Source organism: Somniosus microcephalus, chromosome 30, assembly GCF_052327205.1.
Source record: "Somniosus microcephalus isolate GS21.2 chromosome 30, FLI_Smic_1.0, whole genome shotgun sequence".
NCBI lineage: Eukaryota > Metazoa > Chordata > Chondrichthyes > Squaliformes > Somniosidae > Somniosus > Somniosus microcephalus.
The window spans coordinates 41,542,375-41,686,553 of NC_141016.1; the positions used below are offsets into that span (position 1 = coordinate 41,542,375).

The window sequence follows — 144,179 nt, forward strand, 5'->3', positions numbered from 1 at the left end:
ACAGTGCTAACCACTATGCCACCGTGCCGCCCTTGTGGGTTGTGGGACAGTTGCCTCAGGCCATTGAGTCCCTGGCTCATAGTGTGGCCGATTTCGGGGACTCACAGGCCAGGGGTGTCGACCAACTCGCGGCAGCACAGGACGCAAGTCGAGAGCTCCTGAGTGGTGCCGTGCAGACACTGGCTGGTCTGATGCGGGCACAGACCAGGGCAGTTCGGGCACTCACTTCTGCCACACTCGCTGTGTCACGGAGGCATCGCCAGGGCACCCGCCGCCCTGCTACAGCACAGCGGTCTGGCCTTCACCAGATTGCTGCGCTTGCTGCAGTGCCAGCCCGGCCGAGTGCCAGTGTCTCTGGCGACCAGCGAGCGCCTGGCATCAGCCAGCTTGCCCCCATTGCTGCAGCCGCCACTGCCACTCCCCCAGCCAAGCTGCGACGAGCTGCTGCAGAGACTGATGCTGCCCAGCCACAGCTGCAGCAGTCAGCAGCCGGCCCCTCCAGGGCCGGACCTCGTCTAGGCCGACCCCCAAGGGCATCTGCCGTCACGCATTGTGCCCCTCAGGAGCCTTCCCCCAGCCTTGCAACACCCACAGGGCCCAGGTTGAGGCGGAGCAACAGGTCGGGCAGGGGCCGGAGAAGCCTGCACAAGGACTCGCCCTCTCGGCACACCAAGTAGAGTGTGTTGCCAACTGTTTTTTTATATGGGGGTGTTTGTGTTCTGTATGGGGGGGGCTTATTTTGGTAAGGCCGAAGATGAAGGCAACTGTTTTTTTATATGGGGGTGTTTGTGTTCTGTATGGGGGGGTTTGTCTTGGTTAGGCCGAGGATGAAGGCCAATTGGATGGACAAGTTTTGTTATTCCTCCCCAGGTTCTGGGAGTGAGATATGTTTTTGACTGTTTTTTGGGGGGTCTTGTCTGTTTTTCTGTTTCATGTGGGAAGGGCCCTGAGTTTGTTAAATAAAGCTTTTTATTTATTCAGCTTGTCCAGGTGTCATGTTTCAAGTGGTTGTTGCGTTAACCGGCTGAGGGCTTGCGGAGCGGCTGCATTCAGGTGCGTTCATTGCCACAAGCCATTCCCTGACAGGGGGCCTAGAAGTGTCGTTCAATAAGCCGCCGGCGGACGGCCCTTGGACCTTGTGGTTCCCTCCTGGGCTGGTACTCCTCCTCCTCCTCCTCATGGTCCTCCTGCTCGTCCTCCTGAGGTGGTGGTCCAACGTGAGGTGGCAGTGCCTGAGTCCTGCGGATAGCCAGGTTGTGCAGCATGCAGCAAACGACGACGAACTGGGAGACTCTATCCGGCGAATACTGTAGAGATCCGCCGGAACGATCCACCAGCGGAACCGTTGCTTGAGGACGCCAATCGTTTGCTCTATGATGTTCCTTGTGGCTTGATGGCTTTCGTTGTATGCCTCCTCAGCAGGGGTCCTGGGCGCGCGGAGCGGGGTCATGAGCCATGTACACAAAGGGTAGCCCTTGTCCCCAATAAGCCATCCCCTTGGTGGAGGCTGTGCCTCGAACATGTCAGCCACAGTAGTCTGGCGCAGGATAAATGCATCGTGGCTGCTTCCTGGAAAGCGGGCATTGACAGCTAGGATGCGCTGCCTGTGGTCACACACCAGCTGTACATTGAGGGAATGGTAGCCCTTCCGGTTGCGGTAATCCTCGGCATTGTCGATAGGTGCCCGCATAGCCACATGCGTGCAGTCAATGGCGCCCTGCACCATGGGGAAGTCGGCGATCCTGGCAAAACTGACTGCACGCTGCTCCTGCCTCTAGGGTCATGGGGAAGGAGATGAATTGGTGTCTCCTTGCGAAAAGGGCATCGGTGACCTGCTGGATGCAGCGATGCACGGCGAACTGGGAGATGTTCGCTATGTCCCCAGCAGCGGCTTGGAAGGAGCCACTTGCATAAAAGTTCAGAGCCACCGTGACCTTCACTTCCACCGACAGAGACGTCCTGCACATCAGCTGTGGACGCAGATCTCTGTGAAGCAGCTGGCAGATCTCTGCAACCACCTCCCTTCTGAAGCGCAGCCTCTTAACACAATGCGCGGCAGTCATGGTGAGATAGGACACCTGCTGCCGGTATTCCCTGAGTGGGTAAGGCCTACGTTGCCGACGCCTGATGGCCCCTCTGCGTCTAGGCATGGCTGGCCCTCTCACACAGCGTCTGCGAGCCCTTCGCACATAATGCTGGAACTGAGGGTTGGAACCCCATGCAGCCCCCATAATAAACTTGCAAACAGTGAAATCACAATGAGTCAAATTTCCAAGCTCTGGCCAGAAGCCAAAAATACCACTCCTATGTTGTCCCAAATCAGTAAGGTCTGTTCCTAGGTCTCTGTCCAGAAATCCAAAGCACTAAAGTCATTGCAGCAAAATGGCTGGCCTTTATAGTTCAGTCTAAGTGCCCTTTAATTATCGCTCCCCGAGGCCCGCAGGGCCTCTGCTGCGTTCCACTTCACAGTTCTTAACAGCGCCACGCCCACATTGGGCGGGCGCCACTGAATTTCCGGTTTGGGGCGCACAAACAGCATTGCACGACGAAATGACGTCACAAGCTGCGCGCGCAGCTGAGCGGGCGCAAACACTTTGCGCCGGCGCTAAATGTCAACTGAAGTTGGGCGTAGGCGCAGATCGGCCTGCGCCCGGGCGCTAAGTGCCTAGCGCTCGAAATCTACCCCTCTTATGGCGCTAACGGCTGGCGAACGCAACTGAATTTCTAGGCCAGTATTTCTAGCACAGAAACACTGCAATACCCGGGCCCGTGTATTACACAGTATTTCTAGCACAGTAACAACCGCAGTATTGATATTGTTGCTATCACGGAGACATGGTTGAGGGAGGGGCAAGACTGGCAGCTAAATATTCCGGGGTACAGAATCTTCAGGCGAGACAGAGGGGGAGGTAAAAGAGGAGGGGGGTGTCGCAATATTAATTAAGGAGTCAATTACTGCAGTAAGGAGGGTGATATATTAGCAGGTTCCTCTAATGAGGCCATATGGGTGGAGCTTAAAAACAAAAAGGGGGCAAGCACTTTGCTGGGAGTGTACTATAGGCCTCCAAACAGTCAGGGGGAGATAGAGGAACAGATATGTAGGCAAATCTCAGAGAAATGTGCAAATAATAGGGTAATAATAATGGGGGATTTCAACTTCCCCAATATTAACTGGGATAGTCAAAGTGTGAAAGGCTCAGAGGGTGTAGAATTCTTAAAGTGCATCCAGGAGAGCTTTTTGAGCCAGCATGTAGAAAGTCCTACAAGAGAGGGGGCAGTACTAGACCTAATTCTAGGGAATGTGGCCGGCCAAGTGGAAAAAGTGCTAGTAGGTGAGCACTTTGCTGACAGTGACCATAATATGGTGAGATTTAAGGTGGTCATGGAAAAGGACAGGGATGGGCCGGAAATAAAGGTTCTAAATTGGGGGAAGGCCGATTTTAATAGGATAAGGCAGGATCTGGCCAAAATGGACTGGGATCAGCTACTTGTAGGAAAATCCGCATCGGAGCAATGGGAGGTTTTCAGAAGGGAGATTGAGATCATACAATGGCAACATGTTCCCGTAAAGGTCAAGGGTGGTTCCAAAAACCACAGGGAACCTTGGATGTCAGGGGATATACGAGAATGGATTAGGAAAAAAAGTAGGGCTTTTGGCAGATACAAAAGGCTAAAGGCGGAGGAAGCCCTAGAGGAGTACAAAAAGTGCAGGGGGATACTTAAAAAAGAAATTAGGAGATCAAGGAGGGGCCATGAAATAACACTGGCGAGCAAAATAAAGGAAAATCCTAAGATGTTTTATAAGTATATTAAGGGTAAGAGGATAACTAGGGAAAAAATAGGGCCCATTAGGGACAAAAGTGGCAATCTGTGTGTGGAGCCGGAAGATGTAGGAGGGGTTCTAAATGAATTTTTTGCATCTGTTTTCACTATGGAGGAGGACGATGTAGACATAGAAATAGAGCGGGGGGACTGTGATATGCTCGAACATATTAACATCGAGAGGGAGGAGGTATTGGCGGTTTTAGCAGGCCTAAAAATGGATAAATCCCCAGGCCCAGATGAAATGTATCCCAGGCTGCTGTGTGAGGCAAAGGAAGAGATTGCGGGGGCTCTAACACATATATTCAGGACCTCTCTGGCCACAGGGGATGTGCCAGAGGACTGGAGAACCGCTAATGTAGTACCATTATTCAAGAAGGGAAGTAGGGAAAAACCGGGGAACTACAGGCCAGTGAGCCTAACATCAGTGGTAGGAAAATTATTGGAAAAAATTCTGAGGGACAAAATTAGTCTCCACTTGGAGAGACAAGGATTAATCAGGGATAGTCAGCATGGCTTTGTCAAGAGAAGATCATGTCTGACTAATTTGATTGAATTTTTTGAGGGGGTGACCAGGTGTGTGGATGAGGGTAACGCAGTGGATGTGGTATACATGGATTTCAGTAAGGCCTTCGATAAAGTCCCGCACAGGAGACTGGTCAAGAAGGTAAGAGCCCATGGAATCCAGGGTGCCTTGGCACATTGGATATAAAACTGGCTTAGTGGCAGAAGGCAGAGGGTGATGGTCGAAGGTTGTTTTTGTGACTGGAAGCCTGTGGCCAGTGGGGTGCCACAGGGATCGGTGCTGGGTCCCTTGCTGTTTGTGGTCTACATTAATGACTTGGATATGAATGTAAAAGGTATGATCAGTAAGTTCGCGGATGATACAAAAATTGGTAGGGTGGTAAATAGCGAGGAGGGTAGCCTCAGTCTGCAGGACGATATAGATGGGTTGGTCAGATGGGCGGAACAGTGGCAAATGGAATTTAACCCGGAAAAGTGCGAGGTGATGCACTTTGGGGGGACTAACAAGGCAAGGGAATACACAATGAATGGTAAGACCCTAGGCAAGACGGAGGTGCAGAGGGATCTGGGTGTGCAAGTACACAGATCCCTGAAGGCGGCAGAACAGGTGGATAAGGTGGTAAAAAAGGCATATGGGATACTTGTCTTCATTAGCACGGTGGCATAGTGGTTAGCACTGTTGCCTCACAGCGCCAGGGACCCGGGTTCGAATCCGGCCTCGGGTGACGGTCTGTGTGGAGTTTGCACATTCTCCCTGTGTTTGCGTGGGTTTCCTCCGGGTGCTCCAGTTTCCTCCCACAGTCCAAAGATGTGCGGGTTAGGTTGATTGGCTATGATAAATTGACCCTTCGTGTTAGGGGGATTAAATACGTGGGGTTACGGGGATAGGGTGGGATATGTGTTGGTGTAGGGGTTACGGGGATCGGGTGGGATATGTGTCGGTGCAGGCTCGATGGGCCGAAATGGCCTCTATCTGCACTGTGGGGTTTCTGTGATTCTGTGATTAGCCGAGGCATAGAATATAAGAGCAAGGAGGTTATGATGAAGCTGTATAAAACACTGGTTAGGCCACAGCTGGAATACTGTGTGCAGTTCTGGTCGCCACACTACAGGAAGGATGTGATCGCTTTGGAGAGGGTGCAGAGGAGGTTCACCAGGATGTTACCAGGGCTGGAGCGCTTCAGCTTTGAAGAAAGACTGGGCAGATTGGGTTTGTTTTCCTTGGAGCAGAGGAGGCTGAGGGGGGACATGATTGAGGTGTACAAAATTATGAGGGGCATAGATAGGATGGATGCTGAGGAGCTTTTTCCCTTAGTAGAAGGGTCAATAACTAGGGGGCATAGATTCAAGGTAAAGGGCGGGAGGTTTAGAGGGGATTTGAGAAAGAACTTTTTCACCCAGAGGGTGGTTGGAGTCTGGAACTCACTGCCTGAAAGGGTTGTGGAGGCAGGAACCCTCACAACTTTGAAGAAGCATTTGGATGAGCACTTGAAATGCCATAACATACAAGGCTACGGACCAAATGCTGGAATATGGGATTAGATTAGACAGGGCTTGATGGCCGGCACGGACACGATGGGCCGAAGGGCCTCTATCCGTGCTGTATAACTCTATGACTCTATGACTCTATGACACCACTAGTCACATCCTGCCAATTTGAGCGCCTACCCATTATCCCTACTCTCTGGGGGTGATTTTGCCAGCCCTGGGGAGGCGGGACTGCCAGGAAAATGGCAGAATTTGGGGGCGGGTGCCCAACCCGCCTCTATGCCATCTTCCCAGGAGGCGGGTAGTCATCCCGTGCCGGGTCCCATCTCCTTGGAGGCGGGAAGGGATTAAAGTTATTAAAATAGGATTATCCCCTTTTTGGGTGGGATGGCTGTCAGTGTAGGGACCGGGTGGTAGGGTTTGGATGATCAGCCATGATCTCGTTGAATGGCGGAGCAGGCTCGAAGGGCCGAATGGCCTACTCCTGCTCCTAGCCCTAGTTTCTATGTTTGCCCTCACAAGTGCGGGTTTCCCGAAGGCTCCAAAACACGCCAGCTCAGCGAGGTGAGTACTGGGTCTGTGGGGGTCGGGGGGTGCAAAAGTGTGGTGTGAAGGTAAGTGATGGGTGCAAGAGTGTAGAGGTGAGTATCTGAGGTAAGTGCCAAGTGTTTTTAAAAGTGTACTTACCTTTGTTTCTTCCTCCTGGCTTCAGTCAGTTTGTATGCGGAGACGCTCGGACCTCCGTGTTGCAGATGAGAGATGGCCGTTGCATTCTCATATGCAACAACCATCTCATTTCTGTAAAGGAAAGAAGGTTGATGAGATCTTGTATGCAAGACCTCATCAAACTGCAGAGATTGACGTGCTCTGCAACCAGCTTTCCCTTGATTGGCCTGCTAAGCCCGCTCTGTCTCCTGCTGCTCTGCCAATTTTCTAACCAGGTCAATAATTTGCCCTCAATTCTGTGGGCTTCTACCTTAGATAACAACCTCTTATGTAGGACTTTATCAAATGCCTTCGCTGCCTGGCCTTCGAGAAACCCTGAATGGAGCATACTGATCAATGTTCCTTAAACAGGCGTTAGACGCCCCTCCACCTTTAGCATGTGCAGGGGGTCCAACACCTGTTTAAGGTGGCCGACTGGGTCATATGAATATTGCCAAGTCCAATATGACGACGGGCACAATTTCAGGCGCCTTTGGGGGACGGAACACAGACCCACAAAATTGCTAATTTTTTTACCCCGTTTTACGCCGGAAAACAGTTGAAGCAGGAGGTTCCATTTCCAGACTATTGTTTGTGAGCAGCCTGCAGCAGTCTCTTTCAGCGGTGCAGGTTACAATGCTCTACACCAAGTATCAATGGACAGAGCGAGCGCTTGCACACGCTACGCCTATTGATACCTGAAAATTGCATCAGGGTCCTATGTACATCATAACTGAAATAGGAGAGTGCTGTGGTCACCCATTTCCAGGACAGGTTGGAAATAATGGACCGGGAATGTGGCGGTAAATTCAGCACCATGATATTTGGAATGCTACTGCCCCTTTCCCGCCCGGGGGTGGCAATCAAAATCGCCCATATTCACTCTCTGCACCTCAGCCAGGAGCTTACCAAATGACAATAACAATACTACCTCCAGGACTAAACTCCCTCTGCTGGACACATACAATTACATAAACACTGCTGCATCATCTGTCCTATGCTGCAATATTTCACTGTTAATGATCTACCTTAATTTTTAAAACTTTACGCACAGCAGTCATGTCAATGGTGGTGGCATAAAAGCTCTGCCCACTTTGTTTTTCCCGTTTTCTGCCCTTCTCTCTGGAGGGTGTTGACTCGATGCTTGGGTACAGTTCTGGTCTTCACCTGGCATTCTAAACGGACACTTTCTGACAGGAGTCAAAGATTAGTGATCAGGAGCTGGAAACTTAAGCTGATTTCTTCTCTCCTTCAGCCCAGGGTAACTGACGCCATATGTAGTACACCAACTGCAAACCTGGCTGTAATTAGCTAACTCAACTCTGACCATGGACTGAACCTGGTACAGATCTGTTTAGTTTAGTACTACACCGGGCAGTGCATTTACTATGTGAGCCATTGTGGGGGAGGTTTACTGCTGATGATTTTGCAACTGTTTCACAGTTAAGAATCTTTGTGAAATTTTAGGGGAGATTGTATGTGGTGCATGAAAGGATCAGGCTTAATGGACCAAATAGCCTTTTCTAATAATTCTATTGCCATTTCTGTTGGTAGTTAAACTACTTACTGTTTGAATACAGGAATTAGTGCCTTGTCAATTAGATTGTTGTTGCCAATTATGTTAATTGGGCATTTTCTCACTGGAAAAGAGAAGTTTCAGAAGTGATATGATTGCTGTTTTTAGGATTCTAGAGGGACTAGATAATGTAGACCGTGACAAGCTATTTCACCTTGTCCAGAACAGTAGAACCAGAGAACATGACCTACATTTGAAATTCAAAGCTAATCTGCAGAAACATTGGACCTGAAATTGCGAATGCCTCCGATCCGCAAGAAAAGTACACACCTACCTGGTGCCTCTGTATCTTCGGACTCTTGCAGTCCTGGGCCTGCAGACGTACACCTGCGTAAAGGCCCACGTATCCCAGGAGCGCAGGATCATGTAGGCCGACCCAACCAATCAAAAAGGGGGGATTCCCATTATGCTTATGGGGATTCCATTTACATACGGAATGATTTAAAAAAATTATTTTAATACAGGTAGACTATCCTTTATCCGAACTTCCGAAAACCTCTGAAAACCGAAAGTTTTTTCGTTCAGCGTAAGTCGTGCGCACAACATGACCTGAGTGGCGCAAAACATGACAGGAGTGGTCCTCCGGGGCCCAGAACAAGAATTCCTGCAGATTGTCGTCACGCTGGCCTTCGCTCTCGATGTTAAGTGTGACTGAGGGAGCTCTGCCTTTCCCTGTGAGCAGGGCAGAGGGTCACAGAGTTCCCTCCTGGGTAGGAGATTGCAGGCCGAGCCGGGCAGTGTGAAGGAGGGTACCGGGAGAGTGAACCCAACAATACAGCGGCCCGTCCGATAGCTGCAGCTATCCGATATTCTTCCCCCCCCCCGACCCGACCTGATTTGCGGGCCAGCTTAGCGTAGGAGTCAGCCGAGTTTCCCAGTCTGAAATAATACCTTCTGAAATCCGAAAATTTCCGAAAACCGAAACACAGTTGGTCCCAAGGTTTTCGGATAAGGGATAGTCAACCTGTATTTATTTAAACTTTTACGCTGGTAAAAGAAGGCCCTGAACCTGCTCTTACCAGGCGTAAGAATTTTGTGGGCATTCGCTGGGCAGTAGTTGGGCAAATAGCTCAACTCTCTGCCAGCGAATGTCCATGTCCTGCACATGTGGATGAGCTGTCAAGCTGAGACTTGATAGATCGCAAGTTCCGGGTTTTCGCGCATGCCCCGCGCATGCTGAAACCCAGAACTTGCGGGGCACTTACAACCTTCTACACTGCATACGCGGTCATAAGCCCTGTAAAATTTGGGCAAGTATTTCCGTGAGCAAGTGGTTAATCTGTGGAACAGGGTCCCTAGGGCAACGGTGGAAGCAGTTAGTATTATTTCATTGAAATGCAAATTAGATAGATTTCTTTCAGAAAATAATATTTTGGGATACAGTATCTGAGTAATTTGTGACATGAGGTGGGAAGTGTAGTGTGCTTGGGAGGAACAAGTCACTTTGGACCTATGGTTCCCAAGGCTCTCCACCACTGGGGGTTTTCCTCACAACATGTCTGGATCTGTTGTAGACGTGTTGATAGAGATTGATTGCCATGATTGGTCAACAACTCCATTATTGTGTCACGTGACTACAGGATGGTACAAGGCGAACTAGATGGACCTCGGTCTTTTTTCCCCTGGCTTTTCCTATGCCATAGTCATTCCAAAAAGGTAATTAATTGTTGAATCTGATTGGTTGAAGAGCCTCACTGTTTTTTGACCTGCTCACAGACGCCACAGATGTCCTGTAGAGGATCAGATGGCAGATTAGAGCAAGTCTGCTCTAAGGCCTGCGGAAACTTTGTGGGCAGCTGTCAGCGAGGTGAATGGCAAATGCTGTTCCTCTACTGCTGACCGCAAAAGCTGGGCTAATGAATTTTCCAGCCCACTCACAACTAGGAGCCCACTATCCAACTCGCCCCACATATCAGTTACTGCTTGGTGTTTTATGTAAAGTGGATGATGGCAGTAATTTAAATCCAGTGATTTTCAGTGGGATAGACCTGTGTTCATGTTTTTTCTGTAGGGACAAGAACTTTTTTTTGGAAAGGAAAGCATCCAGCCTGGTGTTGGAGTTCTCCTTCAGCAATAGCAAGAACCATGTTTTCTGCCATTAAATGCATGATTTTTGCTGGGGTGTATTAATTAAGTATTTCACAGTGCCCAACAGGGAGTGCCTGAGTTAAGCCCAAGACCAATTTCTGGTGGTAAAACCCAGTTACACTGCCCATAGCTGAAAATAGACTGCACTGTCTTTGTAGAAAAGTTGCCAGGAAATCTATCTTCTGTGTTTGCTAAACACTAACCCAATGATGAAATTCACAATGTTAAACCTCCCTGCGCTTCCCTTACTGGCTGTTCTTCCTTGCTGATGACCAGGCATCAGCAGCATTTATCTCCTGGATTGGATCCTTTCTGTGAAGTCATTGAGGATCTTTCTGCAGTGACCATTCTCCATTCCTCCTGTCTCAGTAATGCCCACATCAACAGCTGCACACTGCCCCATATTATCACTAGAAGATTTCCTTTGTCCAGTACGTGTAGCATAAAAAGTGCTCTTTGATAAGCAGGTTTATGAATTTGTTACACATAGCACACAGGAATTTTCATCCCATTTTTCTAGAGTGTTGTACATTTTCCTATGATCTATATGTTGAAACAGGCCTACCAGTTCCCACATTCAGTGAGAGATTTGCATGAGATTGCAGTCACACATGCAATGTGTGGTAATTGCCTACATTCCTCTCACTAGAGAACAAGAGAAAATGCTTGTAAATCCCACTATTGGGTGCACTGTGAAGAGATAAAATAAAAGATGCGGGAAAGAGGGTAATAGAGAGAAGGAAATTCTAGTAATATCACTTGGCTGACCCCAGTGCCCATGTGACAGATGTAACTTGCTGCTGTTCACCATATTTACTTTTATTGCAAATAGACACCTTGGATATAGGAATCACTGAGAATTTCATACCTAGATTTGTCTGAATGCTTGAAGGATTGCAAATTTCCCCCTATCTTCTTTAATTTCATCTCCTGAGCCTTCACTGTGTTAGTGGATCACTTTAGTCATTGCGTACAGATTACTTTCTTGGTCTGAGATGTGAAAACACTGTTTCCTTGATTGCTGTTCCTTTAAAGTTATTACGTCATATATATTAAGCTAATAACTATTCCAGAAATACTAAGTCACTCATTATACTTATATTGGAAGAGATAAGTTGGCCTCCGCACCCACTGGTTTTCAGAGGTGGGGGGCGGGGAACTATCCATTGAACCTGCTGGGAATACACATGTGTGGATATTGGGTGAGGGCAGAATCTGGTTCAGCTTTGATGCTCTCCATAGTTTACCCCCATACACACTGGGGGTTAAAGCCAACTTCTGCACTGCACAAAACAACAGGTGATTGCAAATCAGCCACCCTTTATACACCCATTAAAGTAAATGGAATGGAAAATCGGGTGGGGTGTATAACGGATGACCTGTCTGCTATCACATGTTTTGCACCCCTGCCCAAAGATAGCTTTACCCCACTGTCCAGGCTCACACATGAAATATGGCCATCTTTGAGGTACCACCAGATTGCTGTGCCTGTGGAACGATTACCTCAGCAAATGCCTTAAGGACAGTAGTGAGAAAGCATATTGGCTCGGAAGATCAGGAAGTAGAATCGGAGGGTGGCGATAAGAAATAACAAGGGGCAGAAAACACTGGTGGGAGTAGTTTCTAGGCCCCCCAAACAGTAGCTTTACGGTTGGACAGAGTATTAATCAACAAATAATAGGAGCTTGAAACAAAGATAATACAATAATCATGGGGGACTTTAGTCTTCATATAGACTGGGCAAATCAATTTGGCAAAGGTAATCTGGAGGAAGAGTTCATTGAATGCATTCGAGATAGTTTCCTAGAACAATACAGTATGGAACCAACCAGGGAACAGGCTATTTCAGATCTTGTATTGCGTAATGAGACAGGTTATTTAGTAATCTCATAGTAAAGGATCCCCTGGGAAAGAGTGATCATAATATGATAGAATTTCACATTGAGTTTGAGAGTGAAACTAGAGTCTTAAACTTAAATAAAACTAACTACATAGGTATATGGGGCAAGTTGGCTAGGGTAGATTGGGAAATTAGATTAAAAGGTATGACGGTAGATAAGCAGCGGCAAATATTTAAAGAAATATTCCAAAATTCTCAACGAATATACATTCTATTGAGAAATAAAAACTCCATGAGAAAAGTGATCCATCCGTGGCTAACTAAAGAAGTTCAGGATAGTATTAGATTCAAAGAAGAGGCTTATAATGTTGTGAAGAACAGTTGTAAGCCTGAGGATTTAGAAACCAGCAAAGGTTGACCAAAAAATTGATAAAAAGGGAAAAAATAGAATGAGAGTAAACAAGCAAGAAATATAAAAACAGATTGTAAGAACTTTGACAAGTATGTAAAAAGGAAGAGAGTAGCAAAAGTAAGCATTGGTCCCTTAGAGGCTGAGACAGGAGAAATTATAATGGGGAATAAGGAAATGGCAGAGACTTTAAACAGATATTTTGTATCTGTCTTCACAGTAGAAGACACAAAAAGCATATTAAAAATAGTGGGGAACCAAGGGGCCAATAAGAATGAGGACCTTAAAGTAATTAATATCAGTAGAGAAAAAGTACTTGAGAAATTAATGAAAAGTCGATAAATCCCCTGGACCTGATGGCCTACATCCTAGGGTTCTAAAAGAGGTGGCTGCAGAGATAGTGGATGCATTGGTTGTGATCTTTCAAAATTCCCTAGATTCTAGAATGGTCCCAGCAGATTGGAAGGTAGAAAATGTAACCCCGCTATTCAAGAAAGGAGGGAGAGAGAAAATCGGGAACTACAGGCTAGTAATATATTAGCATGGATAGAGGATTGGTTAACGGACAGAAAACAAAGTAGGGATAAACTGGTCATTTTCCGGTTGACAGGCCTGTAACTAGTGGGGTACCACAAGGATCAGTGCTTGGGCCTCAGCCATTTCCAATCTATATTAATGACTTAGATGAAGGGACTGAGTGCAATGTATCCAAGTTTGCTGACGATACAAAGCTAAGTGGGAAATTAAGCTGTGAGGAGGACACTAAGAGCCTGTAAAGGGATATAGACAGGTTAAGTGAGTGGGCAATAAAGTGGCAGATGGAGTATAATGTGGGGATATGTGAGATTATTCACTTTGGTAGGAAGAATAGAAAAACAATGGCCTAGAAATTGGGTTGGTAGCGCCGGCGCTGAGCGCCTAAAGAGACCTAGAATTGGGGCAAAGCCCTATGTTGGGGCAGACGCTATGAAGATAGCGCCAACTCAGATATTGACTATACATTTAGCGCCTGCGCTAAGTGTTTGCGCGCGCCCGCGAGCGCAAGCAGCTCATGACGTCATTTCAGTGTGCAACGCCTTTTAGGAGCGCCTGAGCGCATATTGGGTGGCGCCCGGAGCCTTAGCGCCCAGCGCTATTAGTGACAGTTCGAGGGAGGGCTAACAGGCCCTTCTCGGAGTAGGGGGGCGCTATTTAAAGGGGACAGCTCTAGTGCAGAATCTTCTGCCACTTGGCCTGCTCATTGCGATCGTTGCTAGAGAGAGTTGGCGAGCTAATGTGGAGCGGAGTTCTGGGAATTTAGCTTTACAGTACTTGGGACCTTCAACCCTGTCCGAAGCACTTGCAGCACTACACCTAAAAGCCTTTGGACCAACTGGCATCGGAATGGGAGCTTGTTTGGAGGGCGACGGCCTCATCGCCCAACACTGTGAAGGGGCAGACAGACGGCAGGAGAGAGGGCCGGGATTGGCCAGAAGGAGGAGGGGCAATGGAGGTCGGCCAATCCGACGGGATGCTGCGAGGGTCTTTAGGCAGCAGGTGACAAGCCTTGACATGTCGGAGGAGCGTTTGGGAAGGCTCCGATTCTGGAGGGACATTGTTACTGATCTGTGCCACCTGCTTGGTCAGGATCTGCAGCCGCGTGAACGCTGCAGAACCTCTCTGTCCGTGATGGCTAAACTGACTGATGGCCTGCATTTTTATGCCAACGGATCCTTTCAGTCAGCCATTGGGGACAATGCGACTGTCGCTCAGGCTGCAGTCCACTGTTGCATCCGGCAAGTGACAGATGCCCTTTATAGGCGAAGGCGTCAATTCATTACCTTCCCTCGGACCCTGCACAAGCAGGCGGAGGAGGAGGAGTATGAGGAGGAGGAGGAGGAGGAGGAGGAAGAGCAGGCGGAGGAGGAGGAGGAGGAATGTGGAAGGGCTGCTGAAAGTGGAAGGTCCATACGTCAGAGGCTCATCTGGACTCCTGTCGACACCCCTGTGGCGGAATGATGAGAGTCTTAACTCATGCGCACTTTGGATGTTTGAGGGCCTCTGAATGCCAGCATCACTGAAAGTGGTCACATGCACCATGCCACATTGAAACTTCTGTTTATTGGCACAAAAGCCTTTCATTACAGCTGAACAACGTAATGTCAACAGAAACCATAACTTTCAAAATAACTGTGAACTGCTCGGCAAAGCCGCAAAACTCAACAAACCTTCTGCAAATATAACAACAGGTGAGGGTGTCCTTGAATTTGGACAAACAAACGTCTCAGCACCTCCCTCTACAATTGGCCCCTTGAGGGAGAATGACTTCTCTTTCGCGCCCGGCCCCTTGCCTCCCTGCTGCTCCTACGTAATTGGACCCCAGTGGCGGGCTCAAGGCTGGGGGACGCCTGCTGACTGTCTGGAAGCGCAGAAGCCCCTACGGGACGGCCTGGCCGACCTCTGGGCTTGGAGGGTGTGGACGCAGGATGCTTGATATGACCATGGCTGGAAGCAGTGTGGCCTGCAGGTGGTGGCAGCTGCAATGCAGGCGTCCCAGCGCTGGCATGTGCAATGGTCTCCTGCCAAGAGAGGACACCTGCACCATGGTTGGACGACACACTGGCTATCTGAGGGGAGCGGCTCGGCTCATCCGCCACAATCGCATGCTCCACTGATTCCTGGCCTTGTATGGGACTGGAAGGGCCCGGGGTGATCCTAACTGATGCAGAGAGGGTAGCTGCAGTGAGAGATCGCGTTGCCTCAATCTGGGTGTGGAGGAGCCCAGCAAGTGACTGCGTGGCAACAGTGAGGACCTGTGTGCCAGGTGCCAGTGCTTCGGAGAAGGCCTGGACAGTTCTTCCCATTGCTTCGGACAAGGCAGGTGCCGACCGCTCCACTGCCTCGGACAAGCCCTGCACAGACCTTTCCAGGGATTGTCCGAAGCCCTGAACAGTCCTTTCCATAGCCGACTCAAAGCCGTGGACAGTCCTCTCCATTGTTGGGCCGAAGCCCTGGATAGTCCTGTCCATTGTTGCCCCGAAGCCCTGGATAGACCTGTCCATTGTTTCCCCGAACACCTGGAGGGTCCTGTCCATTGTTGCCCCAAAGCCCTGCAGAGTCCTCTCCATTGTTGCCCCAAAATCCAACATACTCCTAGCCAATGAATCTATTGACTCAGGCATCTTCTCCACTGTAGCCATCAGCTCCATGTGTCTGACCCGGGCCTGTTTGCTCATCTCAGCCAGGCGACGGACCTCATCTGCATTCTGTGCAGCAGTCATGACGACCTGCCTTGCCCTGCGGGGAGACGGTGGCCGAACTTGCCTATCCCCCGTGCGTTGCTGCATGCCGCTTGGTCCGGCAACTGGTTCATCCTCAGAGCCCCCCGCCCTCCCCTCCAGGGGACTACTATCCCCAGTCTGTAGATGTGTCAACTCCCCGGATTCTGCAACGGCTGGTCCGGATTCCTCCTGGCCCTCGCCTCCGGTGGCACTGGCACTGGCAGCTTCAGCGCGTTGAGCCCGAGTTGGTGCTGCTTCATCTGAAAGTGGGAGGTGGAAGAGTGGCTTTAGCAAAAGTACAGCTTTGCTGAAAGGCATGCCAGATTGCGGCAAGGCTCTGACATGGCTGCACACTGAGGATGCATGCTGGCGGGGGGACCAAGTGGAAGGCAACAGGTGAAAAAGGTGAGAGTCTTACCCTCGCTGCCGGTAATGGGGTCGGCAGATGCAGTGGTCACAGGACCAGACAGACGTCCTCCAAGTATCTGGTGCACTCTCTCCTCCAGATCCGTGAGAGTGACCACTTGTGGAGGTCCGCCACCGGTTCGACGCTGCTCCTTTCGAATCATCGCCAGCTTGGACTGCAGGGGAAAGAAGGGGAAGTTCTGTAACATGATGCCTTGAGACCTCATCGCATGCCCCCCATGGTGCAAGAGCCCTTACATGAGGCCTTGAGACCTCAACGCATGCCCCCCATGGTGCAAGAGCCCTTACATGAGGCCTTGAGACCTCAACGCATGCCCCCCATGGTGCAAGAGCCCTTACATGAAGCCTTGAGACCTCAACGCATGCCCCCCATGGTGCAACAGCCCTTACATGAGGCCTTGAGACATCTGTCCATGTGTGTGGCCAGAAAGGGCCATGGGTGCATGCTGACAGATGGCCATTGGTGCATCATTGCAGCAGGGTGCCCGAAGTCAGCTGCAGATTGAGGGAAGCACAAGTTTGGTAAACCATCACTCACCCTAACGATCCGTGTGAGGTCGTTGAATTTCTTCCTGCACTGAACAGGGGTCCTGGTCGCCATGCTGCTGGAGTTGACCCTCACAGCAACCTCCCTCCAAGATCGTCGGTAAGCCTTCTGATTCGGCCTCTTGCCATTATCCGGATACAGGACCTCTCGACGGTGTTCAACTGCAGCCACCAAGTGGTCCAGAGCCTCAGTGCTGAAGCGCTCTGCTCTCTGTCTAACCTTCTCCATGCTGAACAAGTTTGTACCGCCAGACAAGGGCGAGTGCCAACTCTGAGGCCTACAGGGCGTTGGGTGTTGAAGCTCAGGCTGACTGACCCACCCTTTTAAGAGCCGGCCGGCGCCTGGAGGTCTCGTGCTTTCCTGTAATTGAGATCACCTGCGCTGCGCCCGTCCGCGTCGATATTGAGTAGTGCCTGAACTTTTGCGCCTTAAGAGCACCGTGCAACGGCTGATTTAGCGCCTCAATCCCCTTTGGGGGCGATGCAACCCAATATCGTGCCAGGCGGCGATAAGTTTCGTCTGGCTATAAACTTTGCGCATCGCCAGTTCTAACGCCTCAAGCGGGGCTATACCCAATTTCTAGGCCAATATTTTTTAAATGGTGAGAAACTATTAAACATTGGTGTTCAGAGAAGTTTAGGTGTCCTTGTACAGGAAACAAAGTTAGCATGCAAGTACAGAAAGCAATTAGGAAGGCAAATGGCATGTTGGCCTTTATTGCAAGGAGTTTGGAGTACAAGAGTAAGAAGGTCTTACTGCAGTTGTACAGAGCTTTGGTGAGACCACACCTGGAGTACTGGGCACAGTTTTAGTCTCCTTATCTGAGGAAGGACATACTTGCCTTAGAGGCGGTGCAATGAAGGTTCACTAGATTGATCCCTGGGATGGGAGGGCTGTCCTATGATGAGAGATTGTGTAGAATGGGCCGATACTCTCTGGAGTTTAGAAGAATGAGAGGTGATCTCATTGAAACATGTAAGATTCTGAGGGGGATGGACAGGGTAGATGCTGAGAGGTTGTTTCCCCTGGCTGGAGAGTCTAGAACTAGGGGTCACAGTCTCAGGATAAGTGGTAGGCCATTTAAGACTGAGATGAGGGGGAATTTCTTCATTCAGAGGGTTGTGAATCTTTGGAATTCTCTACCCCAGAGGGCTGTGGATGCTGAGTCGTTGAGTATATTCAAGGCTGAGATCGATAGATTTTTGGACTCGAGGGGAATCAAGGGATATGGGAATCGGGCAGGAAAATGGAGTTGAGGTGGATGATCAACCATAATCTTATTGATTGGCAGAGCAGGCTCCTAATTCTTATGCCTTCAGTAAAACTGAGGAGAAAATTGAGGGGGGAAGAATAAAACTGTTTAAGAATGCTAAAATTCTTGCTTTTATATAATTTGGACTATCCTATGTTCCAGCTGGCTCTTTGAGTAGTACAGGAAACTCTTTGGTATCTGGCACCGACGGGACCGGCGTGTTGCTGGTTGATCAAAAATTCCGGATGACGGAGAGGGTTATCTACCAAGGCTATTTTTTAACAAAGATAAATTTAAAAAATCAAGAAATGTGCAGTATACAGTAATTGGGTACTCACCTACAGAATGTTGTGTTAAATGGATGGTGGAAGATGCTTGATTAAGTACAGTAATGCCAGTTGAGGGTAATCCATAACTCTTTAATTACTTAACAGTAAAACAAAACTTATACAGTAAACGACTGTATACAGCACAGGAGAGTCAGACTCCTGTTATTGAGGTGTTCCGACTTCCGACAGCGCCAAGAAGCCGAGTAGTGGCAGTTTGGAGAACTACCCCCACTGACTAACTCGGCCACCGCAGGAGACTCGGACTCGGCAACATTGCCGGTTATTGAGGTGTTGTTTTCGGAGTGAAAATTTTGCCGGTTAATAGAGAATTCTGGATATTTAGGTGCCGTTTAAACGAGAGTTTCCTGTAGCTCTCTTGATTTAACATTGGTTTGCAAGACTGATTGAAACAAGAAATTACAATAGTAACCTTTTCAGAGCCTTGTCTCTGTAGAATTCTAAGTCCCTGCAAGAATTGCTACAAGGATAACAAGTAGAGTGGGAGTCACTTTTTTTTATTCGTTCATGGGATGCGGGTGTCTCTGACACCCAGCATTTATTGCCCATCCCTAATTGCCCTTGAGAAGGTGGTGGTGAGCCACTTTCTTGAACTGCTGCAGTCCGTGTGGTGAAGGTACTCCCACAGTGCTATTAGGGAGGGAGTTTCTGACCTGATTCTATTGGCTGCTGTCACCATCTGACATTCTCAATGAAGACGAGTTTAATGGACAAGAATGGTAAGGTTACAGCTGAGTGGTAGTCGCGTTTGGTTTGTCATTTGGGGGAGTGGAGAAAAGAGGGGATGGTCTAACCAATGTTTGCATTGTTTAGTGCCTTATAAAACCAAATTAGTCCAATAAGACATGAATTGAGACTTTAGCATCTCTGTTTCTTGGGCTATGCAGAGATTTTTCAAAGCTATCAGACTCAACTCTTCATAATGTATAGTTTACCAGTTATTACAACAATGAACTATATTTCTTTTTGTGCTCCAAGCCTAGGAATCAAACTCTTATTGAAATATACAGAGGCTAAGGCGTTGATCTGGCCCTGAAGTTAATGAGAATGGCAGAAACTTTGAAACCCGAATATTAAACTTGGAGAAATGATTGTTGTGTGCAGCTCGAGTCCCAGCAGTGGCCAGTACTTGACCATGAGTCTGAGAATTCAATTGTGCTTTACCCCCACCACCCCAGCCCGGTTTGTGTGATCAGTAAAGTTCACAGAATTAGGGCTTTTCTTGCTAAAGTTCATATGCTCTCAGACACTGGCAGCAGGAACACAACAAAATAAATTCTCAAACAATTTTTACAGTCAACAAATTTTATTTCCAAGATTTGAAATCATGCTACACTGAATTAAAATATTTTTCTTTGATAGTTTCATAGTTTACATACATACATAGCGAATGAAAATCCCAGGCCTGTGTGGCATAGGCAGGTCCTTCCAAAATGAATGAGCTGTTGTAAAACAAGACAGAGAGATACTGGTATTGGATATGGGCTGCTACAGGTCCTTCAAGACAGTGAGCTGTCAGTCTGTGGTAGCTGAGAGTTATATATTACACATTTCCTCATGTATTCAAAACTAGTATCCATAATATATAAAGATGTAATTCCAGCATGTGGTAGATGTGTTTCATGTAATCTGCAAATCAGGCCATTTAAATATCAAAGAATTAAACAGATTTATCTTAAATATGACACACATAGGCAAACTAAGTGTAATGCATTTATTGATTTTTATTTTGATCGTCCTGATATTTTGCTGCTTTTTGAAAAGTCAAATACAAGCAAAATGGGTAACTCGTACTGAGCAGGAAAATCAAAGGTTCAGCCCAGCCACAGGGTCAGGTTCAAATACAAGCTGAATCTTCAAGACAAAATTTAGAAATTCTTTCTTTGTTAGTATCAGTGTCTCTAAACTATTCATATTTTCACTGTAACGTCTTAAACAGTGTTGGAGTCACTGAGAAATTGACTCTACCCAGTAAAGGCTTTCTGTAAAGAGACATTTGATTGGTTGAAGTGCCTGTTTCCTCGTCACAGTCTCCTGTTGAGTGGCAGGGATGATAATGATGCCTCTGTGGTACACTGGATTTCTTGCTCAGTCTGTAATGAAGATTGCCAGTATTTCTCTATAGAAAGTGGGTAAGCTTTGTGTAATTTTCAGAAGTTCTTTTACTAGTCTGCTGAAGCCATGCATTGTAACATTCAGTTACTGTTAATTGTGGCTCCATGTTTAACTAGGGAAGGATCTCCCTTCACATTATTGTTTCTTCAACTCATCACACTCATAATTAAAGTCACGTAATGAGCCTATTAGAACCTTGTATACACATTGTCTGTGGCCCATACTGAGTGTAATATGCAAAATCCATGTATAATTTACGATACTAATAGTGCATTTGCATTCCTTATTGTTCAAAAGCAATTTCTATCTAGCCATGGCCTATGGCTTTTTGTTCTTGTGAATTATCTGTAAATCCAGAACGGGAAAGAGAAGGCAATTCCCTGCTGAACTGATTGTGGGATCCTGTCTGGCATGTTATGGAAACATCCGGTGGTGAAATTATTGCCCGTCCTTCATATTTCATTCATAAATAGAGTTTTCCACATTCCTTTGTACTCAAATCAATTAGACTGACAGAACATGAATCCCCAGGGCATCGCTCTGCATAGTTCCCTGGTTGCTGTGGAAACTAGAGGTGGTCGTAGGCAGCCGCAGCAGCGGGAGGTGCGCTGGTCCTTGGTGCGGAACTATAATAATAAGGGGAACCTGAAAGTTAACGGACAAGAAGAAAAGACGGTTGGAAGAACATAACAATGAAAAAAAACAAAGGTCTTAACATCACTCAGATCTTGTGGAAAAGCTGAAGCGCCTTTAAGCACCTTTTTGATGGTTAAACTCTAGAAACTGAAAATCTCAGCATTCCTCAACTGATTTGAAGAGATGGCACTCACTGGGCACTTTCTATCATCATTACTGTAGCAAGGAAAAACTATTGTATCTATAAAACTGCTTTTTTTCCCCACACACTACACTGGGGTACGTTTCCACAGGTCTCAAGAATTCTCCAGTACCTCACTTAGATGACCTAGACAGTGGGTGATGACAGGCTATTCTATGGGGGCCACCTTGGCGGAGCCCAATCCTGTTTGCGCCCAATATACGTGTACTTTCCAGTCGAACCCACTGGATAGTGATCATGAGTGGGAACCCAGGCTGATTTTCCCCTCCATACTCCGAGGGCAATATGGTCTTATACACTTACAGCACTTATACTACCATCCTGGCTGACACCGGCTATCTCAACATGTATAACTCCTTTTATTTGTTTCTCAGAATGATGCTAAAAGCACTTCTTATACACACTCCTCTCAATCTACTTCAAACAATCAGCTTGCAAGATTACCAGAAAAGAGCATCGTTTGAAAGCCATAAAGGGAATGTAGTACTGAAAAGTCAAAGCAAAATCAGAAAAACAAGTGACAAAGACGTGATAGTAAAAGAGACATAGTCAAACTACTAGTTAAAAAGAAATCAAAATTTAACAGGTAAATTCCAGTGATGCTTACTTATTAATCCAGAGTTGGTAAAGCGCCAAGCATCGTTATAAGACGTGTAGTGGGAGTGAGTGTAAGGGCTTCCTGAATATTCACTTCCTGGAATCAGAATAATAAATAAAATTCTTTTAATTATCACAAGCACTGACCAAAAAGTGGTTGAGTTTTGATTAATTAGTGACTAATAGAATAGCCCAGCCTGGGGGTGCTTTTTGTCTCTTTCTGATGTTCAAACTGGCCATCACACTTCATGGCTGAGAGAAGCATATTGTGTTACCAAAGCAACGCATCAACAATCCAGGTCAGCAGGAACAAGGGGAACATCTTCTGCCCAGTACATGCATGTTTCATCTTGTCTCATTGCAAAAATACTTAATCGCATCAAAACAAAAGTCAACAGGTCAGCAAAAGGCCTGTTCAATCATTAACTGCCTGTTGTGGAGTGGAAGCTCCGGTTAATGACAATTATTACTGGGAGTGGGAGGAAAGTGACTTTTGAATTAATGATCAATTTTAAACAGAATCTGTTTATAATTTTTTTTCAAGCCTGAAACTCTATTTAAATTATTCCTAGCCATTTGAAAAAGAAAATGTAATTCTCTTTTATTTTGCCAGTATTTTACCCTTGTCCCCTGAAAGTGCTAATTCTTATCGGGGTCGGCCACCCTGCATTACCTCACCTAAGGGGACATTATTCATGTTTGAGCCTAGTCAGTGAACTTCAGCAGGATATTCAGCCACGCAGGGAGCTTAGATCTGAGTGTGATCCTGATTTGCACCCAAAACCTACGTGATGTACTTACGAGAACAAGGCACTAGGAAATGATCAGGAGTAGGAACCCTGACTTTTTTCCCCCCTCAGGGCACTGAGGCCATTTATAGGGCCCAACAGCTCCCCAGCTGAGAGCTAACTCAGCACTAACTAAAGATTGAATGTGGGACCTCCTGGTCAGTTTGGCTCAGTTCCACACTAAGTTCTGCCTCATCCCTTGGGGAGATTTTGCCCATTGTTAAAGTTAAACATGTCTTTTGGACAATTAAGGGTTAAACCACAAGGCTCCAAAGGTAGATTAGCATCAGTGCTTAAAATAGAGGCAGTAAATGGTATCAAACCCATTTTATTCATCCCGATAAACAAAGTAGTCTTATTGCTACTTAGGAAATCTGAGCAGTCTTGGGACACCCCATGGAATCTACTTTCTTGACTATTTGAATTCGATCATTCAACATTACCAGCACACCACCTTAACTGTTTTTGAGTGAATTATATGCTGACCAAGGTAAAAGGTGTCAAAACTGGAATATGGACACGTTGTATTTCAGGCGCCCGGTGTGAGTATCGAGCACTCCTAGGTCAAAGAATGAACTTGCATTTATATAGCACTTATCACGACTTTCGGACATCCGAAAGCACTTTACAGCCAATTAAGTACTTTTGAAGTGTAGTCACTGTTGCAATGTAGGGAAACATGCCAGTTAATTTGCGCACAGCAAAGTCCCACAAACAGCAATGTGATAATGACCAGATAATCTGTTTTTAGTGATGTTGGTTGAGGGATAAACATTAGCCAGGACACGCGGGAGAACACTCTCGCTTTTCTTCAAAATAGTGCCATGGGATTGTTTATGTCCACCTGAGAGGGCAGACGGGGCAACGGTTTAACATCTCATCCTAAAGACAGCACATCCGACAGTGCAGCACTCTTTCAGTACTACACCGAAGTGTCAGCCTAGGTTATGTGCTCAAGTCTCTGCAGTATGACTTGAACCCAGAGGCGAGAGTGCTACCAATTGAGCCACGGCTGTCACCAGTAAGCCAGAGTTAGAGGCAGAGTAAAGCTCCCTCTACACTGCCCCAGTCAAATGCTTGCAGGTCAGGTATAACATTGGTTAGATGCAGGGTAAAGCTTCTACATTGTCGCACCAAACACTCCTAGGTCAGGTGCAGCATGTGTCAGATCCAGAGTAAAGCTTCCTTTATACTTTCCCATTAAATACTCCTGGGTCAAATACAGAACAAGTTAGTTGCAGAATAAAGATCCTTTTACATTGCCCCAACAATGTGCCTCAACCTCAAAGGAGCTTCCATATCACTGCTGGAGTTTCACAGCAAAGTGTCTTTGGCCCAAAAATCTTCAGCTGCTTTATCCATGGCCAAATCGCCATCATAAAGTCTGAAGTGGAGCTGTTTTCTGATGATTCCATGGTGTTCAGCTCCATTCACAACTCCTCCGATAATGAAGCAGCAAATGCCAACCTACATCAAGGCTTGGATAACGTTCAGGCTTAGGCTGACAAGTAGCAGGTAACATTCATGCCATGTAAGTACCAGCCAACAGCCATGTCCAACTAGAGAATGTCCAGCCACCTCATCCAACCTTCATGGCTAAGTCTCCCACCATCAACATCTTGGGGATCACACAGACCAGAGACTGAACTGGACCAGCCATTTCAACAACACCACCATCATGGGAGCACCATCACAAGAACTGGGACAGTTCAAGAAGAAGGCCTATCATTACCTACTCAGGGTAACTAGGAATGGGCAATAATTGCAGCCTTGCTAGCACCTCCCACAACCCGAGAACAAATAAAAAACTGAGAGGTTTTTCCCAGGAATGGCAGGTGGTGATAGTGGAGTTGGACTTGGATAAAGAATGGTTAGCAAAGAAATCAAGTAAAGTGTTGGAAAAGACCTTTTCAGTTGATAGAAACTTTGGAGGTGACAAGGCTTCATGCAATGGTGAGACCTGGGGGTGGTCATGGCTGTGGGTGGGAGAGTTGATGTGCAGGGTGAGGATAGAAGTCGCTGAGAAATCAGAAGAGGGAATGGAATTTAGGTGTAGATTGATGAGTCACCAAGGATAGGTAGTTGCTCAGTGAAAAGACTGAGAGGAAATTAGGGAGATTTCAGTGAGGAAATCACCAATGGGGTTCGAAGTAGACAATAAAGACCTTGAAAAAGGAGAGGTGGTTCAATGGGGAGAAAGAACCAGAGGAATAAGGGGACAGGTGAGGGTGAGACCTGAGATGAGAGCGACAGCAGTCTTGTTGGGGAATGTGGTGGGACATGTAGCCAGGCAGTGGGGAAAGAAGACACCAGCAGGTTTCAGAGCACCTTTAGGAGAAAAGGGGAGAAAATTAGAGGGAGGAAGCTAAAGAACATTTAGCTTTAAAACGTGCAGAAAGTTAAATATTAGAAAAGAACATGAAGGTTTGCCGATATAACAATAGCGACTGCGCTTCAAAAGAAATTCATTGGTTGTGAAGCGTTTGAGGACATAAGGTGCTGTATAGATGCAAGTTCTTTCTTTCTTTCTTGTCACTGCTGCAGAAAACTCTCTGTGCAATCATTTACCTGGGTGCAGGATACAGGCCTGGGTTACTGAGGCCAGGTGAACGTTCTGTTAACAACTGGACATAAGCCAAGGCAGAGTGCTACACTGTGCTTACCAGACACCATTCCAGCGATGGCCGATGACGTGTAACTGCCCTGGCTATTTGCAGGAATGTGAGGCGGGTATCCTGGCAGTGTCGAGCTCACCATCTCACGTCCTAGAAAACATAATTTAAAGTTCTGGTTTATTTGTTTAATCACTTCAACTCTGCAGAGTTATATGTTTAAATAAAGCACTCCTTTTTTTAAATTTTGTTTTTCCCCCCCCACCAATTTTCTCCCCTGAAGGCACTGATTCTTACTGGGTACCGTTCCATGGGTGCCAGCTGCCCTCCAGGACTAGTCTGTGACTATCCTTTTGGTGAGCTTAGATAGCGAATTATTCAACCATTGGGACATCTCATCTATTTTATCTAATGTCCGCGCACATGAACTTTCCAGCAGGAGGGTCACTGGATAGCGATCAGGAGCAGAAATATTAACCGAGTTTTACTTTCCAAGCCCAGGACAGTGAAGCCAATTGTAGTGCCTTACTGTTGCCCTGGCTGAGATCAGTTAACTAAGTATAGAACAGGAATCAAACCTGAGACCTTGAACAGGGAACTGTAAGACTGCTGGAGTCCATGGAACCATACACCAGCAAAGTAAGCATCTTCAGGGGAAGAGAAAACTGACAGAAAATGGTCGGATACTATACAAAACCCACGTAAACCAGATATAACACCCCTTCATTGTCATAAGAACAGTCTGATGCAACACCCATTTTTTCTGGCCATCTTGCAAATGGAGAATCCACATGAATCACCCTCTCTACAAGAAGCACTCTAAAACTCAGATACTTTGTAACTCTTACAGATCTCTCGCTGTGAGTGAGATTATTAGTAACTACAGGAAACTATTTTTTATCCGGCACCGACGGGACCAGCGTGGTGCCGGTTTATCAAAAAGTCCGGATTACAGAGAGGTATAGTAAAAGGTACGAGAGCTCCGTACACAGCAACAAATCCAGGCTTCCCTGTTGTTAGCAACAGGTGCAGGAACCCCAGCCACAGACCAAGCGTCCCTGTTGCTTAGCAACAAGTGCAGGAACCCTGGTTACACAGCCACAGATCCAGGAACGGCCACTAATATGAAGTAAAACTTACCTGAACCTACAGCTGAATTTTGCCGGTTAACAGAGATTTCCGGTTATTTAGGTGCTGGTAAATCGAGAGTTTCCTGTATAACACACGCTTTGGTTCTTGTCAGCCTCTAAACCAAAAGTTAGAGAGAAGCTCTGGAATATCTGACCAGAAGGTTGGTGAATTGATCTACAGTATGCAACACTGAAAGTTACATTGGAGGTGTCACATTCATTTCAAGTGTGTTAAAATATTTGGGGACATTTTTTCCCCTTTTCTCCCTTCCTCCCCTGAAAGTGATGACATGGGTACCCTCACCCAAGTGGCCATTCTTCTTTGCTTTGCCATTAGGGGCCATCAAAGCTAAACCCAATCCTGTCCTCGCCCAACATTCACACACTTTACAGCAGGGGTCACTGGATAGCGATAAAGAATGGGAACCCTACATGATCATACCCTCCCTAAGCCAAGGGTGCGGAGGTCAATTGTAGTTGCTGCTCTAGCTCAGAATAACTAACCCAGAATAAACTGAGGATTTTGAGATGTAAGTTTTTAGATGCAGTATCAGAATCGTTTAAGGATATGTCTGAATTATTATAAGATGAATTAAGTTATAGGTATTTCTAGATGATTTCTTGAATCCTGGTGGTGTCATTCTTGTGTGCTAGATTAACCTAGCCGCCGCAGTATATGGAGATAGATATCTGAGGTAGCAGGTCACGAGGCACAGTCTCGCCTGTGGCTCCCACAGAATACCAGGATGTTGGATTGCATCTCCAATTCCCCATTCAGTCAAATGCCAATATCCTCTTGGCTGTTGGGAGGTGCTGATCTACTGGCAACCAACCCAACAGCCATATTTAGTAGAAGCTCGAGGTGAGCTGTGATAGGAAGAAGAGCTGCTTAAACAAATTGTGTTACCATACTTCATAAACAGTCTAGCTTGCAAACTAGCCATATACAGGTGGTTAATGGGCTAAAGTGGGACAATGGGTTGCTCACAGACACAGATTTCTAAATGGGGTGCAGTTCAAGGAGCCTTGGGCCTGCCAGTGAGCCAGAGGCACAGATGATGTGTGCTACCATGGGGCTATTGCTTAATACTAACAGGTAATGAGTGATAGTCTGTCAGTGCAGAACTGACAACAAAAATAAAACAAATTAAAAATGATTCAAAGGAAAAAAAATCAATAAAAAAATAACTAGGGGTTATTTTCAATTTCACCAAGCGTAGATCATTTTGCAGACCATGACAAAATGGATAACAAAATAAACTGCAACTTTATTTGTTTTCCCTCATATAAAATTTGATTTCCAACTCTGATATAATATAATATTGTATATATTATAATATAATGGAACTTACTTACATTGTTTTGTAAATTTTTCACACAAGGTAAATGGTGTCATTGCTGGGGAATGAAACACTTTCCATTTCAGGCACTAGGTGTCAACATCAAGCTCTCCCAGATCAGGTACTGCATGGGTTAGGTGCAGAGTAAAACTCACTCTACACTGCCCCATCAATGTTTCTCTGTCCCAATCTCATACTACATCAGTGTGACAGTTTTCCATTTCTTGCACCAGCTATCCTATAGCCTCTCTGAGTGTGATTGCCAGGGACAGTTTTGAGCTGCAAGCCCATGCACTAAGAACTGGGTTCAGACTGTCCAAACTGATTTTAAATAGGGTCCTTACAACTAACAGAGAAATACTTTAATTCCACCTGTCTGGTTGGATTTGAACCCAGATCTTAGAGGTGAAAGGAATAATACACTTTTATAGTAATAACAGTTAAAGTTTTTAGTGCCACAAGAATTTTCCAGTCACATTCATCCAGAGATACCAGTGGAATTTGTTAAGAGAGAGTCCTCAGTCTTTTTTGAATGATGATTTCATGGTAACGGAGGTGAATAGTACCCATACTGCCTCTCAAAAAGGAAAGCACGCTATAATGACTATCCTATGTCAATAGGATAGCACAGGGACAAGGCATAGCCTTTAAACAAAGTACAGTATTTTAACTCCTTTTAAAAATGATGTTCCTCCATTTTCCTGGTGCAGAGTGCTGGCCAGTGGGTAACTTTCTCAGCATTGCTAATGCTGATTGTTGAGGTATGTCAGTAGTAACTCTTCCTTCACGCATTCCTCCCTCCCATGCCCTCCACCTGGCACCTCTCACAGTAGCACTAGTGAGATGAAGAATTCCACAGTGGGGAAGCAAGTATTGAAAGCATAATGCACAATCTTCCAACTTCACCTGTTAGTGGGCCAGCATCTATGATCCTTCGTTGCCAGCTTTTCATAATTATATAGCCATGGGGAATCTAAATGAAACCTTAATTTGGCATCAACAATCTCTTGTGTAGATATTTAACTCAATCCCAGTTCAATCTAACTTTAAAAGGAGTCAAAAGACAGTAAAATTAATACCCTGTACTTATTGCACAGTGTAGTGTATACTGCAATTTAATTATTAAGCGATCCATGTTCAATTCGCTACCAATCACAATGATGTCTCAGCTATTACGATAGCAAAATACTGCAGATGCTGGAAATCCGAAATAACAACAGAAAATGCTGGAAAAACTCAGCAGGCCAGGCAACATCCGTGGAGAGAAATTAGAGTCAACGCTTCGGGTGAACCCTTTATCAAGACTAAAGAGGCACAGGGAATGAAATAGATTAAGAGGCTGGGCTGGGAGAGAACAAAAGAGAAGAGACATTAAGAGGTATTCAAAACGAGACGAGATGGTGATAGGACTAGTGGAGACAAAAGACGGCTCTAGATTAGGTGTGAAATGCACTGGCAGAATGGGAGACAGCTGCATGTGGGAGAGAGAACCTCTACCGTGGTTGACATGGCCCTCGACCGTGTCCGTTCTATCTCCCGCACTTCTGCCCTCACCCCTGACCCTCCCTCCCGGAACCATGATAGGGTTCCCTTTGTCCTCACCTTTCACCCCACCAGCCTCCATATTCAACGGATCATCCTCCGCCATTTCCGCCACCTCCAAAGTGATCCCACCACCCAACGCATCTTCCCCTCCCCTCCCCTTTCAGCATTCCGTAGGGACCGCTGCCTCCGAGACACCCTAGTCCACTCCTCTATCACCCCCAGCACCCCTTCCCCTTCGCCTGGCACCTTCCCGTGCAAGCGCAGGAGATGTAACACCTGCCCCTATACCTCCCCCCTTCCCACTGTCCAGGGCCCCAAACACCCCTTCCAGGTGAAACAGCGATTTACTTGTACTTCTTGCAATCTAGTATACTGTATTTGCTGCTCACGATGTGGTCTCCTCTACAGTGGGGAGACCAAACGCGGATTGGGTGACCGCTTTGCGGAACACCTCCGTTCAGTCTGTAAGGGTGACCCTGAGCTTCTGGTCGCCTGTCATTTTAATTCACCGCTCCATTCCCACTCGGACCTCACCGTCCTTGGCCTCTTGCATTGTTCCACGGAAGCTCAACGTAAACTTGAGGATCAGCACCTCATCTTCCGATTAGGCACTTTATAGCCTTCCAGACTCAATATCGAGTTCAACAATTTCAGATCATAACCTCGGCCCCTATTACATTTTTACTTATATTTTTTATCCACCCCTTTGTTTTGGTTTTTCCCTCCCCCCCCCTTTCCTTTTTTTTCTCTCTCCCACATGGCAACTGCCTCCCATTCTGCCAGCGCATTTCACACCTAATCTGAGCCGTCTTTTGTCTCCACTAGTCCTATCACCATCTCGTCTGGTTTTGAATACCTCTTAATGTCTCTTCTCTTTTGTTCTCTCCCAGCCTGGCCTCCTAATCTATTTCATTCCCTGTGCCTCTTTAGTCTTGATAAAGGGTTCACCCGAAACGTTGACTCTAATTTCTCTCCACGGATGTTGCCTGGCCTGCTGAGTTTTTCCAGCATTTTCTGATGTCTCAGCTATTGTTGGGCACACTCTCATTTCCATATTTTTTCCATTCCAATTGTTTGGCCATTACATCACAGAGTTCTTTACAAAAAGTACTCACCTGTCACCACGGAGTATGCCTGTGATCCAGAGATATTCCTGCCAATTGGAGTGCCAGAAGAGGACAAGCTTGGCTTCCCTTCATCCATTCCATTGTTTAAGGATGAAAGTGGATACAGAGGGGTCTGTAACATGAATCATACAACAAGATTGCAGTTTACGATGCTTGCTACTGAGGGTGACCATCGGCTGATAGCTGCATTGTACCTGTGTTATAAACTCATTACTACCTTGATGTTTTTGAACTTGCCTGCTCTCATTGGCCCCCTTGCTAGAAGGGTCTGTGTTGATGGCAATGAGCCAACTACTCCATCCTGAGAGTATAAGAAACTGGCAAAGCTGTTGCCAGGCATCAGAAGAACTGCATCAGTCACAGAGAGGCAGAAGAAATCTTACGAACAAGAATCATAGGCCTAGAAATTTGGTGGGCTGCGCCACCAGTTAGCACCTAAAGAGGGCACTCAGTGGCTTTAGCGCCACTGGCCATGCCTCCCACGAAATTTAGCGGGGCGCTAATGGCGGCGTTAGCCTGTAGCGCTGTGCCGCCACCGATGATGTCATCGGTGTGCGCAGCGCCCCGCTACTGCCCCGAACGCAATATTGGGTCACGCCCCCCCCTGTAGCACCGGTCGCAAATCGCGACCGGTTCAGGGGGGCCTACCTGTGGCGGTAGTGGCGCAAATTAAGGGGGAGGTGCAGGGCGGCCATTTTTTTCGGTGCCCGCCTGCCAGCACCTCCTCGCGCTGGCCTCCTGATCCCCACCCCCCCAGGCAGTGCCGGCTGTGTCCCGAGAGCCCGGCACTTTTCCTCGGTGCCGGGCTCTTTTGCAGGCACTCGTGATCGGTGATCGTGCCGGTGCAGGCCCCTCCCCTTTAAGAAGGGGAGGAAGGCCTGCAGTACCGCAGCGCGCCGTGCCGCAGCGTGTGGCGCTGCGGCATGTTGCACTGCGATATTCAGTTTCAGCGCCCCAAGAGGGATGCGGGGCGCCTCGAGCAGCGCCTCGCGTCCCTCTTGGGGCGCTCAAACTGAATATCGGGCTGGCGCTCCTGGCTCCTTCCAGGGCGGGACTTCCGGCGCCCAGGCGAGCTTGGCGCCCCAAACGCGGCGCCACCGAATTTTTAGCCCATAGTATCTTACAGCACCGAAGGAGACGATTCGACCCTTAGTGCCTGTGCTAGTTCTTTGAAAGCGCTTTCCAATTTAGTCCCACACCGCAGCTTTTTCTCCATAGCCTATTCACATACATGTCTAATTGCCTTTTGAAAAATTCCTGTGAAATCTGATTCTACCACGCTTTCAGGTAGTGTGTTCCAGATCTTAACAACCCTCTATGTGAAAAAATTTCCCCTCTAGTTCTTTTGCCAATTATTTTAAATATATGACCTATGGTTACCAACCCACTTGCCAGAGGAAAGAGTTTCTCCCTGCTTGCTCTATCAAAACCCCATATAATTTTGAATACCTCTATTAGGACTCCCCTTAACCTTCTCTGCTGCAAGGAGAGCAATCTCAGCTTCTCCAATCTCTCCACATAACTGAAGTCCCTCATCCTGGTAAACCTCCTCTGCACCCTCTCCAAGGCCTTGACATCCTTCTGAATTTGTGGTGCCCAGAATTGTACAAAATACTCCAGCTGAAGCCTAACTAGTGATTTGTAATGGTTTAGCTTGTTGACTTCCTTGTTTTTGTAGTCAGTGCCCCCATTTACAAAGCCAAGTATTCCACGCTCTTTCTTAACCGCCTTATCAACATGCCCTGCCACCTTCAAGGATTCATGAATATGCACCCCCAGATTCCTGTGACCTTCTACCCCCCTCAAAATAGTACCATTTAGATTATTTTGCCTCTCCATGTTATTCCTCCCAAAGTGCATCACTTCACACTTATCTGAATTAAATTGTATTTGCCATGTGTCTGCCCAGTTCACCATTCTGTTTACGTTCTCCTGAAGTCTGCTACTATCCTGTTCACTATTTACTACATTGCCAAGTTTCGTATCATCCGCAGACTTCAAAACTGTACTCCCTATATCCAAATCCAGGTCATTTATATATAACAAGAAAAGCAATGGTCCTAATACTGACCCTGGGGGACCCCAATGCATACTTTTCTCCAGTCAGAAAAACATCCATTCACCACTACTCTCTGACTCCTTAGCCTATTATGTACTCAAGTTACCACCATCCCTTTTATACCATGTACTTCCATTTACCGAATAAGTCTGTTACGTGGTACTTTATCAAAGGCCTTTTGAAAGTACATATATACAACATCTACTGCACTACCTTTATCAAACTCCTCTGTTACTTCATCAAAGAACTCAAATCAGGTTAGTCAGACACAATTTGACTAATAAATCCATGCTGGCTGTCCCTTAGTAAGCAATGCTTCGCCAAATGAGAATTAATTCTGTCCTTAACAATGGTTTTTAGTAGTTTTCCCACTAGTGATGTTAGACTGATTAGCCTGTAGCTACCAGGTTTATCCCTCTCCCCTTTTTTGAACAGGGGTATAACATTTGCAATCCTTCAGTCCTCTGGCACCACTCCCATATCCAAGGAGAATCGAATGATTGTGGTTGGAGCTTCTGCTATCCCCACCCTAATTTCCCTCAGCAACCTAGGATGCATCCCTTCTGAACCGGGTGACTTCTTAACTTTGAATGATACCAATCTATTTAGCACCTCATTTCTATCTATTTTTATCCTATCCAATATCTCGACTTCCCCCTCTAATGCAACATTAACTTCATCCTCTTCTTTTGTGAAGACAGATACAAAGTACATATTCAGTATCTCAGTCATGCCCTCAGCCTCCACAAGAAGATTTCCTTTTTTGTCCCTAATCTGCCCCACCATTTCTCTAACTATCCTTTTACTATTTATACGTTTAGTAAAGAGTTTTGGGTTCCCTTTTATGTTCCCTGCTAATCTTTTCTCATATTCGCTCTTTGCCCTTCTTATATCCTTTTTCAATTTCACTCTGCACTCTATATTCTGCGTGGTTTTCGACTGTATTCTGTACCTGACATTTGTCATAAGCTTTCTTTTTGTTTTATTTCAACCTCTATTTCCTTTGTCATCCAGGGAGCTCAAGCTTTGGATGCCCCATCTTTCCTCCTTATGGGAATATGCTTGGTTTGTACCCGAACAATCTGTCTTGAAGACCTGCCATTTCTCATTCACTGTTTTCCTGGCCAATCTTTGTTTCCAGTCCACCTGTGCTAGATCCCTTCTCAAATCACTGAAATTGGCTCTCTTCCAGTTGGATATTTTCACCGTTGATTTTTCTTTATCCCTTTCCATAACTACTTTAAACCTAATTATATTATGATCACTATTACCCAGATGTTCTCCCACTGCAACACACTCCACTTGCCCGACTTCATTCAATAAAACTAGATCCAAAACTGCTTCCTTCCTCTCTGGGCTAGAAACTTACTGATTAAGGAAGTTCTCCTGTACACATTTTAGGAATTCTTCAGACAGAGGCCAGTGTCGAGAGGAGCAGAAAGCGGCGGTACAGTGAGTACTTAAACTCACTTTCACGGGCTTTCTTTCAGAGGCCACTATCGGGAAGGAGCAGAGAGCGGCGGTACAGTGAGTACTTGAAACCACTTTCGCGGGCTTTCTTTCAGAGGCCAGTGTCAGGAGGAGCAGAGAGCGGCGGTACAGTGAGTACTTAAACTCACTTTCACGGGCTTTTTTACACAGGCCAGTGTCGGGAGGAGCAGAGAGCGGCGGTACAGTGAGTACTTAAACTTACTTTGGCGGGCTTTCTTTCAGAGGCTTACCAATCTCACAGACCAGCGGCGGCGTTCCGGAGCCACGTCACGATTCAAAAAGTGACGCGGGCAAGAGGAAGCAGCTGATTGGGTGAGTACGGCCAGGTGAGTATATATACTACTCTATAGTTTGATAGTTAAGATTAATAGCTTATAAAATTTAGAAGGTCTTAATTTTTGTGGTTATAGTTTCTGAGGTCTCTGTTGTGTATCGGGGAGTGCTAGTAACCAAGGGCCCTTGAGTATATCATTTAACTGTAGTGTAATTAGTGGTATTGATTTGATTTAATTTAATTTAAATTAATTAAAGGGTAATTCATAGCAGGACAGCCCGGCCCCGTGGCATGCTCCTCCTGCGCTATGTGGGAAATCAGGGACACTTCCTGTGTCCCTGACGACCATGTGTGTGGGAAGTGTATCCAGCTGCAGCTACTGACAGACCGCATTGCGGCACTGGAGCTGCGAATGGATACGTACTAGAGCATTCGCAATGCTGAGGACATCGTGGATAGCACATTTAGGGAGTTGGTCACACCGCAGGTTAAGGCTGCACAGGTAGGAAGGGAATGGGTGACCACCAGGCAGAGTAGTAGGCGCAGGCAGGTAGTGCAGGGATCCCCTGTGGCCATCCCCCTCTCAAACAGATATACCACTTTGGATATTGTTGAGGGAGATGGCTTATCGGGGGAAGGCAGCAGCAGCCAACTTCCTGGCACCATGGGTGGTTCTGCTGCACAGGACGAGAGGAAAAAGAGTGGGAGAGCTACAGTGATAGGGGGTTCTATTGTAAGGGGAATAGATAGGCGTATCTGCGGCCACAAACGGGACTCCAGGATGGTATGTTGCCTCCCTGCTGCAAGGGTCAAGGATGTCTCGGGGCGGCTGCAGGACATTCTGGAGGGGGAGGGTGAACAATCAGTTGTCGTGGTGCATATAGGTACCAACGATATAGGTAAAAACCAGGATGAGGTCCTAAAAGCTGAATATAGGGAGTTAGGAGGTAAATTAAAAAATAGGACCTTAAAGGTAGTAATCTCAGGATTGCTACCAGTGCCACGTGCTAGTCAGAGTAGAAATAGAAGGATATTTCAGATGAATACGTGGCTAGAGGAATGGTGCAAGGGGGAGGGATTCAAATTCCTGGGACATTGGAACCGGTTCTGGGGGAGGTGGGACCAGTACAAACTGAACGGTTTGCACCTGGGCCGGACCGGGACCGATGTCCTAGGGGGAGTGTTTGCTAGTGCTGTTGGGGAGGGTTTAAACTAAAATGGCAGGGGGTTGGGAACCTGTGCAGCGAAGCAGAGGAAAGGGAAGCAAGGATAGAAACAAAAGACAGGAAGGAGAAAAGCAAAAGTGCAAGGCAGCGAAATCAAGGGTGTAAATCAAACAGGGCTACAGTAAATAATAATTCTAAAAGGACTGAGAGTGTTAAAAAATCAATCCTGAAGGCTTTGTGTCTTAATGCAAGGAGCATTCGTAATAAGGTGGATGAATTAGCTGCGCAAATAGATGTAAACAGATATGATGTAATTGGAATTATGGAGACATGGCTCCAGGGTGACCAAGGCTGGGAATTCAACATCCAGGAGTATTCAATATTCAGGAAGGTCAGGCAAAAAGGAAAAGGAGGTGGGGTAGCATTGCTGGTTAAAGAGGAGATTAACACAATAGTAAGAAAGGATATTAGCTCTGATGATGTGGAATCTGTAAGGGTAGAGCTGAGAAATACCAAGGGGCAGAAAACATTAGTGGGAGTTGTATACAGACCCCCAAACAGTAATGCTGAGGTTGGGGATGGCATCAAATGGGAAATTAGAGACGCATGCAATAAGGGCACAGCAGTTATCATGGGTGACTTTAATCTACATATAGATTGGGCTAACCAAATTAGTAACAATACTGTGGAGGAGGAATTCCTAGAGTGTATACGGGATGGTTTCCAGGACCAATATGTCGAGGAACCAACTAGAGATCAGGCCATCTTAGACTGGGTATTATGTAATGAGAAAGGATTAATTAGCAAGGTTGTTGTGCAAGGCCCCTTGGGGAAGAGCGATCATAATATGAGAAAATTCTTCATTAAGCTGGAGAGTGAAGTATTTGACTCAGAGACTAGGGTCCCAAATTTAAATAAAGATTGGTGAAGTCAAGCGTAGGTCCCTTGCAGTCAGATTCAGGGGAATTTATGAAATAACAACAGAAAATGCTGGAAATACTCAGCAGGCCAGGCAGCATCCGTGGAGAGAGAAACAGGGTTAACGTTTCAGGTCTGGGACCCTTCATCAGAACTGGAAAAAGCTGGAAATGTAACAGATTTTAAGCAGGAGCAGAGACAGGGAGGGAGGGGTTAAGAAAAGATATACTTGCTCTCGAGGCGGTTCAGAGAAGGTTCACTCGGTTGATTCCAGAGATGAGGGGTTTGACGTATGAGGAAAGGTTGAATAGGTTGGGACTCTACTCATTGGAGTTCAGAAGAATGAGAGGCGATCTTATCGAAACATATAAGATTGTGAGGGGGCTTGATCGGGTGGATGCGGTGAGGATGTTTCCACTGATGGGTGAGATTAGAACTAGGGGGCATAATCTTAGAATAAGGGGCTGCCCTTTCAAAACTGAGATGAGGAGAAACTTCTTCACTCAGAGGGTAGTAAATCTATGGAATTTGCTACCCCAGAGAGCTGTGGAAGCTGCAACATTAAATAAATTTAAAATGGAGATAGACATTGTCCTAGCAGATAAGGGAATTAGGGGTTACGGGGAGAGGGCAGGGAAGTGGACGTGAGTCTAGATTCGGATCAGCCATGATCCTATTGAATGGCGGAGCAGGCCCGAGGGGCCGTATGGCCTACTCCTGCTCCTATTTCTTATGTTCTTATGTTTAGGAGGGGAGGAAGGAATTGAAAGAACATGCTGTGAAAATGTTGCAAATGGGAATGGGAAAATCATACTGCATGAAAAATGGGGGCAGGGATTATTAACTGAAATTGTTGAACTCCATGTTGAGTCCGGCAGGCTGCAAAGTGCCCAATCGAAAGATGAGGTGCTGTTCCTCGAGCTTACGTTGAGCTTCATTAGAACAATGTATTAGGCCGAGGACAGAGAGATCAGAGTGGGAGTGAAGTGGAGAATTAAAGTGACAGGCGACCAGAAGCTCAGGGCTACCCTTACGGACTGAACGGAGGTGTTCCGCAAAGCCCCCATTTTTCATGCAGTATGATTTTGCCATTCCCATTTGCAACATTTTCACAGCATGTTCTTTCAATTCCTTCCTCCCCTCCTAAACCCCTCCCCCCCCTGTCTCTGCACCTGCTTAATATCTGTTACATCTCCAGCTTTTTCCAGTTCTGATGAAGGGTCCCAGACCTGAAACGTTAACCCTGTTTCTCTCTCCACGGATGCTGCCTGGCCGCCTGAGTATTTCCAGCATTTTCTGTTATTTCAGATTTCCAGCATCCGCAGTATTTTGCTATTATATCAGGGGAATTTATAATGGGGAACAAAGAAATGGAAGACCAATTAAATACATACTTTGGTTCTGTCTTCACAAAGGAGGACACAAATAAACTTCCAGAGATGTCGAGGAACATAGGGTCTAATGAGAGGGAGGAATTGAATGAAATCAGTATTTGTAGGAAAATGGTGTTAGGGAAATTGACGGCATTGAAGGTCGATAAATCCCCAGGGCCTGATAATCTACATCCTAGGGTACTTAAGGAAGTGGCCATAGAAATAGTAGATGCATTGCTGGTCATCTTCCAAAATTCTATAGACTCTGGAATAGTTCCCATGGATTGGAGGGTAGCTAATGTAACCCCACTATTTAAAAAAGGTGGTAGAGAGAAAACGGGAAATTATAGACCAGTAAGCCTGACATCGGTAGTGGGGAAAATGCTAGAGTCCATTATAAAAGATGTAATAGCAGAGCACTTGGAAAACAGTGACAGGATCGGACAAAGTCAACATGGATTTACAAACGGTAAAACATGGATTTACAAAAGGTAAATCATGCTTGACTAATCTACTGGAATTTTTTGAGGAGGTAACTGATAGAATAGATAAGGGAGAACCAGTGAATGTGGTGTATTTTGACTTTCAGAAGGCTTTCGATAAGGTCCCGCATAAGAGATTGGCCTGCAAAGTTAAAGCACATGGGATTGACTTGGATAGAGAACTGGTTGGCAGACAGGAAGCAAAGAATTGGAATAAACGGGTCTTTTTCCGAGTGGCAGGCAGTGACTAGTGGGGTACCGCAGGGATTGGTGCTAGGACCTCAGCTATTCACAATATATATTAATGATCTAGATGAGGGAACTAGATGTAATATCTCCAAGTTTGCAGACGACACAAAGCTGGGTGGGTGTGTGTGCTGTGAGGAGGATGCCGAGAAACTCCAGTATGATTTGGACAGGTTGGGTGATTGGGCAGATGCATGGCAGATGCAGTATAATGTGGTTATCCACTTTGGTGGCAAAAACAGGAAGACAGATTATTATCTGAATGGCAATAGGTTGGGAAAAGGGGAAGTGCAACGAGACCTGGGTGTCCTTGTGCACCAGTCGCTGAAGGTAAGCATGCAGGTGCAGCAGGCGGTTAAGGCAAATGGTATGTTGGCCTTCGTAGCGAGAGGGTTCAAGTACAGGAGCAAGGATGTCTTGCTGCAGTTGTACAGTGCCTTGGTGAGACCACACCTTGAGTATTGTGTGCAGTTTTGGTCGCCTTACCTGAGGAAGGACGTTCTTGCCATGGAGGGAGTGCAGTGAAGATTCACAAGGCTGATACCTGGGATGGCAGGAATGACGTATGAAGAGCGATTGGGTCGATTAGGCTTATATTTGCTAGAGTTTAGAAGAATGAGAGGGGATCTCATTGAAACTTATAAAATTCTAACACGACTAGACAGACTAGATGCAGGAAGGATGTTCCCGATGGCGGGGGAGTCCAGAACCAGGGGTCACAGTCTAAGGATAAGGGGTAAGCCATTTAGGACTGAGATGAGGAGGAATTTCTTCACCCAGAGAGTGGTGAACCTGTGGAATTCTCTACCACAGAAGGCAGTTGAGGCCAACTTATTAAATATATTCAAGAAGGAGTTAGATATATTTCTTAAGGCTAAAGGGATCAAGGGATATGGGGAGAAAGCAGGGACAGGGTACTGAGTTTGGATGATCAGCCATGATCTCATTCAATGGTGGAACAGGCTCGAGGGGCCGAATGGCCTACTCCTGCTCCTATCTTCTATGTTTCTATGTTTCACCCTCCTTGGCCTTTACTCTGTTTTCCCCAGTCTATATTAGGGTAATTGAAGTCTCCTACTATGACTGCTCTATTATTTTTACATTTCTTTGAAATTTGCCAACAGTTTGCTCCTCTATCTCCTTCTCACTATTTGGGGGTCTATAGAAAACACCAAGCAATGTTACAGCTCATTTTCTGTTGCTTAACTCTAACCAAATAGATTCAGTCTTTGAACCCTCTAGTATATCGTCCCTCTGTAGAACTGTAATATTATCCCTGATCAATACTGCCAACCCCCCTCCTGTCTTTTTTCCTTCCCTAGTCCTCCTGTACATTGTAGCCAGGAATGTTTAGTTCCCATTCCTGTCCATGTTTAAGCCAGGTCTCCATTATAGCCACTTTATCATAACCCCATATGGCAACTTGCACCTGTAGCTCATCAACCTTATTTGTAACACTCCTTGCATTTTCACACATGCATTCCAACACCATGCTGGTCAGCTTTGCTTTGTTCCTCCATCTAATTCCTGCTCTTTCTACACTATTCTGTTGTTCTGTTGCTGTTTGTCCACCCTAGTTTTCTATGCACCTTGTCTCTCCTCTCTGTTGTGTCCTGACGCCGATTCCCCAGCCAAATTAGTTTAAACCCTCCCCCACAGCACTAGTTAATCTTCCCACGAGGACAATGGTCCCAGCCCTGTTCAGGTGCGACCCATCTGACTTATTATACAGGTCCCTCTTGTCCCAGAACTGGAGTCAATGCCCAGCTATTCACAATCTATATCAATGATTTGGATGAGGGAACTAAATGTAACGTTTCCAAATTTGCTGATGATACAAAGCTAGGTGGCAGTGTCAGTTGCAAAGAGGATGTGAAGAGGCTTCAAGGGGACCTCGACAGGCTCAGTGAATGGGCGAGAACATGGCAGATGGAATATAATGTGGATAAATGTGAAGTTATTCCCTTTGGTAGAAAAAACAGAAAGGCAGAGTATTTCCTAAATAGTGAAAGATTGGGGAATGCAGGTGTTCAAAGGGACCTGGGTGTCCTTGTACATGAGGCACTGAAAGTGAATGTGCAGGTGCTGCAAGCCATTAGGAAGGCAAATGGTATGCTGGCCTTCATTACAAGAGGATTTGAGTACAGGATGTGTGGCTGCAGAAGTGGTGCAGGAGGGTGGGCTTCAGATTGCTGGGCTATGTTGGAACCAATGATATAGGTAGGAAAAGGGTTGAGGTCCAACAGGCAGAGTTTCAGGAACTGGGAAAAAGATTTAAGAACAGGACCTCAAAAGGTGGTAATCTCTGGATTACTCCCAGTGCTGGTGAGTACAGAAACAGGAAGACAGCACTGGGAGTAATCCAGAGATTACCACCTTTTGAGGTCCTGTTCTTAAATCTTTTTCCCAGTTCCTGAAACTCTGCCTGTTGGACCTCAACCCTTTTCCTACCTATATCATTGGTTCCAACATAGACCAGGACTTCTGGCTGTTCCCCTTCCTCTCGCAGAATAAAGGATGCAATAACTGGGCACTTAGAAACTAATAGTAAGATTGGGCAGAGTCAACATGGATTTATGAAAGGGAAATCCTGTTTGACAAACCTATTGGAGCTCTTTGAGGAGCACGGTGGCATAGTGGTTAGCACTGTTGCCTCACAGCGCCAGAGACCCGGGTTCGAATCCGGCCTCGGGCGACTGTCTGTGTGGAGTTTGCACATTCTCCCCGTGTTTGCGTGGGTTTTCTCCGGGTGCTCCGGTTTCCTCCCACAGTCCAAAGATGTGCGGGTTAGGTTGATTGGCGATGATAAATTGACCCTTAGTGTTAGGGGGATTAAATACGTGGGGTTACAGGGATAGGGTGGGATATGTGTTGGTGTAGGGGTTACGGGGATCGGGTGGGATATGTGTCGGTGCAGGCTCGATGGGCCGAAATGGCCTTTATCTGCACTGTGGGGTTTCTGTGATTTCTGTGAACTAGTGGAGTAGACAAAGGGGAACCGGTAGATGTGGTGTATCTGGATTTTCAGAAGGCTTTCGATAAGGTCCCACACAAGAGGTTGGTGATCAAAATTAGGGCACATGGAATTGGGGGTAATATACTAGCATGGATTGAGAATTGGTTAACAGACAGAAAACGAAGAGTAGGGATAAACGGGTCTTTTTCAGGATGGCAGGCTGTGACTAGTGGGGTACCGCAAGGATCGGTGCTTGGGCCCCAGCTATTCACAATCTATATCATTGATTTGGATGAGGGAACTAAATGTAACATTTCCAAATTTGCTGATGATACAAAGCTAGATGGCAGTGTCAGTTGCAAAGAGGATGTGAAGAGGCTTCAAGGGGACCTCGACAGGCTCAGTGAGTGGGCGAGAACATGGCAGATGGAATATAATGTGGATAAATGTGAAGTTATTCCCTTTGGTAGAAAAAACAGAAAGGCAGAGTATTTCCTAAATAGTGAAAGATTGGGGAATGCAGATGTTCAAAGGGACCTGGGTGTCCTTGTACATGAGGCACTGAAAGTGAATGTGCAGGTGCTGCAAGCCATTAGGAAGGCAAATGGTATGCTGGCCTTCATTACAAGAGGATTTGAGTACAGGAGTAAAGAAGTCTTACTCCAATTATATAGGGCCTTGGTGAGACCACACCTGGAGTACTTTGTACAATTTTGGTTTCCTTACCTAAGGAAGGATATACTTGCCATAGAGAGAGTGCAACGAAGGTTCACGAGATTGATTCCTGGGATGGCAGGACTGCCGTATGAGAAGAGATTGAGTAAACTAGGCCTGTATTCTCTTGAATTCAGAAGAATGAGAGGGGATCTCATTGAAGCATACAAAATTATTACAGGGCTTGATAGGGTGGATGCTGGGAGAATGTTTCCCTTGGCTGGGGAATCTAGAACCAGGGGCCACAGCCTCAGGACAAAGGGTAGGCCATTCAGGACTGAGATGAGAAGAAATTTCTTCACACAGAGGGTGGTGAATCTTTGGAATTCTCTACCCCAGAGGGCTGTGGAGGCTCAGTCATTGGGTATATGCAAAACAGAAGTCGATAGATTTCTGACTGGTAAGGGCATCAAGGGATCTGGCGATAGGGCCGGTGAATGGAGTTGAAGCAGAAGATCAGCCATGATCTCATTGAATGGTGGAGCAGGCTCGAGGGGCCAAATGGCCTATTCCTGTTCCTATTTCTTATGTTCTTATGTAGAATGTCCTGCACCCGCTCAGTGATATCCTGGAAGGGAAACAGCCAAAAGACCACTAGATCCAACAACCCCATCCTTTTTTCCAAAGATCAACTCCAACACCATCCCTTCTCGCACGTCCTTCAATCCCATTCCAATATGATGGCCATCAGCAGTGCCGTTGTCTAAAGGATAAGCAAAGAGATTGACAGCCTGCTTCTTCACTGCTTCAAATAATAGGAAGCTGGTTCACCTAAGGTGGTCTCCATCTTAGTTCACTGTAATTCCTGGCTCCATTTAAAGCAGACAGTTTCTCCTTGTAGTGGGACTAGTGATCACAATACAAATGATGGACAGAGTCACAGACAGCCATATGAGTCCAGCACATGGAGAAAAAAAAGGTCTCTCTTTGATGGGTTTTTAAGGAAATTATTTAAGAAATATTATCATCATAAACCCCTCCCATATTATCTCCCTTACCGGGAACACAGCTTGTGTGGCTGAGGGACAGATTGAGGAAGTATCTGCTCCCAGGTCTCTGGGAGATGACAGTTACTCACCCTCTTCACATTGGGCTCCATTGACACCTTCCCCCACCAGCTGCCAAGACCCTATTTATATTAGGTTAGCAAAGTTCCTTCTTTAACACACCGTGTCAGGCAAGATGCCATGCAGCAATAACTCACTTTTACTGTTATTTGCTCATTATAATTCACTTAAAAAAATCTGTGTATTGTCTGTAGACTTAAGTCAATTCAAGGCAACATGTGGTGTCAGGTGTACACAGAGGTCTCAGGGCCTTTGTTGGAATAGTTTTGCTGAATAATTCAAAACAGTTCCCCATGAGGGAAAAGAATGGACAACCATTATACAACTAAAGCAGAGTTTACCAATTTGTTCTGATAAATGCTGTTTCCAAAGCATGTAAGTGTCAAGTGACTGGAATGGTGGCCAGCCAATTCAGCTGAGTTCACACAGGACATACATCCTGGTGTAATAAACTTCAACACAATGGCATCTTCTGAATTTCAATAAGTAACCATTACTTCGGAGACTGTGCCAGGGCTGCTGGCTGCTCTTCACTCACCTGCTCTCCCTTGTTGTGGTTGGCAGTTGCAAAGACCTCTGCATAATGCTGCCGTTCAAAGGCGCAGTCCAGGGCCTCGAGCTGCTGGGCAAAGGCCTCAGTGCGGAGCTGCTTCCGGGGACCCCCACTACTGCTCTGGGAGTCAGCACTGATCACACAATTGTCCTGCTCACCTGCAAAAGAAAAAAATTCCGTGTTTGTCAACACTATTTGCATTTACCGTTGCTGCTTATTTAGCAACAAAACAACTAAAAAAGCCCAGTGAACTTTGAACCTCCTCTCAACTTGACTCACTTGTCAATCCTAAAATCCAAATATGCTATTCTATGTGCACTTTGTCATCTCTGAAGTCTGTGCTGATATCAAAATTTCTCAGTCTCCTACAGTGTTGTTACTGGGCTTATTTACTGTATCCCTTTCAATACACTATATAAAAGAAAACTCACACTAAAACATAGAAACATAGAAGATAGGAGCAGGAGTAGGCCATTCGGCCCCTCGAGCATGCTCCGCCATTCAATGAGATCATGGCTGATCATCCAAATTCAGTACCCTGTTCCTGCCTTCTCTCCATATCCCTTGATCCCTTTAGCCTTAAGAAATATATCCAACTCCTTCTTGAATATATTTAATGAATTGGCCTCTACTGCCTTCTTTGGCAGAGAATTCCACAGGTTCACCACTCTCTGGGTGAAGAAATTCCTCCTCATCTCTGTCCTAAATGGCTTACCCCTTATCCTTAGACTGTGACCCCTGGTTCTGGACTCCCCGACCATCGGGAACATCCTTCCAGCATCTAGTCTGTCTAGTGCTGTTCGAATGTTATAAGTTTCGATGAGTTCCCCTCTCATTCTTCTAACCTCCAGCGAGTACAAGCCCAATCGACCCAATCTCTCCTCATACGTCATTCCTGCCATCCCAGGTATCAGCCTGGTGAATCTTCACTGCACTCCTTCCATGGCAAGCACATCCTTCCTCAGATAAAGCGACCAAAACTGCACACAATACTCAAGATGTGGCCTCACCAAGGCCCTGTACAACTGCAGCAAGACATCCTTGTTCCTGTACTCAAACCCTCTTGCTACGAAGACCAACATACCATTTGCCTTCTTAACCGCCTGCTGCACCTGCATACTTACTTTCAGCGACTGGTGCACAAGGACGTCCAGGTCTCGTTGCACTTCCCCTTCTCCCAATCTATTGCCATTTAGATAATAATCTGCCTTCCTGTTTTTGACACCAAAGTGGATAACCTCGCATTTATCCATGTTATATTGCATCTGCCATGCTTCTGCCCAATCACCCAACCTGTCCAAATCATCCTGGAGTTTCTCGGCATCCTCCTCACAGCACACATGCCCACCCAGCTTTGTGTCATCTGCAAACTTGGAGATATTACATCTAGTTCCCTCGTCCAGATCATTAATATATACTGTGAATAGCTGGGGTCCAAGGACCGATCCCTGCGGTACCCCACTCGTCACTGCCTGCCACTCGGAAAAAGAGCCGTTTATTCCAACTCTTTGCTTCCTGTCTGCCAACCAGTTCTCTATCCAAGTCAATACCTTGCCCCCAATCCCATGTGCCTTAATTTTACACGCTAATCTCTTATGCGGGACCTTATCAAAAGCTTTTTGAAAATCCAAATACACCACATCCACTGGTTCTCCCTTATCTGTTTTACCAGTTACATCCTCAAAAAATTCCAGTAGATTAGTCAAGCACGATTTACCTTTTGTAAAGCCATGTTGACTTTGTCCGATCCGGTCACTTTTTTCCAAGTGCTCTGCTATTACATCCTTTATAATGGACTCTCGCATTTTCCCCACTACCGATGTCAGGCTTACCGGTCTGTAATTCCCCGTTTTCTCTCTACCACCCTTTTTGAACAGTGGGGTAACATTAGCTACCCGCCAATCCATGGGTACTGTTCCAGAGTCTATCGAATTTTGGAAGATGACCAGCAATGCATCTACTATTTCTAGGGCCACTTCCTTAAGTACCCTAGGATGTAGATTATCAGGCCCTGGGGATTTATCGGCCCTCAATCCCATCAATTTCCCTAACACCATTTCCCTACAAATACTGATTTCTATCAGTTCCTCCCTTTCATTAGACCCTATGTTCCCGGACATCTTTGGGAGGTTATTTGTGTCCTCCTTTGTGAAGACAGAACCAACGTATGTATTTAATTGGTCTGCCATTTCTTTGTTCCCCATTATAAATTCGCCTGATTCTGACTGCAAGGGACCTACGCTTGACTTCACCAATCTTTTTCTCTTCACATATCTATAAAAGCTTTTACAGTCAGTTTTTATGTTACCTGCAAGCTTACTCTCATACTCTGTTTTCCCCCTCTTAATTAATCCCTTTTTCCTCCTTTGTTGGATCCTAAACTGCTCCCAATCCTCAGGTTTACTGCTTTTTCTGGCCAATTGATACGTCCTCTCCTTGGATCTTATGCTATCCCTAATTTCCCTTGTTAGCCACGGTTGAGTCACCTTTTTTGTTTTATTTTTATGCCAAACTGGGATGAACAAATTCTGTAGTTCATCCATGCAATTTTTGAATGTTTGCCATTGCCCATCCACTGTCAACCCTTTGAGTGACATTCCCCAATCAATCCTACCCAACTTGCACCTCATACCATCGTAGTCTCCTTTATTTAAATTCAGGACCCTAGTCTCTGAATCAACTATTTCACTCTCCATCTTATTGAAGAATTCTATCATATTATGATCGCTCCGACCCAAGGGGCCTCGCACAACAAGATTGCTAATTAATCCTTTCTCATTACATAATACCCAGTCTAAGATGGCCTGATCTCTAGTTGGCTCCTCGACATATTGTTCCAGGAAACCATTCCATATACACTCCAGGAATTCCTCCTCCACAGTATTGTTACTAATTTGGTTAGCCCAATCTATATGTAGATTAAAGTCACCCATGATAACTGCTGTGCCCTTGTTGCACGCTTCTCTAATTTCCCGTTTAATGCCATCCTCGACCTCCGTATTACTGTTTGGAGGTCTATATACCACTCCCACTAACGTTTTCTGCCCCATGGTATTTCTCAGTTCTACCCATACAGATTCCACATCATCAGAGCTAATATCCTTCCTTTCAATTGTGTTAATCCCCTCTTTAACCAGCAATGCTACCCCACCTCCTTTTCCTTTCTGCCTATCTTTCCTGAATATTGAATACCCCTGGATGTTGAGTTCCCAGCCTTGGCCACCCTGGAGCCATGTTTCCGTAATCCCAATCATATCATATTCGTTTACCTCTATTTGCGCAGCTAATTCATCCACCTTATTACGAATGCGCCTCGCATTAAGACACAAAGCCGTCAGGCTTGTTTTTTTAACGCTCTTAGATCTTTTAGAACTATTATTTACTGTGGCCATGTTTGATTTAAACCCTTGATTTCTCTGCCTGTCATTTTTGTTTTTCTCCTTCCTGTCTTTTGCTTTTATCCTTGTTTCCCTTTCCTCTGTTTCCCCGCTCAGGTTCCCAACCCCCTGCCATTTTAGTTTAAACCCTCCCCCAGAGTATTAGCAAAACCACTACACTTTAATGTTGTGCCAATATACTTATGCAATGCTCTTAATTTATTGCCTCACACTGCTCCCAATAACAGACCTGGAACCATCAGTTTCTCCCCAGTGCTATACAGCTCAAAATGCTGTCTCCAGAAACAGCCCACGTTTGGAAGGGCACAATCTATAACTACCTCACTGGTGTTTTTAGAATTCAAGCGTGAAAATTTCACACACCTGACGTTACAGTGTCCAAAAATTCCATTGCCCTGCTCTAACTCATTCTTTTCAGATACTTAAAGCTATGTTCCCAAAATTCCATGGGCTGTGATCCTGGTTGTTGTTCTGTGATTGCGTCTGCCAGTTCCCTACAAACCTGCCCCGGCAGAGTTTGCTTCAGTAGGAAGGCACTTCATTTGCTAGCAGGCAGAAGTGCCACTTGGAGTAATTATTTGGCATCCACCTGCCCTATATGCCTAGAAGCTGGGTCGGCCATCCGTCAATGGTTGGAGGTGGGTACGGATTGCCCAGACCCCTGCCCAAATTTCCAATTGGCCCCTGAGCAAGGGGGCCAAGCAAGGAAGTCATTTAAAGTTTTTTAAATGTCCTCTTCAGGAATCCAAACCCCTTGCAGCAACTGGGTCCCACCAATTGGCCCCATGTGTGCCCTTGCCACTGAAACGCAGTTCTCGAATGTGGCTCAGTAGCAAGGACTGCTGGCTGAGCAAATCCCTGGCCCTGCCCTTGCATCAGTTGCCTTGTAAAAGGAAGTCAGAAGTTTCGCCATTCACAAGGCAACGTAGAGACTGGCAGAAATGGCAGAGACTCCTTGGGGAGGTCCGCTGGTCTGTCACTGAAATTACCACAGGAGACTGGTAGACCCATGGTATTTCAGGGCCTATGTGTGGAACTCCTTATCTCTTCAGTCATCCCTTATTCTACAAATTTTTAAAATCCTGAGCTTGTTGTCACTTAATTATTCCTTCTTGATTTACTTCTGACAATAGGGAAATTTTTATATTTAGATAGATTTTTGTCTTTGCCACCTAGGTGGTAATCTGGCAGAATGGAGCACCCACCCATCGTAGAATTTGCCTGATTTTTATTCCATGAAATTAAAATCGGGTGGTTTCTATAACATGAACAAGAAGAACAACAACTAGCATTTATACAGAACCTTTAACATGGAACAACCTACCAAGGCACAGAAGTGTAATCAGACAGAAATCGATGCTGAGCCAAAGTAGGAGCTATTAGGAAAGATGACTAAGGAGTTCCACACATAGGCCCTGAAATACCATGGGTCTACCAGTCTCCTGTGGTAATTTCAGTGACAGACCAGCGGACCTCCTCAAAAAAGTGGGTTTTAAGGAGGATCTTAATGGAAGAGAACGAGGCGGTGAAGCGGACAGGTTTAGGGAGGGAATTACAGGGCCTAGACGGCTGAAGGCACAGTCATCAATGAAGTGAGTGGGGAATGCACAAGAGGCCAGAGATGGAGGAGTGCAGAATTCTTGGAGGGTTGTAGGTCTGGACAAGCTATGGAGGGACGAGGCCATGAAGGGGTTTAAACAAGAGGATGAGAATTTTAAATTTGAGGTGTTAGAGGACTGAGAGCCAATGTAGGTCAGCAAGTACAGGGGTGCTGGGGAGCGGGACTTGGTGCGGGATAGGATACGGGCAGCAGAGTTTTGGATTAGCTGAAATTTATGGAGGGTAAAGGATGGGATGCTGACCAAGAGAACATTAGAATAGTTGGAGTTGATTTTGACTTTGTGCGATAGTATAGAACGGGTGAAGTCAAGGGAAATAAAACTCGGGAGAGATGTAAAATGGGCTGCTGACTTATTATCACCCATTTTACACCATTGCACAAAGTCAAGATCTACCTCATTGAATTTGGAGGTGACAGGCATGGATGAGAGTTTCATCACCAGCTGGACGGAGACAGGCAATTACGGAGATGGAAGTAGGTGGTCTTGGTGATGGAGAGGATATGGGTTCCGAAGCTGAGCTTGGGGTCAAATAGGTCGCTGAGGTTGCGAACTGTCTGGTTGAACCTGAGACACCGGCCGGGGAGGAGGATGAACTTAGTGGCGAGGGTACGGAGATTGTGGTCGGGACCAAAGACGATGGCTTCAGTCTTCCCAATGTTTAACTGGAAGAAATATGGTACTGATGTCAGACAACACAGATGCAGTGGGTGAGTCAGGATAGAGGTGTTCAAAATCATGAGGGGTCTAGACAGAGTAGATAGAGAGAAACTGTTCACATTGGTGGAAGGGTCGAGAACCAGAGGACACAGATTTAAGATGATTGACAGAAGAACCAAAGGCGACATGAAGAAAATATTTTTTACGCAGAAAGTGGTTAGGATCTGGAATGCACTGCCTGAAAGGGTGGTGGAGGCAGATTCAATCGTGACTTTCAAAAGGGAATTGGATAAGTACCTGAAGGAAAAGATTTGCGGAGCTATGGAGAAAGGGCAGGAGAGTGCAACTAGCTGAGGTGCTCTTGCAGAGAGCCGGCACGGGCTTGACGGGCCGAATGGCCTCCTTCTGTGCTGTAACCATTCTATGATTCTAGGAGAGATAAAGCTGGGTGCCGTCAGCGTACATGTAGAACTTGAGCCCGTGTGGTGGGCACTCCACTCCGCCAGATTACTGCCCTGGTAGTGAAACTAAAACTCTATCTGTTTTCAAATGGCTAAAGTTAAAATAGAAACTTACCATTTTATACTTTTTTTGATACATATAAATGACCAGGATATTGGAATACAGAGTAGAATTTCTAAATTTGCCGATGACACCAAACTTTGGGGTGTGGCAAACAGTGGTGATGATATCAATCGACTGCAACAGGACATAGAAAGGCTAGCAGAATGGGCAGACAAGTGGCAGATGTAATTTAATACAGAGAAGTGTGAGGTGATACATTTTGGCAGAAGGAACAGGGAGAGGCAATATACACTTAATGGTACAGTTTTAAAGAGTGTGCAGGGACAGAGGGACCTGGCAGTTAATGTGCATAGGTCCCTGAAGGTGGCAGGACACATTGAGAGAGTAGTTAACAAAGCATATGGGATCTTGGGCTTCATAACTAGAGGTATTGAGTACAAAAGTAGAGAAGTTATGCTGAACCTTTATAAAGCGCTGGTTAGGCCACAACTGGAGTATTGCATCCAGTTCTGGTCACCACACTTTAGGAAGGATGTGAAGGCCCTTGAGAGGGTGCAGAGGAGATTTACCAGAATGGTTCCGGGGATGGGGGATCTTAACTACAAGGACAGGTTGGAGAAGCTGGATTTGTTTTCATTAGAGCAAAGGAGGTTGAGGGGTGATTTGATCGAGGTGTACAAGATTATGACGGGTTTGGATAGTCTAGACGGGAAAGGCTGTTCCCAGTAGTTGATGGCACAAGGACTAGGGGACACAGATTTAAGGTTTTGGGCAAGAGATACAGGGGGGATGTGAGGAAAAACTTTTTTACGCAGCGAGTGGTGATGACCTGGAATTCGCTGCCGACAAGTGGTGGAAGCGGAGACACTCAATGTTTTCAAGGGGAGACTGGATAGGCACTTGAGCGTAATAAACTTGCAGGGCTACGGGGATAGAGCGGGGAATGGGACTAACTGGATTGCTCTAGAGAGCTGGCATGGACTCGATGGGCCAAATGGCCTCCTGTGCTGTTATGACTCTATGACCTTCTTCTCTAGGTTTCAAAATGGAGGATGGGTACTAAACCAGGTTGATTGGTCTGTAAATTAGTCAGGATACAGGGGTTTTGTTCTAGTTGCAAAGTGAATCATTTATTGTCAAGATGTTAGCAGATATTTGAAACTGAGATGATAGTATTGACATTCTAAGCAGTAGACCCTATTTATTAAATCTTTGAACTTGAATGACTGGCAGCAGTCTTTCGAGGCCCTTAAATCTGTATAAAAATTGTGGCATTTTCCTGTATTGTTTAGTTCTGGCAAAAGAGCCAAACTCCATCAGTGAACTGGAACTTCCCTTCATCCACAAGAAGGGTCAAACCCGAAACGTCAACTCAAATTTCTCTCCACGGATGTTGCCTGACCTGCTGAGTTTTTCCAGCATTTTCTGTTGTTATTAACAATTAGAACTTGTATTTATATAGCGCCTTTAACGTACTAAAATAGCTTAAGGCACTTCACAGGAGCGTCATCAGACAAAGATTGGCACCGAGCCAAAGAAACAGATATTAGGACAGGTGGCCAAAAGCTTGATTAAAGACATAGGAGCGTCTTAAAAGGAGGTGAGAGGGACAAAGAGATTTAGGTAGGAAACTCCAGAGCTTAAGGCCTAGACAGCTGAAGGCACGGCCGCAAATGGTGGGGCAAAGGAAAGCGGGGATGCTCAAGTGGCCAGAATTGCATACAAAAAGGTGCATAGTGAAAGTCTGTGAAAGTTTTAACCAGAAGTCCTGATGGTTATCAGACTTGGCATGGGAATATTAACCCCTGGTGAACTGATTCTAATTTAATTGTTTTTAAGTTGTGCTGTTGCAGTACCTTGCAGTGTCATTTTGGATTCTGTTTATTATTTAGTAAGCCACATACAGCCACACCTGGAGTACTGAGTAGAGTTCTGGTCACTACAGCAAGGATTTCCAAGCAATGCAGAGAAGAGCAACCAAACTAATGCCTATTTTAAGGCATGTATAGTAAAAGGGTGTCAAAGGAAGGGGGGGCCGATTAAGGACCATAAAAGAGATCATCTTGTGAAGGCATAGGGCATGGCTGGAATGCTAAATGAGTTCTTTGTATCTTTCTTCACTAGAGAAGAGGATGCTGCCAATTTAGCAGTAGAGGAGGCAGTAGTGATATTATTAGTTAGGATAAAGTAGATAAAGAGAATGTACTTAAAAGGTTGGCAGTCCTCAAAGTAGAAAAGTCACCTGGTCCGGATGGGTTGCATCCTATGTTACCGAGGGAAGTAAGGGTGGAAATTGCGGAGGCTCTTGCCACAATCTTCCAATTCTTCTTGGATATGGGAGTGGTGCCAGAGGACTGGAGTATAGCAAATGTTACCCTCCTGTTTAAAAAAGGGGAGAGGGATAAAACCCGGCAACTACAGGCCAGTCAGCCTAACGTCAGTGGGAGGGAAACTTTTAGATGATCTGGGACAAAATAAATTGGCATTTGGAAAAATATGGGCTAATAAATGAAAGTCAGTACGGACTTGTTAAAGGCAAATTGTGTTTGACTAATTTGATCGAGTTCTTCGATGAAGTAACGGAGAAGGTTGATGAGGGTAGTGCGGTTGATGTTGTGTTTATGGACTTTCAAAAGGCATTTGACAAAGTACCACATAATAGTCTTGTTAGCATAATTAAAGCCAATGGGACTAAAGGGACAGTGGCAGCATGGATACAAAATTGACTAAGGGACAGAAAGCAGAGAGTACTGGTGAATGTTTATTTTCAGACTGGAGTGAAGTATACAATGGTGTTCCCATAGAGTACAAAAGCAAGGAAGTAACACTAAACCTTTATAAAACACTGGTTAGGCCTCAGCTGGAGTATTGTGTTCAATTCTGGGCACTGCACTTTAGGAAGGATGTCAAGGTCTTGGCAAGGGTGCAGAGGAGATTGACCTGAATGGTACTAGAGATGAGGGACTTCAGTTATGCGGAGAGACTTTCTGAGTGGTCATTGACCTGAAACGTTAACTCTGTTTCTCTCTCTACACTGCTGCTTGACCTGCTGAGTATTTCCAGCATTTTCTGTTTTTATTTAATAGATTTATTCATTGTTTAATTATACAAATTATCCATGAGCTGTGAATACAATAGAAAGGTGTTGAGGGAAAGCCTTAACCGTTCTAAGCTTGCCTTCTCTTTTACTCTTCAGCCTTAGTGGTGTTCTGCACTATGGGCTTTGGACTTTCACCTTGTTTCTTACTTTTCATTCATAAACTACCAGCTGAAAGCTACATTCTAGAACTCTTAATACGGAATATCACACTGTAGATTTATAGACATGGACATTTATTGGAGTCTCAGAATAAAGTTGCAGGACAATGGGGGCAACCTACAAAACATAGGCTGGGTGCACACGAGAAAGGAAACTCCTTTCTTATTTGAATAATTGTTATTTGTAATTCTGAGTCAGTACTGCTGACTCAAAGGATTAGGTCAGTTAAATCAAACATGTTTCATGAACCCAGCAAACTTGCAGCTTAATCATCAGTCTGCTAATTCCTCTGGAATCATAGTCACCATGACTAAAAACTGAAGACAAACTCTAACTCAGCCCTTTGCTCATTTAATTTGATTGCACTCTGCACCATGCTACCAATGACATCTTAATTACAGGCTGCATTAAAAGGGCTGCACTTAGATGTTGCCCCAGTAGGTCAGTTGGTAAATGTGCCTCTTGATGTAGTACTAAGCCATACAAACTAGGTAGGCCTCAGCTTTGATTTCTTGTTTGTGCTGTATTAGCTGATCTTAGCCAGGCTGGTAGCAAAGGCATTACATTTGGCCTCAGCACCTATAAACTACAGAGGGGAAAATCATCCAGGATTCCTACACTCTAGTAAAGAGTCAACATTTTCAGGAGAGGAGGGGAGTTAATTGAGAAGGATAATAAATGTGAACATATAGAATTATAGAATAGTACAGCACAGAAGGAGGCCATTCAGCCCATCGAGTCTACAATGGCTCTTTTGAAGAGCAATCCAGTCAGTCCCACTTCCCCGCCATTTCCCCATATCTCTGCAATTTTTTCTCCTTCGAGTATTTATCCAATTCCCTTTTGAAGGCTGCTACTGAATCTGTATCCACCGCCCTATCGGGCAGCGCATTCCAAACCCTAACCACTCGTTGCATAAAAAGAGTTTTTCCTCCTGTCGCCTCTGGTTCTTTTGCCAATCACCTTAAATCTGTGTCCTCTCATTATCGACCCTTCAGCCATTGGAAACAGTTTCTCTTTATTTACTCTATCTAAACCCCTCATGATTTTAAACACCTTTATCAAATCTCCTCTTAGCCTTTTCTGCTCCAAGAAGAACCCCAGCTTCTCTAGTCTATCCACATAACTGTAATCCCTTATCCCTGGAACCATTCTAGTAAATCTCTTCTGTAACCTCTCTAAAGCCTTCACATCCTTCCTAAAGTGTGAATATGAATAAAAAATAAAATCTAAATGAACTCCCATTAGATTTGAGTAATATGGAAATTGGTTCCCATCCATGACCAAATCTCATCTGCAGCACCTTTTGTGATCAATAATGCTTCTTGAACCATCTCCAACAACAGGATGGACTTGAAGTAGCCAGGAACATCCTTGGACTACATACGAGTCCTGTACGAGTCACCAGGTGGAAAACTAAACACTGAACCATCCCCACTAGTAATGGGAATTACAGCTAAATTCACACTGGGAGAAGAGAGTTAGTGCAGCACCTACAGGACTCGTATGTAGTCCGAGTCCAGGGCTATTCCTGGTCCGAGGAGCATTATTGATCACAAAAGGTGCTGCAGATGAGACTGGGTTGTGGCTAAGAACCAATTTCCATATTGCTCAAATCTAATGGGAAATTTATTGAGACACCATGGTGAAGGGCCAAGGTCCAGAGTACAGGACACCACCAAGGAGGAAAAGAGTAAGATTTCATTGTTTGTGCCCCTTTAAAAAGGGGCACTTTTGATTTAATGGATGACTCAATCATCCAAATTGATAGTTAAGAGATAAAATTAGGTGAATTAGGAAATGGTGATAAGGTTTTAAATTGTATGGTGAAAGGAAGAATGAGGGAAGTAAAGCGTTGCACAGTATGGAGCCCCAGGTATTAATCAAGTGATTTATTACAATGCTTTTAATAATCAGAATCAGGGACCAGCTTTGAGACCCTGATTGTTGACTATAGCACCTGTACCATCAGAGGGACGAATACATACGTTTTGATTAGCAGCAATGAAAGAAGGATGATCAATTCCAATCAAAGACAAAACTTCAATTTCAACTCACCACTAGGGCTGCCACATGTTTGTTGTGGACCAGACAGTTTGGTTTTTGAGTGGGCTGCCAAGAAATTTCTAAAATGAAAACTGGACACTCAAGGTCCAGTTTTCAAAACAGAAAATGCTGGAAACACTCAGTAGGCCAGCCTGTGTGACCTTCTATGTTTCTAGCATTTTCTGTTTTTGTTTTAGATTTGCAGCATCTGCAGTATTTTGTTTTGTAGTTTTTAAAATGTCTATGTCCATTCCCCCTGCTCCATCTGTGTCCCATTATATGGAGACATTAGATATTAACAGTTTTAAACAATTTATTAATACTCCTGCCATGATCACATCCTCTCCCCACCCTGCACATGGTCCAGTCTGATTTGAGAAATGATGGCAACCCTACTCGCACCTGGACTAAGATTTCAAATCCCCACCTTGTCCGGTTATAATTTACTAACTTTCATGGCAGCACATCACTCCATGAGGAAAATCACCATATTAGCAGCAGGATTTTTACAAGCAGCTTAAAAATAAACTGACAAACAGAACAGCAGCAGTTAGTGATCAGACTGAGAAATTACAGTGAAAAGTGCACTACAGGTGTATTTCACTTGAGCCCCAGTCTGGTTTCCTTACTTTCAGCCATTTTCCTCTTGGTTTCATTGCTGGACTGTACAATCCCAAGAAGACCATTAATGGAATAGGATGAGCCTAGGGAATCGCTGGGTGGAGGAGATTCAGGCGGTGTAACTGTTGAATTGGGAACTGGAGGAAAAGAGCAACAGAGATAAAGATTACAATTATGTTTTTTTCACAATCACCCAAGGAGCCACCTTCATTTGTGAGCCTAAATATTGAATACAAATGGGCTGGTCAACTGTGACAGGCATTATGGCTATGCCTAATCCTGTCCGTACCTGATTTTCACACAGGCGCACTTTTCTCCAGGAGTCACTGAATTGTGATCAGAATGGAAGCTAATTTTTCACCTTCCTATTCCGGGGGCAATGACACCAAGTGTAGTACACTTCTCATCTCCCTTGCTGAACGTAGCTAACTCAGCACAGACTGAGGATTGGTTTGTAAGACTCACTGTCACACAAGGTGGTACATTTACCCACTGAGCCATTGGGGGGGGGGGGGTGTCCCATTCCTTTGTGCCTTCATCTCCCCAAGTCCACAGTTGCTAGTTGTAATTGATGTAAAGTAACCTCGGTACCATCAGAATGGAAGGATATTATTCGCTGCCAGTACAGTGCAATTACCTCATTCAGTGGATGTTGCCCCTCGCACCTCCCAGATTAGCCCATTTCAGAAGAAACACCAGAAACAAGAGTCATAGTCATAGAGTCATAGAGTTTTACAGCACAGAAAGAGGCCCTTCGGCCCATCGTGTCTGCGCCGCCCATCCCTCCCTGTCCAGTCTAATCCCATTTTCCAGCATTTGGTCCATAGCCTTGTATGCAATGGCATTTCAAGTGCTCATCCAAATGCTTCTTGAATGTTGTGAGGGTTCCTGCCTCTACCACCCTTTCAGGCAGTGAGTTCCAGCTTCCAACCACCCTCTGGGTGAAAAAGTTCCTCCTCAAATCCCCCCTAAATCTCCTGCCCCTTACCCTGAATCTGTGCCCCCTTGTTATTGACCCCCCTACTAAGGGGAAAAGTTCCTCTTTATCTACCCTATCTATGCCCCTCATCATTTTGTACACCTCAATCAGGTCCCCCCTCAGCCTTCTTTGCTCCAAGGAAAACAACCCCAGCCTGTCCAGTCTCTCTTCATAGCTGAGGCGCTCCATCCCAGGTAACATCCTGGTGAACCTTCTCTGCACCCTCTCCAAAGCAATCACATCCTTCCTATAGTGAGGCGACCAGAACTGCACACAGTACTCCAGCTGTGGCCTCACCAGCGTTTTGTACAGCTCCATCATAACCTCCCTGCTCTTATATTCTATGCCTCTGCTAATGAAGGCAAGTATCCCATAAGCCTTTTTAACCACCTTATCTACCTGTTCCGCTGCCTTCAGGGAATTATGTACATGTACACCAAGGTCCCTCTGACCCTCTGTACTTCCTAGGGTCCTACCACTCATTGTGTATTCCCTTGCCTTATTTGTCCGTCCAAAATGCATCACCTCGCACTTTTCCGGGTTAAATTCCATTTGCCACTTTTCCGCCCATCTGACCAACCCATTAATATTGTCCTGTAGCCTGAGGCTTTCCTCGCAATTTACCACCCCACCAATTTTCGTGTCATCCGCGAACTTACTGATCATACCCTTTACATTCTCATCCAAATCATTAATGTAGATCACAAACAGCAAGGGACCCAGCACCGATCCCTGAGGTACCCCACTGGACACAGGCTTCCAGTCACAAAAGCAACCTTCGACCATCACCCTCTGCCTCCTGCCACTCAGCCAGTTTAGGATCCAACGCGCCAAGGCCCCCTGGATCCCATGGGCTCTTACCTTCTTGACCAGTCTCCTATGCGGGACCTTGTCAAAAGCTTTACTGAAGTCCATGTAAACCACATCCACAGCATTTCCCTCATCCACACACCTAGTCACCCCCTCGAAAAATTCAATCAGAGTAGAAGGAGTCACTGGTGCCAACTGTTCTTGACCAGTACCCATCACTAAGGAGTGCAGACAGGTTTATTATAGATATGCTAGCAACGTCCTTTCATGCTTGCTGACTTTATTGGTAACCTTGCCAATTCTACATTATTTTAGCTTTCAATATTTTGGACCCACCAAAATGGCAATATTCTCTGGCACAGGGCAGTCGATGCCTGCTCCCTTACCTCTCCCTATTCTGTTCTCTAACTTGCCAAAATGTGTGCGAAGATAGATCTAGGTGACATGACTCAATCAATCTTTCTTTTTCCCTCCCTGTGGGAAACACCTGGCCTGTATTTGGCAACTCTTCTCAGTCACCAAGCCAAGATATTGAACTGGATGATTGTAGACAGTGTAATAAGGTTCCTTTATATATTCCAGACTGAGTGAGTTCTGTACTGCTCCAATTTCCTATATTTCAGCAAGGCTCAGTACTACTTCTAACTGCTTGTGCTCAATCACTATAAGTTAATAACCTATTTAGCTACTAGACAATACAAAATGATCCCAGAACACAACATTTTCTATTCCATGCAGTATACAAATATATCAATATTGTTGCAAGCATGGATTGGTCTCTTCAGCTCTGTGGTGCAACACGTTTGTGAACCAACCCACAGCAAAACCCTCTAACTCTTACTTAGCAGGGACTTCCTGCTGTAAGGGACATCGAGTGTACAATGTATTGGCCTTGGAGGGGGTGCAGTGCAGAATCGCCACAATTATACCCGGGCTAAAAGGATAAAGTATAAGGACAGGGTGCATCGAATAGACTTATATTGGCTTGAGTTTTAACGATTAAGGGGTGATCTAATTGAGGTGTTTAGGGTGATTAAAGGATTTGATAGGGTAGAGAGAGAGAAACAATTTTCTCTGATGGGGGAGTCCAGAGCAAGGAGGCATAATCTTAAAATTAGAGCCAAGCTGTTCAGGGGTGATGTCAGGAAGCACTTCTTGACACAAAGGGGAGTGGAAATCGATGAAAATTTCAAAACTGTGAGTGATAGATTTTGTTAGGCAAGGTATTAAGGGGTATGGAACTAAGGCAGGTAAATGGAGTTAAGATACAAATCAGCCATGATCTAATTGATTAGCGGAACAGGCATGAGGGGCTGAATGGTCTACTCCTGGTCCTCTGTTCCTGACTATGTGCAGGTATACTCCAGTGCCATGCAAATAATGGGAATATATCATCCGATGTATTTTTCATCATTTGTGCCATAGCAATGCCTAGAACTAGGAGCAGCTTTGACGGCAGTGTATTTAAAAATTAAAGGGGTGCCTTAGCCTGTGCAAACAATCGCATAGGCTAAAGCACTTTTTTGGAAAATGTTTTAATTTTTTTAACTTCTGGGCCAGTGGGAGAGGGGGCACAGAACTCCTGTCCTGACCAAGGTGCAGTGGAATTCTGTTAAAGTGGAAAATTGCAGCCCTATTAAACTATATTATTATATATATCCACTGCCATCAAAATTAATTTTAATAAATTCTACTTTTGTGATTACATGCATTGTTTTTGTTAAGGAACTGCACGGCCTGACTGCGGGGATCTGTTTGTAGTGTCTGTGTTCACGGGTCAGTCCAGATCCGGGTCTTTCTGGCAGTCAATCAGTATCATGATGCAAGACCTGAAAGCGCCTACTGCCAATGCTGGGAGTTTCCAGGCTTGCAGCCTCTGATAGAAATCATGTCTTTACATAAATTTACCCTGCACCTGTAAACCGCCAGATGAAATATTCTCCAATACCAATCCAACAATCTATCAGCAAGTTTAATCTGCTCTAATTTTGGGGCCAGTACACAACTGCAAAATTGATTTCTATGATAAATCAAAAAACAGAAACATGGGATTCAGTGTTTGATCTATGAACAGCACAGCCTGATAATCAGTGACTAATGCTGAAAATTCACCTTTTACATAACCAAGGTGCTTCACATAGAGAATGAACCAGGTAGGAAAATTAGGAGAGCTAACCAAAAGGATGGTCAAAAAATAGGTTTTGAGGAGGTTTTTAATGGTAGGGAGAGAAGTAGCATGGTGGGAGGGGTTCAGAAGGACATTAGAGAGTAGAACCGCGACAGCTGAAAGCTGTTTCTAATTGAGGAAAACCAGGAACAAGAAATGTCAGGATGTCAGAGTTGGAGGACCATGGGGTGCAGGACTTGGGGCCGGTTAAGGTTGCAGAGGTAGGCAGAAGTGAGGCCCTGAAGAGATTTGTAAATTATGGCTAGGATTTTGAATTCTGTATGTTGAGAGCCAGTGGAGGTTAGCAGGGACATGGGTGATGAGCAAGCCAGCTTATTGCATGACAGCAGCAGCGGAGTTTTGGACAAGTTGAAATTTGTGTGGGGTGGAGCTCAGAAGGCCAGTGAGAAGGGCATTTGTGAAATTGAATCTTGAGGTGGGGTGAGGTAGGACCAAAGGCGGAAGTATGTGGGCTTGGTGATGAATACGAGGTTTGAAGCTTGGTGTCAGGACAGGATACCATGGTTCCACATCATTTAATTGAACCTGAGTGAGTGGCCAGAGAGGAGAATGTAGTCAGGAGGAATGGTATGGAGTTTTAGGTGGGAGCCAAATAAGAGGGCTTCAGTTTTCTCAGTGTTCAGTTGGAAAAAGTTCTCGCTCATCTGCGACTTGATTTCAGATAGGCAGTCTGACAACACAGAGATGGTTGTGGAATCAAGATGGTGGTAGAGAGGTAGAATTGGGTGTCAGCAGCATACATATGAAAATTGACTTTATGTCTATGAATAATATCTCCAAAGGGCAGCATGCAAATGAGGGGCCAAGGATGGAACCTTGGGTAGTATGGAATACAGTCAAGTGATGTTGTCGCCCATCACTAGCAAAGCTCCTCTAAGTCCTCTCGTGACTGGGGAGTCTGGGCCTAATGTGCACATAGCCCAGCCAAGTCAGTCTCACTTTGGAAACCCCACTAAATGCAAAGAGGTTACCCCCAACCTAGAAACCCCACTCACACTGTTAGCGAATATAGGATAAGGTGAAACATTGAATGGGAAAATGTTCATGTGGGCCTCATTTTTGTGAGTTTCCAATCTGCTGCAAAATTTAAAATATCATTAAACTAGTCACGTGATGTAATTTCAAGGCTCAGAGGTGGTTAGATGTGAATGTTTTGTTATACTCGCTTTCATAAAAATGTAATGGCACAAATTAACTGCACTACGAGCACAACGTCACAGGAAATACAGCAATTTGTTGTAATTTTTAGAGAATACAATATCCTATGTTGGCTATCTCTGTGATTTAAAGATGTTGCCTTTACTTACCCAGCGTGTGTGCAGGACTGAGTCTCGTCCCAGAATGGTCTTCAAGAGGTAGATGAAATGGTTGTTGCACTTTGGTTCTTATAATTCTGACAACAAAGCAAAAAATAATTATTTTTAGCTCTCCTTATTAAGCTGCTGTTCCTTATTCTGTTGCTCTCTTTTCTTTCCTCTTAGTTTTCTCCACTTTGGTCACGCATTCTCTTGCAGTTAAGCCAGCAAGGCACATGAACAGATGTCTCCCCACTCCTCATCAATCCTGCTCTATTAGCAGCAAAAAGGACTGCTGCTGTGTAGCAGCTGGAATACTTCACCTCCATGTGGACTGCAAACAGCACTGGCTCTCACCTGAGACAAGCCAATCACCATAACAGGGACCAGTGGGACCAAACTTCTAACCTCATCGGAACCAAGTTTTGGACCATTTCAGGCACTGGGTTTGGAGGCTGCCTCCGCCTCACACTGCACGGGGGCTGCAACACATTCATCTACTTTCTGATCCTGCAGGGAGTTAGAACAAGAGGGAGCAAAAAGCCTGGCAGTGAGCAGTGGAAATGCTCCCCCCACAACCTGACAACCATTCTGCAGTGTAGTTATTCCTGGTGTTGGGCTGACTAAAGCTACACTTGTTGCCCTATCAGTGGAATGTCACAAAACAGCCTTTTTGGAAATTTAGACTTTTTAGCAGATTTCTCATGAACATTAAACTTTTAAAACATAATACAACCATAATAGATATATTTCTGATACCATCGCTTTCCAATTTTCTCCTCTCCATTCCTGAAGGACTCTTGCTGGGGTATGAGTTCCATGGGCACTGACAGTACCTTGCCCAAGGAGCCATTCTTGCTGTGTGAGTCTAGGCAGTGAGTGTCAGCAGCCTACTTGACACAACCAAGCCCAATTCAGTCCAGACACACATTTTTAGCAGGGGCCACTGGATAGTGATCAGAAGCAAAAGCCTTGGTAATTTTGCAGTGTAGAGGGGGCTTTATTCTGTATCTAACCCCCGCTGCATCAGACCTAGGAGTGTTTGGTGGGACAGTGTAGAGGGAGAACATAAGAACATAAGAAACAGGAGCAGGAGTAGGCCAATTGGCCCCTCGAGCCTGCTCCACCATTCAATAAGATCATGGCTGATCCAGTCTTGGCCTCTTTCCCGCTCTCTCCCCACACCCCTTGACACCCCTGTAGTTCAAATGTCTGTCAATCTCCGCCTTGAATATATTCACTGACTCCGCCTCCACAGCTCTCTGGGGTAGAGAATTCCAAAGATTCACGACCCTCAGAGAGAAGAAATTCCTCCTCATCTCCGTCTTAAATGGGCGATCCCTTATTCTGAAACTATGCCCCCTAGTTCTAGATACCCCCACTAGGGGAAACATTCTCTCAGCATCTACCCTGTCAATCCCCCTCAGAATCTTATATGTTTCAATAAAATCACCTCTCATTCTTCTAAACTTCAATGAGTATCGGCCCAACCTGCTCAACCTTTCATCATACGTCAACCCCTTCATCCCAGGAATCAACCTAGTGAACCTTCTCTGCACTGCCTCCAATGCAAGTATATCCCTCCTTAAATATGGAAACCAAAACTGTACGCAGTACTCCAGGTGCGGTCTCGCCAGCGCCCTGTAAAGTTGCTTCAAAACTTCCCTACTTTTATACTCCATACCCCTTGCAATAAAGGCCAACATTCCATTAGCCTTCCTAATTAATTGCTGTACCTGCATGCTAACGTTTTGTGTTTCATGTACTCGGACCCCCCGATCCCTCTGTACCGCAGCATTTTATAGTCTCACTCCATTTAAATAATAATTTGCTTTTTCATTCTTCCTTCCAAAGTGGATAACCTCACATTTTCCCACATTATACTCCATCTGCCAAATTTTTGCCCACTCACTTAACCTAGCTACAGTATATCCCTTTGCCGACTCTTTGGGCAGGATTTTCATTCAGTAGTCAGGAAGGAGGTGGGACTACAACTTTCGGGGTTGTAATCCCGCCTCCATCGAGATGCGGCCAATCCACACGATTTTAACTTGATTGACCTTGTTGAGCCCGCTGGGCGGGCTCAGCAGGCCAATTAAGGGCCACCCGGCAACAGGTGACGTCACAGACTGAAATTTCATCTGTCAAGACGTTTTGACAGATGAAATATCAGTGTTTCACAGCTGTTTGAAGCTGTCAAACACTGACAGTCTTACTTCTAACCTGAGTCCTTCTCCACAGACTCAGTTAGAAATCTCTCCTGCACAGAAAGCTGCAGGCTGTCACTTTTGACAGATCGCAGCCATTCTGCTTTCTGTGCTGGTGAGATGAGAGACTCCCCAAACCTAAAGGAAGGAAGGCTGAAAAGGTAAGAAAATGTATGTAAAACTTATTTAATCACTTTAGACACACCAAACACACTTACCTTTGCACTCATGCACACATCACTCCACCTGAACACCGACATCTCGACCCCTTCAACCCGACGGCCCGACTCCTCCAACTTGGCGTGGTTTGGAGCTGTCGGGAGTCCCACAGTTCAAGCTTAAAAATAGGGATTAGGCTAAAAACTGCCTGTTAACTACCTGTTAACAGGCAGTTAATTGGCACTAATCCCTTCCCGCCTCGGGTAGGCGGGTCCCAGTGCGGGGCAGGTACCTGTCTCCTTTGAAACTGGCATGGAGGCGAGATGGGGTCGGGACCCCCGATTTTGGGAATTTAACCACCCGCACGCCTCCAAACCCAACTCCACGACACACTGAAAATCGAGCCCTTTGTGTCCTCCTCACAACTTGCTAACCCACCTATCATCAGCAAATTTGACTACAGTACACTCGGTCCCTTCATCCAAGTCATTAATATAAGATTGTAAATAGTTGAGGCCCCAGCACTGATCCCTGTGGCACCCCACTAGTTACTGATTGCCAACCGGAAAATGACCCATTTATCCCGACTCTCTGTATTCTGTTAGTTAGCCAATCCCCTATCCATGCTAATATATTACCCCCAACCCCGTGTGCTCTTATCTTGTGCAGTAAGCTTTTATGTGGCACCTTATCGAATGCCTCCTGGAAATCCAAATACACTACATCTACTGGTTCCCCTTTATCCACCCTGTTTGTTACATCCTCAAAGAACTCTAACAAATTTGTCAAGCATGATTTCCCTTTCATAAAACCATGTTGACTGCTTGATTGTCTTATGATTTTCTAAATGGCCTATTACCTCCTTAATAATGGATTCCACCATTTTCCCAATGACAGATGTTAGGCTAACTGGCCTATAGTTTCCTGCTTTCTGTCTCCCTCCTTTCTTGAATGGTGGCGTTACATTTGCGGTTTTCCAATCTGCTGGGACCTCTCCAGAATCTAGGGAATTTTGGCTTCCACTATCTCTGCAGCCACTTCTTTTAAGACCCTAGGATGCAGGCCATCAGGTCCAGAGGACTTGTCGGCCTTTAGCCCCATTAGTTTGCCTAGTACTTTTTCTCTAGTGATAGAGATTGTTTTAAGTTCCTCCCTCCCTTTAGCCCCTTGATTGTCTATTATTATTGGGATGTTGTAGTGTCTTCTACCGTGAAGACCGATCCAAAATAATTGTTTAGAGTCTCTGCCATTTCTCTATTTCCCATTATTAATTCCCCAGTCTCACCCTCTAAGGGACCAATGTTTACTTTAGCTACTCTCTTCCTTTTTATATACCTGTAGAAGCTCTTACTGTCTGTTTTTATATTATTTGCTAGTTTACTCTCATACTCTATCTTCTCCCTCTTTATAATTTTTTTTAGTCATCCTTTGCTGGTTTCTAAAAAATCTCCCAATCCTCTGGCCTACCACTAATCTTGGCAACATTGTATGCCTTTTCTTTCAATTTGATACCATCCTTAACTTCCTTAGTTAGCCATGGATGGTGCATCCTTCTCATAGAGCTTTACTCTGTATCTAACCCGTGCTGTACCTGCCCTGGGAGTGTTTGATGGGACAGTGTAGAAGGAGCTTTACTCTGTATCTAACCCGTGCTGTACCTGCCCTGGGAATGTTTGATGGGACAGTGTAGAGGGAGCTTTACTCTGTATCTAACCCATGCTGTACCTGCCCTGGGAGTGTTTGATGGGACAGTGTAGAGGGAGCTTTACTCTGTATCTAACCCGTGCTGTACCTGCCCTGGGAGTGTTTGATGGGACAGTGTAGAGGGAGCTTTACTCTGTATCTAACCCGTGCTGTACCTGCCCTGGGAGTGTTTGATGGGACAGTGTAGAGGGAGCTTTACTCTGTATCTAACCCGTGCTGTACCTGCCCTGGGAGTGTTTGATGGACAGTGTAGAGGGAGCTTTACTCTGTATCTAACCCGTGCTGTACCTGCCCTGGGAGTGTTTGATGGGACAGTGTAGAGGGAGCTTTACTCTGTATCTAACCCGTGCTGTACCTGCCCTGGGAGTGTTTGATGGGACAGTGTAGAGGGAGCTATACTCTGTATCAAACCCTGTGCTGTACCTGCCCTGGGTGTGTTTGATGGGACAGTGTAGAGGGAGCTTTACTCTGTATCTAACCCGTGCTGTACCTGCCCTGGGAGTGTTTGATGGGACAGTGTAGAGGGAGCTTTACTCTGTATCTAACCCGTGCTGTACCTGCCCTGGGAGTGTTTGATGGGACAGTGTAGAGGGAGCTTTACTATGTATCTAACCCGTGCTGTACCTGCCCTGGGAGTGTTTGATGGGACAGTGTAGAGGGAGCTATACTCTGTATCAAACCCTGTGCTGTACCTGCCCTGGGTGTGTTTGATGGGACAGTGTAGAGGGAGCTTTACTCTGTATCTAACCCGTGCTGTACCTGCCCTGGGAGTGTTTGATGGGACAGTGTAGAGGGAGCTTTACTCTGTATCTAACCCGTGCTGTACCTGCCCTGGGAATGTTTGATGAGACAGTGTAGAGGGAGCTTTACTCTGTATCTAACCCGTGCTGTATCTGCCCTGGGAGTGTTTGATGGGATAGTGTAGAGGGAGCTTTACTCTGTATCTAACCCGTGCTGTATCTGCCCTGGGAGTGTTTGATGGGATAGTGTAGAGGGAGCTTTACTCTGTATCTAACCCCGTGCTGTACCTGCCCTGGGAGTGTTTGATGAGACAGTGTAGAGGGAGCTTTACTCTGTATCTAACCCGTGCTGTATCTGCCCTGGGAGTGTTTGATGGGATAGTGTAGAGGGAGCTTTACTCTGTATCTAACCCGTGCTGTACCTGCCCTGGGAGTGTTTGATGGGATAGTGTAGAGGGAGCTTTACTCTGTATCTAACCCGTGCTGTACCTGCCCTGGGAGTGTTTGATGGGATAGTGTAGAGGGAGCTTTACTCTGCGTCAGATTCCTGCTGTATCTGACCTGGGAGTGATTGATACTGATACTGACACTGAGTCTCTCAAGTGGAACGTGTTCCATTCCCCAGCTCTAACACCCCTCGCCTTTCTAAGCACAAACTTCGCAGAAAAAAGAGATGATGTGCTGGGCCTGGATCCAGCAGCCTGCAGCTCTTACCTGTTAATGGAGCTGACACTGGGCACCGTGTCATTATTACATACTCCCTCCGCAAGCAGCCGGTCCCGGATTTCCCATGCGAACATCGTAGGGTTCTGCCGCTTGTATTCTGCTATCTTCTCCACCACTGTTGGCGTAGCAACCTTTGGCTTAGAGCCCCCGATGACCCCTGGCATAATGCTGCCTGTTTCATAGTACCTGTGACACATTTCAGAGTACAGTGTCAAAGGATGAAACAGCTCAGCCTGTGGCTGGACCTTGTAGCTGCAAACATTTCCTTCAGTTTTGGTTGACTATTCTTTATTCAGGAAAGGGTTGCCAGCCCTCTGCTATGTCCCACAGCTCCCAAAAAAGCTGACATACCTGCAGCTTTCAGAAGTCAACAGATCCACATTGTTTCCTGTTATTGTATAGCAATGGTACTCAAACAATGGGGGCATTTGCAGCCTGCCTCCCCTTCACCTGTGGCCCTCATACTACATGTGTCTATGGGCCTCCACTCACAGTGTGGTATGATGTGTGATGCTGACTGAGCTGCGATTCAATGCAGTTCCTTTTTCTTGCTGTCAGCAAAACAGGGCAAGGGAATGTGATTAGAAGGCAGGTTATTCCAGCTTCTACACAGTAACTGAAGGAGCAGATTTAATAGAACAATTGGTCTTTTCGTTTTTCACATCTTGTGAGGTAGTACCTGGTTTCTACTTGCCAAGTGACATAATTGAAAGAAGGAGGTGACCGTGTGGGGAAGCTGCAGGCACAAAGCTGCGTCCCATCACTCTGTCAAATTATTCCTGAGAATTACTCTCAAGCAAGACATCATTGGAATATGGCCTTCGACAAGACTACAGTGAGCAATACTCCTGTACAGCTGGTATTTGATACTCACTCCAACGATTAAAGGTCAATTCATACTATGGATTCAGTTCCACATCTTTAGAATGCTTAGATATTCTGAGGTCTACATGGAGGATAAATAAACCTGAGCTTAGGAGCAAGGAGTTACAGAAAAACGGGGTAGAGTTCCACACGCACCCTCCAGTCACCTCACCTAAGTGTCCATTATTCATGAAATAGTGATTATAGGCAGCAAATTTGACAACGGAAGCATCAGAGCCAAGCCCATTGTGTCCTCACCCAACTATCCAGTAGCCCCTGCCAGAGGTTCTGGTTAGCTATCTGGAGTGAGAATTCTGGCTGATTTCACCCCAAGAGTGTTGGGGCCAATTGTAGCATTCCTACTGCTGACCCCACCTGAGATCAGCTAGCTCAGCAGAGACCGGGATTCAAACCTGGGACAACAACAACTTGTATTTATATAGCACCTTTAATGTAGTAAAATGTCCCAAGGCGCTTCACAGGAGTATCATAAGACAAAAAATGTGACACCGAGCCACATAAGGAGAAATTAGGGCAGATGGTCGGTTTTAAGGAGCGTCTTAAAGGAGGAAAGAGAAGTAGCAAGGTGGAGAGGTTTAGGTAGGGAATTCCAGAGCTTAGGGCCGAGGCAACAGAAGACATGGCCACCAATGGTCGAGCGATTATAATCAGGGATGCTCAAGAGGGCAGAATTAGAGGAGCGCAGATATCGCAGGGGTTTGTGGGGCTGGAGGAGATTACAGAGATAGGGAGGGGCAAGGCCATGGAGGGATTTGAAAACAAGGATGAGAATTTTGAAATCAAGGCGTTGCTTAACCAGGAGCCAATGTAGGCCAGCGAGCACATGGGTGTTGGGTGAACGGAGGACACGGGCAGCCGAGTTTTGGATGACCTCAAGTTTACGCAGGGTAGAACGTGGGAGGCCAGCCAGGAGTGCGTTGGAATAGTCAAGTCTAGAGGTAACAAAGGCATGGATGAGGGTTTCAGCAGCAGATGAGCTGAGGCAAGGGCGGAGACGGGCGATGTTACGGAGGTGGAAATAGGCAGTCTTAGTTATCGGAAGCTCATTTCAGGGTCAAATATGACACCAAAGTTCCGAACAGTGTGGTTCAGCCTCAGGCAGATGTTCGGGAGAGGGATGGAGTCAGTGGCTAGGGAACGGAGTTTGTGGCAGGGACCGAAAACAATGGCTTTGGTCTTCCCAATATTTAATGGGAGAACATTTCTGCTCATCCAGACTGGATGTCTGACAAGCAGTCTGACAATTTAGAGACCGTGGGGAGGTCGAGAGAAGTGGTTTAAAGAGGAAATAGTTCAGGTACAGTCGAGGTACATTCCCACGAGGGAGAAAGGCAGGGCAACTAAAATCCGAGCTCCCCGAATGACGAAAGAGTTCGAGAATATGATGAAGCAGAAGAAGAGCATGTATGACAGATGTCAGGTTGCAAATACATCTGAGAATCAGGCTGTATATAGAAAGGTCAGAGGAGAAGTGAAAAAGAAAATATTTTGGCCCAGAACTTCGGGTCCCCACGGGTGAGTACGCATGGGGTACTCACCCGTAAGCCCAATGGAAGTGCCGGTTTCCTGCATGCACTGTGCATGCGCGGGAAACCGGCACTTCCGTTCCCCTGAAAGAAGGGGTTCAGAGGTCGAACGCGTGCGCAGGAGAGGCAGCGCGTGCGCATCGAACTTACGTTTTTTTTACAGGTTTTCCCGGGAGGGTAAGTCTCCAGAAGTTACACAGGCGTAAGGCCTGCTTTTTACAAGGTAAGTGGTGAATTCATTAAAATTATAACATTTTTTCCACAGGTTTATTATTTTTAAATACTTTAAAGAAAGGTAAGTTTATTTTTAGCCCCGTTAGAAAATAAAATTATTTTTTTCAAAAATTTAAATTATTGTTTAAAATAGTTATTTCATGTAATTTATAGTTTATTTTAAAAATGTGATTTAAAAAAAAAATTATTTGAAGATTTAGTGATGTTTTGGGGCCTGTAGTATTTCTAAGTTTTGACAGCTCTTCCTGTCAAACTTATGAATGGGTATTTCCCTGCTTCGATTGGCTCCCCATGACCCACGTGATCCCAGGAGACGCATCGAACTAACTGCGCCCCTGGGATATGCAAGCACTGCGCGCTGGCAGTTGGAGGAGGCCCAGGATCGGAATTCCACGGGGGCCCACAGCTCAACGGCTGGCGCGCAAGGTAAGTGCAGGTCGGGGGCTTACACCCGCGGGAAGCCCCCGACCCGAATTTCTGGGCCATTAGGGACAAAGAGAGGATATGAGAATAGAATGGCAGCCAATATAAAAGGTAATTCAAAAGTCTTCTATAGGCATATAAATAGTAAAAGGGAAGTAAGAGGAGGGGTGGGGCCAATTAGGGACCAAAAAGGAGACCTATTCATGGAGGCAGAGGATATAACTGAGGTATTAAATGAGTCCTTTGCATCTGTCTTCACCAAGGAAGAGCATGCTGCCATCAACATAATGAAGGAGGAGGTAGTAGAGACACTTGATAGGATAAAAATTGATAAAGAAGAGGTATTAGAAAGACCAGCTGTACCTAAAAGTAGATACATCGCCAGGAGCGGATGGGATGCATCCTAGGATGCTGAGGGAATTGAGGGCGGAAATCGCGGAGGTACTGGCCATAATATTCCAATCCTCCATAGATACGGGGATGGTGCCAGAGGACTGGAGAATTGTAAATGTTACACCACTGTTCAAAAAAGGGTGTAAAGATAAACCCAGCAACTACAGGCCAGTCAGTTTAAACTCGGTAGTGGGGAAGCCTTTAGAAACAGTAATCAGGGACAAAATCAACAGTCACTTGGATAGGGGTGGATTAATTTGTTAAAGGCAAATCGTGTTTAACCAACATGATCGAGTTTTTTGATGAGGTAACAGAGAGGGTTGATGAAGTTAATGCGGTTGACGTAGTGTACATGGATTTCCAAAAGGCGTTCGATAAAGTGTCACATAGGTTTGCCAGCAAAATTGAAGCCCATGGAATAAAACAGACAGTGGCAGCCTGGATACGAAATTGGCTAAGTGACAGGAAAATGAGAGTAGTGGTGAATGGTTGTTTTTCGGACTGGAGGAAGGTATACAGTGGTGTTCCCCAGGGGTCGGTTCTAGGACCACTGCTTTTCTTGATATATATTAATGACTTGGACATGGGTGTACAGGGCACAATTTCAAAATTTGTGGATGGCATAAAACTTGTAAGTATAGTGAACAGTGAGGAGGAGCGTAATAGACTTCAGGAAGACATAGAAATGGGCGGACACGTGGCAGATGAAATTTAATGCAAGAAAGTGTAAAGTGATGCATTTTGGTAGAAAGAATGAGGAGAGGACATATAAACTAAATGGTACAATTCTAAAGTGGGTGCACGAACAGAGAGACCTGGGGGTATGTGTGCATAACATAGAAGATAGAAGCAGGAGTAGGCCATTCGGCCCCTCGAGCCTGCTCCGCCATTCAATGCGATCATGGCTGATCATCCAAATTCAGTACCCAGTCCTGCTTTCTCCCCATACCCCTTGATCCCTTTAGCCTTAAGAATAGAAACATAGAAGGTGGCAGGGCAGGTTGAAAAAGCAGTTAAAAAGGCTTACGTGATCCTGGGTTTCATAAATGGAGGTATTGGGGTAGATTTTCATAAAGCTGTTGGAAAGGAGGCGGGACTACAACTTTCGGGTTTTAGGCCCGCCTACATCGACGTTCGGCCAATCCACGCGATTTTCCCTTGATTGACCTTGTTGAGCCCGCCCAGCCCAGCGGGCTCAGCAGGCCAATTAAGGGCCACCCGGCAACAGGTGACGTCACAGACTGAAATTTCATCTGTCAAGAGGTCTTGACAGATGAAATATCAGTGTTTCACAGCTGTTTGAAGCTGTCAAACACTGACAGTCTGACTTCTAACCTGAGTCCTTCTACACAGACTGAGTTAGAAGTCTCACCGGCAATGTAAGCTGAAGGCTGTCACTTTTGACAGCTCGCAGCCATTTTGCTTTCAGTGCCGGCTGAGTGATGGACTCCCGAAACCTAGAGGAAGAAAGGCTGTAAAGGTAAGTACAGGTAATTTAAACTTCTTTAGACACACCAAACACACTTACCTTTGCAGTCATGCACCCATCACTCACCTGAACACCGACATCGCGACCCCTCCAAGTCCTTCAACCCAACGGCCCGCCTGCTCCAACCTGGCGTGGTTTGGAGCCGTCGGGAATCCCACACGACACCCCTCAAAATAGGGATTAGGCTAAAAACTGCCTGTTAACTACCTGTTAACAGGCAGTTGATTGGCACTAATCCCTTCCCGCCTCGGGTCGGCGGGTCCCAGTGCGGGGCGGGTATCCGCCTCCCCTGAAACTTACGTGGAGGCGGGTTTTGGGCGGGATGGTGGCGGGACCCCCGATTTCGGGATTTCCCCCACACGCCTGAAACCCCGCCTGACGGCTCCAGGAAAATCGACCCCATAGAGTACAAAAGTGTGGAAATTATAATGAACCTGTATAAAACACTGGTTTGGCCCCAACTGGAGTACTGTGTCCAATTCTGGGCACCGCACCTTCGGAAGAATGTGAAGGCCTTAGAGAGGGTGCAGAAAAGATTTACGAGAATGATTCCAGGAATGAGGGACTTCAGTTACGTTGATAGACTGGAGAAGCTGGGGTTGTTCTACTTGGAGCTGAGAAGATTGAGAGGAAATTTGATAGAGGTGTTCAAATTCATGAGGGGTCTAGACTGTTTATATTGGCAGAGGGTCGCAAACCAGAGGACACAAATTTAAGGTGATTGGCAAAAGAACCAAAGGCAATGTAAGAAAAATCTTTTTTACACAGCAAGTGGTTAAGATCTGGAATGCACTGCCTGAAAGAGCGGTGGAGGCAGACTCAATTTTATCTTTCAAAAAGGGAATTGGATAAGTATCTGAAGGAAAAAAAATTGCAGGGCTACAGGGAAAGGGCGGGGCAGTGGGACTAGCTGAGAGTCGGCACAGACTTGACGGGCCAAATGGCCTTCCGTGCTGTAACTATTCTATGATTCTATGGTGGTGAGATAGAGCTGGGTGTCGTCAGTGTGCATGTGGAAACTGACGCTGTATTTTCAGATGATGTCGCCTAGGGGCAGCATGTAAATGCGAAATAGGAAGGGGCCAAGAATAAATCCTTGGTACCAGAGGTAACGATGCGGGAGCGGGAAGAGAAGCCATTGCAGGTGACTCTCTGGCTACGATTAGATAGATAAGAATGGAACCAGGTGAGTGTAGTACCACCCAGCTGGACGACGGTGGAGAGGCGTTGGAGGAGGATGGAGTGGTCAACCATGTCAAAGGAGGCAGACAAGCCAAGAAGGACAAAGAGGGATAGCTTGCCTTTGTCATAGTCACAAAGGATGTCATTTGTGACTTTGATGAGAGCTGTTTCAGTACTGTGGCAGGGCGGAAACCTGATTGGAGGGGTTCAAACATGGAGTTCCGGTAAAGATGGGCACGGATTTGGGAGACGGCAACACGTTCAAGGACCTTGGAGTGGAAAGGGAGGTTGGAGATGGGGTGGTAGTTTGCAAGGACGGAGGGGTCAGTGATTGTTTTTTTGAGAAAAGGGGCACAGTACCTGAGGAAAGAGAACTGTTAACAATGTCAGCTAACATGGGAGCCAGAAAAGGAAGTTGGGTGGTCAGCAGTTTAGTGGGAATAGGATCGAGGGAGCGGGAAGTGGGTCTTATGGACAAGATGACCGTCCTGTTCTGTATGCTTCATTACCACACTCGCCTTTACCATCAGTTTGAATATAGTGTTATATCCAGATTTTGGTAGCAATACTTTGGAACTTCTTGTCCTACCCCAGCATTCATCACCTAAGAATATTAATTTCACTGAAAGTTAATTTATATGAATGCTGACTCTTACCTGCCGAGGATTTTGCTGACACACCCATGGCTGACCCTTAGCTGTCGAGAAATGTCACATGGCCTCACTCCTTGATGCGCGAGGTCTACGATCCGCTGCCTTACCACGTCGGGAAGCGGTCTTCCATTCACAAACATGCCTCCTAGTTGATTTATTCCACCGTGTCCTGAAAGGGAAGAGCACAGTCCATTTACACCTGGTTTATTTAGATTTCTTAACCTGTTTTCCTCAAGATTTGTGGATGGTGCAGTGTATTTTGTTTAAAATTACACCGCTGTGAAGCATCTTGTGATGTTTTACTACATTAAATGCAAATTGTTGTATTTTACTCTTCACTTCTCAGACACAGCCCTGAATACATCTACCTTTCTGTAGTACAGTACACCCAATAATCTCCCATTTATTTTCTCCCTTTGCAGTTTGCCTACTGCTAAACATATTTTTCTGGCCTGGAAGGGAAATAAACTGTGGCACAGGCTTCCTTTTGGACATTGGATGATATGATATGTTCTACAAAATGGAGCTCCATCTATTGGCGCAATCAAGTGACCACCTCAACCAACTGAGAACATTTTGAGGAGTTGGCTGGAACTGTGATTTGATCTTGTTGCAGGTCAAATCTTTAACAATTCCAGTATCTAAGCTGCCTACCCTATGGTTTCAACCTCAGTAACCACAAGCGATGCCAAGTTGGAGAGCCCAGTACTTCAAACTCTCCTTTATGTCTCCACTACTGAAGAAAGAGAAGAAAGTTGCAACTTGAGTCAGCTGCCTCCTCTGTAGTCAGCCCATCTCCTCACAGTGAAAAGTTGTAAATATATAGTAGAGCCAACAATGCAATGAAAGCAGACCAATATCTACATTAATGATTTGGATGAGAATGTAAAGGGTATGATCAGTAAGTTCGCGGATGACACGAAAATTGGTGGGGTGGTAAATTGCGAGGAGGAAAGCCTCAGGCTACAGGACAATATTAACGGGTTGGTCAGATGGGCGGAAAAGTGGCAAATGGAATTTAACCCGGAAAAGTGCGAGGTGATGCATTTTGGACGGACAAATAAGGCAAGGGAATACACAATGAGTGGTAGGACACTAGGAAGTACAGAGGGTCAGAGGGACCTTGGTGTACATGTACATAGATCCCTGAAGGCAGCGGAACAGGTAGATAAGGTGGTTAAAAAGGCTTATGGGATACTTGCCTTCATTAGCAGAGGCATAGAATATAAGAGCAGGGAGGTTATGATGGAGCTGTACAAAACGCTAGTGAGGCCACAGCTGGAGTACTGTGTGCAGTTCTGGTCGCCTCACTATAGGAAGGATGTGATTGCTTTGGAGAGGGTGCAGAGAAGATTCACCAGGATGTTACCGGGGATGGAGCGCCTCAGCTATGAAGAGAGACTGGACAGGCTGGGGTTGTTTTCCTTGGAGCAAAGAAGGCTGAGGGGGGACCTGATTGAGGTGTACAAAATGATGAGGGGCATAGATAGGGTAGATAAAGAGGAACTTTTCCCCTTAGTAGGGGGGTCAATAACAAGGGGGCACAGATTCAGGGTAAGGGGCAGGAGATTTAGGGGGGATTTGAGGAGGAACTTTTTCACCCAGAGGGTGGTTGGAAGCTGGAACTCACTGCCTGAAAGGGTGGTAGAGGCAGGAACCCTCACAACATTCAAGAAGCATTTGGATGAGCACTTGAAATGCCATTGCATACAAGGCTATGGACCAAATGCTGGAAAATGGGATTAGACTGGACAGGGAGGGATGGGCGGCGCAGACACGATGGGCCGAAGGGCCTCTTTCTGTGCTGTTAAACTCTATGACTCTATGACATTCTTGTTACTGCCACTGCAGTCTGAAAAGTGTCAGTAATAAAGAATTCAGTCCACCAGAACAGTTTCCTCTGGGAAATAATCAGGATGAATCATATTCCATAAATCCTCATAAAATAAGCCAGTTGCTCAGTCCAATGCCTGCTGCAGGAATTCTGTGTAGATTGATGTTATGCTGGCCACTTCCAGGGAGCTGCGAACGTTTCTACCTGAGAGGTGGGACAAGAAAATGGCAATAAAACATAGACATGCACCAGCAATATATGTGTAACCATAATACCATGAAAGCAAAGGGAGATATATTGAACAGAACTGTGGTTTTGGAAAATTAATGATGGGTTCACATAGTAAATTGGCTGCCCAGTGTGGGACTGAGCCTTATGAGATCAGAGATTATCTTTGAAAGGGAAACAAAGTAAGAAAACACATGACAATATGCTGGAGGTGATATAGTTATGAGCGCCACTCATAGCATGACCAAACCTCACTAGTCCCACTTTTTATTAGTTTATCAACACATATTTAATCATCCCTGTGCAAATTTTGAGACTCCTGCTCCCCACCCCTCTAATTTCTACCCCCCTCCCCCCCTGAAGGTGCTAACTCCATGCTGGGGTATGGTTCCACAGTGCTGGAAGTTCTACAGGGCCTTGCCTAAGTGGCCATTGTTCATTTGTGAGCATAGCCAGTGAGGATGTCCAAAACAGTCTTCACCCAACATCCACATGCATGCATTCCCAGCAGGGGTCGCTGGACAGTGATCAGGAGCAAGAAACCTGGCTGACTTTTCCCCATCCCAAACTCAGAGCCACTCAGGCCTATTCTAGTGATCAACTAATTCAGCAGACACCCAGAATGGAAATAAGAACCTTCTAGCAACTGAGCCACCCGTGGAACATTATTTTTATCAATTTCAACAGAAACTTCAAGGAAAACAAAACCAGTGAAGTTAAAGGACTTAATCATAGGTGAGAGAGAAACCCTGAGCTAATGGGACACATGAGGGACTCAGAAAATCAGGGGAAAGGACAATAGCCAATCTGAATGAAGAATTAGTGTTCGCTCCAACCTGCTACAATGATGGTCGAGTCACTACTAACTGCTCAGAACATCAGAGTGTAATCAGTTTAAAATGTGCTCTTGAACACATCAGTGAATCCAGGACTGCAGGAGTAAGGGAAATTAACACTCATCGACTGTTTCCCTTCAGGACACCAGCAAAGAAAGCAGGACCAGCAGTATTTCTGACACAACAATTGTCAGCTATGGATGACTTGATAATCCAAGTACATTTTCTACAGCTACAATAAAACTTGATGGATTAACAAGTGTGCTCAGAGTCAGATGGAATAACTGTCCTACTCCTGTGTGTAAAAACTGACAATACGAAGTGAGCTGGTCACAGCAATGCACATAGTAAATGCTGGTAGATTCAAACTGCAAATTGACAGGATGGGGAAGTCAATTGGCACCAATACACGGTGTAGAACCTGGTCTCACATCCCTACTCGTCATTCAGAATTTATTTTTTACTTATTTCTTTTTATGCTCATTATTACTTAAAATAGTAAATAGAAAGAAAGACTTGCATTTATATAGCGCCTTTCACTTGCTCAGGACTTTACAGTCGATGAAGTACTTTTGAAGTGTAATCACTGATGTAATGTAGAAACGCGGCAAACAATTTGCGCTCAGCAAGCTCTCACAAACAGCAATGTGACAATAACCAAATAATCTGTTTTAGTGATGTTGGTTGAGGGATAAATATTGGCCAGGACAGTGGGGAGAACTCCCCTGCTCTTCAAAATAGTGCCATGGGATCTTTTATGTCCACCTCAGAAGGCAGACAGGGCCTTGGTTTAACATCTCATCCGAAAGACAGCACCTCCAACAGTGCAGCACTTGCTCAGTACTGCACTGAAGTGTCAGCCTGAATTTTGTGCTCAAGTCTCTGGAGTATGGCTTGATCCTACAGCTTTCTGACTCAGAGATGAGAGTGCTACCACTGAGCCACAACTGACACCTTACATCAAGCATATGAATCATAGAATAGTACAGCACAGAAGGAGGCCATACAGCCCATTGAGTCTACGCTGACCCTTTCGAAGGGCAATCCAGTTAGTCCAACTACCCCTCTCTTTCCCCATATCCTAGCTATTTTTTCTCCTTCAAGTATTTAACCAATTCCATTTTGAAGGCTCCCATTGAATCTGGATCCACCGCCCCGTCAGGCAGCGCATTCCAAATCCGAACCACTCGCTGTGTAATTTGTTTTCTTCATGTCACCTCTGGTTCTTTTGCCAATCACATTAAATCTGTGCCCTTCAGCCATTGTAATATCATTTCTGAGTATCATTTTACTAAAGCACACATGTAGTGTCACAGGGATGGCTCAAGCTGGTTAATGTAGTGTGGTGCTGAGGCATAGAGACCAGGAAGTTCCCAGCTTCCATCCCCGGTCTGTGCCGTGTTAGTTGGACAAGATTTACAAGTGCTGCATCTCACCCCTAAGGGAAGGAAAGATCAGCCAAAGTTACTGCACCTAATCTCTATCCAGGTACCCCTGCTGTAAAGTGTTTCTGTGTGGACATCAGGTGAAGATGGCATTGGGTTCAGCTGTGATGCTCCCTATAATTGAATAGCCTGCCATTACTCACTGTGTAGGCTCACATGTTAAGAATGACCACCTGGGTGAAGTACTGGAAGGGCCTGTGGGACTATACCCTACCATAGCCGTGCCTATTGGTGTCTAGTAGAGATGGGGAGAAAACTGGCAAATAAACATCAATCAAATCCCCATCAATAACTGAAACCATAAAAATTACAAAAAAAACAGCCTGCGGGGAGCTGAAGGTTGCAATCTGATCTCAGTGTTTGGGCAATGCTTTGTGATGTCAATAGATTATAGCCATGTAACTCAGTCCCAAGTATCCATTATTCCCGGTTTACCCTCCACACTCTGATTGCAGTTTCAGCATAGTACATAATAATACCTTTCACATGACATTTGGTTAAACAATGTAGATAGATTACTCTTCTAATCTCTAAAAACTACATGCACTAGAACTCAGCAAATGTGGACTTTCGGTTGGGTTAATTTTCCAACGTGTGAACCCTGCATACAAGCTCCCCTCTGGGAGTACAAAATCAGACAATTACCTCTAGTATCTAAGAGTTTCTACATAGAAACATCAGAATTAATTAAAATAAATTAATCATTTTCAGTAAATCCTAAAGTGTACATAACAGTAAAGTGTTACAAAACACTTGAGGCTACAAATCTCCAATGTGGACAGAAACCAAGTTATTTCTAACAGGTATTTTCATACAATTCCATACAGGTAACTGATGCCTATTACTCACATTCACAGCAATACCGGCACAGACCAAGTGCTGTTCAGAGCACTGTTGTAGTGTAAAATTGTGTCACTCCAACACTAATTGGTAATCTCACACAAATAGGTTACAGGATGACTGGTGTGGGAATGGAAAAAGGTCTCTCTGGTAGTCAGGTGCACTCTTCTGAGATTGGAGCTGGGGCACAAATTTGGATTGTCTGAGGAACGATGTTCTTGCCACAGAAGGAGTTCAGCGAAGATTCACCAGGCTGATACCTGGGATGGCAGGAATGACGTATGAGGAGAGATTGGGTCGATTGGGCTAATACTCGCTGGAGTTTAGAAGAATGAGAGGTGATCTCATTGAAACTTATAAAATTCTGGCAGGTCTGGACAGACTAGATGCAGGAAGGATGTCCCCGATGGTCGGGAAGTCCAGAACCAGGGGTCACAGTCTAAGGATAAGGGGTAAGCCATTTAGGACATAAATGAGGAGGAATTTCTTCACCCAGAGAGTGGTGAACCTGTGGAATTCTCAACCACAGAAGGCAGTAGAGGCCAATTCATTAAATATATTCAAGAAGGAGTTGGATATATTTCTTAAGGCTAAAGGGATCAAGGGGTATGGGGAGACAGCAGGGACAGGGTACTGAATTTGGATGATCAGCCATGATCGCATTGAATGGCAGAAAAGGCTCGAGGGGCCGAATGGCCTACTCCTGCTCCTATCTTCTATGTTTCTATGGGAGTGTTTGATGGGACAGTGTAGAGGGAGCTTTACTCTGTATCTAACCCGCGCTGTACCTGTCCTGGGAGTGTTTGATGGGACAGTGTAGAGGGAGCTTTACTCTGTATCTAACCCGTGGTGTACCTGCCCTGGGAGTGTTTGATGGGGCAGTGTAGAGGGAGCTTTACTCTGTATCTAACCTGTGCTGTACCTGCCCTGAGCATGTTTGATGGGGCAGTGTAGAGGGAGCTTTACTATGTATCTAACCCGCGCTGTACCTGTCCTGGGAGTGTTTGATGGGACAGTGTAGAGGGAGCTTTACTCTGTATCTAACCCGTGGTGTACCTGCCCTGGCAGTGTTTGATGGGGCAGTGTAGAGGGAGCTTTACTCTGTATCTAACCCGTGCTGTACCTGCCCTGGGAGTGTTTGATGGGGCAGTGTAGAGGGAGCTTTACTCTGTATCTAACCCGTGCTGTACCTGCCCTGGGTGTGTTTGATGGGCCAGTGTAGAGGGAGCTTTACTCTGTATCTAACCCGTGGTGTACCTGCCCTGGCAGTGTTTGATGGGGCAGTGTAGAGGGAGCTTTACTCTGTATCTAACCCGTGCTGTACCTGCCCTGGGAGTGTTTGATGGGGCAGTGTAGAGGGAGCTTTACTCTGTATCTAACCCGTGCTGTACCTGCCCTGGGTGTGTTTGATGGGCCAGTGTAGAGGGAGCTTTACTCTGTATCTAACCCGTGCTGTACCTGCCCTGGGAGTGTTTGATGGGCCAGTGTAGAGGGAGCTTTACTCTGTATCTAACCCGCGCTGTACCTGTCCTGGGAGTGTTTGATGGGACAGTGTAGAGGGAGCTTTACTCTGTATCTAACCCGTGGTGTACCTGCCCTGGGAGTGTTTGATGGGGCAGTGTAGAGGGAGCTTTACTCTGTATCTAACCCGTGGTGTACCTGCCCTGGGAGTGTTTGATGGGGCAGTGTAGAGGGAGCTTTACTCTGTATCTAACCTGTGCTGTTCCTGCCCTGAGCATGTTTGATGGGGCAGTGTAGAGGGAGCTTTACTTTGTATCTAACCCGCGCTGTACCTGTCCTGGGAGTGTTTGATGGGACAGTGTAGAGGGAGCTTTACTCTGTATCTAACCCGTGGTGTACCTGCCCTGGGAGTGTTTGATGGGGCAGTGTAGAGGGAGCTTTACTCTGTATCTAACCTGTGCTGTACCTGCCCTGAGCATGTTTGATGGGGCAGTGTAGAGGGAGCTTTACTATGTATCTAACCCGTGCTGTACCTGCCCTGGGAGTGTTTGATGGGCCAGTGTAGAGGGAGCTTTACTCTGTATCTAACCCGTGCTGTACCTGCCCTGGGAGTGTTTGATGGGGCAGTGCAGAGGGAGCTTTCCTCTGTATCTAACCCGTGCTGTACCTGCCCTGGGAGTGTTTGTTGGGGCAGTGTAGAGGGAGCTTTACGCTGTATCTAACCCACGCTGTACCTGCCCTGGGAGTGTTTGATGGGACAGTGTAGAGGGAGCTTTACTCTGTATCTGAATAGTGCTGTACCTGCCCTGGGAGTGTTTGATGGGGCAGTGTAGAGGGAGCTTTACTCTGTATCTAACCTGTGCTGTACCTGCCCTAGGGATTGTTTGATGGGACAGTGTAGAGGGAGCTTTACTCTGTATCTAACCCGTGCTGTACCTGCCCTGGGAGTGTTTGATGGGGCAGTGTAGAGGCACTTTACTCTGTATCTAACCCGTGCTGTACCTGCTCTGGGAGTGTTTGATGGGACAGTGGAGAGGGAGCTTTACTCTGTATCTAACCCATGCTGTACCTGCCCTGGGAGTGTTTGATTGGACAGTGTAGAGGGAGATTTACTCTGTATCTAACCCGTAATGTACCTGCCCTGGGAGTGTTTGATGGGACAGTGTAGAGGGAGCTTTGTTCTGTATCTAACTCATGATGCACCTGATGTGGGAGTGCTTGATACTGACACTAGGTGCTTGAAATGGAAAGTGTTTCATTCGTTAGCATCAGCACTCCTTACTATGATGAGCATAACATTCACAAAACAAAAGTTTTTTTTACATTAGCTCGTTTTAATGAATATTTGTGTTCTTGTTGTTTCAGTGTGCTGCAATTCGGAGCTCCAGTGATTAATGGGAAATAGTGGGTGATACTGGCAGTACACTGCTCCACTAATTTTGAGGTAAAATGCAAAAAAGATTAAACCATTTAAAACGGACACCCTATGTAGGTAAGAGGTACATTAGTAGAAATATATAAGGCCACAGGTTTGATTCTCTGTCCGTGCTGAGCTAACTGATCTCAGATGAGGCAGCAGTAGGAATGTTAATGGCTTCAGCATTCCTGGCTAGAGATGAGTCCGAAACCCAGGGTTCCCATTCTAGTTCACTCTGGAAGGATGGTACAATGGTCGAGACTGCCTGCTGCTCAATATCAATATTGCTGCGTGTTATTTACTGACTCTTCACTCATTCTGAATTTTTCATCTTGCATCTCATTTAGTACATGTATGTCTATTATACCACTGGACTCATTCAAAACAGGAAGGTCAGAAGCGGAAAGGACACTGTGTTGGCAGTCTAAAGGAGCAGCTCTCCTTCTGCTTAACTGCAGTGAACCACAGGGGGAAGAATCAAATGGTTTTGACCAACATCTGCATTGAACCCAGTGTGTGCACAACCGTACCAGTAATCCTGCTGTCCCAGTGAATCCTCCCTCAATCCCAGTGAATCCTCCCACAATCCCAGTGTCCCAGTGAATCCTCCCACAATCCCAGTGAATCCTCCCACAATCCCAGTGTCCCAGTGAATCCTCCCACTGTCCCAGTGAATCCTCCCACAATCCCAGTGTCCCAGTGAATCCTCCCACAATCCCAATGTCCCAGTGAATCCTCCCACAATCCCAGTGTCCCAGTGAATTCTCCCACAATCCCAGTGTCCCAGTGAATCCTCCCACAATCCCAGTGAATCCTCTCACAATCCCAGTGTCCCAGTGAATCCTCCCACTGTCCCAGTGAATCCTCCCACAATCCCAGTGTCCCAGTGAATCCTCCCACTGTCCCAGTGAATCCTCCCACAATCCCAGTGTCCCAGTGAATCCTCCCACAATCCCAATGTCCCAGTGAATCCTCCCACAATCCCAGTGTCCCAGTGAATTCTCCCACAATCCCAGTGTCCCAGTGAATCCTCCCACAATCCCAGTGAATCCTCCCACAATCCCAGTGTCCCAGTGAATCCTCCCACTGTCCCAGTGAATCCTCCCACAATCCCTGTGTCCCAGTGAATTCTCCCACAATCCCAATGTCCCAGTGAATCCTCCCACAATCCCAGTGAATTCTCCCACAATCCCAGTGAATTCTCCCACAATCCCAGTGTCCCAGTGAATCCTCCCACAATCCCAATGTCCCAGTGAATTCTCTCACAATCCCAGTGAATCCTCCCACAATCCCAGTGAATCCTCTCACAGTCCCAGTGAATCCTCCCACAATCCCAGTGTCCCAGTGAATCCTCCCACAATCCCAGTGTCCCAGTGAATCCTCTCACAATCCCGCTGTCCCAGTGAATCCTCCCACAATCCCAATGAATCCTCCCACAATCCCAGTGTCCCAGTGAATCCTCCCACAATCCCAGTGTCCCAGTGAATCCTCTCACAATCCCAGTGTCCCAGTGAATCCTCCCACAATCCGTGAATCCTCCCACAATCCCAGTGAATCCTCCCACAATCCCAATGTCCCAGTGAATTCTCTCACAATCCCAGTGAATCCTCCCACAATCCCAGTGAATTCTCCCACAATCCCAGTGAACCCTCCCACAATCCCAGTGAATCCTCCCACAATCCCAGTGAATCCTCCCACAATCCCAGTGTCCCAGTGAATCCTCCCACAATCCCAGTGAATCCTCCCACTATCCCAGTGTCCCAGTGAATCGTCCCACAATCCCAGTGAATCCTCCCACTATCCCAGTGAATCCTCCCACTATCCCAGTGTCCCAGTGAATCCTCCCACTATCCCAGTGTCCCAGTGAATCCTCCCACAATCCCAGTATCCCAGTGAATCCCCCCACAATCCCAGTGTCCCAGTGAATCCCCCCACAATCCCAGTGTCCCAGTGAATCCTCCCACTATCCCAGTGTCCCAGTGAATCCTCCCACAATCCCAGTATCCCAGTGAATCCCCCCACAATCCCAGTGTCCCAGTGAATCCTCCCACAATCCTGGTGTACAGTGGATCTTCTCAATTGTACAGTGGATTCCCAAAATATTTTGTAACCTTCTGAATATAAAATTAATTTTTTTAGGATGTTCTGGAATCTCTAAAAGTAATTTGGTATAAATAGTAATTCAACATCCACACAGGTCACACTACATTACCATGCAAAGTGCTTTCCCCATATTTTCTCTCTAATCTTCTTCCTAAGTGACTTTGTTCAGAGTGTATATCTGCAAAAAAAACAAAAAAATCCCTTTCCTTGTCAAGCCCCACCCTCTCACATCAGAAAAGAGGTGCTTGAGCAGTTTTGGAATGAACTCCTTGGGCAGTCGACCTTTCCTCCACAAAGCAACTTAACCAAAGGTTACAAACAATATTCATACTTTGCCTCAACTACGAGCACTGTACATAACTGAAGAATGGGGAATGATGGATGAACTGGGGGAGGAGCAAAGGAGTGCAGGGTAATGACACTGAGCATTTCCTGTAGCATCTGAAAGGAGTGACAAACTAGTGATTTACTTACAAATTTTCTAAAATGTAATTGCCAAAGTAAAGTGCTCATTTCAACAGCGGTATTACTTACAGCAGAAACACTCATAGCAAACTGTTTGGTTTCCCTGGGGCTGGTAGGCTTTGAGAAACTGTAGTTACTGATCTGAAATATTGTTGATACAGTAAGTACACTAGTGAAATATCTTGAGTGTTTAAAGTGTCCCACTTCATCCTACCCCCCAAAACATTGTTCTCATAACATTATGTGCTTCATTACACTAAAAAACATCCAGTGAGGGGACCTAGTCACTGGCTTCCGTGGGTCTGGAGACTGGGTCACTGGTCACATGGGGCTGCAGTCAGACTAGATCACTGGTCACATGGGGCTGCAGTCAGACTAGATCACTGGTCACATGGGGCTGCAGTCAGACTAGATCACTGGTCACATGGGGCTGCAGTCAGACTAGATCACTGGTCACATGGGGCTGCAGTCAGACTAGATCACTGGTCACATGGGGCTGCAGTCAGACTAGATCACTGGTCACATGGGGCTGCAGTCAGACTAGATCACTGGTCACATGGGGCTGCAGTCAGACTAGATCACTGGCAGCAAGCAGATCACATGATTCTGGAGCTGGGGTGGCTGGCTGCAGGAAGATCCCATGGGTCTCCTTGTGTCTGAAAAAAACTATTCTACAGGACATTGCTCAGCGTTGTGCCGCAGATTTGGAAAAATTATGTTAAGATACAATTTTTATTATTTCTGGATTTTTCAATTACTATAAAAGTTCTGAGTGGAGGCAGAGCCTTGACTGCATGGTCAGACTCTGTGCTATACCTGCCTCTGGTTATAGATCGAATTATTGGTTAAACTGCAGTGCTGTAAATCAGCTTGACGATGGTTCTTGGCCAATCATAAAGTAACACTTTGCTCCCACAGTTCTGACTCACTTAGTCAAGTATCAAACAAGTTCTTTTTAGGTGAGAAACTGAGGTAAAGGGCCAACACCCACAGTGCTGGGCACTAGCAAGGTTGGAAGAAGTAGGAAAGAAGATGAGATATATCAGGAAATAGTGATTGAGTAACATCTAGCTTGGGTTTTGAAAGCCTTCAGATGGCAAGAGGGAGATGAGGAAAGAATGAGTTAAGAGTCGAAGACTGCGATGAGTTTTGATTTCAACATTAGGATTGAGTATTTGGACAGTGTTCCCATCCGGTAAATGGTATCCATGGAGTAAAGGAGAAGCAACCACCAATGTGGTTGCATTTAACACATTGGCAGCTCCATAACCTTTGAAAGCACACATACGATTTTGTCATACAGCATTCAGTTATTGTGGAATCGTAGCACTCAGGAGCAGAAACTAGAATCACAGAGATGTACAGAATCATATAATCATTCATTTCAAGTGTTTCTCTCGAAAGAGACTTAAAAAAATCCAAATTCTTCTTTTAATCAAAAAAGGGGAGAGTTCCTACTTCTCTCCATAATTAACAATCCTCTAATGCAGGGGTGTCCAAGCGTTTGTCTTTGTGGTCACTTGACTGCCTCCCATAGTCTCAGCAGCCACGTGCAAAGTTTAAATCCGTGTTCCCATTAATTTGCATATATTAGTCTTACTTCCACACCACATAAAATAATGAAATTGATTATCAGGAGTAAACCTGAGGATTATCGATACAAGAATAACCGAGTTATCAGCAGTAAGCAAGGATTCAGAAGGGGAAGATCTTGCCTAACCAACCTCCTCTACTTTTTCGTGAAAATAACAACCCAAGTGGACTGTGGTAAGCCCCATGATGTGTTGTACCTTGACTTCCAAAAGGCTTTTAACTTTTGAAAAGCTATTAATTAAACTCAAAGCTGTGGAGTTTCAGGGTGGACCTCGGAAATGGATAAGTAACTAGTTGAAGGATAGGATAATTGTTTGGGGAGTTATGTCAGAGTGGGGGGTGGCGATTGTGGAAGGGTGAGGTGGAGTGCCTCAGGGCTCTGTGCTGGGACTGCTGCACTGTTTCCAATTTACAAAAATGACCTGGATTCAGAAACTCAATGCAAATTGGTCAAATTTGTAGATGATATCTGACATGAATCTTGTCATTCATGTGAAAATGACTTATGTAATAATACTGGGTGGCCTGCTGGTGGCGCTGTCCAGGGAGAGTATAAATACTCGGGCATGGGCCCAGCTTGCTCAGGACATTCTTTAACAGGAACTAGTGAAGGACACAACTAGATCTCCATGTTGAAAAACAGTTGATTAAAGCCTTGTTTAATACTCAGACCAAGTGCCTAGTAGTTTTCTTACGTCAATATCAAACTAGGAGGGGCAGTGGAATCGGAAGATGCAGCTCAGAAACTACCGAGTGAGTTGCACAAAATATGTAAATAGGCAGAAAGGTGGCAGATGAAATTTAATGCATTGAACTGTAAAGTGGTACACATAGGAAGAAAAACAGATGACACACGTACACCATTATTGAAATAGCTAAGGATGAAGCTGAAAGAAATCTAAGAGTCTTAATAGACTGTATGTTCAATATGTCCAACCAATGCAGAGCAGCAATTAACAAAGCCAAGATCATGTTGAACTACATAGTCAAAACAGTAGAATGTAAGTTAGAGGAGGCAATGATCAAACTCTAGTCAGACTGCATTTTGAATACTGTATCCAGTCCTGGTCACAAAGAAACAAGAGAGACATTCAAGTGCTTGAGGCAATGCAGAGAAGAGCTACAAGACTCAACCCCAGTGTAAGGGATCTACTTTCTGAGGAAAGACTGGGCTTTGCAGCCCGGAAAGTAGGCACCTGAGAGGTTATCGTACAGAGTTTTATAAGGTTCTTAAGGGTATAGAAAAGGTTAACCCAGAATATTAATTTAAATTAAACTGCAGGTGTAGAACAAGGGGACACAAGTTCAAACTAGAGAAAGGTATATTATGACAGATATCAGGAAGAATTTCTTCACAGAAAGAGAGATCAACACGTGAAATAAGGTTCCAGATAAAAGAAGTGGAGGCAATATCCCGGCAATCATTTAAGAAACAATTGGATGCTACAGTGAGGTGACGTTAAGATCTCTATGGATGGATGAGTCAAACTGGGCCGAATGGCCTTCCTCATCTATAATGATCTTGTGATCACAAGTTGTTGATATTAACAGATCTTGGTGTTTTGATTAGGAACAGGAGTCGGCCATTCAGCCCTTCGAGCCTGTTCCAAATCGAGCCAATTAGATCATGGCTGATCTGTACCTCAACTCCATTCATCTGGCTTTGAGAATTTATTTACCAGTGAGGCATCAGGATTAAGAACAGCCCTTTTAAAACCTCCAAGAATAAAACTGGATATGCCAGGAAATAGGAAGTACAAGGAGAAATAGGACTGGGCTTTGAGGGCCGGATTGCCAGAGCTTGGGGGCCGCAGAATGGACGTTCCTGAACCAATGAAACCACATTCTCAGAAAATCCCATGTTTCAAAGCAATAATTTGTTAGCAGGTGATTAACTATGCAGAAAAACAGCAAATCTCTCATTTTACATTAACAGAGGAATTTCATCCCCTTCCCCTTTGTGAAGCTGCTGTTCAAGAAATGTTAACCACTTTCCAGATTTATCTTAAGCACAGCTCGACTAGAGTTTTCACTCAATAGTACAGACACCAGGTAGTGCTTCAGCATCTCCTTCATCTACAGATTCACACATTCTACAATGAATACAGTCTCAGTGTGGTTTTGACAGACATTGCAGCAACTTTTAGAACTAATTTTTGAAGACCCTTTTCCACTAGTCTTCTCCCCATCTCTGCTGAAGGTGTTAACTCTTGCTGTGGTACAATTCCGAGTGCCCATTCTTCATATGTGAGCCTAGGCACTGAGTGTCAGCAGGCTATTTGATCATGCAGGAAGGCATCACAGCCTAGCGCAACCCTGTCCTAACTCAATGTCCAAACAGACCTTTCAACACACTTTCAAGGATCTCTGCATTAGGCGTGGGGATCTAATGTTGATCGTTTGTGTCAGCAGCAGGAAACTTGGCTGGGTTTCCTCATCCAGAGGCGGTGAAGCCATATCTACCTGTCTGCTGCCCGAGCACCGACCAATAATTAAACTGAATGAATTTTAACTTCTTTTTAAAACAGTGTAATTTTCCTCCCCTTCTTCCATCTCCTGTGCCTAAGGGGGCAGATGGATGAAGTTCCATTTGCGGTGCACTGGTAATGCTGTTCTTTAATTAATTACCATGAGAATTTACAATGATTTATTTTATTCATTCAGTCTCAGGACGTGGGCGTCGCTGGCAAGGCCAGCATTTATTGCTCATCCCTAGTTGCCCTGCGAAGGTTGTGGCGCTGTATATTCTTTGTAGGGGTATGATACAACTGAGTGGCTTACTAGCTCACTTCAGAGGGCAGTTAAGACTCAACCACATTGGTGTGGGACTGGAGTTGCATATAATCCAGACCAGGTAAGGATGGCAGGTTTCCTTCCCGACAGGGCATTAGTGAACCGTTGGGTTTTTACAACAAACCTACAGCTTCAGGGTCACTTTTACTGATGCCAGATTTTTTTTTCCAATTATTTAAACTAAATTAAAATCCTCAAACTGCCATGGTGGGATTGAACTCACAGGCCTCTAGTCCAGTAACATAAACACGACACGACACTACCCTTTCCCGTGAGGCACTACCTGCATCCCCTTTGGGACCAACGTTAATAGTAGGGCCAAAAACAGCTACAACGATTCCATGGCATAGTGCTATGAACCATATCTCCCTCCAGCTTTTCTAGGTGTTGTTTAATTTTTTCTCGTATGAACTAGAACATTGTAGGTCCAGAAATAGATTTATAACCTCAGTGTCAAGAACATCCCATAAACCAGAGCAAACACAGCAGACATACAGCGCAGGAAGGTAGCAGCCTTGAAAAGTGGTCTGAATTAGCTGGTCTCAATAGGGGCACTGCAATTGGCTTCCTCGCCTCCGGGCTTGTGATAGAAACATAGAAGATAGGAGCAGGAGTAGGCCATTCGGCCCTGCTCCGCCATGCAACGAGATCATGGCTGATCATCCAAACCCTAGCACCCGGTCCCTACACCGACAGCCATCCCACCCAAGCCCTATCCTCGTAACCCCACGTATTTAATCCCCCCAACACTAAGGGCCAATTTTTATCATGGCCAATCAACCTAACCCGCACATCTTTGGACTGTGGGAGGAAACCGGATCACCCGGAGGAAACCCACGCAAACATGGGGAGAATGTGCAAACTCCACACAGACAGTCACCCGAGGCCAGATTTTAACCCGGGTCCCTGGCGCTGTGAGGCAACAGTGCTAACCACTATGCCACTGTGCTGCTGGGGGCGGGGGGGGCCGGGGGAGGAATCAGTCCGGGTGTGGGGATCTAATGTTGATCGCTTGTCCAGGACATGTTTGGACTTGGCCTTATGCTCCCAAAAATGAATTCACATATGAAGAATGGTCACTTGGCAATTCACTGGAGATCTGTCCATGTCTGTAGAGCCAGATTCCAGAAAGCCACCAACTTCAGGAGGGATGGCAATTGGAGAAAATTGAGGGGAGAGTTAAAGAATTTAAATTAAATTTATTAGTCACATTATTAAAAAGTATTCATCCAGCAAGGTTCACCACCACCTTCTCAAGTGCAATTATGGATGGGCAATAAATGCTGGCCTTGCCAGAGACGCCCACATCCCATGAACTAATTAAAAAAAAGGTGAGCTGATTGCCTGATGGTTATGGAACAAGCCCTATGAAATGGTGCCACCCCAGTTCCATTACAAGCCACCTCTGGCTGTGTACAGGCCTTGACCCCAGGACCTCAGCTAGGCAACACCAGAGGAGACATCAGGTTTTCAGGATATTTTAAATATGATTTAAAACCAGAAATACATAACCATGAATGTCCACATTTAATCAAACCCTTAATCTGTCTGCAAATGCTGGCCTTCTAGTTTACACCTCAACTTCATCAGGTCCAAAAGAAATAGAAAATTAATGTTAGGTAGTTTGAGGTGAGGCTTAACTCAGCACTGAGAAACCTGATTGCACCGTCCCTTGAACTAGTGGGGTTGCAGCCCCTTCCTATTGGGGAGATAAAATCATTGTCACAGAAAACTTACATTTAACAGATTTACTCAGTATGTAAACTGACCAACTGGAATAAAAATAGACTTGGGAATTTGCTGAATTGAATGAAAAGTTTACAACATTCCTCTTAGAAACTAAGATCCTACAGTTCTCCTTAAGGCAGAGAAGGTTAAAGGGAGATTTAATAGAGGTGTTCAAAATCATAAAGGGTTTTGTTAGACTAACTAAGGAGAAACTGTTTCCAGTGGCAGAAGGGTTGGTAACCAGAGGACACAGATTTAAGATCATTTGCAAAAGAAACAGAAGCGAGATGAGGGGGAAAAAATCTACGCAGTGAGTTGTTGTGATCTGGAATGCGCTGCCTGAAAGGGCGGTGGAAGCAGATTCAATAGTAGCTTTCAAAGGGGAATTGGATAAATACTTGAAGGGGGAAAATTTACAGGGCTCTGGGGAAAGAGCGGGGCAGTGGGACTGATTGCATAACTCTTTCAATGAACTAGCACAGGCACAATGGACCAAATGGCCTCCTTCTGTGCTAGATCATGCTATGATTCTATTTTCCAATTATTATATATATATGTTTCCATCCTTGGTTTTGTTTCATTTGTTTTCCCTTCTGTTTATCTCTTTTGCAGTTTCTTACTGTCTGTTCTGTTTTTATACCTCATTTCCAAATTGCCTTTCATTCCTCTATTACCTTTATTTGTCCACACTCTCTGGTTCTTTGTGTCTCTGTTTCTGTCCCCGTCACTCTCTGTCTCACCGTGTGCTTGTCCCTCTATATGTTCTCTCACTCTTTGCACACATACACACAGCTCTCTCTGTCTCTCTGTTTCTGCTCTCTCACTCTGTTTCTGCTCTCCTCTCTGTTTCTGTCTCTCTGTTTCTGCTCTCTTCTCTCTTTCTCTCTCTGTCTGTTTCTGCTCTCTCTCTGTCTCTGTTTCTGCTCTCTTCTCTCTTTCTGTCTCTGTTTCTGCTCTCTCTCTTTCTATTTCTGCTCTCTTTCTTTCTGTCTGTGTCTGCTCTCTCTCTCTCTATTTCTGCTCTCTTCTCTCTGTCTGTCTCTATTTCTGCTGTCTCTGTTTCTGCTCTTTTCTCTCAGTCTGTCTCTCTGTTCTGCTCTGTCTCTCTGTTTCTGCTCTCTCTGTCTTTCTGTTTCTGCTCTCTCTCTGTCTCTCTGCTCTGCTCTCTCTCTCTCTGTCTTTCTGTTTCTGCTCTCTCCCTGTCTCTGTTCTGCTCTCTCTCTCTTTCTGCTCTCTCTCTGTCTGTTCCTGCTCTCTCTCTCTCTCTGTTTCTGCTCTCTCTCTCTCTGTTTCTGCTCTCTCTCTGTGTCTCTGTTCTGCTCTCTGTTTCTGCTCTCTCTCGCTCTCTCTCTGTCTTTCTGTTTCTGCTCTCTCTCTCTGTTTCTGCTCTCTCTCTCTGTCTTTCTGTTTCTGCTCTCTCTCTCTCTCTCTTTTTCTGTCTGCCCCTCTTTGTTTATTTGCTCTCGCTATGTCTGTTCCTCTGTCTCTCTTTCCCTCCAACTCTGTCTCTGTCGCTCTGTTTCTGCTCTCTCTCTCTCTCTGCTCTCTCTGTTTCTGCTCTCTCTCTCTCTCTCTGTGTCTGCTCTCTCTCTCTCTCTCTGTCTTTCTGTTTCTGCTCTCTCTCTCTGTCTGCTCTCTCTCCCTCTCTGTCTTTCTGTTTCTGCTCTCTCTCACTCTCTCTCTGTTTCTGCTCTCTCTCTCTCTCTGTCTGCTCTCTCTCTCTCTGTCTTTCTGTTTCTGCTCTCTCTCTCTCTGCTCTCTCTCTCTCTGTTTCTGCTCTCTCTCTCTTTCTGTTTCTGCTCTCTCTCTCTCTGCCTGCTCTCTCTCTGTCTGCTCTCTCTCTCTCTGTTTCTGCTCTCTCTCTCTCTCTGTCTTTCTGTTTCTGCTCTCTCTCTCTCTGTTTCTGTCTGCCCCTCTTTGTTTATTTGCTCTCGCTATGTCTGTTCCTCTGTCTCTCTTTCCCTCTAACTCTGTCTCTGTCGCTCTGTTTCTGTCCGTCTCTCTCTGTTTCTCTCTCTTCACCAACCCCCTCCCTTTGTTTTTTTTTAAATAATTACTCTCACTTTGATAGATTTGCTTCCTCTCTGCTTCACTGCCCACCGCCGCTGCCTCGTTAACCCATTCTTGCGCGGCTCGCCTCTGATTTCCATTTCAATCGCGCTGCGGAAATTAAAGGAAAATAAAGGCTGTGTTGACCTGATACTTGTCATTTGTCCCAATGGTAAGGTCGAGAAATCAGAGGGCTCGCGAAGAAACCAGAGCCCCAGGGGCAGCGCAACAGGAGCCGGCCTGAATGGAGACAGAGAGCGTCCCCTGGGCATAGCTCAGCCCCGGCCACCAGTACTGGCTAAACTTCCTGCCCACCCCACACACCTGCTCCATCTGCCTGATATCAACCAATACCTCCCTTCCCCTTTCAAACATTTATTTAAAAACTGCGGACTGCATAAATCCAACACCGGCGATACTGTGAATGGGATTAAATCTGTTACAACCGTTCACTGATACCCCGACAGATTTGGATTATGTTGCTAACACATTCCCGATAATAAACCCGCCTGTGTGTGTGTAAATACACACTGTAGATAGATCGAATTGTTCCTAGCACTGGCCATGAACACATTCCCTAACTCCGCTTGGAGAATTTGCGGGTCCTGCACACATAAAGGGGCTTTGTATCACGGTTCACCCCGTATAAACAACCTTGGCCAAAACTTCATCCCTTGCAAAAATGAAAAGATTAAAAATGGAAAAGTCTCCATTATCTGTTACAGTATTGCGTTCTTAGTAAAGTTGTCGGCCCTGGACTATCACACTCGGTCACAGCCTCCGAGATCATCGAATGTTTACCCGAAACAGAATTTGTGAAAATGAAAAGGTTTAAAGTGCCGCCGCCTCTCTCCAAAATCATTCTGGGACAGGTTAGTGTAGAATTGGAGACTATAAGGCCTCGGCCCAAATATGAACCTAACCTTCCTCTTTCAGATACTACCCCTCCCTATTTCCAGCATATTCCGTTTCTGTTATAATTCACGAGGTATTTTTAAACCGCGTCCTTACACGGAGAGCATTGCGGCGACGGCGGACAGAGCACACACAGGGTGCACAGGTGGCACTGAAAGGGAATCGAGCAGGAACTGGGGGAGCAGATAGCAGAGCTGGCCAGAGATTCTGGTCAAACTTTGGCTTTGACTTTAAGTCCATGCAACGCTGAACCTAAAGCCGCTCTCCATCCTCCCCAGACCCCGCATCATGTTGCTTGCTATTCCGCGCGCTATTTATATTGGAATCACATAAGATTCTTCAGCAAATATTTTATTGATTTATTCATTTATCCGTGTATTTTTATTTATGTGATACCCTAAGTTCTCCGTTCCTTGTTCATGAAGTCCGGTTCCTAGTTAAATCTTTTCTCTAAATGCGAACTGTGGCTGACAATAGCAGGAGAGGAGATCACAGGCTCCCACTGTTTCGTTTCCTATCTTCAATACAATGTGTACACCTATCCTTTCTGATGATCCATTACTGTTCTCTATTTATACACCGCGCAACCCACGGGTATTTATTTTAACGGGTTGGGGTTTACGTTGTAGGGACATTTTCTGCTTAAACTGCCACAATGAATTGAAGATTAGGAGGGAGTGGATTATTTTATAAATTGTATTGCGCGAACCTGTTTTTCCTGGAGTAAACGATTTTCAGCAATTGCCTATATTGTGGATTAAACTGTAATTACATTTACAGCATGTGGATAGATGAAGTTTTGTTTATACAGGTAGCTCACGGCGAGACTGTGTTAGGACGCCTATTGTCGTTTAATGGTAATAAACTGTGCCTGTTTCCAAAGTGAGCTTTTAGAATAAATCGACAACGGACAGAATTCGTAACTTTGCTGAGTTCTTCAAGAGAGGATCGGAGATTGAGGTACAGATTGGCCCCACAAGTAGGTTTCCATCAAATAAAGCTGTTGGTGACACCAATCGTGGGAAACTAAGAAACATTATTCATTGGAAGGGTGCAAAATCTCCGCAGCCGGCCTCTCCGATCGGGGGGAGGTTTATCTGTTAGAATGTGCGATCCAGAAACTGGGCAGAGTCCCGGGAACACTGTGCTCCTGGAGCAGCGAGACTTGTTGCTCGCATTCTGTGTCTTAAGCCAGTTAAAGTTTCAGAATTCCGGTAACAGAATTGCAACATTCTCCGCTCGAATCTAAGGAAAGCAAAGCCCAGAGAAGTGGGTCTAATAACGACGAGCACCCTGTTACAGAGACAGCAAGTGCTGGAAGTACTCCCTGGTCGCCTTCAGGTGCCGACTGTCCTGCCCAGCACTTTCAGCATCTTCTGTTTTATTTCCGAACGCGAACATTTTTAAAAATCTCTTTGTTGTTGTTTTGGGTCTCCTGGCCGGTCTTTGGTTGACGAAATGTCACCTTTTAAAAGCTATTCGCTGTTGTATCAGTAAAGTGCTGGGCAGACAATACAATACAATTGGGCAGACAACACCCAAATGTCTTAAACAACCCCCTTCGGCAGCTGGGACCCGAATACTCGGCATTTCACCGACACAAACTTCACTGAGTTGCGAGGAAGGAGTAATGGCCGAGTTGCATGTTTAAAAATTAGCGGGAAGAGGTACATTGTCAACGAATCCTCAGTATAACCCCGCTTGAGTTTGGAATGAAATGAGAGAGTGAATCAGTAAATGAACAATTGTCGCAGGTCTGCTTTTTGTAAACCGGTTTTTATCGAGAATGCCTGGTTGGGAGGGAAGGAACCCCGCTTGCTCTGATACAACACCGGTCCACGGTGATGATCAATCACTTTGTCACTTTCTTGAAATAACTGCTATTTGCAATGAACTCTTTAAAACACACAGAAAGTGCCCGAGTTTGCAGCGGCCCGTTGCTCTCAGAGCCGGGATCTGTCAGAGTCTCGCCGGGCCGCAACCCTCCATCCATCAGTCTGCCAGGCTGCAAACACACAGCAAAGCTTGGCTCACCCACCCCACTCATTCAAACCGCCAGCAGGGGCCCGCACATTTTTAATCAAACGAATTTGTAATTACGAAAATGTACATAAAAATTAGCATTAATTACAACTGGCTGTTAAAGGGAGAATTCCAGCTATTCGTACGCTGAATTGCAGCCCGAATAAGCAGGGTTCGTGTATTCGGAAACCAGCTAAACATTCTAAACATGGATGCAGTGAATTCGGTTGAGTCTCTGCTCTGACCGGTACCTGCAGTTCACATCGCCGGACTACCTGCTCCGTCTGCCCCTTTCCACATTTCACATCAGCTACCCTTTTTGAACAGAAACCTAAAGATCCCGCATTGGACCAGATATTTAACCCGACAAACTGGAATATTTCTACCAACATCCCCACTGATTCCCTATGTCCAATTCCACAAACCTGCAACAAATGAGCCGGCAAGTAACTAAAATAAGGAAGGCCCGTCTAAATAACATCAAGTGACAGGACCCCGGGCCCGCCCGGATACAATCGTCTCAATATCGGCCTGGAAACACTACCTTCCCGTCGCTGAGAATTACTTGTAGAATTTAGAAATGATCCTTTATCTGCACCTGCTGTGATGCAGCAGTTTCACGGGAGTGAGGTGAAAGCTGGCCCCTCTAAGTGCCCGCGGACTGCTGTCCACACCAGCCCCACATTTGGGTTTTATTTTGTTCCGAATGCAGATATTTGGAGTGCGGGGTACCTCGGGGCGTTGCCTGTTCACAGTAATGTGGGATTTCATTTCACGCGCAAATTCTTTTTAAAAATAAAAAGATAATCTCAAGGCCTGACCAAGTCGATTAGTATTTCTGCCAACAATTCGCTAAAATCCCCACAACTTTTAACGAGATTTGAGGACTTTATGTTGAAATATAAAATCGTTAATTAATTTTCATGTACCCAGTTTAACATTGACTGATTGAACCTGGTATAATATCACCTAAGGACTGTGTGAGCCGGCAGCGTTTAATAAATCAGCGTGAATCCGCTTTATGTACTCAATATCGGCAAATTAGTCCGATGTTTCTATTAATGTGAACCCATCTGAGCCTGGCCCATTCCCCAGCCTTTCCCTGTCCACACACCGGCTCTTCCCCTTCATTCTGTAGCAGATAGCCGCCGTTCCGACTTCACCTGTCCCTTCACGAACGCACTGAGTCTGGGTAGCCGGCACAGCGTTCACATTGCAATACTGTCAGTGTTACTAATAGTTTGGTGTTTGAGTCTAATCAGGAGAGGGGTAGGAGCTGGGCAACACCAGAAACCGCTAGAAGATGGGCTCGAGGGCGCATCTCCCCAGCGGGTCCGCTTTTTTAAACTCCATTATAGATTATCTTAAACAAACCGTGCCTGTGGAGAACAGAACACATCCTGTGCAGGGCATCCGAAGGATCAATTCGTCATTTAATGCAACTTTAAACCCAGTTAAATCGGGTCGCCCCACCTAACCCTAACAGAAGCAACCCTTGCACGGCGGCCAGAACCCCAGAGAGCCTCTCGGTTCAGCCGCGGTTATTTGTTGAGGCCAGTGCCGGTTTGAGCTGTCACTGCCCTGCAAATGTCAGCGGTAACATTTATCCTCAGCAACCCGCCCTGGAGCCAGAGAAGATTCCTTTATCCGAATTGTTTCGTTCCTTGATTTTTTTTTTAATGAATTTGTTTTATTATAAAAAGGAGGGGAAAATCTTACAAATTCTTCCAAACCCACAAATTGTAATTAGGACTTGTGCTCAAATGAACACGAGATTTCAATCCAGCCGCGAGGCTAAACTCGCACCATTACAGCCCAGGGTTTGCAAGAATTGTGCTGTTGCAATCTAGAAATGCGGTGGGATTCTACTGTATACTAGGGAGATATTTTTAAATTTCATTTACATGCAACAAAACTAGCAAATCAATCACCGATTAAACGGGGAGTAAATGGACACTGAGGACAGTGTGAGAGCTGACTCCGATGTTTATACTCTCACCCTTCCAATGGTCCGCCTATTTCCAAAACTTCAGTAAAGTTACAGCTGTACATCTCAACAAGAATAAAACAAAGTGCTGAAACAAACTGGGCCCAATCTGACTCTTAAGACGGTGATTTGGTTCAAGGTGTTATCGAGACAACAGCTCGAATATTACGCAAACCGATGCAACAGTGGGGAAAATGCGGAAAGCTGAATCCTTTACAGAACAAAGATTTTTACAAAGTGGCTGATTTCATTTAACGGACCCCCCACACACACAGGGTCCAAACTGAAATTCAGCACTTGTGATTCTCCCTAACTAAAAACCACTTGCTGTGCTGTGAAGCATTTTTAACCTACACTTTAGTTCTGCACTCTACCGTGAATTTCAATTGCAGCTACGATTTATGTGAAAATGTAGAATTCACCAAACAGGAACTCAACAAGCTACACTTCCTTGCCATTATGAACCATATCACCTGACTCCAAAATGTTACAGGCTGAGCATACAGGTGCAATTTCACTGAACCCGACTGTAAGATTATTACACACAGCATCCGATACAATCTCACCCTGTACCTGACTAATAAAATTATTACACACTTGTACCAGTCAATCTCACCCTGTTCCTGACTAATAACATTATTACACACTTGTACCAGTCAATCTCACCCTGTTCCCGACTAATAACATTATTACACACTTGTACCAGAGTCAATCTCACCCTGTTCCCGACTAATAAAATTATTACCCACTTGTACCAGAGTCAATCTCACCCTGTTCCCGACTAATAAAATTATTACACACTTGTACCAGTCAATCTCACCCTGTACCCGACTAATAACATTATTACACACTTGTACCAGAGTCAATCTCACCCTGTACCCGACTAATAACATTATTACACACTTGTACCAGAGTCAATCTCACCCTGTACCTGACTAATAACATTATTACACACTTGTACCAGAGTCAATCTCACCCTGTTCCCGACTAATAACATTATTACCCACTTGTACCAGAGTCAATCTCACCCTGTACCTGACTAATAACATTATTACACACTTGTACCAGAGTCAATCTCACCCTGTTCCCGACTAATAACATTATTACCCACTTGTACCAGAGTCAATCTCACCCTGTTCCCGACTAATAACATTATTACCCACTTGTACCAGAGTCAATCTCACCCTGTACCTGACTAATAACATTATTACACACTTGTACCAGAGTCAATCTCACCCTGTACCTGACTAATAACATTATTACACACTTGTACCAGAGTCAATCTCACCCTGTTCCCGACTAATAACATTATTACCCACTTGTACCAGAGTCAATCTCACCCTGTACCCGACTAATAACATTATTACACACAGCATCCGATACAATCTCACCCTGTACCCGACTAATAACATTATTACCCACTTGTACCAGAGTCAATCTCACCCTGTACCTGACTAATAACATTATTACCCACTTGTACCAGAGTCAATCTCACCCTGTACCTGACTAATAACATTATTACCCACTTGTACCAGAGTCAATCTCACCCTGTTCCCGACTAATAACATTATTACCCACTTGTACCAGAGTCAATCTCACCCTGTACCCGACTAATAACATTATTACCCACTTGTACCAGAGTCAATCTCACCCTGTACCCGACTAATAACATTATTACACACTTGTACCAGAGTCAATCTCACCCTGTTCCCGACTAATAACATTATTACACACTTGTACCAGTCAATCTCACCCTGTACCTGACTAATAACATTATTACCCACTTGTACCAGAGTCAATCTCACCCTGTTCCCGACTAATAACATTATTACCCACTTGTACCAGAGTCAATCTCACCCTGTACCCGACTAATAACATTATTACACACTTGTACCAGAGTCAATCTCACCCTGTTCCCGACTAATAACATTATTACACACTTGTACCAGAGTCAATCTCACCCTGTTCCCGACTAATAACATTATTACCCACTTGTACCAGAGTCAATCTCACCCTGTACCCGACTAATAACATTATTACCCACTTGTACCAGAGTCAATCTCACCCTGTACCCGACTAATAACATTATTACCCACTTGTACCAGAGTCAATCTCACCCTGTTCCCGACTAATAACATTATTACCCACTTGTACCAGAGTCAATCTCACCCTGTTCCCGACTAATAACATTATTACACACAGCATCCGATACAATCTCACCCTGTACCTGACTAATAACATTATTACACACTTGTACCAGAGTCAATCTCACCCTGTACCTGACTAATAACATTATTACACACTTGTACCAGAGTCAATCTCACCCTGTTCCCGACTAATAAAATTATTACACACTTGTACCAGAGTCAATCTCACCCTGTACCTGACTAATAACATTATTACCCACTTGTACCAGAGTCAATCTCACCCTGTTCCTGACTAATAACATTATTACCCACTTGTACCAGAGTCAATCTCACCCTGTTCCTGACTAATAAAATTATTACCCACTTGTACCAGAGTCAATCTCACCCTGTTCCCGACTAATAACATTATTACCCACTTGTACCAGAGTCAATCTCACCCTGTTCCCGACTAATAACATTATTACACACAGCATCCGATACAATCTCACCCTGTACCTGACTAATAACATTATTACACACTTGTACCAGAGTCAATCTCACCCTGTACCTGACTAATAACATTATTACCCACTTGTACCAGAGTCAATCTCACCCTGTTCCCGACTAATAACATTATTACACACTTGTACCAGAGTCAATCTCACCCTGTTCCCGACTAATAACATTATTACCCACTTGTACCAGAGTCAATCTCACCCTGTTCCTGACTAATAAAATTATTACACACTTGTACCAGAGTCAATCTCACCCTGTTCCCGACTAATAACATTATTACCCACTTGTACCAGAGTCAATCTCACCCTGTTCCCGACTAATAAAATTATTACACACTTGTACCAGAGTCAATCTCACCCTGTTCCCGACTAATAAAATTATTACACACTTGTACCAGAGTCAATCTCACCCTGTTCCCGACTAATAACATTATTACCCACTTGTACCAGAGTCAATCTCACCCTGTTCCCGACTAATAACATTATTACCCACTTGTACCAGAGTCAATCTCACCCTGTTCCCGACTAATAACATTATTACCCACTTGTACCAGAGTCAATCTCACCCTGTTCCCGACTAATAAAATTATTACCCACTTGTACCAGAGTCAATCTCACCCTGTTCCCGACTAATAAAATTATTACCCACTTGTACCAGAGTCAATCTCACCCTGTTCCCGACTAATAACATTATTACCCACTTGTACCAGAGTCAATCTCACCCTGTTCCCGACTAATAAAATTATTACCCACTTGTACCAGAGTCAATCTCACCCTGTTCCCGACTAATAACATTATTACCCACTTGTACCAGAGTCAATCTCACCCTGTACCTGACTAATAACATTATTACACACTTGTACCAGAGTCAATCTCACCCTGTTCCCGACTAATAACATTATTACCCACTTGTACCAGAGTCAATCTCACCCTGTTCCCGACTAATAACATTATTACAGACTAGTTTTCAGAGACAAACTCTCCCGTATCTCATTGTAAGATTATTACACATTTGTATCAGAGGCAATTTCACTCTGTACCTTACTGTGTGTACCTATTACACACTGGGCATCGGGTACAATCAACAACAACAACTTGTATTTATATAGCGCCTTTAACGTAGTAAAATGTCCCAAGGCGCTGCTCAGGAGTATTTTAAGACAAAAAATTTTTGATACCGATCCACATAAGGATAAATTAGGGCAGGTGACCAAAAGCTTGGCCAAAGAGGTAGGTTTTAAGGAGCATCGTAAAGGAGGAAAGAGAGGTAGCGAGGCGGAGAGGTTTAGGCAGGGAATTCCAAAGCTTAGGGCCCAGGCAACAGAAGGCACGGCCACCAAAGGTTGAGCGATTATAATCCCACCCTGGGCATCAGATTCAATCCCACCCTGGGCATCAGATTCAATCCCACCCTGGGCATCAGATTCAATCCCACCCTGGGCATCAGATACAATATCACCCGGGGCATCAGGTACAATCACACCCTGGGCATCAGGTACAATCACACCCTGGGCATCAGATACAATCACACACAGGGCATCAGATTCAATCTCACCCAGGGCATCAGGTACAATCACACACAGGGCATCAGATACAATCACACCCTGGGCATCAGATTCAATCTCACCCTGGGCATCAGATACAATCACACACAGGGCATCAGATTCAATCTCACCCAGGGCATCAGATACAATATCACCCTGGGCATCAGATACAATCCCACCCTGGGCATCAGATTCAATCTCACCCTGGGCATCAGATTCAATCTCACCCAGGGCATCAGATACAATCACACACAGGGCATCAGATTCAATCCCACCCTGGGCATCAGATACAATCACACACAGGGCTAGATGAAATCCCACCCTGGGCATCAGATTCAATCCCACCCTGGGCATCAGATTCAATCCCACCCTGGGCATCTGATACAATCACACACAGGGCATCAGATTCAATCTCACCCAGGGCATCAGATACAATCACACCCTGGGCGTCAGATTCAATCCCACCCTGGGCGTCAGATTCAATCCCACCCTGGGCATCAGATTCAATCCCACGCTGGGCATCAGATACAATCACACACAGGGCATCAGATACAATCACACACAGGGCATCAGATTCAATCCCACCCAGGGCATCAGATACAATCCCACCCTGGGCATCAGATTCAATCCCACCCTGGGCATCAGATACAATCACACACAGGGCATCAGATACAATCACACACAGGGCATCAGATTCAATCTCACCCAGGGCATCAGGTACAATCACACCCTGGGCATCAGATTCAATCCCACCCAGGGCATCAGGTACAATATCACCCTGGGCATCGGGTACAATCCCACCCTGGGCATCAGATACAATCACACACAGGGCATCAGATTCAATCTCACCCAGGGCATCAGGTAAAATATCACCCTGGGCATCGGGTACAATCCCACCCAGGGCATCAGATTCAATCCCACCCAGGGCATCAAATAAAATCCCACCCAGGGCATCAGATTCAATCCCACCCTGGGCATCAGATTCAATCTCACCCTGGGCATCAGATTCAATCACACCCTGGGCATCAGATTCAATCACACCCGGGGCATCAGATTCAATCCCACCCTGGGCATCAGATTCAATCACACCCGGGGCATCAGATTCAATCACACCCTGCGCATCAGATACAATCACACACAGGGCATCAGATTCAATCCCACCCTGGGCATCAGATTCAATCCCACCCTGGGCATCAGATTCAATCTCACCCAGGGCATCAGATTCAATCACACCCGGGGCATCAGATTCAATCCCACCCTGGGCAACAGATTCAATCCCACCCTGGGCATCAGATTCAATCACACCCTGGGCACCAGGTACAATCCCACCCTGGGCATCAGATTCAATCCCACCCAGGGCATCAGATTCAATCCCACCCTGGGCATCAGATTCAATCCCACCCTGGGCATCAGATTGAATCACACCCAGGGTATCAGATACAATCACACCCTGGGCATCAGATTCAATCACACCCAGGGCACCAGGTACAATATCACCCTGGGCACCAGGTACAATCACACCCAGGGCATCAGATTCAATCCCACCCTGGGCATCAGATTCAATCCCACCCTGGGCATCAGATTGAATCACACCCAGGGTATCAGATACAATCACACCCTGGGCATCAGATTCAATCACACCCAGGGCACCAGGTACAATATCACCCTGGGCACCAGGTACAATCCCACCCTGGGCATCAGCTAAAATCCCACTCTGGGCACCAGGTACAATCACACCCTGGGCACCAGGTACAATCCCACCCTGGGCACCAGGTACAATCCCACACTGGGCATCAGGTACAATCACACCCTGGGCACCAGGTACAATCCCACCCTGGGCACCAGGTACAATCACACCCTGGGCATCAGGTACAATCACACCCTGGACATCAGGTACAATCACACCCTGGGCACCAGGTACAATCCCACCCTGAGCACCAGGTAGAATCACAGCCTGGGCACCAGGTACAATCACACCCTGGGCACCAGGTACAATCACACCCTGGGCACCAGGTACAGTCACACCCTGGGCACCAGGTACAATCACACCCTGGGCACCAGGTACAATCCCACCCTGGGCTCCAGGTACAATCACATCCTGGGCTCCAGGTACAATCACACCCTGGGCATCAGATTCAATCCCACCCTGGGCTCCAGGTACAATCACACCCTGGGCATCAGGTACAATCACACCCTGGGCACCAGGTACAATCACACCCTGGGCATCAGGTACAATCACACCCTGGGCATCAGATTCAATCCCACCCTGGGCTCCAAGTACAATCACACCCTGGGCATCAGGTACAATCACACCCTGGGCATCGGGTACAATCACACCCTGGGCATCAGGTAAAATCCCACTCTGGGCATCAGATACAATCCCACTCTGGGCACCAGGTACAATCACACCCTGGGCACCAGGTACAATCACACCCTGGGCATCAGGTACAATCCCACCCTGGGCACCAGATACAATCACACCCTGGGCACCAGGTACACTCACACCCTGGGCACCAGGTACAATCCCACCCTGGGCACCAGGTACAATCACACCCTGGGCACCAGGTACAATCACACCCGGACTCCAGGTACAATCACACCCTGGGCACCAGGTACAATCCCACCCTGGGCACCAGGTACAATCCCACCCTGAGCACCAGGTACAATCACACCCTGGGCACCATGTACAATCATACCCAGGGCATCGGGTACAATCACACTCTGGGCACCAGGTACAATCACACCCTGGGCACCAGGTACAATCACACCCTGGGCACTAGGTACAATCACACCCTGGGCACCAGGTACAATCACACCCTGGGCATCAGATTCAATCCCACCCTGGGCTCCAGGTACAATCACACCCTGGGCATCAGGTACAATCACACCCTGGGCACCAGGTACAATCACACCCTGGGCATCAGGTACAATCACACCCTGGGCTCCAGGTACAATCACACCCTGGGCACCAGGTACAATCACACCCTGGGCATCGGTTACAATCACACCCTGGGCATCAGATACAATCACACCCTGGGCACCAGGTACAATCACACCCTGGGCACCAGGTACAATCACACCCTGGGCATCAGATTCAATCCCACCCTGGGCTCCAGGTACAATCACACCCTGGGCATCAGGTACAATCACACCCTGGGCACCAGGTACAATCACACCCTGGGCACCAGGTACAATCACACCCTGGACTCCAGGTACAATCACACCCTGGGCACCAGGTACAATCACACCCTGGGCATCAGATTCAATCCCACCCTGGGCATCAGATATAATCACACCCTGGGCACCAGGTACAATCACACCCTGGGCATCAGATTCAATCCCACCCTGTGCTCCAGGTACAATCACACCCTGGGCATCAGGTACAATCACACCCTGGGCATCAGGTACAATCACACCCTGGGCATCAGATTCAATTCCACCCTGGGCTCCAGGTACAATCACACCCTGAGCATCAGGTACAATCACACCCTGGGCACCAGGTACAATCACACCCTGGGCATCAGGTACAATCACACCCTGGGCTCCAGGTACAATCACACCCTGGGCTCCAGGTACAATCACACCCTGGGCACCAGGTACAATCACACCCTGGGCACCAGGTACAATCACACCGTGGGCATCAGATACAATCACACCTTACTTAAAATAGTATTACTTTCTCACTTGTACTGACTGAAAATACAAATTAAGCAACCCTAATATTACTCCACCTTGCTCCTGACAGAGCTAAATCTAGGTAACTGCCACCAAGTCACGAATAAAGAAACCGAACAGCAATTACTGATCACTTTTTAGTCGAACTGTTTTTTTTGTGAAGTCCCAATTTAAATCATTAATTCTTTTCACACGCCATAAAGAATGTTCTTTCTGTGCTTCGCTGTTGGATATTCATTTATAACCCATTTCAAATCACAGCCACATAGAAGTGAAGGGAGAATGACCATGCAGTGGAACTAAGGGGATACCGTGATAGGCACAAATGTGGGCCTTGGGAACCGTTTCTGCTGAATCTCGCGGATGCAAATTGTGACTAAAGGAAGGTGGTGATGTACCTGATCGTCCTGTGCTATGGGACATTCCTTGCTGCTCTTTCAAAGTGAAGATGGTTTGGGCGCTGTCCACCGAGCAGATAACACACGGAGAGACGTGCCTACTAAACAGGGTCCGGGAGTTTCTGTCCTCTGGAACAGGCTCACTTGGGTATCCTATGCATCCAGGGACCCAAACAGAGAGGCGTTTAAACAACAAAGTGCGGACACACTATAGATCTGTAGATGGAACAGAAAGTAGAGGGTATGTAAGAGTGAATCGCCTGATTTACAGATCATTCTAAAGCTCATTCCTTCAGTCTTTTCCTGGTGATGTGTTTCGCAGACCCTCCTCCCCTCTCTCTCACCATTGCAATCAGTTAAATTCACTAAAGGTCGTGTCTAATAAATGAAATGATTAACAGTAGATCCCGATAATAATTACAAACCCTTTCTATTCACTGTTAATGTCATGTTACACTTGCATTATTTTTCCTCATGAAATCGTTTTCGAATTTAATCAGACGAATCTCCGTTCTGGTGCTTTGCCAGGTTCGAAGGGGACGCTGGAATGATTTACCTGCTGCCAGTTCGAATCCACTCATATCTGTAATCCAGTTAACGCCCAGTTTCTTTGCCTCTCACTATTACAGTGGGGGTAAATCGGTTCTTTTCTCAAAAGCGGTTCAATTCAGATCCTGCTCAGAATCCAAACTTCCGCCTGCTTTTATCCACAGGACGAGCCGGAGGAACGGGCTGCTCAGTCAGAGAGAGCTGCGATTGGCTGCTCTTCTGCTTTGGGTTTTGGGCAGGGGGTGGGTATATCAGTGACATGCTTCACTAACCTGGGAGCTTTAAAGACACAGGCTCAGCAAGCTCCAACTTTCAAATCTTCTCTCGGGGGTCCAGTGTGATATTTGAAATGAATTCGACGCAAATAGGAGGGAAGCGGGTGTTGGCGAGCAGGAGTCGGGCCCTCCTGAATTGGAGGAGGATGCAGTCTCCAGATTGCAAAGCAGCTTTTCACATCAATCCTTCAGAGCATCCCCGAGGCTGGATTACCTGAAGATTGTTTTATATCTGCTCTGGGGCTGGGAGTGGGAGTGGACACAATACATCCATATAGTTTTTTTTTAAGGAAAGACTTCCTGGAATCAATCCTGAATCCACGCATGTCAAGTGTAACCTTTCACTGAATAAATCCTAAATACATCCAAACTTCACAAACAATCGAAAATTAGATTTAAGAGTCATAATCGTTAAAGCTGCGAGTGTCACTGATCAGGAGAGGACTCGGAAACGCGTTGTTTTAGAACTCTATCTTGCCAGTGAGAGCAGCGTTAGTCTTTGTACGGAGACACGGGGCAAGTGCAGGATTTAAATGGAGGGACACTGACAATCGGAAACACTGCTGCAGTGGGGGGTTCGTTGTTGCTGAGTCCAATATCGGTTACACACTCGCTGGGCTCTCTGTCTCCCACCCGGGGCCCGCCGGAGCTGGAGGCTGAAAACAAAGTGAGACTGAAATACCGGGAAGTGAAACTTGTAAAGGCTGGAACACGGTGTGCAGGAGGGAGATCAAAAGGGGAAGAAAGGAGGGAAAGAAATAGCAAGAGGCATAAGAACGAAAATAAATGAGCTGTACAAAGAGTAAAATAAAGCAGGCATCAGTGAGTGAAATGAAGTCTCTCATATTAGAGGCACAGCGAGGTGGAATGTTGGGGAATAAAGTATTTGCAGGTCACATTCCAATTACAAGGGTTATGGCATAATTAGAAATATTTATGTAGAACTGGGAAGGGTAGTTTGGCCCTCTATATTCAGTGAGGTATGGGGTGAGTTTGATGTTATGGTTCACTTATTCCTGTGTACAAGTCCCTCAGACCCACAAAGAACAGGTTCCGGTGCTCAGCAAGTGAACAGTAAACGATTTTTACAGCGAGTTAACTTCATGGATTACAGATTGGCCTGCATCCGACAGTATTAATGGGCCCTGTGTGCGACATCGGGGTCCCATCATGTCTGGGAGCTGGGACACTGACAGCACTGCTTATAATCCAGAATTGTACGGCACTATTGCATTCACATGGCAACGGGCTTTACAATATATAAAATATAAGCAGCATTGTAGGCGAGTGTGTGTGCGATAAACTTTATGCGGGTCCCTGGGACTGCGTGTGTGTTTCTGTCTGTTTGAGTGTATATCGGTGACAGGTGAATAAAGCTTCTTCCCAACACAGAGAGCCGGATTTATTATTCAGCGGATTGTACTCTGATTTATTTGAATGAGTCTGCTCCAGTCCCTGACCTGTTTCTCCCGGTTCCGGCGCTTGCCCATGATCCTTCGATCTAGTTGGCCGATGTTACTGTACTTCAAAGGGTTTCTGTAGGGTTGATCCTGTGAGGTGGAGTGGTGTGTCATTAACCAGCAAACACCAAGGCAGCGGGCTCCACACACACTCATTCCACTTTAGCAAAGTTATGTGGGACCCTGTGGACTGGCCTCTCCAAGCTCCAAGTTAGAATGAGGGAGAATTGAATTGTACAAACCGTGTCTTGTACTTTGTTGACATCCGGACTGCTACCGGCTGTAACAAACCGTAAAATCCCAGAGACTGCTGTAAATACACAGCAGGTGTATGGGTACTGGAAAGAGAAAAGACCACTTCATGCTTGGGTTGGAGACCCTAGTTTAGATGTACATATTCGGCTAGAAATGTGTGTAGGGCCATTTGCAAAGCAGCCTCTAACCGTTTGCAGAGGACGCATTAACCTCCGAGTGAAGCCTCCATTAAAATAGCCGATGGAAGAATCTCATAGACTCCTCTCTCTCGCGGGAGCTTTCCAGTAACTCGCGGTTTAATCTGTGTGACTATTGCGAGTGCGGATCCAAGCTTTCTAAAACCACACTCCCCATCCTCCCTGTACTTAAATAAAGTCTCACTGCACCACTCCCTACTCATCCTTTTCTCGGACCTCAAAACTCCTCATCTCCCTTCTTCCCCATCTCTGGCACTCTACATCTGTTAAATTCCACTGGTTGATGACACCGAACCACGACTTTCTCATTTACGCTGTTTTGTCTTTTAAGGTTTTCAGACTTGGCGGAGTCCTACACTGCGGGCCCGCTCCTTTAGCTTGGCTTCCTAACAACCCTTAAATGTAGACGGTCCCTCCCATTTCAGGTGACTCTGGAGATGTCCCCCGGAACTGCTCTCCGCTGATATGACTGTAGGCGGATTGATGATATCTGCCATTATTAATCCCAGCTATTTGAGAGATGGGCGTGTCTTGTGTTGGCTCACAGAGCAACAACAACAACTTGGGGGAAAAATTCAGTGTCGCCCCGTTTGGGGCGCCATTATCGGCCGGGCGCAAAGTTTAACACCTGGCGCTAATTATCATCCCCAATGGCAAACTTGGCTTCTGTCGCCCCTGGAGGTGATTGGAGCGCCAAATCAGGCGCTTCACACCTGTCTTAAGGCGCAAAGGCCGAGGAGCGAGGCGCTACCTCCGAGTGCTGGTGAAGCTCATGTGATGTCAGTCAGCAATGGAACACAGACACACTGGCGCCGGCCAGTTCTTAAAGGGGTGGGTCGATCTTGCTCTCCATCCACACCCTGCTCATTGCAGCCTTGAATCTCGGCCTGGAGAGACCTGTACATCAAATCTGCTGGAAAGAACAATGGAGAGACCCAGGGAAAGAGCTCAGAGTGCAGCCCCCACAGTCTCTTCTAAATCGATACAAGGAAGGGCAAATCAAAATGAACCTGCAAAGTGCTGCTCAGTACCCAAAACTCCTTCACACAGCGTTGAATCTCTCCAGAAGTCTCTCTCTCTCTCTCTCAGAATGCATGGTGTAAAAATGTCACCAACAAAAAAAGGCAGGAAGTGGTCGCCTTTAAATGGTGCTCCCCAGTCCCTTCCCGACTGCAAAACGCTCCCCTCAACCTGTCGTTGCAGGCGGTAAGGCAGGGGGTGCCACTCAATATCCGGTCTGGGGCGCTACCGGGGCATTGCACGCTCGACTGACGTCATGATCTGCCGGCGCAGGAGATCGTGGCGGTAGTGTTTAACGCCACCGCAAAATGTCTAGATAATTTCACGAGCGGCGCAAACATCGCCGCGCCCGGGCACTAGTTGCTTTGCGCCCCATTAGCGCCCTCTTAAGGCACTAACGGGAGGCGCAAACAACTTAATTTTCCCCCCTTGTATTTATATAGCACCTCTGATATAGCAAAACGTTCCAAGGCACTGCACAGGTGTGTTATCAGACAAAATTTGACACCAAGCCACATAAACATAGGACAGGTGACCAAAGAAGTAGGTTGTATGTAGCATCTTAAAGGAGGAGAGAGAGGCAGAGAGGATTAGGGAGGGAATTCCAAAGTTTAGGGCCTAGGTAGCTGAAGGCATGGCTGCCAATGGTGAGGTGAAGGAAATCGTGGATGCACAAGAGGCCAGAACTGGAGGAACGCAGAAATCTTGGAGGGTTGTAGGGCTGGAGGAGGGTACAGAGATAGGGAAGGGCGAGGCCATGGAGGGATTTGAACACAAGAATGAGAATTTTAAATTTGAGGTGTTGTCGGACTGGGAGCCAATGTAGTTCAGTGATGACAGGGGTGATGGGTGAACGGGAATTGGTGCGAGTTAGGATAAGGGCAGCAGAGTTTTGGATGAAGTTTATGGAGCAAGAAGCTCTTCCTGAGTGGAAGAGTAGTCACTGGACAGTTTTACTGTGACACCGATACTTTCACAGCCTGTTAATGGTTGCAATAATCTTCTCAGTTATCCAACTGTTTTTAATCACTTACACGCTTTCCTTTGGAAAAGTGTCAGCTTGTGCTGATCTAATTAAGTATTCAAGATTATGAATAGAATTAACAAAACTGATCCACACAAATCGTTCACCATGGTGAAGAGTTTAAGTACCAGGGACATGTTTAAAATCAGGAAATTAAGAGTAAGAAGGGAATTCAGGCAAAACTTTTTCATCCAAAGGATGATTGAGTTGTGGTATAAAGTATTGGGGAAGAACATTGAAGCTGACACTATCAATGGGGTCAAGAAACAATTAAAGGGGGCATTTAACCCCTCCATTCAGCAGATCCTGGGCAGAATGGAGGTTCAGTTCTGACCAGTGGAGGGTCCAAAAGGTTAGTAAAAAACCTTTTCTTTCTGGGGCCAGGAAGAGCAGGAGTGCTTTTCTGGGCTCCTCAAGGAAAGTCTGGGCCTCTGCCCCCTGCCCACCCGCGGAACCCCTACCCTCAACTTACCTGCGTGACAGACAACCTGCCAGCCACCTGATCTTTGCCAGCCAACTTCCTCTTTATGCCTCTTTTGTCTGGGGTGTTAGTGAGGCCTGGCTGTTAAAATCTGCAATTTCTGCTCTTTCCAGTTTAGATTTGTTCATTGATCCTGAGCTCAGAACATTACACAGCTTCTGGTGTTGGGTTAATCACAATATTTAGTTCACATGTTTTATCTAAATTTGATGCTCAGTAATATCTGGTTCTGACTGGTTTCTGCATATGTTAGGAAATGTTGCAAATGTGGTACATTCATTTCCCAAAAACCAGGCCAGACTGATGGGATGAAAGTCTTCTCTATCTGCTGGCTGTAGGGGACCTATGTGAAATGTGATTAGGCACGCTCTGTCCTTCTAATGAGCATTGGGCCACAGCACAAAACCGTCTCTAATTCAGCACTCACTCAGAGAGGCCATAGGACCATAGGGTGGGGCCAATTATGGAGAAATGTCACACCAGTGCTGTAGGAGGCACTCTTCTGAGGTTGAGGCTAAGGGACTTTATTGGGACAGTGTATTGGTACAGTACCTGACCAAGGACTGCTTGATGGGACAGTGTAGAGAGAACTCTGCTCAGCATTTAAATTATGCTGTACTTGACTTGGAGTGCCTGATGGGACAGTATAGAAGGAGTTTTACTTTGTATTTAATAACGCTGTTGTTATAAATCTCATCATCATCAAGAAACTACTCATGAAATAATGCTGGACAGCCAGCTGGTGGCGCCGTCCAAGGAGTATAAATACTCGGGCGTGGGCCCAGCTTTCCAGGGACATTTTGAAAGACAAAGAACTAGTGAAGCACAACTAGACCTCCATGTTCTGAAACAAGTTGATTAAAGCCTTGCTTTATGCTCTAACCAAGTACGTAGTGAGTTTTATTACATCAATTTAATCAACTTGATATCGACTCCACGCTCTGAGTGATTTCAGGAACAGCCAGCTACGACTTCAACTGCAGAAGGGAACTCCGACGTAGAAATCAATCCATCATGGACAAACTACTCAGACCCGCCCATCTTGACCTGGACCCAAATTCACCTACAACTGCTAAGGTATGGAAACACTGGTATCGTACCTTCAGCAACTTCCTCAGGGTGTGTGGTGAGAATGTTCCTGATAAATTAGAGATACTTGCTAATTATGTATCTCCTCATGTGTTTGACTATATCAAAGACGGTGTAGACTATGACTCCGCTATCCTAATATTACAGCGACTATATGTTAAGGCCCCAAACGAAATTTTTGCTCAGCATCTATTGGCCACAACTCGACAACAACCCGGGGAATCACTTGACGAATTCCTTCAAAAGCTTCGCAGGCTCAGCAAGGATTGTAACCTTAAAGCTGTCACAGCTGAGCAGCACCAGAAGGAGCTAATTCGCGATTCCTTTATTAATGGAATTACGTCTCCCTTCATACGCCAGTGTCTGTTGGAGAATAAAACCCTCGAGTGTTCCCTGGACTTAGCAAAGAGGAATGCAGATACCTATCTTTTACCTCATGCACGGGCTGCTGCTATCACTTTTAATGACTCCTTCGATGGGTCTCGGGTGGAAGCCCTCACTGATGATGACTCTAACTTAGCGGATGACAACCCTACCCTAGAAGCCTTCCCTGATGATGACCCCACCCTAGTGGCATCTTGGCAATCTGGAAGGAAGTGTTTCTTCTTTGGAGGTGCGTTCCATTACAGGAAATTTTGTCCTGCTCGTAACGCAACCTGCAATCATTGCAGCAAGAAAGGTCACTTTTCTAAGGTATGCCAGTCAAGAGCCACTGTTAGTAAGAAAGGCCACTTTTCTAAGGTATACCGGTCGAGAGCTCCTGTGAGTTTTGCAGCTACTATCTATAAAACTGCTCCTCCTCCAAGAGCCACTACTAAGGTTACAGCTGCTATCTATGAAACTGCTCCTCCCCCAAGAACCACTACTAAGGTTACAGCTGTCAAAGGTAAAACTGCCCCTCCTCCCATCACAGCTGTTTTCCCCAAAGTCTGTCCCATGCAGCCACGAAGGTTTCGGTAAATGGACACATTTTGAGTGCGCTAATCGACTCATGCAGCTCTGACAGCTTCATTAGTGAGCGGGCTGTCAGTAAGTTAAAACTGCGTATTTACCTCTCGGACAGGGAAATTGCAATGGCTCTGATGACACTGACCACCAATTCTTCCGGCTTTTGTCTTGTCAACCTTATTCTCAATGGCCGCACTTATTTCTCCATCTGGCTCGGGGTGCTCAAGAACCTATGCAGTGATGTGCTCCTGGGACAGGATTTCCAGAAACAACACAAAAGACTCACTTTCGAGTTTGGAGGGTCAAAGCCGGAGCTTACTATTTCCAAAATACCGTTTTGTGCGCTTTTGGCAGCTTCGCTCAACAAGCCCTCCTTGTTTGCCAATCTTTCCCCCCGATGTAAGCCCATAGTCACTAAATCACGCTGTATCAGCCAACATGATCGATCCTTTATCGAGGCAGAAATCTCTAGCCTTCTAGCTGACGGTATCATTGAGCCATGTTCATCTTCCTGGCGGGCTCAAGTCGTCATTGTTAAAAATCCTCTGAAGCAACACAAGAAACGTCTTTGCATCGATTACTCGCAAACTATTAACCAGTATACCGACCTGGATGCCTACTGATGCGCTATCAATTACTCATAAAAGACTGAGAGTTAAGAGAGTAACTAAAGGCTTTTATTAACAAAAGAATGAAGGTCTGCCTCGAGTGGTCGACCGGCCCAGAAATACAAAGGGCTGGGGAGCAGTCACCTTTATACTAGGACTTGTGGGAGGAGTCAGCCGAGGCATGTCCAGGCATGTACACAGTGGAATACAAACAGTGGTTTACCACATTCACCCCTTGTTTAAAATTGAGTCCGGCGGGGTGAAGTGTATTAAAAGTTAGTGTATTGGAGTCTCTCCGGAGGTCTTGTCTGCCGCTGTGATCGGCGTGGCGACGGCAGGGGTAGTGAAGCTTCTGGCGTCGAGTCCTGCGTGGGCTGTGGCACAGGCGTGTCGTCCTCGTAGATGTCGAGCGGGTCGCGGGGCCCAGGCCTGCCGTCTGCTGGGGCTGGATATTGGATCGTGGGGGGGGGGGGTGGTAGTGAGTAGTGGGTTACTGCGGCCCCCGAGGGTGCAAGGTCTCTTATGGAGACTGTGTCCTCCCGCCCGTCCGGGTATGCAATGAAAGCATACTGGGGGTTGGCGTGGAGGAGGTCGACCCTCTCGACCAGGGGGTCCATTTTATGGGTCCTCACGTGCCTTCTCAGTAGGACCGGCCCTGGGGACGTCAGCCATGGCGGTAGCGATGTCCCCGATGTGGACTTCCTTGGGAAGACAAACATTTTCTCATGAGGGGTGGCGTTAGTGGCAGTGCAGAGCAGTGACCGAATAGAGTGGAGCGCATCGGGGAGCACATCCTGTCAGCGGGAGGTTGGAAGGCCCCTAGACTTTAAGGCTAGCAGGGCGGCCTTCCAAACTGTCGCATTTTCTCTTTCCACCTGTCCGTTCCCCCGGGGGTTGTAACTGGTGGTCCTGCTTGTGGCAATACCCCTAGTTAGCAGGTACTGACGGAGTTCGTCGCTCATAAACGATGAGCCCCGGTCGCTATGGATATAGCTGGGGAAACCGAACAGGGTGAAGAGGTCGTTCAGACATTTAATGACCGTGGCACTGGTCATGTCCGGGCAGGGGATGGCGAACGGGAAACGGGAGTACTCATCAATAATATTGAGGAAGTACACATTGCGGTCGGAGGAGGGGAGAGGCCCTTTAAAATCAACGCTCAGGCGCTCGAAGGGGCGAGTGGCTTTTATCAGGTGGGCCCTGTCTGGTCTATAAAAGTGCGGTTTGCACTCAGCGCAGACTTGGCAGTTCCTGGTCATGGTCCTGACCTCTTCAATAGAGTAAGGCAGGTTGCGGGCCTTGATGAAGTGGAAGAACCTGGTGACCCCCGGGTGGCAGAGGTCATTGTGGAGGGCCCGCAGTCTATCGATCTGCGCGCTGGCGCAGGTGCCACGCGATAGCGCATCCGGGGGTTCATTGAGCTTCCCGGGCCGGTACAAGATCTCGTAATTGTAGGTGGAAAGTTCGATTCTCCACCTCAAGATCTTGTCATTTTTGATTTTGCCCCTCTGCTTGTTGTTAAACATGAAAGCAACTGAACGTTGGTCAGTGAGCAGGGTAAATCGTTTTCCGGCCAGGTAGTGCCTCCAATGACGCACAGCCTCCACAATCGCCTGGGCCTCCTTCTCAACAGCGGAATGTCTGGTCTCCGGGCCTTGGAGGGTTCGTGAAAAGAAGGCCACGGGTCTCCCCGCCTGATTGAGGGCAGCGGCCAGGGCAAAGTCGGACGCGTCGCTTTCCACCTGGAAGGGGATGGATTCGTCCACTGCGTGCATGGTGGCTTTGGCAATGTCTTCCTTGATACGGTGGAAGGCTAAGCGGGCCTCTGCCGTCAAGGGAAAAGAGGTGGACTTGATCAGCGGATGGACCTTGTCCGCATAGTAGGGGACCCACTGGGCATAATAGGAGAAAAACCCTAGGCACCTCTTCAGGGCCTTGAGGCAGTGGGGCAGTGGGAGTTCCATAAGGGGACGCATCCGGTCGGGGTCGGGGCCGATGACTCCGTGTTCCACAACACAGCCAAGGATGGCGAGGCGGTTTGTGCGGAATATGCACTTCTCCTTGTTATATGTCAGGTTCAGGAGTTGGGCGGTGCGGAGGAATTTTTCGAGGTTTGCGTCATGGTCCTGCAAGTCACGGCCGCAGATGGTCACATTGTCCAGATATGGGAAAGTGGCCTGCAACGCATTTTGATCTACCATCCGGTCCATCTCCCTTTGGAAGACGGAGACCCCGTTGGTGACGCCAAAGGGAACCCTAAGGAAGTGGTAGAGGCGGCCGTTTGCCTCAAAGGCAGTATACTGGCGGTCCTCAGGGCGGATAGGGAGCTGGTGGTACGCTGATTTCAGGTCAATGGTCGAGAAGACGCGGTACTGCGTGATCTGGTTGACCATATCAGCTATGCGGGGGAGTGGGTAGGCGTCCAGCAGGGTGTAGCGATTTATTGTCTGGCTGTAGTCGATGACCAGGCGCTGCTTCTCGCCGGTCTTAACGACCACAACCTGGGCTCGCCAGGGGCTGGTGCTGCCCTCAATAATCCCTTCCTTCAGGAGCCGCTCCACTTCGGTTTTAATGAAAACCCTGTCCCCGGCACTGTATCGCCTGCTCTTTGTGGCGATGGGCTTACAGTCGGGGGTGAGGTTAGCAAACAGTGGGGGGGGGGGGTGACTCTGAGTGTGGAGAGGTTGCACCTGGTGCGCGGCGGGCAATTTGGGAGCTGCTGGCTGCGGACTGTGAGTGGGGGTAGGGGTCCACCGTACGCCATCGTAACACTTTTAAGGTGGCACTGAAAATCTAACCCCAGCAGGACGGCAGCGCAGAGGTCGGGCAGGACCAGAAGTTTAAAATGATCGTACACGGTCCCGTCTACTACGAGTGTCACTACGCAGTAGCCGCCGATGTCCGCCGACTGGGACTCGGAGGCCATAGAAATCCGCTGGTGCGCAGGCAGGACTGGGAGAGAGCAACGCCGCACCGTGTCGGGGTGGATGAAGCTCTCCGTGCTCCCAGAGTCAAAAAGGCAGATTGTATCGTGGCCATTTACCTTAATGTCCATTGTGGAACTGGCCAGCTGGTGCGGTCTCGCTTGGTCCAGTGTAACGGATGCCAGCGTAGGGGTCGGTGTGTCGCTGCGGGTATCAGATGAGGCGGTGTTGGGGGCCTGCTGCGTTCCGGCTGGCATCCATGATCCCCATGTGGCTGGAGGCGTCCAAAATGGCTGCTGTACCGGTGGTTCGCACATGGCCGGGGAGGCCCAAGATGGCGGCCCGCATGGCCCACACGCGGCGCTGCTGGGGTTCGGGGTGGCTTTGGCCCTGCAGACGTTAGCGTAGTGTCCCTTCTTCCCGCAGCCCGAGCAGATCGCGTTTTTCGCCGGGCAGCGCGCTCTGGGGTGTTTTGCCTGGCCACAGAAGTAGCATTTCTGGCCTTGGGGCACTGCTGTCTGGCCTTGGGACACTGCTGCGGTAGTTGGGCCGTTGCTGGGGTGTGGCTGGGGTGGCCCGGCGCTATGAGGCGGTCCTACCGTGTCCCAGGCTGTCATTCCCCGCGGCGTCCACGGTGCAGAGGAGTAGGTATCCATGCCCCGGTAGGTTGCATCCAATGATAGTGCGAGTTCAGAGGCCTTGTTGAGGTCGAGGTCACTCTGCTCCAACAGTCGCTGTCGGGTGTAATTGGATCTGTGGCCCGCTACAAAAGTGTCCCGGATAAGTTCCTCTGTGTACACGGCGGCCTTTACATCCTTACAACCACAGGCCCGGCCAAGCACAGACAGTGCCTGAAGGTATTCCACGGTCAATTCCCCAGGTTGTTGTTTACGACTCCCCAGAAGGTGCCTGGCGTACACTTCATTCACTGGGCGCGTGTACTGGTCCTTGAGGAGCTTGATAGCGTCCGCGTACGAGGTCGCGTCTTGGATGACCGAGTACACTCGGTGGTTCACTTTGGAGGTCAGGACATCCAGTTTGTCCTCGTCCGATTTGATTGCTGCGGAGGCGGTCAGGAATTTTTCGAAACACTTAAGCCAGTGAGTAAACTTGGTGGATGAGTCCGCCTCCCGATGATCTAAGTCCAGGCATGCTGGTGTGAGGATCTTCTCCATTATAAAAATTTTGTTAATAAAATTGATGCGCTATCAATTACTCATAAAAGACTGAGAGTTAAGAGAGTAACTAAAGGCTTTTATTAACAAAAGAATGAAGGTCTGCCTCGAGTGGTCGACCGGTCCAGAAATACAAAGGGCTGGGGAGCAGTCACCTTTATACTAGGACTTGTGGGAGGAGTCAGCCGAGGCATGTCCAGGCATGTACACAGTGGAATACAAACAGTGGTTTACCACACCTACCCACTACCACGCTTCGATGACATGGTCAATAAACTTGCCAACTACAAGGTTTTTTCAACTTTTGATTTAAAGAGCGCATATCATTAAGTACCGTTAAAGGACTCTGACAAGAAGTATACGGCCTTTGAGGCCAATGGTCGGCTTTACCAGTTTTGTCGCCTTCCATTTGGGGTCACCAATGGGGTGGCCGTCTTTCAACGGGCAATGGATAGCCGATTCAAACAGGAGAACTTAATGGACACTTTTCCATATCTGGATAATATCACCATTGCTGGTCATGACCAGAAGGAGCATGATGCCAACCTCCAGAAATTTTTTGACGTTCTCCGTCGTCGCAACTTCACCTTAAATGAGTCCAAATCTGTGAAATCAGTACCATCAGTCAACATCCTTGACTACTGGGTGGCCAACGGTGTCATCAAACCAGATCCGGAGCGACTTCATCCGCTTCAGGAGCTCCCTCCCCCTACGAATCTCGGCTCTCTTCGTCGGGCACTCGGCATGTTCGCCTATTATGCGAAATGGATACCCCACTTCTCCGACAAGATCCAGCCCCTGCTTCACGCAAAGTCATTTCCATTGGAGGCAACGGCTATTTCAGCTTTCACCCTCCTCAAGTGGCAACTGGAAAAAGCCACGCTTCGTTCCATTGATGAAAATCTCCCTTTCGTGGTCGAGTGCGATGCATCAGATGTGGCGATCTCTGCTACCTTGAATCAAGGTGGTCGACCCGTTGCATTTCTGTCCAGAACTTTGCAGGGTAGCGAGCTCCATTATCCTCCTGTCGAGAAGGCGGCTACGGTCATCATCGAAGCAGCACGTAAATGGAGTCATTTTCTCGCTCGTCGCCATTTCACACTTATAACCGATCAGTGCTCCGTGACCTTTATGCTAGATAACCGGAAACACACTAAGATCAAGAATAACAAAATACAACTCTGGAGGATGGAATTGGCCGCCTTTGGATACACCATACATTATCGACCCAGCAAAGAGAATGTAGTCCCGGATACCCTCACGCGGGCATTCTGCTCTTCTGTGTCAACTTCGACTCTGGCGGATCTTCTTACTGACTTATGCCATCCTGGCATTACCCGTATGTTGCACTTTGTGCGATCTAAAAATCTCCCATTTTCTACGGAAGATGTGAAAAGAACGTGCTCCTCCTGTAGAATTTGTGCGGAATTAAAACCGCAATTCTTCCGTCCATCGGATAGCTCGCTCATACACGCTATGCAGCCTATGCAGCGACTCAGCATTGACTTTAAAGGGCCATTGCCTTCCTCAACGCGAAATACCTACTTACTTACTATGGTGGACGACTATTCATGCTTTCCCTTTGCTTTCCCCTGTCCCAATATGCTTACTTCCACAGTGATCAAATGCCTTGATCAAGTCTTTTCCCTTTGCGATACGGCCAATTTCATCTACTCTGATCGGGGTCTCTCCTTCATGTCAAGAAAACTCAAAAGTTATCTCTCCCAACGGGGAATCGCCACAAGTAAAACAACACCGTACCATCCCATCGGTAACGGACAGGTTGAGAGATACAACGCTATCATTTGGAACGTTGTTCATCTTGCGCTGAGGTCACGCAACCTACCAGACCAGCATTGGGAAACTATGCTCCCTGACGTGTTGCACTCCATCAGGTCTCTCCTTTCTACGTCTACCAATGTCACACCTCACAAGCGATTCTTCAGCTTCCAGCGTCGCTCCACCCATGGGACGTCTCTACCGTCATGGTTGGCAGCTCCCGGCCCCGTGCTGCTCCGAAGATTCGTCCGATCATCTAAAAACAATCCTCTCATCGACGAGGTAGAACTCACGGACGTCAATCCCACGTACGCGCACGTGCGGTACCCTGATGGCCGGGAGTCCACCGTTTCGCTCTGGGACCTGGCTCCCTGTCTGGCTGGTTCCACAGACCCAACTGATAGAGGGACCCACGGGGATGATGCCAACACTCTGCACTCCCCCGAAGGTGAGATCTGCCGGCTGCCCTGCCGGATCCGCTCGGGGAGCCGAGCGCTCCCCGTGGGATGGCCAACCGAGGCCAGGACGCCGGTCAATCCCCGGCTATCCAACAGGATGAAGCCAGTTCTGCGCCTGTGGGGACCCGCACACGGAGTCACAATCTCCCCAGCCTCCCTCGGATCGATCAGCGCAACACGGGCCCTGTTGATCCACCGGTACGGATCAAGCAGCCCAGGGACCAAGACACGGTCCGGGGAGACGTGCCTTCTAACCGTAAACAAAAATCTAAAAGACTGCGACTATTCGTGGTCTGTCTAATCCGTTAAGAGGAAGTCGTGGGACTTCCAAATCTTTTAGGCAGGAAGATGGTATAAATCTCATCATCATCAAGAAACTACTCATGAAATAACGTTGGACAGCCAGCTGGTGGCGCCGCCCAAGGAGTATAAATACTCAGGCGCGGGCCCCAGCTTTTCAGGGACATTTTGTAAGTCAAGGAACTAGTGAAGTACAACTAGACCTCCATGTTCTGAAACAAGTTGATTAAAGCCTTGCTTTATACTCTAACCAAGTGTGTAGTGAGTTTTAATATGTCACCTGTCATTTCAGAAGGGTGTGCTTAATGCTGACACTGTAATCAAAAGTGTTCCGATTCCAGCACTGACATTCTCCGTCTTGATTAACAAACAAAAAGTTTTTAAAAAAATTGAAATTCTGATTTTATGTTCTGTAGAAATTAATGAGACTCTATATTGGTGATGTGGGTGTAACCCATGGGCCACACATTTATTATCCTGTGCTCTGTAGACTAGCCTTTGTTCTTAAAAACGTCTCACAGAACTGGGGTTCCAAGTCATTTCCCTATGGATCCTTCTAGTTCATGAGTCAGATAATCCCAACGCCCAACAACCTCACTCTCTTAGTTGAAGGCCTAGTCATCCCCACACATGCCACCAGCCGCAATCATTGCCATGCTGGTCTAAAACTTGGGCACAAAAGCAATAGAATATTTCTGCACCTAAAGAGCAGTGCACGTGGCCAACATCCAGGGGTCACTCACCCTCTGCAAACAGATTCACAAATGGAACAAGATTACAGGTTGAGGACTGATTCAATGAATACGATGAATTAGGAAATATTCTATAGTCTGTGTATTTCTCTAACTCCACATTACATTGTTGAACAATGAAAGCCGTAAGTGCACTTCCTTGATGGCTCAGTGAGTTTTCTCAGTGAGCAGCTGAGACGTGTGGCCAGGAACAATTGCTCCCCGGGCTGTGCCGAGTTATTGGGGTGCTGCAATTGGCCTTCGTGTCTCAGGGTTGGGAAAGTGACTATCAGTCAGGGTTCCTGCTCCTGATCACAAGCCAGTGACTCTTGCTGGAAAGTTGACAGTGAATGAGGATTGGCTGCCATGTCCCCTATGCTGCAATGACCTGCCGACACACACTATTTGGCCTCACACTTGTCCAATGGCTTCTTTGGCTAGATACTCAAGAGTAATTAGTGCTAGTGGAACCCAACACCTTTGGAAGAGGAGGGGAGAGAAAGGTCTGCTTTGCAAGGACATTGCCCTTTTAAACATTGCCAGACAAACTGGAGGGAAAGTGCTGTAAGATGTGCTGGTTCCACACACTGTTTATTAATCACTAATTGCACCACACTTGATATTCTCAAGAAACAGCTGGCACTGAACGGTATCTCTTCATTTGCGCCTTTATTTAATCAGGTTGGTGTGTGTGAATGATACATCGCCCGATCAGCTCGCCAGCTCTCGCCTGTCACTCAAGCGCCGTGGGAAGATAAATGACAGTATGTTAAATTCCACTTAATGACAAATGTTACAAATTTCCTTCAACACAGATTTGCTGTGGTTAGTGAGTCGAGTGGAATCAGATAATTACATAATGATAACAGAAGAATCACATATCGTAATGACACTATTTGTCTTTGCAGAACTTTCTCTGACTATCCAAGTTTGTGGTGGATGATGAACTCTCCATGCCGGAGTGGGGGAGAAAACGCATTAGTGCCTCAGTGGGTAAATGCAGCCCTCAGTGTGGTGTGAACTGCAATCAGCAGCAAGGTCCCAGGTTCCACACTTGCTTTCTGCTGAGTTAGCAGCTCTCAGTTGGATCAGCAGGAGAGGCCCTACAGTGTGGCCTCTGGCCTTGTGTAAAGAAGGTGAAACCCCAGCCAGGGTTCCTGCGCCTGTTCACTATGAGGTACCTCCTGCTAGAAGGTATACATATTTAGATACCAGATGAGAAAGAAAGACTTGCATTTATACCGTGCCTTTCATGATCTCAGAACGTCCCAAAGCACTTTACAATCAATGTTGTAATGTAGGAAATGCAGCAGCCAATTTTCACACAGCAAGCTCCCACAAACAACAATGAGATAGTGACCAGATAATCTATTTTTGTGATGTTGGCTGAGGGTTAAATATTGGCCAGTTCACCGGGAGAACTTCCCTGCTCTTCGAATAGTGCCATGGGAATTTTTATGCCAAATGAGCAGGTAGATGGGGGCTCGATTTAAGTCTCATCCAAAAAACGGCACCTCTGACAGTGCAGCACTCCCTCAGAAATACACCAAGGACAAGATCAGGCCCCAATTGGATGAGGTAGCAGAGAGCAGAGGACGGATGAAGATTCCAATCAATTTTTGCTGTGGCTTTTCTCACTCCAGGACTCTTTGCCTCTTCAATCCAGACAGAAGATGACGCACAGTTGGGATCTGGGTACAAAATATCAGCTGATCCTAAGTTTGAATCATCTGAGAGATGAACTTTGCTGGTTTCACATAAAAACAGGTTTATGTCGAAGTAGTGACATGAAATTTTAGAGTTCGGCCAAGTTCACATTTACCTTCATGGTGGAGAGACAGCAATTGTAGTGAGTGTCATTAGCTGGAATTATTCATCACTGGGGGACGGGAGGCCTTTCAACTTGCAGTTCAATGCTCAGCCAATAGAGGGCAGGTTTGATTGAGAGGTGCAGTATTACAGTACTTGCTGCCTGCCTGCCTCCACACCCAGCATACCCAGCCACAGCTGATAAGTGCAAAACGAGGATGACCCCTACTCCACCCACCACTCCCCACACCCCACCCTCCCCCTCCCCCCCCAGCTCTGCAGTCTGGGGAAAAATAATAACAGCCAGGGCTGGAGTGTCACATCACAACTGGCGGTGTAAAGTGAACCGCTCAATTCGTACACTAGTGAACTGTTCTGAATAGAGGATCACATCAATATAACGGCACTGATTGATGCTGGCGTGCGGTTCTATGAACATCAGGCACCTTCCAGTTTCTTGGCCAAGCCACCGTTCTTCATATGTGAGCTAGACAATGAGTGTGCGCAGGCTATTCTACTGTAACAGGCAGCACACATGAGCCTTACCCTGTCCTCCCCTGATGTCCACACCTGCAGTTTTGAGGAAAGAAGAAAGGTTATGGGTAGTAGACGATGTGCTGTTATGGAGTTGATGATAATTTTTTGATTGCTATTCTCTTTAAGGAGTAGAAACTCTGGTTGATTTTTGTTCAGTTTATCCCAGGGACAGTGAGTCAAATTGTAGAGGCCACTGCTGAACTCCTGACAGATCAACTAGCTCAGGACAGATGGAAGATTGAACCTGGGATCCTCCTGTTCTCTATGACTCACTGTATAAACTCACTGAGCTACCAGGGGACCTGGAACTGTCTATTTTGTCACAAACAGTGCAACATGACAGCAGTGAGCAGCTCCAGAGTCTCATCAGAGGACTGAAGGTTGTGTTTACAATCTGAACGCAAGTTGTCCCAGGTTTCTGATAAATGCTTGGGATTCGATGCTTTGTTTCCTGTTGGAATTCCTTTATTCACCTGTTCTTTCCCCCAGCCCGCAGTCTGTGTTATCCCATCCTCGTCACAGTCAGCTGCTCTCCTCATGCATCCTTCCTTCAGCTGGGGATGGGCTGCGGGCTCCTCAGGGAGGGGGCGGACTCAAGGCCTGCTCCCTGCACAGCGTGTTTGTCAAGGTGACGAGTGATGATAGTCAGGGATGAGCGACCCTTTGTACTTTACTTAAAGCACCAAGTCTTTTGGTGGCATCATTCCAAGTTCCCTTTTCTAACACTGTAAGCAGGTTATTTACCTTAATAAAAATAAATCATGGCCTTTTTTTGTCTGTTTTTCTGCAGCTTCTTCACATCTTCTTACACTATCCTAATCCCAAGTTGAGAATTCCCTTTCTTGCATTGTACAGGTAAAAGAAAGAGACTTACATTTATATAGCACCTTTCACGACCGCCGGACACCCCAAAGCGCTTTACAGCCATTGAAGCGCTTTTTGAAGTGTAGTCACTGTTGCAATGTAGGAAATGCAGCAGCCAATTTGCGCACAGCAAGATCCCACAAACAGCAATCTGATAATGACCAGATAGAAACATAGGAACATAGAAGACAGGAACAGGAGTAGGCCATTCGACCCCTCGAGCCTGCTCCGCCATTCAATGAGATCATGGCTGATCATCCAAATTCAGTACCCTGTCCCTGCCTTCTCCCCATATCCCTTGATCCCTTTAGCCTTAAGAAATATATCTAACTCCTTCTTGAATATATTTAATGAATTGGCCTCAACTGCCTTCTGTGGTAGAGAATTCCACGGGTTCACCACTCTTTGGGTGAAGAAATTCCTCCTCATCTCAGTCCTAAATGGCTTACCCCTTATCTTTAGACTGTGACCCTATAATCTGTTTCAGTGATGTTGATTGAGGGATAAATATTGGCCAGGACACCGGGGTTAACTCCACTGCTCTTCTTCAAAATAGTGCCATGGGATCTTTTACCTGTTTAACGTCTCATCTGAAAGACAGCACCTCCGACAGTGCAGCACTCCCTCAGCACTGCACTGGAGTGTCAGCCTAGATTTATGTGCACAGGTCTCTGGAGTGGGACCTGAACCCACAACCTTCTGACTCAAAGGAGAGGTACAACCTCTGGAGGAGGAGGTTTTTTTATTATGGGTTATGTCCCCCTCTCCTGGCTGTCCCTGCTGTCCTTCCCACTCTATCTGTGGTTCCGCCTTTGTGACATTTCGCAGATTGCTCTTTGCTATCTGTGAATAGCATTGGAGAATCAGAGTGTAACAGAAAGCCTGTTTCCTAAGTCAGCATCTGACTCTCCTCACAGGGGCTATGAGGTGAGTTTTTTTAAATTGAGAAACTCAGGTAAAGCTCTTCAGTACAGGACACCCCAAGGCTGGAAAGAGTCAGCGAGTTAATGAAGATATCAGGATGTTAGAAGATGCGAAACGTTGGTTTTTAAAAACCTGTAAGGAAGAGGGAAGTCTGGGGGAGGTGAGGAGTTTCAGTTTTGAGGAAAAAATGCTTTCAGAGCTTCCTTGATGACTTGACAAGTTTAATTCAGGAGAATTTCACATCAATATATTAATGCAATATTCTTTAAAAAAAATTTAAATGACCTTTTCCCTGTCTATATTCTCCCCTCCTCTCTGAAGAAACTGTTCTTGCTGGAGTATAGGCACAGCTGGCCCACCAGTATCTCATGCAAAGAGCCAATCTATATGTGTGAGCCTAGACAGTGAATATTGTTATTCAACCATGAAGGGCATCATTGTCCAGGCCGAATTATCCTCACTCTATGGCCACACAAGCACACTCTCCAGCAGGGCTCACTGGATTTTTCACCTCTCTAACCAGGGCTGTTGAAGCCAATTGTCGCATCCAAACCGCTGCACCAGCTGATATCAGCTAAGTCAGCACAGACTACCTGGTCTTTATGTCTCAGCTCCTCACTGCTTGTACCAACTGAGTCACTGGGGGAACTGGCAGTCTATTTCCTAATCTGTAAATCTATTTGTGTTGTCATGTCCGGCCTTGATGTTTTTGTTTTTTCTCTTCACTCTTCAGCCTGGCTCTGAACCATCTGCTTCTTGGGCATCTTGCCTTCTCTACAGAAGCTTTCCTCTGTCTTTTGCTCTGTCTCTATGTCTTTTATTTCTCCTCTACTTGTCAGCTCCTGGTTCATCCCCCTCTTTTGTCTTCCCGCCTTCCATTTCCACTCTCCCTTCTGCCCTGCTCGCCCTTTAACCCCGTGCCGGTATGTTCCTCAAAAGCCTATTTCCATCCTGCGCTATTCAGCACCCATCTCCCCCTGCTGTCCTGTCCTGTCAGCTGATAATTGTGCCTGACAGTGTGACACAATGCAAGTGGGAAGTGCTTTGTCTTCCTGACAAAGGGGAACAGCTTTAACAGTGAGAGAGCCTGAGTACTGCCTGTCTTTGAACGGTGCAAGAAAGAGGAAAAAGAGAGTGCACAGCAATGTTAGGGCAGAGAGGGGACGTCAGGGTCTGTGGGCAACACCTCCCATGCAACAGCGTTTGTCATCATTTTCTCAATGGATATAAGCCTGGTGACACCGAGACACCTGAGCTGTCAGAGGATGCTGTCAAATACTTCACTGTCACCCCACTCTATGACTGGTTCTGTTTATCAGTTTCAAGGGCAAAGAAACATTTATTTCTTTTTTATCCATTTTCTTCCTCTCTGAAAGGAGCTAACACACAATGGGATACTGTTTAACAACTCTGTTTCCTTGCCCAAATCACCCCTCTTTTTGTGCAAGCTTAGATATTGAGGACAGGGTGGTGGAGGGGGGTTTGTGAGGCTTCACTCCCAGGGCAGACTTTTCCTCAGACATTCCCAGGTAATGTGCTGTAGACAGAGCTGTGTGGGTTCGACTTGGGGCAGGCATCCTCCTCACAGTTCTCCTTTTACCCTCTTCCTCCTCCCCTAAATATCACAAAAAGAGAGGTAGACCCAAATGAGTTCCTAGATTCTGAATTTTAATTGGAGCATTCAAAAATATTGGCACCAAATATGGAGCTAAAAAATGCAAATAACAACAATCAAACCTGAAATGCAGTTCGCAGAAATCCACTGTTAAAGCCCACTTTTGGAAATGATTAAGAGAAAAATCCAGTTGGGTTCCCTTTTAGCAATCACTTATCTGTTCCCCCCCCCCCACCACCATTTGCATTCGGGAAAACTGGGTGCAGACTGCATTCCCCATGAGAAAACTGGATTCATTACACTGCATTATCATCCAGTACTACATAATCCAGGCTGAGGGAGGGCAGCAGTGTCAAAGGTTCCAGCTCTTGGATGAATCATGAAACCGAGGCCCAATATGCCGCTTCAGATAGACATCAAAGATTCCATTACAATATTTGAAGAAGAGCAGGAAGTTCTCCCAACCTTTAACGGCCAATATTTATCCCTTAACCAACATTTCTAAAACAGATTAATTAGCAATTTATCTCATTGCTATTTGTGGGATCTTGATATGTGCAAACTAGTTGCCATGTTTGCCTACATAACAACAGTGAATTTACTTCAAAAGTAATGAATTGGCTGTAAAGCGCTTTGGGACATCACAGAATCACAGAAACCCCACAGTGCAGATAGAGGCCATTTCGGCCCATCGAGCCTGCACCGACACATATCCCACCCGATCCCCGTAACCCCTACACCAACACATATCCCACCCTATCCCCGTAACCCCACGTATTTAATCCCCCCTAACACTAAGGGTCAATTTATCATAGCCAATCAACCTAACCCGCACATCTTTGGACTGTGGGAGGAAACCGGAGCACCCGGAGGAAACCCACGCAAACACGGGGAGAATGTGCAAACTCCACACAGACAGTCGCCCGAGGCCAGATTCGAACACGGGTCCCTGGCGCTGTGAGGCAACAGTGCTAACCACTATGCCACCGTGCCATCCTGAGAATGTGAAAGGTGCTATATGAATGCAAGTTCTTTCCTTCTCGCTCTTTCTTCTTTTAAATATTGAAATTAATCTCTCATACATTTCCTGTGCCCAGAATATTGCACAAATAGAAAACGATTTGGTGAAATGGATCTCTACCTGACTTTCTGCACCACCAAGCGATGAAGAAAATGCATCTGAAGATCTGGATAGGTTTGGCCCATCCGGAAAGACGTTACAATTTCCCAGCATAGAATCATATCATTTTACTGAACAGAAGAAGGCCATTCAGCCCATTGTACACGCACTGGATCTCTGAAAGAGCTGTCCACAGCAGCCAAATGTTTTTTAAATGACCCCAGTGATTTTGCTTCCACTGCCCAACCCTGATGTCCATTCCATGTGTTGTTCACTATTTATGTGAAGAACTTTCTGACATCATACCTAAAAGTGCCTTTCACTACTTTGAACCTGTGTCCCCTTGCCCTACTGTCATGGTTTAGTTTGTACTGTTCTAGATTTACCTATTCTAGCCCATTTACTATCTTATTTATAAAGTCATTTCTCAGTCAACTTTTAAGCCCGTCCTTTCTCAGTACTCAATGCTGTGACATCAGAACTCTTGTTGTGGCTCTTCTCTCCGCTGCTTGAATCCCTTGCGTCCTGGTGACCAGAAGTGGAGGTGCAGTCTGCCCAGAGTGCTGTACAATGTACATGAAGAATGGCCTGTTTCCCCACAGCCCTGCAGGGTTTGGATTTTAAAAGCCTGTAGATTGTAGGAGGAATGGGAGACTGAGAGAGTTGAAGACTTCCACAGTTTTACTGTCCTGGGAAATAATGAGAGTATAAGACGGAGAGATGAGTTTTGATTTCAGTGCAGGGAGGAGGAGTGTTTTCTTTACAAACATGAAAAGAAGGGTGAGAAAAGACCATCAGCTCGCCCATCCAGTGCCCAGGGGATCCTCCCACCCTCCAGTAATGCTGTGTCCTGGGGGAGGCAAAAACTTTAAAGAAAAATCTTTTAGCTAAGTAGCCAAGGATGCTTTGAAAATGCTCCTGAAAAGAAACTTCACAAACAGGGGCCTTTCTTGGGTTTGGGAGGGGGAAACATTCAAGCGTTGATTTTGATGGTAAATCCCGGGCGATGGGGTAGGGGGATGGTGAGGCAGCTTTAACAGGATCAAGGGAACAAGATGACTTTACATTACACGGATTGGCACACGCAGCAAGAGAAATGGGGGGAAAGAAACTGGTTTTACCACAGAGAGAAAAAAGAGATGAACCTTGTTACATGACCTTTTACCCCATGGGGTTAAAGGTTTAAATGCCAGAGTCTAATAAAGCTTTATCCGCTTGAGCTGCACAATTGTATAAATCAATCGGATAATGAAAAGCACCGAGTAAACATTGACACTACAATCTGGTTGTTTTGTAGCTTCCTCTGGGCTTCTCGCTCCCGCTCGACATGTTCCTGAGATGGTTATTGATTCTGGCCTGTGGTACAAGAGTATACAGATTTAAAATTAGAAATGGGAAATCGTGGACCAATTCATCACCATGTGCTTCTGATTGACCCTCTTTGCAGTGTTACCACTTCACAACAAATCCCTTTTGGAAGCTGTTATTAATCTGTGTGGAAAAGTTAGTCACACTTGAACTGTGCTGCTCTCCCTTCTCCCTCTGGTGACATGCTGCTTCCTGACTCTACACCGATAATTTATGGCTTTCTCTGGGCCCACTGACAAACTATTTACAGCAAAATTAGTTTTTTTGCTAGCGATTTCTCCTGCGGGAATCGGGGAAGGTAGAGTTCCTCACAGAAGGTCCCCTCGCAAGGTCTCCATTATTTATAGAGGCGCTTAAGACAAATGAGCTGAATTAATAGAGTCAGTGGAGGCAGGAGGGGCTGGGAGGCAACCGCTCAAAGCAGAGGAGAGTGGTATCAGCAGCAGCCCTTCACTCTCATTTCTTACTCCTGCAGAAAGGAGTGACGACAGGGTTTGTCCCCCAACTACATGTAGCTGGAGCAACACCACTGCTCCCGAGGCATCAACCAGAGCTCTGTTACCTTTTTCAGCTAGCTGCTGCCTCTGTCAATGTGGTTTCTGGGATATTCGCTAACTTGTGCATATAATACTCCATCTTCCATTGGGATATTCCCATTCCGTGTATAACACAATACTCCCGGTTTTACTACAATATTTCCCCATTCTGTATATATTATAATGGAGTGAATAGTGACAGGAAATGAGAACTTCCTGCTTTGGATGATGCGCATGAAAACACAGAGAGAGTAGAGCACGGGGGGAGAGAGCTGAACACTGGGGGAGAGAGCACAGAGAGAGCTGAACACGTGGGGAGAGAGCACAGAGAGAGCTGAACACGCGGGGAGAGAGCACAGAGAGAGCTGAACACGGGGGGAGAGAGCACAGAGAGAGCTGAACACTGGGGGAGAGAGCACGGAGAGAGCTGAACACGGGGGGAGAGAGCACAGAGAGAGCTGAACACAGGGGGAGAGAGCACGGAGAGAGCTGAACACGGGGGGAGAGGGCACAGAGAGAGCTGAACACAGTGGGGAGAGAGCACGGAGAGAGCTGAACACAGGGGGAGAGAGCACAGAGAGAGCTGAACACGGGGGGAGAGAGCACGGAGAGAGCTGAACACAGGGGGAGAGAGCACGGAGAGAGCTGAACACGGGAGGAGAGAGCACAGAGAGAGCCGAACACGGGGGGGGAGAGAGCAGAGAGAGAGCTGAACATGGGGGGAGAGAGCACGGAGAGAGCTGAACACAGGGGGAGAGAGCACAGAGAGAGCTGAACACGGGGGGAGAGAGCACGGAGAGAGCTGAACACAGGGGGAGAGAGCACGGAGAGAGCTGAACACGGGAGGAGAGAGCACGGAGAGAGCCGAACACGGGGGGAGAGAGCAGAGAGAGAGCTGAACATGGGGGGAGAGAGCACAGAGAGAGCTGAACACAGGGGGAGAGAGCACAGAGAGAGCTGAACACGGGGAGAGAGCACGGAGAGAGCTGAACACGGGGGGAGAGAGCACGGAGAGAGCTGAACACAGGGGGAGAGAGCACGGAGAGAGCTGAACACGGGAGGAGAGAGCAGAGAGAGAGCTGAACACGGGGGGAGAGAGCACAGAGAGAGCCGAACATGGGGGGGAGAGAGCACAGAGAGAGCTGAACACAGGGGGAGAGAGCACAGAGAGAGCTGAACACAGGGGGAGAGAGCACAGAGAGAGCTGAACACGGGGGGAGAGAGCACGGAGAGAGGTGAACACTGGGGGAGAGAGCACAGAGAGAGCTGAACACGGGGGGAGAGAGCACAGAGAGAGCTGAACACTGGGGGAGAGAGCACGGAGTGAGCAGAGCACAATGTAAGTATAAGGGGGAGGGAGAACATGATCCAGATCTAACGGAGGGGGAAGAGGGAGACATGATCCATCTCCCCACCAGGACCATGTTTTTCCTCTCCCCTCAGAGGGCTCATGGGATTGGGGGTAATGTATTAGCATGGATTGAGGATTGGTTAATGGACAGAAAACAGAGAGTAGGGATAAATGGGTCATTTTTGCGATGGCAGGGTGTAACTAGTGTGGTGTGGAAAGGATCAGTGCTTGGGCCTCAGCTATTTACAATCTATATCAATGCCTTAGATGAGGGGGCTGAGTGTAAAGTATCCCAGTTTGCTGATGATACAAAGCTAGGTGGGAAACTAAGCTATGAGGAGGACACAAAGAGCCTGCAAAGGGATATAGACAGGTTAAGTGAGTGGGTAATAAGGTGGCAGATGGAGTATAAAGTGAGGAAATGTGAAATTATCCATTTTGGTAGGAAGAATGGAAAAGCAGAATTTTTTTAAAAGGTGAGTGACTAGTAAATGTTGGTATTCAGAGGGATTTCGGTGTCCTTGTATACGAATCACAGAAAGGTAACATGCAGATACAGCAAGCAATTAGGAAGGCAAATGGTATGTTAGGCTTTATTGCAAGAGGTTTGGAGTACAAGAGTAAGAAGTCTTACTATAATTGTACAGGGCTTTGGTGAGACCATGCCTGGAGCACTCTACAGTTTTGGTCTCCTTACCTAATGAAGGATATGCTTGCCTTAGAGGAGGTGTAAGATTCGCGAAATTTTCATTAAATAATCACGTAGGAAAGTAGGGTTAATAAAACAGCTTTATTGACCAAAAGAAGCTTATACAGAGAAACCTTTGATAAAAGGGCACACAAAATGGCCGCCAGACCTCGTGACCAGCTTCTGGGACCATTTGAATTTCTGTTACTGCAAGCCAGACAGGCTTGTGGATTGAGGACATTAAAAGCCCGCGGAAACCAGTTTCGGGAAGCCGAAACTCATGGAACTGAGCATACATATTGATTAGATTACAAGTACAGGACAGATTTGGGTGACAGGATGAGACCCATCAAGAAATGGGCGGACAATTGAACGAACGCTTTAAGCCCATTACACTGTACAAAGAGAAGCCGTTTAACAGCCATCCAGGGCAATCTCCAGACCGATCAATATACAAACCAAGTTACGGTAACAAAGCAAAGACATTATCGGCCCAGGAAGGCCAGTTAAGCTATCACCGACTCCCGTTATGAAGACAAAACACCCCTGCAGAGAGTTCTGCCCGTCAAAATTATTACAAAGACAGGACTATGATTTGGCGGGAGATAAGAATGGTTCCAAAAGGTATAACTGTGGATTGAGTAAAGTCCATCAGTGAGTTCTCCATCGGTACGCTTCAGGACAGACTCCATCGGAACCAAGCAGCACTTCGGTTCAGACCGTGTTCGGTGTTCGGCCAGGCAAGGCCCGGCCACGACGAGAGGACGACGAGAAGATTTCGACTTGGAAGCCAGCTCGGCCAGGCAAGGCCCGGCCACGACGGGAAGACGACGAGGGAGGCCCGGGTACTTTTGTCGGGAGATCATCGACGACCCAGGCCGGAGAAGAAGACCCTCAGGGCCCAGGTACTCCAATCAGAAGGACAATTATGACTGTATAAAGAGTCATCGGGAGATCATCGACCACCCAGGGCCCGGTACCCCAGTTCGTCAACATCACATCGGCGAGCGCTCATCGCAGGAGAACCAAGAGGAAAACAAGCTGCGCCAGAAGCTTCCAAACCCACGTGATGACGGAAAGCTGTGTCGAAAGGCTGCAAAGCCTTTTTCGCAATTCGTAAAGTGGTGAGCATGATCCCGAGTCCCTCAAATCGAAACTTAGTTAGGTCTAGGGGAGGGGGTTAAGGGTAATTGTAATGTGTTACCCTTTTACGATGTGCCGTGTGTTCCCCATTTCTATAGAGTTAAGTTTATAGATGTGTGCATGCTTGTAGTTGCTTTAATCTGTGCATATGACAAGTATTTTATGATGCTGCAAACTGTTCAATAAAGGCATCCATTTCGTGCTATTCGACCTGGTCTATTGAGTCTTTCTGCACTACAGCTCCCTGCACCTAAGTCCAAGGTCGAGAACCGTAGGGGAGAGTGGGTCGAACCACTCAAGGGTAATTATTGCAAGAAGCCTGGCAGGAGACCAGAGCGAGCAAGAGAAACCCCCTACAGAGATGCAACGAAGGTTCACCAGACTGATTCCTGGGATAAGAGGGCTGTTCTATGAGGAGAGATTGAGTAGAATGGGCCTCTGGAATTTAGAAGAATGAGAGGTGATCACATTGAAAAGTATAACATTGTTAGAGGGTAGATGCTGAGAGGTTGTTTCTCCTGGCTGGAGAGTCTAGAACTAGGGGTCACAGTCTCAGGATAAGGGGTCGACCATTTAGGACTGAGATGAGGAGAAATTTCTTCACTCAGAAGGTTGTGAATCTTTGGAATTCTCTACTCCAGCTGTGGATGGTCAGTCAATGAGTATATTCAAGACTGACATCGATAGATTTTTGGGCACTAAAGGAATTGATGGATATGGGGATCGGGCGGGAAAGTGGAGTTGATATACAAGTTCAGCCATGATCTTATTGAATGGCGGAGCAGTCTCGATGAGCCGTATGGCCTACACCCCCGTCCCCTTCGTTCTCCCTCTCCGCTCACCCCACTTCATTAGACCTGGATCACGTTCTCCCTCTCCCCCTTACCCCACTTCATTAGACCTCAATCACGTTCTCCCTCTCCCCCTCACCTCCCTATGTTAGACCCGGATCACGTTCTCCCTCTCCCCCTCACCCCACTTCATTAGACCTGGATCACGTTCTCCCTCTCCCCCTTACCCCACTTCATTAGACCTCGATCACGTTCTCCCTCTCCCCCTCACCTCCCTATGTTAGACCCGGATCACGTTCTCCCTCTCCCCCTCACCCCACTTCATTAGACCTGGATCACGTTCTCCCTCTCCCCCTTACCCCACTTCATTAGACCTCGATCACGTTCTCCCTCTCCCCCTCACCTCCCTATGTTAGACCTGGATCACGTTCTCCCTCTCCCCCTCACCTCCCTATATTAGACCTGGATCACGTTCTCCCTCTCCCCCTCACCCCCTTCATTAGACCTGGATCATGTTCTCCCTCTCCGCTCACCCCCCTTCATTAGACCTGGATCACGTTCTTTTTTGAGGATGTAACTGGTAAAATAGATAAGGGCAGCACGGTGGCATAGTGGTTAGCACTGTTGCCTCGCAGCGCCAGGGACCCGGGTTCAAATCCGGCCTCGGGTGACTGTCTGTGTGGAGTTTGCACATTCTCCCCGTGTTTGCGTGGGTTTGCTCCGGGTGCTCCGGCTTCCTCCCACAGTCCAAAGATGTGCAGGTTAGGTTGATTGGCCATGATAAAAATTGGCCCTTAGTGTTAGGGGGGATTAAATACGTGGGGTTACGGGGATAGGGCTTGGGTGGGATGGCTGTCGGTGTAGGGACCGGGTGCTAGGGTTTGGATGATCAGCCATGATCTCGTTGAATGGCGGAGCAGGCTCGAAGGGCCGAATGGCCTACTCCTGCTCCTATCTTCTATGTTTCTATGTTTTCTATAAGCAATGGATGTGGTGTATTTGGACATTCAAAAGTTTTTCGATAAGGTCCCGCATAAGAGATTAGCGTGTAAAGTTAAGGCACATGGGATTGGGGGCAAGGTATTGACTTGGATAGAGAACTGGTTGGCAGACAGAAAGCAAAGAGTTGGAATAAACGGCTCTTTTTCCGAGTGGCAGGCAGTGACTAGTGGGGTACCGCAGGGATCGGTCCTTGGACCCCAGCTATTCACAATATATATTAATGATCTGGACGAGGGAACTAGATGTAATATCTCCAAGTTTGCAGACGACACAAAGCTGGGTGGGCATGTGTGCTGTGAGGAGGATGCCGAGAAACTCCAGTATGATTTGGACAGGTTGGGTGATTGGGCAGAAGCATGGCAGATGCAATATAACGTGGATAAATGCAAGGTTATCCACTTTGGTGTCAAGAACAATAAGGCAGATTATTATCTGAATGGCAATAGATTGGGAGAAGGGGAAGTACAACGAGACCTGGGTGTCCTTGTGCATCAGTCGCTGAAGGTAAGCATGCAGGTGCAGCAGGTGGTTAAGAAGGCAAATGGTATGTTGGCCTTCGTAGCAAGAGGATTTGAGTACAGGAACAAGGATGTCTTGCTGCAGTTGTACAGGGCCTGGTGAGACCACACCTTTAGTATTGTGTGCAGTTTTGGTCACCTTACCTGAGGAAGGATGTTCTTGCCATGGAGAGAGTGCAGCGAAGATTCACCAGACTGATACCTGGGATGGCAGGAATGACGTATGAGGAGAGATTGGGTCGATTGGGCTTGTACTCGCTGGAGTTTAGAAGAATGAGAGGGGATCTCATTGAAACTTATAAAATTCTAACAGGACTAGACAGATTAGATGCAGGAAGGCTGTTCCCGATGGTCGGGGAGTCCAGAACCAGGGGTCACTGTCTAAGGATAAGGGGTAAGCCATTTAGGACAGAGATGAGGAGGAATTTCTTCACCCAGAGAGTGGTGAACCTGTGGAATTCTCTACCACAGAAGGCAGTAGAGGCCAAATCATTAAATATATTCAAGAAGGAGTTGGATATATTTCTTAAGGCTAAAGGGATCAAGGGATATGGGGAGAAAGCAGGAACAGGGTACTGAATTTGGATGATCAGCCATGATCGCATTGAATGGCGGAGCAGGCTCGAGGGGCCGAATGGCAAACTCTTGCTCCTATCTTCTATATTTCTATGTTTCTCCCTCTCCCCCTCACCCCCCTTCATTAGACCTGGATCACATTCTCCCTCTCCGCTCACCCCCCTTCATTAGACCTGGATCAAGATCTCCCTCTCCGCTCACCCCCCTTCATTAGACCTGGATCACATTCTCCCTCTCCGCTCACCCCCCTTCATTAGACCTGGATGACGTTCTCCCTCTCCGCTCACCCCCCTTCATTAGACCTGGATCACATTCTCCCTCTCCGCTCACCCCCCTTCATTAGACCTGGATCACGTTTTCCCTCTCTGCTCACCCCCCTTCATTAGACCTGGATCACATTCTCCCTCTCCCCTCACCCCACTTCATTAGACCTGGATCACATTCTCCCTCTCCGCTCACCCCCCTTCATTAGACCTGGATGACGTTCTCCCTCTCTGCTCACCCCCCTTCATTAGACCTGGATCACGTTCTCCCTCCCCCTCACCCCCCTTCGTTAGACCTGGATCACGTTCTCCCTCTCCCTCACCCCCTTTCGTTAGACCTGGATCACGTTCTCCCTCTCCCCTCACCCCCTTTCGTTAGACCTGGATCCCGTTCTCCCTCTCCCCTCACCCCCCTTCATTAGACCTGGATCACGTTCTCCCTCTCCCCTCACCCCCCTTCATTAGACCTGGATCACGTTCTCCCTCTCCCCCTCACCCCCCTTCATTAGACCTGGATCACGTTCTCCCTCTTCCCCTCACCCCCCTTCATTAGACATGGATCACGTTCGCCCTCTCCCTCACCCCCCTTCATTAGACCTGGATCACATTCTCCCCCTCCGCTCACCCACCTACATTAGACCTGGATCACGCTCTCCCTCTCCGCTCACCCCCCTTCATTAGACCTGGATCACGTTCCCCCTCTCCCCTCACCCCCCTTCATTAGACCTGGATCACGTTCTCCATCTCCGCTCACCCCCCTTCATTAGACCTGGATCACGTTCCCCCTCTCCCCTCACCCCCCTTCATTAGACCTGGATCACGTTCTCCATCTCCCCCTCACCCCCTTCATTAGACTTGGATCACGTTCTCCCTCTCCACTCACCCCACTTCATTAGACCTGGATCACGTTCTTTTTTGAGGATGTAACTGGTAAAATAGATAAGGGAGAACCAGTGGATGTGGTGTATTTGGACATTCAAAAGGCTTTCGATAAGGTCCCGCATAAGAGATTAGCGTGTAAAGTTAAGGCACATTGGATTGGGGGCAAGGTATTGACCTGGATAGAGAACTGGTTGGCAGACAGAAAGCAAAGAGTTGGAATAAACGGCTCTTTTTCCGAGTGGCAGGCAGGGACTAGTGGGGTACCGCAGGGATCGGTCCTTGGACCCCAGCTATTCACAATATATATTAATTATCAGGACAAGGGAACTAGATGTAATATCTCCAAGTTTGTAGACGACACAAAGCTGGGTGGGCGTGTGTGCTGTGAGGAGGATGCCGAGAAAATCCAGTATGATTTGGACAGGTTGGGTGATTGGGCAGAAGCATGGCAGATGCAATATAACGTGGATAAATGCGAGGTTATCCACTTTGGTGTCAAGAACAAGAAGGCAGATTATTATCTGAATGGCAATAGATTGGGAGAAGGGGGAGTACAACGAGACCTGGGCGTCCTTGTGCACCAGTTGCTGAAGGTAAGCATGCAGGTGCAGCAGGCGGTTAAGAAGGCAAATGATATGTTGGCCTTCGTAGCGAGAGGATTTGAGTACAGGAACAGGGATGTCTTGCTGCAGTTGTACAGGGCCTGGTGAGACCACACCTTTAGTATTGGGTGCAGTTTTGGTCACCTTATCTGAGGAAGGATGTTCTTGCCATGGAGGGAGTGCAGCGAAGATTCACCAAGCTGACACCTGGGATGGCAGGAATGACGTATGAGGAGAGATTGGGTTGATTGGGCTTGTACTCGCTGGAGTTTAGAAGAATGAGAGGGGATCTCATTGAAACTTATAAAATTCTAACAGGACTAGACAGACTAGATGCAGGAAGGCTGTTCCCGATGGTCGGGGACTCCAGAACCAGGGGTCAATGTCTAAGGATAGGGGTAAGCCATTTAGGACAGAGATGAGGAGGAATTTCTTCACCCAGAGAGTGGTGAACCTGTGGAATTCTCTACCACAGAAGGCAATAGAGGCCAATTCATTAGATATATTCAAGAAGGAGTTGGATATATTTCTTAAGGCTAAAGGGATCAAGGGATATGGGGAGAAAGCAGGAACAGGGTACTGAATTTGGATGATCAGCCATGATCGCATTGAATGGCGGAGCAGGCTCGAGGGGCCGAATGGCCGACTCTTGCTCCTATCTTCTATGTTTCTATGTTTCTCCCTCTCCGCTCACCCCCCTTCATTAGATCTGGATTACGTTCTCCCTCTCCCTCTCACCCCCCTTCATTAGACCGGGATCACGTTCTCTCTCTCCGCTCAACCCCCTGCATTAGACCTGGATCACATTCTCCCTCTCCGCTCAACCCCCTTCATTAGACCTGGATCACGTTCTCCCTCTCCGCTCACCCCCCTTCATTAGACCTGGATCACATTCTCCCCCTCCGCTCATCCCCCTTCATTAGACCTGGATCACGTTCTCCCTCTCCCCTCACCCCACTTCATTTGACCTGGATCACGTTCTCCCTATCCGCTCACCCCCCTTCATTAGACCCGGATCACATTCTCCCTGTCCCTCACCCCCCTTCGTTAGACCTGAATCACGTTCTCCCTCTCCCTCACCCCCCTTCGTTAGACCTGGATCACGTTCTCCCTCTCCCCCTCACCCCCCTTCATTAGACCTGGATCACGTTCTCCCTCTCCCCTCACCCCCCTTCATTAGACCTGGATCACGTTCTCCCTCTCCCCCTCACCCCCCTTCATTAGACCTGGGTCACGTTCTCCCTCTCCCCCTCACCCCCCTTCATTAGACCTGGATCACGTTCTCCCTCTCCCCTCACCCCCCTTCATTAGACCTGGATCACGTTCTCCCTCTCCCCCTCTCCCCCCTTCATTAGACCTGGATCACGTTCTCCCTCTCCCTCACCCCCCTTTGTTAGACCTGGATCACGTTCTCCCTCTCCCTCACCCCCCTTCAGTAGACCTGGATCATGTTCTCCCTCTCCGCTCACCCCCCTTCATTAGACCTGGATCACGTTCTCCCTCTCCCCCTCTCCCCCCTTCATTAAACCTGGATCACGTTCTCCCTCTACCCCTCACCCCCCTTCATTAGACCTGGTTCACATTCTCCCTCTCCGCTCACCCCCCTTCATTAGAGCTGGATCACGTTCTCCCTCTCCGCTCACCCCCCCTCATTTGACCTGGATTACGCTCTCCCTCTCCACTCACCCCCCTTAATTAGACCTGGATTACGTTCTCCCTCTCCCCTCACCCCACTTCATTAGACCTGGATCACGTTCTCCCTCTCCCCCTCACCCCCCTTCATTAGACCTGGATCATGTTCTCCCTCTCCCCTCACCCCCCTTCATTAGACCTGGATCATGTTCTCCCTCTCCCCTCACCCCCCTTCATTAGACCTGGATCACGTTCTTCCTCTCCCATCACCCCCCTTCATTAGACCTGGATCACGTTCTCCCTCTCTGCTCACTCCCCTACGTTAGACCTGGATTACGTTCTCCCTCTCCCCTCACCCCCCTTCGTTGGACCTGGAGCATGTTCTCCCTCTCCGCTCACCCCCCTTCATTAGACCTGGATCACGCTCTCCCCCTCCCCTCACCCCGCTTCATTAGACCTGGATCACGCTCTTCCTCTCCCCTCACCCCCCTTCATTTGACCTGGATCACGTTCCCCCTCTCTCCCGCACCCCCCTTTATTAGACCTGGGTCACGTTCTCCCTCTCCCCCTCACCCCCCTTCATTAGACCTGGATCATGTTCTCCCTCTCTGCTCACTCCCCTACGTTAGACCTGGAGCACGTTCTCCCTCTCCCCCTCACCCCCCTTCATTAGACCTGGATCATGCTCTTGGGCATGAACAGCAGTGAGCTGATTTCTCAGACGGCACTGCGCATGTGCGGCAAGTGACATCATCCTACCAGATGAAATCCAGGAGATAGGACACTGTCACTATTCCCTTCATGACCCTTCCCCATAACCACCACCACTTTCCAGTCAATAAACCTGAAAACAATAAAAGAATCCATGACCCACACACAATTCCCCATCAGTCACTAAGCAATGCATATTATAATATTCTTGATTTTGCTGGGAGATTCCCTGTCTTGTGTAGATAATACTCCATCTTCTTGAGAAATTCCCTGCCCTGTATCTATGATAATACTCCCTATTTCTACTGCTGTTCCTTTGTTGCCATCTTTCACTGGGATACTGCATCTCTGTCTATATTAAATACAGAGCAACTCTCTGTATTAATAACATTGTTTGAATCAGATGTTTTTCACCATGTATTTTTGCTCTTTCTGATGATACAACAGAGAATGGCCTGTAAAGAACTTGCATTTTTATAGTGCCTTTCACATCCTCAGGGAATCCCAAAGCGCTTTACAGCAAATGAAGTACTTTTTGAAGTGTAGTCACTGTTGTAATGTAGGAAACGCAGCAGCCAATTTGCGCACAGCAAGCTCCCACAAACAGCAATGTGATAATGACCAGATCATCTGTTTTCGTTATATTGGTTGAGGGATAAATATTGGCCAGGACACTGGGTTGAATGCCCCTGCTCTTCTTCAAATAGTTTCATGGGATCTTTTAGTCTACCTGAGAGGGCAGACAGAATCTCGGTTTAACGTCCCATCATTGGAGAACTCTTGGCTACCAGCTCAGGCACTCAAATAGGAGTCGCATTTTCCACTGTCCATTAGCCCTTAGCTTGGTCTGTGAAATTTGCTGATCACACGCTAACTCGTGGAGGGAAGGAAGTCTGATTGGAAAAGAGTCATATTAACACCACTAAAGTGTGCCTGCCCTTAGTGTTGGTAATATCAAGGCCTGAACTCTCCTGTTTCTATATAATTTGGATCCATTGGTAGGTGAGGGACAAAACAGGAGAAAATTACATCAAATAAAGGCATAGTCTTTGAATAGATTCTGACAATTATGGATCAATTTCGCAAATGTTTTCACAAATAACTTAGTCTGAGCCCTTGGCCCAAACCAGGTTGGGCTCAAAGTGCAAACACATGATTTTACGTGCTGCTAATCAGCAAAGCCAGCTTCAAAAGGAGCAAGGGAAGAGTTCGAGCACCTCATCACCCTCGCACTGGAGGAAGAGATTTCCCTGTTTTTGATGGGGCAGGTCATGTTTGTTATCTATTGAAGCTCCTGAGAATCTTGATGTTTGTCCGCACCATCCAAAAGCAGCTCAGAGCAGAGCTGCTCTGAAGCTGCACCTGAAAACAATGCTCCTGATTTCCAACTTCTTCCCTGTTTGTTCCCTTTCTGTCACCCTAATGTATCCTCCATTACCTCCATCTGAAAGTAGGTTCCAGCTTCAGAGGTTAGCTGGGGAACTCTTAACAGGGAGAGGGGCAGTGGTCCTGAGTCGACACACTGATTGCATGACAAAGCAGCGCCCCCCTCCCCCACATCGTTTTCCACTTCCCATATCTTGAAGATCTGTCTGAAATTGGAAGCCCTAGCCCCTCAGAATTCACACTCTTGCTGTGTAATGTGTATCCCAGTTTGCATTAACACAGGCCCTGTGAGACAGTGCAGGACTGAAATGACCAAAAATTTCAATTACACCAGGAAAACAGTTTAATAATTCCAGTCCAAACATGATCAGGTTGAGGCAGGTCATTTTACCAGAGATGGGAAATCTTGATTAGTCCAAACTGAGACAGAAGGTTAACCAGCAAAACATGTGCAGTCTGAACCTTCTTACACTATTTGTGCTTGAAGTGTGGACCTTTACACTACTCTCAGTCTCTTTTGTAATATGCGTCAGAAAGCGATATCTTGTACCAGGAAGCTTTCTGGTATCCGGCACTGACGGACCGAGCTGGTGCCGTCCCATCAAAACTGCCGTAAAGACCAGCGCTAATGTTAAAACATACGGAGCTTCTCAGCTCCGTGTGAATCAACAAACCCTGTTGCTTAGCAACAGCTTCAAAACAGTCGGCCGCAGCTTAAAAGCGCCTCTGTAGCTAAGCAACAGCTTCAGCTAGACGCTTGGGAGCCATGACTGGACAAAAAAAAAGGAACGAGAAATAAAAAAACTTATAGGAAACGGCTCCTGAATTTTGCCGGTAGATAGAGCTTTCCGGACATTTAACCTCCGGTTAAACGAAAGTTTCCTGCAAATAACTGCTGAAGTCTGCTTTTACTGGGCATGTTTGTGTGTGTGTGTTGCCATCAGGCAGTCCTGTGCCCGGCTGGCTGTCCACTCTATAAATAACCTTCTTAATCAAAGTAACGTTGAAACCAGACAATCAGCTGCTTCATCGGAACAGTTGCTGGGGAGAAATCATAAAGAGCAGCAACAAATGGCCAAGTCTGGAACTACCACAATTCCTGATCGTAGTCTCCAGGACCCAGGCAGATGGCTTTTTCTTTTCTTGTTCCCAATTTTCTCCCTCCTCTCCTGACGGTGCTGATTCTTCCATGGATGCCAATTGTCCAAGTGGGCAATCATCATGTGTGAGCCCAGACAATGAATGTCAGCAAGATGCTTGACTGTCAGGACATCGTAGCGGAGCCTGGTCCTGAACAAACGACCGCACATTCCAGCCGGGATCACAGCTCAGTGATCAGCAGCAGGAACTCCGGCTGATTTTCCCTCCCTAAGCACAGGGTACGAAAGTCAACTGTAGTGCTCCGACTTGGCAACTGAGATATACTAACTCAGCTTAGACTGAGAATCAACCCTGGGTCCTTCCTGTGTCTATGGCTCGGTACACGGACTGTGGGTGTTTTTAAAAATGTATTTTTGGGTTGTGTGTGGGTTAAGAAAGGGAAGATAGATTATGAAAGTAAACTAGCAAAAAATATAAAAACAGATGGCAAGAGTTTCTACAGTTATATAAAAAGAAAAAGGGTGGCTAAAGTGAATGTTGGTCCCTTAGAGGACGAGACCGGGAAATTAGTAGTGGGGAACATGGAGATGGCAAATACGCTGAACAAATATTTTGTATCAGTCTTTACAGTAGAGGACACTAAAAATATCCCAACACTGGACAAACAGGGGGCTATAGAGGGGGAGGAGCTAAACACGATTAAAATCACTAAGGAGATGGTACTTGGTAAGATAATGGGACTTAAGGCGGATAAGTCCCCTGGACCTGATGGCTTACATCCTAGGGTCTTGAGAGAAGTAGCGGTAGGGATTGCAGATGCATTGGTGGTAATTTTCCAAAACTCCCTGGATTCAGGAAAGGTCTAAGCAGATTGGAAAACTGCTAATGTAACGCCCTTATATAAAAAGGGAGGTAGACAAAAGGCTGGAAACTATAGACCAGTTAGCCTAACATCTGTGGTTGGTAAAATGTTGGAGTCCATTATTAAGGAAGCAGTAACAGGACATTTGGATAAGCATAATTTAATCGGACAGAGTCAGCATGGTTTTATGAAGGGGAAATCATGTTTGACAAATTTGCTCGAATTCTTTGAGGACGTAACAAACAGGGTGGATAAAGGGGAACCAGTGGATGTGGTGTATTTGGACTTCCAAAAGGCATTTGACAAGGTGCCACACAAAAGATTACTGCACAAGATAAAAAATCACGGGATTGGGGGTAATATACTGGCATGGGTGGAAGATTGGCTATCTAACAGAAAACAGAGTTGGGATAAATGGTTCATTCTCGGGTTGGCAATCAGTAACTAGTGGTGTTCCGCAGGGGTCAGTGCTGGGACCCCAACTCTTTACAATCTATATTAACGATTTGGAGGAGGGGACCAAGTGCAACGTATCCAAGTTTGCCGACGATACAAAGATGGGAGGGAAAGCAGTGAGTGAGGAGAACATAAAAAACCTGCAAAAGGACATAGACAGGCTAAGTGAGTGGGCAGAGATTTGGCAGATGGAATATAATGTTGGAAAGTGTGAGGTTATGCACTTTGGCAGAAAAAAATCAAAGAGCAAGTTATTATCTAAATGGAAAGAAACTGCAAAGTGCTACAGTACAAAGGGATCTGGGGGTCCTGGTGCATGAAACACAGAAGGTTAGTATGCAGGTACAGCAGGTGATCAGGAAGGCCAATGGAATCTTGGCTTTTATTGCAAGGGGGATGGAGTATAAAAACAGGGAAGCCTTGCTTCAGTTATACAGGGTACTGGTGAGGCCACACCTGGAATACTGCGTACAGTTTTGGTTTCCATATTTAAGAAAAGATATACTTGCTCTCGAGGCAGTTCAGAGAAGGTTCACTCGGTTGATTCCGGAGATGAGGGGGTTGACTTATGAGGAAAGGTTGAGTAGGTTGGGACTCTACTCATTGGAATTCAGAAGAATGAGAGGCGATCTTATCGAAACATATAAGATTGTGAGGGGGCTTGATCGGGTGGGTGCGGGGAGGATGTTTCCACTGATGGGTGAGACTAGAACTAGGGGGCATAATCTTAGAATAAGGGGCTGCCCTTTCAAAACTGAGATGAGGAGAAACTTCTTCACTCAGAGGGTAGTAAATCTA

The 144,179-nt window shown here is 46.6% G+C and overlaps 1 protein-coding gene across 2 annotated transcripts; it reads right to left on the reverse strand.

Moving 5' to 3' along the window:
* Nucleotides 1-19,572: 19,572 nt before the first annotated feature.
* On the reverse strand, nucleotides 19,573-106,231 carry pax8 (paired box 8). 2 transcript variants are annotated; one of them, XM_085971368.1, is made up of 11 exons: nucleotides 105,928-106,231; nucleotides 105,372-105,587; nucleotides 73,401-73,566; nucleotides 66,601-66,798; nucleotides 61,089-61,174; nucleotides 55,813-55,941; nucleotides 43,662-43,834; nucleotides 30,366-30,489; nucleotides 25,287-25,388; nucleotides 21,846-21,932; nucleotides 19,573-21,026 (listed from the first exon to the last, which is right to left on the reverse strand). In XM_085971368.1, the coding sequence occupies exons 2-11, from the start codon at nucleotides 105,394-105,396 to the stop codon at nucleotides 20,905-20,907; spliced, it is 1,212 nt and encodes a 403-aa protein (XP_085827494.1). In that variant the 5' UTR covers nucleotides 105,397-105,587; nucleotides 105,928-106,231; the 3' UTR covers nucleotides 19,573-20,904. The 2 variants fall into 2 exon arrangements, with proteins under 2 accessions (XP_085827494.1, XP_085827495.1); XM_085971369.1 differs by having other exon boundaries at nucleotides 19,573-21,045; nucleotides 105,928-106,229.
* Between the last annotated feature and the right edge of the window lie 37,948 nt (nucleotides 106,232-144,179).

Bases quoted from the DNA above. Each gene is read 5' to 3' on its own strand.
- pax8 (XM_085971368.1), bottom strand. From the start codon at position 105,396: ATGTCCCATAGCACAGGACGATCAG. The intron at 55,942-61,088 runs GTAAGTAAAGGC...CTTTTCCTCCAG, and splicing joins CAGTCCTGCACACACGCTGG to TTCCCAATTCAACAGTTACA. The intron at 25,389-30,365 runs GTGAGTACTTTT...TATGTTTTCTAG, and splicing joins GGCATACTCCGTGGTGACAG to GACGTGAGATGGTGAGCTCG.